General features: G+C 41.3%; 3 protein-coding genes across 12 annotated transcripts; 2 read left to right on the forward strand and 1 right to left on the reverse strand.

Moving 5' to 3' along the window:
- The first annotated feature begins 3,178 nt into the window (after positions 1-3,178).
- pax6b (paired box 6b) lies at positions 3,179-26,539 on the forward strand. Of its 10 annotated transcripts, XM_061744520.1 has the most exons (15): positions 3,179-3,325; positions 9,338-9,520; positions 12,294-12,367; positions 12,622-12,675; positions 13,475-13,498; positions 15,983-16,113; positions 16,393-16,428; positions 16,514-16,729; positions 17,685-17,850; positions 21,359-21,517; positions 21,744-21,826; positions 21,951-22,101; positions 22,989-23,101; positions 23,358-23,499; positions 25,390-26,539. In XM_061744520.1, the coding sequence occupies exons 4-15, from the start codon at positions 12,663-12,665 to the stop codon at positions 25,473-25,475; spliced, it is 1,320 nt and encodes a 439-aa protein (XP_061600504.1). In that variant the 5' UTR covers positions 3,179-3,325; positions 9,338-9,520; positions 12,294-12,367; positions 12,622-12,662; the 3' UTR covers positions 25,476-26,539. The 10 variants fall into 10 exon arrangements, with proteins under 10 accessions (XP_061600504.1, XP_061600510.1, XP_061600459.1 ...); XM_061744526.1 differs by lacking the exon at positions 13,475-13,498; XM_061744475.1 differs by lacking the exon at positions 12,294-12,367.
- Positions 26,540-33,604: 7,065 nt separating this feature from the next.
- elp4 (elongator acetyltransferase complex subunit 4) lies at positions 33,605-92,926 on the reverse strand. Its single transcript, XM_061744533.1, has 10 exons — positions 92,749-92,926; positions 90,890-90,925; positions 84,649-84,770; positions 82,342-82,476; positions 80,742-80,878; positions 78,000-78,084; positions 74,452-74,640; positions 68,327-68,435; positions 66,185-66,291; positions 33,605-34,461 (listed from the first exon to the last, which is right to left on the reverse strand). The coding sequence occupies exons 1-10, from the start codon at positions 92,924-92,926 to the stop codon at positions 34,333-34,335; spliced, it is 1,227 nt and encodes a 408-aa protein (XP_061600517.1). The 3' UTR covers positions 33,605-34,332.
- Positions 92,927-93,029: 103 nt separating this feature from the next.
- On the forward strand, positions 93,030-110,990 carry immp1l (inner mitochondrial membrane peptidase subunit 1). The gene is made up of 6 exons (XM_061710860.1): positions 93,030-93,103; positions 100,655-100,765; positions 100,858-100,946; positions 101,104-101,230; positions 109,611-109,721; positions 110,266-110,990. The coding sequence occupies exons 1-6, from the start codon at positions 93,077-93,079 to the stop codon at positions 110,347-110,349; spliced, it is 549 nt and encodes a 182-aa protein (XP_061566844.1). The 5' UTR covers positions 93,030-93,076; the 3' UTR covers positions 110,350-110,990.
- Positions 110,991-136,921: the final 25,931 nt, after the last annotated feature.

Raw genomic sequence — 136,921 nt, forward strand, 5'->3', positions numbered from 1 at the left:
TCAGCCACTCCTGGCAAGTGAGTGATAAATGCGCCTACTCAGCCCTGCGCAAAACAGCAGCATTATTGTTGCCAGCACGAAGCATCAGAATCAATCACAGGCAAGCCTGTGGCAGGTGTCAGTCTTGTGATTTTTTTTTTAAATCCAGCCCACTGTCAATCTTTAATCTAATTTAAAGGGTCATAGATTTGGGGCATAATATCCCCTAGTTTTGACTTTCTCTCCCCAGCCTGATTGGGCGGACTGACCATGTGCAGCTCACATTTAGCCTCCACACAGGCCTCACTGGAAGATTAGAGGGTTTGCAAATTGAGCTGTTATGAATATTTGTGAGCAAATGGAGGACCTTGTTATTTTTATTTTTTCCCCCTATTTTTTAAAGGCAAAAGAACACTTAATGGCATGAGATTTTTCCGCTCCCTGCACTTTCAGATGAGATTGTAGATCGAAGTTAGACTTGTCACGTTGAGCCAAAGTGAATTCCTAACATCCAGGACGTGCCTGTCTGCTCCGGACAAATTGCATCCAATCACCCCGGGGGAATTCGGTTAATGTCTCGATCCAGGGCCAGGGAACATGGAGAGAAAACAAATCAAACTCTGCACACGGAGGGTGTAGGGCTTATTAAAACATTTCACACAGGAGAAACAAAGAGGGAGACGCGTGGAGCGCGCGTCTCGGCGCGCGTGTGTGCGTGGAGTTGCAGAAGGAGGGTAATTGGGCTACATAATCTTCAGACTGTGCTGAAAATATCAGATGACCAACGTAAACCTCTTTGCACAGTGCATGCATGCTGTTTGGGAAAGCAGAAACTGCAGGAAGAAGCCTGACAACTTTCTGCAGCCACAGAGAGCAGCACTTACTCGGGCCTTCATGTTGGCCCAGCAACTTATTCCTGACGCGAGTTAACGCTATACAGTATGAAGAGCCCGTGGCCTTATGCACACACCAGACTTCTGTCATAGGTCTTGCATTTTAAAGTTAAATTCAACTTACCTGCGCTTTCCCATCACAATTAATCCCAGCTGTGACTGGAAACGCGCCCTTTGAAGGCAGCTTCAACTCTGCGTGCACCCTGTGCTTTCTGGTGATGCGTTCGGTCCCCTGGACATTTTCTCTGACTGCTACAGCGACAGTAAACAGTACAGCTCATGAGGCGCAGATCGTGGAAGCACAATGTTCTGCATGAATAGAGAGGGGAGGTCGATCATTATACGATTTCTATTAAATCGGATCAATCAGAAACAAGCCAAGGGATGGACATTCTTTGCCAAAGACGAAGAAAAGGGCACCTGTACTTTTCATACATTTCTACTGAGGCATCGAACAGGCCTGCCCTGCGAACGCGCCCATATCCGCCTGTAACTGCGAATTATGTCAGATATTTAATGTTGACTGAAATGTCTCTGGCTGGTAAATATGCATTATGAATAAAGGATGGGATTCCATGCAAATGCGTGGAGATATCATGAATATTTGAGCTGCAAAGTAGTCTCCGTATACTTCCATAAAAATTCAGACACAACTGTCTTTATGTGTGTGTGTGTGTGTGTGTGTGTGTGTGTGTGTGTGTGTGTGTGTGTGTGTGTGTGTGTGTGTGTGTGTGTGTGTGTGTGTGTGTGTGTGTGTGTGTGTGTGTGTGTGTGAGAGAGAGAGAGAGAGAGAGAGAGAGAGAGAGAGAGAGAGAGAGAGAGAGAGAGAGAGAGAGAGAAAGAGAGAGGGGGGGGTGCAGCAGCGTGGTGACGGCAGAGGGAAAACCGGCTGGACAGATTTGCGTTCACGCCTGATCTGCTTCTGGAGAGCGGGGCCGTGTGGGAAGGGAAAGGCAGCACCTGGCTCGACCGCTGTATCCCATCTCGTTTTATTGACAGCCTGATAAGCAGGGACCAAGCCGTGCGGTTTCCAGCGCGGATGTCGAGCACCCTGCTGCGTTGCACAGTATCGCGGCCTCTTAATGGCTGTTCCTCCAAATAATGGGCCAAACACAGCCAGTCCCGACCGGCCCGTACCTGCGCTGCCGCGGTCTCTTCCTGAGAGACGCGCGGCGGCGCGGTTGCACATTTACTCACCGTCTTGTTCAAATTGACACAAACATCACAGAGGTTGTGAAATAGCATTTGAGGCTTTTAGCCTGCCTTGGTAAAAGGAAAGCAAGAGCCCCATTATGAGTCACAGATGACAACTTTATAGGGCTGTATAAATGAAACCTGTAAACCTGCAGGCTAAAACAGTGGAATTATACCGAGATTTAAAGTCACTTTTACGACTAAAATTTGGTGTCCTGGTGAAATATGATAACCGAGCTGTGGAAACATGACGGGTCACAATTATGTCATTTGGAGCTTCTTGGAAGCACTTCCAAAGTTGCTTGCACCTTTTCTCACTACCTGTTGCCACTGAGCATGCTCATTGCTCAGATGTGAAAATGTGAAAATGTAACAGTCTTTACTCCAACTATAACACCTTATTGACACCACATCTCGTAACTGTTACAGGCAGTGGATGCTGCAGCTTTCAAAGTCAATTATGGCTAAGTTTCCATAATTCAAAACTTTATGAAGAACATAATTTTTTTTAAAGATAAAAACAAGTAGAGATAGAAATAATTCGCCAGATTTTAACATATGACTAAACAAGTTCAGGATAAGATGAGTGAATCCCCCTCATTGGCCTTTTGCTATTTAAATCTCTGGAGAGACCTGGAGCATATTCATCAACTCATCTTTGCTAAGCATCTTTCTTGCTGAAGATCTCCTGAGCAGCTTGGACAGGTTCAGTGGGAGCTGCTCTAATGTAGAGACAAGTGAAAATTCAAGAGAGAACAACTATTCGATTCCCGTCCCATGAAATTTGGGGACAAAACAGAAGTGGGATCAAACTGAACTAAAGTGGAACACGGTGAAACAATGAACCGTTTTAATGAAATAAAATGAAGTTATAACGTGGACAAGCAGAGTTGGTTGGTTGTTATTGTCTGTACCCACAGCAGTGGGACAATAACCAGGCCGGTGCGTCCCACATGTACCTTTGCGCACTTCCCAGTTCCGCGCTGTCCTGTCCAAGGTGTGACGTCGGCCCGTCGCTCCAGCCAATCACTGCCAACTTCAGGCTGATGCTGAAGGGAAAGTTGCTGCTAAGAGCCGCAGATTTTTTTTTCTCACTCACATTGACATTTCAACTCAACGACGGATCCAAAAGTAGAGAGATTTGAATCGGGACCTACAAGTTTGTGTTGAGGTGACACGGAGGAGAGATCCGGGGGGAAGGAGGACGAGACTTTATGCGCACAGGATACCGATTACAGACCGCTGCCGCCTTTCGTCCGGTGAGTTTGAGCGGATTATACTTTTTTTTTAAAATATGTTTCAGTACTCTTGTGCAAAACACCTGGGTGGGCTTGTACTTATTTGTTTTTTTCCTAATCTTCCAAAACATGAAACCGGCGGTTATCCAGCACGAGGCATATGCGGTTTAAAGGTGACGTTTATATGCATGCACATTGCTCCATGCCGTCCAGGAGTTATGCATCCACGCAAAGTAAAGCACTGAGCGGATCTCGTTATTGTTGTCATCTCTCAGAGCGTATAATAAGCGTAATTTACTGAAGACTTAAGCTGCAGTTGTTGGTGCCACCTTTACGCAGAGAAAATGAACGACTTGGACCAGAAGAGTACATTTGTAATCAGCTCAAGTCGATCCATCAGGCAGGTGAGAACGCTGCTGCCGGGGAGTTTTGCTTTTTGTGTGTTTGTTTAAGACCATGTATGCGTCTCTTCATCGCACTTAAGCTTCTGTTTGAACGTGGAGATTATTTTGTCGTAATAATTGAATAAAGAAAGTGCAAGGCTAATCTGAAAACAGAACAAGTTTTTCAACTTTTAACACTTTTTTCAAACCTCGGTAAAAGAAAAAGGTAAACAATAATAGTGACAATAATAAAAGTCTAAGGAAATCCTTGAAATGTTAAATGACTTGTCCCAATGCCTATGATGTACTTAAAAATACAACAACAAAAGAAAAAAACTTTGATATTCTGCCTTCCTTCCTGTGGTGACATGCGCCTGCATTATTATCTATTTATGATATAATCTCGACTCTGGTCCAAATAGTCGCTGCGGTCTCTGGACGTCTGTGCTCCCGGTTCCTGCATGTTTGGCTCCACTGTTTCTTCCTGTCATGCTTGTCGAGCAGCGCTGTGACACCATTAGCCCCGGTGTTTATCCCAGCATTCAGCCTTTTGCCAGGAGAGGGCTTTATCGGACTGTTCACTCTCAGTGTCCTGCACCGAAACATCCAGTTTTCTCCGCATCTTCACAAACTACAAAGACTATGAACTCTGAATGATGAACACTTTATTATTAATGCACCCTGCATTGAAACAGTGAAGGATGTAGATTTAAAAAAAAATACAGATGTCAGTCACATGCAGATGTTAATTGTGGTTGGTAAAAGCGCGTGTAAGCATTGTGGTTGTAAGAATTGGGTATTTAGAATGGAAAGATATGGAAATTTGGTCTAAATATTTCCCATTTGGAAAGCGTGGTTTTGACCCAGGCCGTGATGAAGTGACGTCTCCTTATGTTTACTCGACCTGCTGAAAAATGAGCCGCCATTAGAAGAGCTGCCGTCGCGGGTTGCCCTCCACGTGCACCGCCGCACAGCAGAAAACACCAGATTGGAGAAATCTGCGCACTGAAGTCCAACAAGCCAGTACTTCTAAAATACTGCTCATGAAAACAGACCTCTGCTTTTTAGAAATGCAAATAATTCATACCAAAGGTAAAGAAAGGAAGAAAAAGAAAAAAAGAAAACGTGGAAAATCCACACAAGCTGTTTGATGCATGACATTTCACCTTAATATGGCACTGTTTCCACATTTATGGACACGTGCTTTTATATACATTTTAAATCTATAAATAATACATTGTTTATCATTAATCAAATGTTTTCTGTAATGACCAGTACATATACATAATAATTGTACATCTTTAATATTCTTAAATGCATAATAATAATACTAATAATACTAATAATAATAATAATATTATTAATAATGATAATAATAATTGTAAAAATTTAAGTTATTATCATTATTATTATTATTTTATATATTATTATTATTTATTTATTTTTATTGTTGCTTTTCTTCTTCTTCTTTTTATTATTATTATTAGTATTACCAATACTGTTTTTTTCTGTGAATAATAATTTTGCACGATTTATTATATATTGTAAGAAGACAGTTGACATGAACCAATATTAATTCACATTCATCATCAATGTATTATTATCTAATTATTATTTTTTATGTTTTAGGTATTACAGTAGTCATACTCAGAATGTTATGTATATAAATATTTAACAACAAATATATCAAATATCGTAAAACCTCATGTATGTAAGCAGGTGTGGCTGTAAATGATGGTTTTCTGAGCGGCAGGTCGACATGGGTCAACAACAGTTACACTTAATAGTTTAACCTCTAGACGCCAGTGTCCCGAGACAAAACAAATGACGGTCGTTTCCTCCCACTGGTATGGGTGACTTTTGAAATAATACGTTTAATAATGAAGAAAAAAATACAGATAAAAAAATATAAAATATATGAACACATTTTACTATTACTGGGGAAGTTATAATATCCTAATATTCCCTGATCCCCCAAGACGTCCTGATCAATAAGAGGTGAGTGAACCCCCAGTGGGAGATAGCCAAAGGGAAACAATTATCAAAACTAATATAGAAAAAGAGAAATGTATCCTGGTCCTCAAAAAAACGCATGCATAAGCAGATGGATTTCTTAAAAAAAAAAAAAAAAAAAAAAGATTTATCAGTTGGTCGATGGTCAACTGTTACACCTCTAATCAATGCAAAAAGCCAAATTCGAAAGGTGACTATATGTCCCCACTGCGCCCTCTCCCCTGGCTGAAAACAATGATTTTCCCTGCAGATCTCTCACGATTTTTAGTCCTTATTTCGCTTATTCTTTCTTTCTTTTTTGTATTTAAAAGTTTCTAGAGGGGTACAAATACCACATTGCCTCGGGGGGGAAATAGCGACCAGATTAGGCTTTCCTTTCAAGGCCTGTGACATTAGTTGTTGCTAATCCGAATTGGGCTAATTGCTTTCCCAACATCCCCCCCTCCCCTCCTCTCCACTCCCCCCCAAACGCATACAGACACTTTTATTTGGAACAAATTCATAGAGCAATCACACCCAGCCTAGACACACAACTAAGAAATAAACATAATGCAGATACATATATGACTAACTTTATGCCATGAGAGTCCTTATATGCTGCTGGCCGACTTGATTTATCAGTGAAGGTTGTGAGGTAACAAAAAAAAGAAAAGAAAAGAAAGAAAGAAAACAACACAAAAATCTCTTGAGAGTGCAAGGAGACAACGAATTAGCTCTCGGAGCGGATTTACAGCTTAACCAAAGGAATCAATAACCTACTGGAGGTATTGTCTCCAAAGAAAACTACTTGACACTCTCATCGGGGAATCTGTCTTTCAGCAGGGGCAGGTTGGTGCTGTGCGTGCTTGACAGCTGCAGCCTGCAAAGAGCGAGTGGTAATAATAACCTCTGTACAACAAAGGTATAGGATATAGGATAGGCCTATCTCATAAAACGTTAAGAATATGATTTTGGAAAGTTTATTTGGACTCAATTTTGTGGTTATTTTGTTAGATCTTATTATGAGCTCAAATCAGAACCTTTAATTGAAACATCTTTTGTTTAGAAAAAAACAATGGTTGCCACAGCTCTGGTGAGGCACATGCTCTCGGCACGGCGGTCCACAATACTTTAGAAGACACTGCGAAACTTTTTGGCCTCGCAGTCAACAACCTCTTTGCCATTAATTGCTCTGTGTCGTTTTTTTTTTCTGGCTCTAATTGCGATCCATTCCGAGTAACTTCTCTCAAATTAACCAGAAGATATAGTTTCACCTCAACTTAAATGTGGTATATTCTTCATAACAATAATTGCAGATTGAAACACGAGGTCCCTTTACAGCACAAACTGCTCTGCAGGTTGGGGGACTGGGAGAGAGGGGTTGTGGGGGTGGAGGGTGGGGGTGTTGTGGTCTAATGCATGTCTAATAGGAGGGGTCCCTGACGTGAAAATGTTAGGGAATCCCCCCCCCCCCCCCCCCATACACCCACCCACCCCTTCGCTGATATAAGCTGCGGCCATTCACGGCAGGCCTATAGGCAGAGCCACCAGTCTGAGTAAGTAGAAACAAAGCAGGCAGGAGAAACAGATGAATGTGCTCGTTTAGTTTACGGGTTGTTTGATGAAGGAGCATTGGCCAAAGTGTTGTTCCTCACCACGGGACCCTCGGTGACAGTTTGAGCCGGTCCTCTCAGCTCATTATCTCGCCGGCCCACTGTGGGCCCCATTCAAGCCGGGCAGTCCCTCACTTCCCTCCTCTCTCTCTCTCTCTCTCTCTCTCTCTCTCTCTCTCTCTCTCTCTCTCTCTCTCTCTCTGGCATCGTCGTTTGTCTACTCATTGAACCCGCAGTCAGGAATGCGGTGGCCAGGGAGCCCTCTTTCACCTCCGAAGTGTTTTATTGATGAGCTCTGACTTCTCCTACTTTTTCCACATGTCAAAGAAAGTCAAGTGTAGGCCTCCATGACTTCATTTCGTGGCCTCCCATCTCCAGAAAAAGGGAAAGAAAGTATTTTCTCTCCCCTCCCCCCCCCGTGCTTATGCCAGCCCATACTTGTCTCATTCTCTTCGCCCTTCTATGCACCCCCTTTTCTGCTTCAGTTTGGCTTCCACGTCCACACAACTCTCTTCCCTCGCTCCAAACCCCCCACTTTTCTTTCTTTTTTTTTAAGCGACGGGACTCCTTGTTGCTGAGACTGGTATACTGCCCAAAACCGAGGCGCAGAGGGGTTTGCTTTTGGGTGCGTCGAGCTGTGCGTTAATAGTTGAGTAATTGAACCTGCGCAGTTTAGGGAGCGTGCGGCCATGGCCACGCAGTCATTTTGCTTTGCTTTATTTGTGCACGCTGTTCCGCTGTCAGGTCGCAGGAGTGACGTCGTGCTGCTCCGTAAACATGTCCGTAAAATGCAGCCGAGCTTGCCTAAAGGCTGCGCTCTTTACGCACTGCGCTCCGGTTGACAGGAAATCCAGGGGACTGGGGATGCTAAAGAGAATAAACAAAAGCACGTGGTGGACTTTTTTTTCTCCCCCCATTGAGGGAAAAGCCGTGGTTTTTAAAATGCAAAGGACGTTGTATGGGTTTATACCCATTTAAAGCGCAAAACTAAACAGCATATTCGTGCGTCTCTGCGTGCATGGTGCACCATAGTGCCCCTAGACCGCCTCTGTTTTTATTTCACATGTGTGCATATATGCTGCTGCAGCGTCAATCCAAACTTCTCAAATCACGACCAGTTCTTTGCTCCCAAAACTTTGAAGAAGTACGAGTACGCGCGTCTCTTATACACTAATCGCATCTGTGAACATCGGCTGCTTTATAAAAGGCACGCTGCAGCGCTTTGTGATCTTAATTTGGTGTTACGAGCTCCAACATTCGCGTGTGCGCTGCTCTCTACTGCTATACACCCCCCTTTTTTTCTTTTCTTTTCTTTTCTCTTTTTTTCAGTAGCTAGCCTCAGGTTGGGGCTGAACATGCCTGAGATTCCCTGCGCGGACCCAATTCAGCCTGGAAGAATAGAGCTCTCCGTCCAATGGGCATTTCCGAGGAAGTTGCTTTTGCAGTGGGGCAATATTCAGAGAGTGAAGGCTGGGTATTTGCATGCGTGGGCTGATCAGTGGGTTGGGAACAAGAGACACCCCCCCTCTCTCTCTCTCTCTCTCTCTCTCTGTCTCTCTCCCTCTCTCACTCTTGCTGTGACTCGGCCCCGTTTCCCGCTTTGGCTGTAGAGCAGGGGGAAGTGTTTATATGGGGGATGATGACAGAGGTCGGGTCGCGCTAATGGGCCAGTGAAGAGCAGCAGTGGGAGGAGAGGAGAGGAGAGGAGTGAAGAGGAGAGAAGAGGAGAGGAGAGGAGAGGTGCACACGGCAAACCAGGAACACATACATTAATACACTTGTTCCATCAACAATCAGCATAGGTGTGTTCATTCTCTTTACCCCCCCTCCCTCCCTCCCTCCCTCCCCTCTTTCCCTCCAGCCTCCCTCGCCCCCCCCCCTCTCCCCCCCCCCCCTCTCTCTCTCTCTCTCTCTCTCTCTCTCTCTCTCTCTCTCTCTGTCATCCCGACTCTCTCATTCGCTCTCTCACACGCCAGCGCACATCCTCGCCAAACTCCGTGCGTCCTGACATCTGAGTTCACTGTCAATCTCTGTCTCCTTCGCAGGGATATCCCCTCCGTCTCCGCCGAAGACCACTGGAAACTAATTTTTCCTCGTAGAAACTTCCCAAGAGAGACCGATCCTGGTCGGCTTTTTTTCTCCCCTCCTTTTTTTTTGGTGTGGAGAACTAGGCGCTACAGCCTATAGTTAACAAGGACTTTGACAACGACCCAGGATGCCCCAAAAAGGTGAGATCCTCTCTAGAAGTTTGCTCGTACTCTTAAATGAATGCATTATTATTATTATTATTATTATTATTATTATTATTATTATTATTATTATTATTATTATTATTATTATTATTATTATTATTATTATTATTATTATTATTCTTGGGCCAGCTGGGATGTTTTGTGCTGCAGGCTGAGGATCAGTGTTGAGGTTGTGGTGTTTGTCCGTGTGGACTCAGCCTGTCTTCTGACTGGACTCCCTCACAAGTGCGAACAGCCTTTAGCGCCTCCACCGGTTTTTATCCGCTCCGTTTTTGTTGCCGTGTTTAGGCCCCTGCACGGATAGTTCGCCGCTTATTTATGACAGCTAAGAGTAAAAAGTCACGTTGCGCCAGGACAGTGATCATCGTGGGGAATGGGGCGCAATGACCCGTTGAGGAAAGGTGTCAGATTGATTCATGCAGGCGAGTCACCCAAGCGCCTTCTAAGAAGGAGAAGAAGTGGAAGAGAAGAAGAAAAAAAAAGAAACTCCAACAAGCACTTGCAGACCTACGGAATTACAAGCGAAGGAGGCCCCCTTTTTTAAAAGGCATTTGATTGTATGCCCATAAAAACGGAACTATTCTCATTTTTAAAACTGTTACTTATTGCACTTAACAGAAGCAGGAACTTATTTTATAGCTGTGTGGTGTTTTTTTCATACTGAACTATAAAGTTAGAACAGCAATTAGCCGGTTTCAAAAATGTACTCAAATTTATGAAAAAAAAAAACAACTAAATATGGACACATACATATGCTAATATTTTCTTCAAACACATACAGAAAATAAGACGTCAGTTGTGTTCATTTAAATAGACAAACTGCATTTTAATTTTATCTTCCTGGTAAATTAAGTTTAAACAGAGAAAACATCTTTTAAAAAAATAACTAATAAAAACACTAGAATATAATAATTACGCATGTATTATTATTTAATAGTTTTAGCTGAGGTTTAATATGTTGACGAATTCATCAAATTTTCTCTACAATAATAATAATAATAATAATAATAATAATAACAATAATAATAATAATATTAATAATAATATTTTTCTAAGTATTTGTCTCCAAGTTGCAGCGTTACCTTTACATCAGAGGCCTACATGTGCATGTGAATGTTGTGAGTGCTGCATCCAGCGGGCACAGTAGGCTTGCTGAATTAAGACATTGTTGTTCCGGATTACTACAGGAAAAGAAATGCAGATTAGATCGTAGTTAACCTCAGAAACAGCAACGTTTGAGCTTTCGACCCTAAATAAATGATTAACCACTTGATCTTGAGCTAAAAAAGCTACTGACTGCAGCGTATTTTCATGCTGACTGACCACTAAGTAATTATTTTACTTACACTTGTTTCCTATCTACGTCATGGCTGTGAGTTGAAACTGAATACACACATACACACGTATATATATATATATATATATATATATATATATATATATATATATATATATATATATATATATATATATATACACACATATGCTTAAATCGTTTTTTTTTCTGTGATATTTTGAGGTTTACAGACTGACCAGGAGCATGTGTGGCAGTGTGAAGGAATCTGAATTTGATTAATGAGCGAGCAGCACGTTTGTCAAGAGCTGAAAAGGAGCTACATTGTAAATGTAATGGAGGCCCTGCGTGTTAAGATATCTCCCCAACTAGTTTCGGTGTGAGCGCAGTCTGCAGCCGTCGACATTGCAGACCATTTTGCTCTCGGTGCAACACAACTTTGCACGGAGGGAGAAAATGAAAACTTCAGACTTCTCCCTCCCTGGCCCCCTTTTTTTTATCTGTCCCCCTTTCAATAGCTTCTTTACTGCATTTGTCTTTTCCAATTGAGCCCCCCACTGCGCTGTTGTGTCTTCAAACCCGCTTTACAACTCGCACCAGCAGCACCAAATAACAACCAAATATTTATAACAAGGAAACACTTTATTAAAAAAAAAATCCCCGCTTAGCCGTCTTTTAGATACATATATATATTTAAAAGAGGGACAAACAAAACCTACATTCACGCATCAGCGGTAGCGGGGTCACGGTCGTGTGTACGTGTGTGTGGGAAGCGCCAGTGTGTGCGTGTGTGTGTGAGTTTGTGTGTGAATGGTCCCGGAGGGGGTGGATACATGCCTCCGGCTCTTTGTATTAATCTGAACTTGTTGGTGTGTTTAGTGGGGAAGCTGCGTGTTTCTAGTAGCGGAGGCCGAGTTTCTCCCCGGTTTTTGGGGTATACGGAGGCAGAAAAGGGGGTGCATTGTTGGGGTCCAGCAGGCTTTGTGCAGCAGCTTTGTACCCCCTCCTGGTCTGGACTTTTTGCAGAGCAGCGAGGCGAGGTAGACAGCGTGTGTCACTGTACAGATTCCCCCCCGAGAGACTCAACAAGAGGAGGGATATCAAGTTTAAAGAAGAAGAAAAAAAAAGCCTGTAGAGGCCTCTTGCTGGGACGATGAAGGCTGATTTCTTTGTTTGAAAGTTAGAAAATAAATAAAGCCTTATAAAAGAACAGTTAATTTCCACAGGCTGTCAGTTTGAATTGATTGAGACAGGTGCTTTCAGAAACAGACCTGACATCAGTGTTGTCCCGCGTCAATTTTAATTTATTTACTTGGCAGCAAGATTTGGGTTAATTGCAAATGTAGGCCAAAAGGAAAAAAAAAGAAAAGAAAAGAAAAAGAACAAATGCAGATATTAGGCTTAAACACCAGTATAGCTGTGGCTGTGCTAATGTGTTGTTTTGCTTTGTCCTAGGGAGACATTAAGTAGTGAAAACGGCAGATGATTGACTAAATTGTAATAGAGTGGACAGTCAACTCTGTTTCCAGGCAAGTTTAAATAAGATCCATACATACACTGAGGATGTCAACATTCACTGTGCATCTTTAATGTTAATGAAGCAGATCCGAACAAAAATCAAATCGAACGAAATGAGAAACTTTATGTATTTTTTTGTAAGGAATTGCTGAAAATCATTTTTGACATTTAAACCAGGCAATAATAATAAAAAAAAAAGAAAGATCTGTACACTAGAGTTATTATTTGATGCTAACCAGTTTTGTTATTTCCTTGTGACGCTTAGAATACCACAACCAAGCCACGTGGGAGTCTGGCGTAGCCTCAATGATGCAGAACAGTAAGTTGTTTTTATATACATCTATGCATATATCTATTATTCTGTTTTGAAACTTCTGATTACAGCCGCAGGTTTTAACGTGGTTGCACTGAAGCAACAGCCACTGACATTTTGCACTGAATTTGTTTAAGATGCATTTTTAAAATAAAGTATACATGGGAGGGGAGGGGGTGCGGGGGGGCATAACCTTCAAGGTGCAGGGGGGAATATGCTTAGTTAGTTGACGACTGTTTCATCGCAGTTAATTTATCTTATTTTATATATATTTTTTGCAATCATATAGGCAAGTTATTATAGAACAAGTTAATCACACGCCGTCCTTCTCCAGAGAGAAGAAGAGGAGGGAGAAGGGGAGAATAGAGGGGGTTGGGGTTGAGAGGGAGATTTTTGTTTCTGCTTGAGTTGGTATTAAATAATTGCACAGCCGTCTGCATTAGCGTTAGAGCTGGCTGCCAGGCTGCATACAAGATTAGCTGCGCAGAGAAGAGCCCTGCATGAAACAGGAGGAATAGCAATAATGTCTTATGTAGATTAGTCCATACTCTTCCCGGACAGACAGCATGAACTAGAAAGAAAATGCTCATATTATAACCGCAGGCCTCACTCGTAGGCGCAGGCTGAGCTCAGAGCGGGAGATAAATATTAAAACAGCCATGTTGTCGTGGGTGCCAATCAAAACAAGCTAGATGAAGTTACTTAAAGTCTTAATCCTGGTGTGTGTGTGTGTGTCTGCTTATGTGTGTCTGCTGGGAAAAAAAAGGATAAACATGAAACATTTTCTCTCTTGCTGCTGGACAAGAGGTGTATGACATCTGTGATGAAGGTGTGTGGAATAATTTCATTACACTCTTCTCCATATACCTTGATGACGTGTATGTGCTGTAATGTGTTCGCATTAGTTCAAACATGTTTGAGTCCAGTGTTGGTCCACATGCCAGTGGGCTCGTTTTTGATGTGTACAGGTGTGATTCAAGTGTCAAACACAAAAGCATTCAGACTCGCTATATTGGGATTGCTGTCTTATTTTCCAGGCGCCAAGGCCCCCCCTCCCTCCTTTCTTTTTCTTGCTTGCCAGTTGTCCATTATAGATTTGATGGGGGTCTTATCAAAGCTGCTACAATGGCCCGGTGCTCCTGCTTTGCTGGGATTGATGTTAATGGGATGCTCCCCTGGCTTGGCGTGTGATGTCTGGTGCGAATTGCCGAGGAGATATCATTGGGCCCGGCCCTTTGGGTTGTCTAAAGGTCGCGACGGCCTCGCTGGCTTTTGTGCTAATAACTCCTGGGTGTATATGGTGGGGAGCGTCCAAATTGACACCATATGTTTTCCTATTAGTCGACTTGCAATAGAATACAAGGCGCATAATCAGCGCCAGCGGGCGAGATCGACTCTGGGCACTTGAGGGAATTGCGCCATGATTAAGACTTAACCCTAAGGAGTGTTTGATTTTTATGTTGCCGCAGTTAACTGGTGGGTTTCTTTTTTTTTTTTTTTTTTTTTTTTTTAAATCGATCCAGAGGATTTCTATGACGGTTATAAATCAAGTGGTGATGGACTTAGTGGCGGAGAACCCGCATTGAAGGCCTGCTGCATGTGTGTAGGCCAATTTCAGCGTAAGAAGTCTATTAATTCCACTTAATCCTGGAATTACCAAAGAGCAAGAGGGATGATAATGGATTTACTATCAATCAGATCCGCGCGAGAAGATTATTACACATTCCGGGAAAAAAAGCGATACGTAACCCAGTTAAACAGGTTTCGATGCAGTCAAGTATAAACAGACCCCATTTCTGTTATTTAAGATAGATAAAGTCTGCATTTAAGGCAGGACGGGCTATACTGTAGCACATTTCAGAGTGAAGACACCCACCGATTGCACACAACAGGACTGCAGTGGCTCTGAGCATTTGTTGTCAAATACAAACAAGGGGGGGAAACTGCATGTCACTTTTAATATGTTAAGAATCCAGGCGCGCCCTCGTTTGTGTGACCGCGCGTAGCCGCTGGCCACCTTAAAACGAAGTCTCCCTCCGAGGGTAAACGAGTAGCGTCCAATTTTGTCTGAGTGATATCCAAATGCAGACAGAAAGGGTCGTTTTATCATGCTACTATTTGTCGTGACGATGCGATTTTCAAAAGCAGAGCGGTGTCATAAAGTGACATGCCTGCCACAAGTGCTCCAACTGATCTTTTCAATTAGCCTCCCATGCATGATCCGAGGCGACTTCCGCCTATTTCCAGAAATTAAGCTCAAACTTGACGTGCAGCTAGCTTTATTTTAAAGACAAATGTCAGGCAGGCTCATCATATTTTCCCCCTCTTCTATATTTGGAGCTTATTTATTGCTAAGGAGCCTCTGCTCCCGGAGTCAATGCACCGGGCGGCAGCGCAGGGGAAGGGAGCGGAGAAACAGAGAGCAGCTCAGGCACTCCGGGGAGTCAGCCCTTCCATTTGGCTTCAGGTTTGCGCTCTTATTCTGTGCTTTACAGATATGCCATGGAGCTGTTTAGGAAGAATTTCCAAAAAGCTTTTTTTTTTTTTTTTTTTTCTTTTCTTTTTTTTTTTAAATAGACAATTGCCAATTATGAAGATCGCTACTTTGGAGTTTATTTCCTCCTGCTTATTATCGCCATAGTCGCGCGTCATTTATTGCGTTCTCTGGGAAGATTTTAGCGCAAGAGTTTCCCACTTTGCCACTTTTTAAAATAAATCCGATGGTTTTGAATGGACTCTAATTTCATACAATATTTCGGCTTGCTCTTTTATGAGGTTTTCTATGTTGCTGGTTGGCATTTAAAAGATAGATCATGAGTGAGGGGCTGGTCTTGGTGAGGGGGATGGATAACGGGGCCAGTGCTTTAACGCCGGACTTTGCCGGTTTCATAAAAGGTTGGTGGAATTTTATCGGAGCAGGAGACCGAGTCAGTTGTTGACTTATCATTTTATAGAGCATATACCGAGATGTTTTGTCCTGGTTTGTGAGACGCTGCTGTTGTTTTGGTCCATGTTCTGCATGTGTTACCTGCTACATGTTTGTATCCAGATCAGGATGCTGATCCTTAACATTTTTTTTATGCCACCATTGCACCGCGATTCATGAGAATTATTTGAATAACGCTCAGCGGCAAAAGTAAAGACCGAATTAAACTTATATATCCTGCCTTCATGCTGCATCTCAAACTCGGTTTTTATCCTGAAAGCGTTAAGCATTGTGCTCACCATTACATGCAGATCATTTGCTGTCTTGTGTATTTCACTTGGTGCCGTGCTGCGCCGTGATGACTCCGATGCTTTTGTCTCCATGTAGGTCACAGTGGCGTGAACCAGCTTGGTGGTGTGTTTGTTAATGGTAGACCGCTGCCGGATTCCACCAGGCAGAAAATAGTTGAACTTGCTCACAGCGGTGCTCGACCCTGCGACATCTCCAGGATACTACAGGTGACCGTCACACTCCGTTTTGAGCAGGAAACAGGTGTACACAAAATTGTCTTTTCAGTGGATACAATCTGCAGTTTTAAAATTAACTCAAGGAGGAAATTTGGAATGGCATAAGGCTTTGATGTGCATATGAAATCCACATTTTGTGTCGCACTAATGTCTGTTTTTCTGATGGTTTTAAGCCAGTGACTGGACAAGACAAGGCCGAGAAAAAACTATTATATAGGGGGGGAAAAAATGCCCAATGTACAATTCAAGGCATATTTTCTGTGTTCATAGACCCATGATGAAGTCCAAGTGCTGGACAGTGAAAAGGTGATAATTATTTGAGCCATCTTAGAAATTCCGCTAATAGTCATAAATAATGTATGTGAATTGTGTCTTTTGTTTCCATATGCAGGTCTCCAACGGTTGCGTGAGCAAGATCCTGGGAAGATATTATGAAACTGGCTCCATAAGACCGAGAGCGATAGGCGGCAGCAAGCCCAGGGTCGCCACTCCAGAGGTGGTCGCCAAAATCGCGCAGTACAAGCGGGAGTGTCCGTCTATCTTCGCGTGGGAGATCCGCGACCGGCTGCTCTCGGAGGGGATCTGCACCAACGACAACATACCCAGCGTAAGTGAACTGACAGTTGAAAGTTGTATGTGCATGATTCCATTTGCCACGTGAAATTACATTTTTTTCCCCCTAATGCAATGAAGGTAAAGGAGATGGTCATACAATCATTCAGTCTAAAGGCTGATTTATGGTTCCGCGTTACACCAACGCAGAGCCTACGGCGTACGCTGCGCGTCGCCGCGTACCCATACGGCGTAGGGTGCGCGTTGATTTAACGCGGATCATAATTTAGGCTTAATTAGATACGTTGCGTTTAAAGTGTGCATGTGTGTGTGTGGTTGTGGGCGGTGTGGGTGGTGGGAGATCACCCAAACATACACTCCATACGTTGCTGGCTATTTGTGCGCTTTAACATCCTCCCAAAACTTATTGAGACCACAAGGTGCACGTGGCTAAACTCCCGTGACTCCGGCGCGCACCCTCACCTTGTACCGGTGTTCTGCCAATTTCTGCTGCTTTGCCAAAAAATACTACCCAATGGTTTTCTACCTTTGCATAGGCTACAATTTTACTGTTTTTTACTCCCTAAGCCCACTTCATTTCTCCCCCAAGTGGTCCTTGTCACTTGCCAGGCCGTCATTGTAAATAAGAATGTGTTCTTAATGACCTGCCATGGTTAAATAAATGCGAATGACTGAATCAATATCAAATAAAGCGATAGAATTGTTTTTTTCTTCTCTTTATCGTATAATGTTCACAAAGTGTAATGCAATTCATGTCATGGGTAGTGTATTTTTGAAGGATCAAATACTCAACATCCCATATTATCAATTTAGCGTGGCAATCAAACTTTGAAAATCGACTATGCGCATGCGCAGAACCACAAAGTAGCATTTCTCGGCAGGTAGCAGAAATTGACAGAACGATTCTCTGCACTTCTCCTCCACGAGACCCGAATCCCCTATACGACCCTCACTTTTTTCTGTCGTTGTGTGTGTGACTTGTCACTCAGGTGTCATCAATAAACAGAGTCCTCCGCAACCTGGCTAGTGAAAAGCAACAGATGGGCGCAGATGGCATGTATGACAAGCTGAGAATGCTGAACGGTCAGACAGGAACCTGGGGGACCCGGCCCGGCTGGTACCCCGGAACATCGGTGCCGGGCCAGCCCAGCCAAGGTGAGCCTCACCATCACACATGGAAGAGGAACACACCTTGACGATGCACGCGGCTGCATGTTGCATTAAAAAAAGGGGACACAAGGGTGGATCAAGAGCATATTGTATCAGCCACAAATTATATTGATTTGCTTTTTAAAAGTCGTCATAAATACCCAGAGGTGGACAGAGTACTCGACCCCAGTACTTGAGTAAGAGTACATATATTACTGGTCAAAATTTACTCCGTTACAAGTAAAAGTAGCTCAGTCAAAATATTACTCGAGTAAGAGTAGAAAAGTACTTGCTTTTAAAGTTACTTAAGTATCCAAAAGTAAATGCTTTTAAATTAACTTTAAGTAAAAGTAAGAGTAAGAGTAAATGTCTTATTTTCCACATCAGTAAATTACTATATTTTTTCTAAATTAATTTAAGGATCTTTTAACTCTTGTTTCTGAGAATTAACTCTTTGAAACCAGCTTTAGGGAAGAAGAAAAAAGAGCAGACCTGAAAGTAACGAGTACTTTTCAGCCTTCCTAGAAATTTACTCGAGTAAAAGTAAAAATATTTGTCTTGGAAATGTATTCAAGTAAGAGTAATAAGTACCAAAGAAATCTAATACTCAAGTAAAGTACAAATACTCTGGATATGTACTTAAGTACAGTACTGAAGTAAATTTACTCCGTTACTGTCCACCACTGTAAATACCTATGTAAGAACATGAATGGCTGTCCTCTACATGCAGGTATTGGAAGGGGGGCGTATTTTCAATCCCTCTAACAAGACCCTCAATTAAGACCTGCCGATTAGAGGAAGCCACATAGGTCATGCATCAGGTCTCAATGCCTCCACTGTCGCAGACGTGGATGTGCGTGACAGCGGCTCGTCCTTTGAGCGGAGGTGTTGGTTTTCCTCCCCTCCTGACGGAGGCAGAGCCGGCCAGAGCTCTGCGGACGGAGCCGCGCACAAAGGAATGTTTCCCTTCACACGCAATGATTGGTTATGGGAACGCTCCGCGCTACGTGTAATTGCTCATTAGAAGGCCTTTGTGTCTCATTATGGCAACATGCAGGAGTGTGGAGATGGTAGGGATGCTGTGGAAACGCTGCGACTTCAGAGGCGCTCCCAGTAGCCTCATGTCGGCCTGCTGCAGGCCAAAAACACCGGCTGGGGTTTCATTTAAGACGCATCTCTTATTTCTTAAAAAGCCCACTCAGCCATTAAACGGGAAAGCATTGTGCGCGCCTTGTAGAGAGGAGTGTTGGAATTCAGTCGAGGCAAATTAAAATTAGCATTTGTTTGATGAGCGCTCGGACACGTGGGGTTGTCATCAACAAGCGGAAACTAATAATATAAACGAATATAAACGAATGAAATTAATCCTGTACAATTTTTCTATCATTAATATTATTATTTTATTATTCTTATATTAATTAATTAATTATTTTTGTTATTTATTCTTTTTTTCGTTCCATTAAAAAACCTATCATAACAAGCATTTACGAGAACTAAAAATAACAAAGAAAATAAGAAATACAAATAGAAAAATATGGATTAAATAATGGGTGGTTGGAGTGGTTATTGTGTTTTTAGGTAAGAGGCGAAAGTAGTTGTCTCTGGGGATCGAAAATATGTTTTCCATCAGCCAGCCGGGTAAGCACATATAAAAGCTACACGGAGAGTGACAGGGCCCCAAAAGAAGACAACTCTATCCAAAGAGGAACGAATAAAAACTCCGCACCGATTTCGTCTTTCATCTCTTTCTCATTCTTACGGCTCCAAATCCCGTCTATAGGATTTAGTTTCTCACTTTCTCTTTCAGTTTTAAGCGGTTTCTCAAGAGTGTTTTGATCCAGTCACAGCAGCTGAAAGGTGCCGCAATTGGGTCGGTATCTCCCCCCCTCTTTTTTCCTCCTCTCTCTCCTGCTTTTACGCCTCACTGGCTGAGGCATCGTGATACTAAAGAATGAGTTTATTTCCCAGCGCTTTTATAAAGAAAACAAATCCCATCCCAGCGTCAGTGGGTCTGGCAGACGGATAATAGCTGCACATTCGCTCCTTTTTATGGATTATCCGAAGCGAAGAAACAAATAGCGTGGATACAAACTATTGGTCTATAGGTGAATACTTTGTGATTATGCGGCAAAGGGAAATAGTTAAAGAAACAGGTCGAATCAGGTTTCCCCATGGACGCTCTCTCTCTCCCTCTCTCTCTCCCCCCCCCCCCTCTCTCTCTCTCTCTCTCTCTCTCTCTCTCTCTCTCCCTCTCTCTCACTATCCACTTATTGTTAAACTTTGATTCCACACCTCTTCCTCAAACATCCATAAAAAAATTGTAAAAACTCTATTCAGGAAAATTTGAATGCCATTTCCCGACTTCCAGCCATTGCACCAGGTAGAGATGAGTGAGATATTACACAAACCTCCCTCCATCGAGTCACCCGCTGCTTAATTTCACATTAACTTCTCGGTGTGATAATGACGTTTAACAACAAGACAGACATTAGTCGATAAGCCTCGCCCAGCGACTGAAGGGGCCTTTAGGCCCACCGCGGACAAGCAGGAGCAGTGAATAGATTGGCCTTATTTTGGGTTGTTCAGGGGGTTGCATGCTCTCTCCTCACTCATTTGTTTCCAATTGAAGATAGAAATCCTGACTGGCGTGTAGCTGGCCGGGGGACGTGATTAATGATGGTAGTGGATAAGGGTTAACACACTGGACTCAAAGCTCTGTTGACTGGGATCCTCGTGCGCACAATGCCAAAGTACTATAGCCTGCGCGCCTCCACAGAGAGAGGATCCTTTTGTCATCTCCAACGCCCCCCCAAACCCTCCCATATATTACACCCACCGAGGGCTCGCTGGTCGGCAGTGGCTGTCCATAGTTTAATGGTTTCCCTTACTCCTGAAGGCATTGTATCACTCTGAAAAGCGTCTTCTTCTATTCAAAAGTTGGTGGTCACCTCAATGGCTCTACCAACGCCCATATGGGGACGACCAATGACACACTGCTCTGTCCTTAAAAAAAAAAATAAAAAAAAGAAAGAAAGGTGGGGGAGCTACAGAGCTTGGGGGTTTTAATACATTTCATAGGCTCTGAAAAGAGGCTCGCCACATCTTGTCACATTTCTCTTAACCTTTTGAGGACAAGCACCATTGTTGGGTCGCGTTAAGCACGCGGAACCTTTACCTCACGAGTGTGTTTTTCCCACAATATTTTCCAAACACTTTCACTGTTGAGCCCCCCTTTTTTTTCTTCTTCTTCTTCCCTTTCTTGACGTTGCTCCTTTTCACACAGGCACTCGTGTGTAGTCTGGCAACATTAGGGGAGAAATTACAATAATTCCTCTGATTTTGAATTAAATTAACCATGATGGGGGGTCTTAATTAATGATGTAGCACCGCGCTCTGCACAATTAGCTGTAGGCTGATGCAACACGAGGCCCGATAATTAATTATTCAATTAGCTTAAGTGAATGTATATTTCCATTAAACGCTTTTTCCTCCTTTTTTTTCTTCCCCTCTTCAGATGGCTGCCAACAACAGGACGGTGCAGGGGAAAACACGAACTCCATCAGCTCGAACGGCGAGGATTCAGAGGAGACGCAGATGAGACTGCAGCTCAAGAGGAAACTACAGAGAAACCGCACGTCCTTCACACAGGAGCAGATCGAGGCTCTGGAAAAAGGTCTGAGAATCAAACCCTCATTTCTTGAAACATACATTCTGCACGGGGATATATATTTGCTTAAAAATAAAATAAGTGAATTCCAAACCTGAGGCCTATGAAGGCATGTGTCGCCTCATTTAAGGCGCGTTTTGGATACATGTCTTGAATTAAGCATCTAATAAACTGACTGTGTCATTCAATATTTACTGACACATTTACTTTGTTGTTTTTTTTTTTATTAAAGAATTCGAAAGAACTCACTATCCGGACGTTTTTGCACGAGAAAGACTAGCAGCCAAAATCGACCTGCCAGAAGCAAGAATACAAGTAAGTGTCCTCCTCTTGTCTTCTTGAATTATTTTGCCAAAAAGTCCGCAAACGTTGCCTTGAAATTATTGCCTGTAAGGAAAAAAACAAAACAATGTATGATGTAATGAATTTTTCCTTGCAGGTGTGGTTCTCAAACAGAAGAGCAAAGTGGAGGCGAGAGGAGAAGCTGCGGAACCAGCGCAGACAGGCCAACAACTCCTCCAGTCACATCCCCATCAGCAGCAGCTTCAGCACCAGCGTGTACCAGGCCATCCCGCAGCCCACCACGCCGGGTACGTGAACGCATCACACACTCAGCCCTTTATATGATGGGCTTAAAGTCAACTTTAGTGCTGCTTAAACCGTTAAAGCCAAAGTACAGCTCAAAAACTCAAAATCTTACCAGGAATATTTGTCTTATTTCTAGTTAAAATGTCTAATTTTTAGTCAAAAAAATCTCATTACACTTAAAACAAGAGTCATTACCAGAAAAATAACTTATTTGACAATTTTCACCTGTTTCAAGTACATTTTCACTTGAAATAAGTAGAAAAATCTGCCAGTGGGACAAGATTTATCTTGTCATTACAAGCAAAAAATGTTTGTTCCACTGGGAGATTTTTCTACTTATTAAAGTGAATATCTACTTGAAACAGGTGAACATTGTTGTTTTTTCCATGAGTCAAGTCAAATATTCTTGTTAAGATTTTGAGTTTTTGTCATGGAAATTCTTTAAGAAGACTTTTAACTGTTCAAAGTGGGTCCAAATCAGACAGAATCCACGTGAAGTACAACCAAACAGTATTATGTGACAGCCTGCGGATTAATATAAGGGGCGTTCGGTAGCGGTGCGCTCTAGTTCACATGAAGAAGCGCCGGTGCTTTTCCTTTTAATGGATGACTGAACAAAACTTCTCAGCTGACTATGTAAGTAATTACAGAATCAGGCACGAGGGGCACAGCGGCGGAGCCGGAGCTCCTGCTCACAAGTCAATCACCTGAGACGCTCTCTGTACAGTATCTGTCCGGACTTATCAGTCTGTCAAATAAGGCGTCACCTTACGCACGCACTGCTGATCGCTAATGAGACGAGGCTCCCTCATCGGAGAACTGTCTGCCAGAGAAATGTGTCGTTTCATCCTCGTCTTCTATTTTTTTTTCCCTCTCACCCACTTTGCAGTGTCTTTCACCTCGGGGTCAATGCTGGGCAGACCTGACTCTGCACTAACAAACACCTACAGTGCGCTGCCTCCCATGCCCAGCTTCACCATGGCGAACAATCTACCTATGCAAGTAAGTCAAGTGCCAAATTCAATGTCAGAACAGTTTTATGACTTTATTGTAAAAGTGGAATCCAGCAGACTGCCATTAATTTAAAACTGTCACTAGGCCAAAACGAAATTCCTTAGTTATATTTTTAATTAAACAACCGTCTTGCTGACAGAAAAGGAGTGAAAAAAAAATAACAAAAACAAATTACAGTAAGACATCTGAAAAGTTACAAACTATGGTTGGCAAAGCTAATATAACATTTTCTCCTCATCTATAGCCCAGCCAGACCTCCTCTTATTCCTGCATGTTGCCTACCAGTCCGCCTGTGAACGGGCGGAGCTACGAAACATACACGCCCCCTCATATGCAGGCACATATGAACAGCCAATCAATGACCACTTCTGGTACCACCTCAACAGGTAGGCAGAAAGTTCATTGTTTTCCAACGTCCACACAATGAAACAGTGTACTCTCTAAAATATCTGCCACCTCTGCTGTAATAAGGGGGTAGTACTACATAGTCATACAACACGATTCCATGACAGAACAGATGAAAGCTGCATTGGTCCACAGCACAAGATGTTGCAGTTTCAGATTAAAGGTTTCAAAATTGTACGACTGACTCTACTGATGAGTTTCCTTCTGTAAATATGGAGACGGCCTATGTGTTGCCATGGGACTTTGTTCAGTAGCCTATATTGTGACATAATAATCACATGCAATTTTCAAAATTGCATACGCAGTATGCAGTATGTAGTAGTATGATAGTATGTATAGCTTAGTGGATCCTACTTTCATGGATAGTACATAGTATGGCACCATAAGGGTGATGTAATTCGCTGCATACTAAGGCATGTATGATCAGTTTTCAATTTTGGAAAGCAGAAGTAAACAATCCCATGTCTGCTATTTTGTTGTTGAGACTGTTGATGGCTGTGGTTGTGTATTGCATCGTGGGATACAGTATGCAAGGTTGACTGGTTAGTTGCATACTGTAAATTCTTCCTGTAGTAGTACACAATCTTGTACACTGTGCTGATAGTACATGATGCATACTACATTGCGGCTATTTCAGGATGTACTAGTCAGCCTTTTATTGCAGGAATTAGTCGGTTTTCTCTGCATATGACTTTCATTTCCTGGGGATGGTACTAATGGACACAGATGAAACTGCCAGAGAAAAAAAGCATGGGATGTAGGCAAAGCGACAACCAGAGTATCATCAACGAAATACATCCAAAATGCTTGTAGTGGAGTATAAAGTCTGGTAAATGGGTGTTGTTGGTTTAGCAGTAAAACATGTTGATCCAACGTGCCAGGAGCAATTCTGCACCCATCTTTGTTGATACTGTAGGGGTATGTAGTATGAGTCATTGTAAAAGCCCAGCATCGTTGTGATTGGTTCGGTATGTTCTCTACCAAAGGAAATGGCTGTGAAAGGGGGAAGGGTATCAGACCCATTTCACAAAGTGAGCGGTACAGTTATGCAGTTTAGAGCATAATCTCAAGACGGCTGATAATGTAGGCTACTCAATACATGATGTGCATGTTTTTACTCGTGTGGTCAGAAGTTGGGAGTTGTGTAACCATAATATCAAACGGATCTTGCCCTGCGTTTCCATATCAAGCTTTTTACCCACAGACTGTAAGACTGCTACTTTTTAGGCATGTGGACCAATGCAGTTATAACATCCTCTTGTGAGTCTAGGCTGAGCCATCTTTGATTTATGATCTGTCATACCGACTTTTCCCTTTTCATCCCGTCCATTTGAGACATAACGCTATAAATGACCGAGGGTCAATATTTCTACATGTCATATTATTTTCTCTCTGCGGGAGCACGAACGCAGTTCATTTCATTGCCACTCTAGGCCATCATGTCACTCCTACGACTCCAGCACATAGTTTAGTTCCACCCCATTAGGGTGCTGTTTCTGAGAGCCATATATACTGGTTATAGTCATGAAGAGTTAATCATGCATAACCACATTTCCTCTGTGCTAAATTGCTAATTAATTTGATTCATTTGCTGTTGTACGTTTGGTTTAAATGCCATTGCCACTGCCTCAATTTATCGAGCTTGCAAGCATTTTACTGAGCAACCATGTGCAGGGCATTGTGACTCATTGCAGCCCCATGCTTGTCCACCTGTTTTGCAAGCTTTTAAAGCACAATGCTCTGTCCTATTTGTCACCCTGACAGTGTACAGATCGTCCACTCATCTAATTCATTCTTCTGGGGATTTTTGACATATTTTTGGTTGATTTGTTTCATTGTTTACTAATTTCGTTCTCCTTTTGTGTCTGCAGGACTCATCTCTCCTGGAGTGTCTGTCCCTGTCCAAGTCCCAGGGAGCGAGCCTGACATGTCTCAGTACTGGTCAAGACTACAGTAGAGAGAAGAGCTACTTCACCCTGTAAGCACCCACTCCACCATCACCCTCCGGCAGTGCTCCTCACACATACATGGCACAGGAGAGTAGAGAAGGCGGGAGAGGGTTGAGAAGAGGCATCAGCCAGGAGAGGAGGAATGCAAGAAAGAAAGAGAGACTCTGGGAGAGCCTTGGGACGTCTGGGCTTTGTTTTTTCCACTGGGACAGTGTGCTGTTATGTAGCTCTAGGCACATTCAAATGAGGACTTGGAGAAGAGAACAACGATGGAGAAACAGGAAAAAAATGGACCTCTGTAAAGTGCCCGGTGTTAAATTTTTATGGAACAAAAACTTATCAGTTTTTTTTTTTTTTTTTTTTTTTTTTTTCTATTTCCAACTTCAGTCATTGTTTCCTTCTTTTCTCTGGTGTGTTTGTAAATGGCCATTTGTATGTTATTATGAAAAAACAAAACAAAACAAAAAAAAAACAAAACAAAAAAAAACAAAATCAAGTACTGATAGATGGACTGCTAGAAAACCATGTTGGTCTTGCGTTTGCTTTGCGAGAGGAGAACCTGAGAGATTCTGCCATGAATATCTTTTAATCTGCTTATATCGAGACTTTCTGCCAGCCTTTGCATGGTCTATGGACACAACTGCATATCATTAAAGACGAAAAGCTGGAGGGAAGCCTCTGACTGTGTCAAAAAAGAAAACTATTTATTTGTTTTATTTCGTATGAATGGATATTTAGCAGAGGAAACGGAAAACTCGATCCAGCCACTGACGCTGGCTTCTTTGACATAGGCCACACTTTTGCCGGCTCGTTAGACACGGACCACTATCAGGAGCTGCGAGAGCGAAAAGATACCACACAACTTTGACGTCTTGCATCGGTGGTTGGATTGACTCTCGATTACCACGAAGAACATTACATGTGGAAAACAGGTGCAAAACGATACCTGGAATCTGTAAATGGTAGACTGCGTCTTCAATATAATCAAGTTTGTTTCTGTCAAAATGTAAAGTACTTGTCTTCCCTAGAAATCTTCCAGAAAGATTTCTCCAATAAAAGTTGATTTCATTTATATCCCCGAGAATATTCTATAAATGTTCCATGCATCATGAAATACGTTTCTTTAGGGTCAGGTACAATTTGTCTCTTAGGTATAGTTGTAATATAGTGTCCTATGGTCAAAACATGTGCAACTAGAAATATTTAACTCTTATAATTATGATTAAACATTGCTTGACAGAGTTTAAAACTTAAGTGTTTGGCAGTTGTTTACAAGTACATATCAAATTTAATCATTGTTGATTGTAAAACAGACCAAAGCCTTTGTATTTCATCTAGTACACAATGTTTTTTTTTTTTTTTTAAAGATACTAGTCTTGTGTTGCAAAATTTTGTAAACACGTTCTGTTCAATTACACTGGCTTTGAGTTCGGAAGACTGCAGTTGAACCCCGCAGTCCTTATTTATAATTGAAGACCATGGGAGGGTTTTTCTAGCATCATCTGTCATGCTCTTTTGAGTTTTTGCATTTTTTTTTCTTCAGTGTGTACGTAGAACATGGACACACACTGGGTTTACGTCTGAGCATTGCTTCTGAGATAAAACGTCTACACGCTGTCTCTTAAATATTTCAATTTAATTTTATTTAAAAAAAATGGAGCTTTCTAAATGTATTTTGTGAAAACTATAAAACATTTTGTACAGTAAAATTGTGTCTTAAAGGAAGCCTTTTTCGCCTGGTTGATGCTGTGTCAGATTTTAATTTGAGCAAGTAGAGGCTGATTTTTTTGACGGAAATGCGTCACTGCTGCAAATTTAAAGCATTACTAGTGTTGATCGATGCAACTAAAATGAGCTTGTGATGACAAACCTTAAAATTCCCACCGAACAAAGGTGTCCTCGATAACAAATCTCTCCTGCTGTACGGGGCTAAACCAAGTCAACAAAGACCACACAACACCAGCACACAATGAGAAAGGTCAAGCAATTCACCATCACTGGTTGTTGTTTTAGTCGAACTACGACGGTATGAGGAGGAAGAAAAAAATACAGCAGCAATGAGGAGGAGGAGGATGGGGGAGGAGAGAGGAAAGAGAGAAAAAAGTCATGGAATAAAGCAGTCAGTGCCTAAAGCGAGGCAGAGGAGCGATTGTGTGGCAGAGTGAGTTATTTTGCTTCACTTGCTGCCTCAGCAGGGGGGTTATGTGTGTGTGTGTGTGTGTCTGCGCACGTGCGTGTGGATTTAAAAGGGTGTGTAGGAGAGTGAAAGACCATCTCTAAAAGGAAAAGATATCCAGGAGAGTGAGGTCAGGTAACATTCACGCAGCATGCAACAGCGCCAAACGTCGAGCAAAGTTGATTAATTTAATTCACATTTCACTCAATGTATAATATTCCAATCAGAAGTTGTAGGATTAATGATTATTCAGTTTCTTTTTTTAAGGGGATACTTTTTTTCTTTTCATTTAATCTGGTTTCTCACCCATATGCAGGAATACTATTTTGAGTCGACAAGGAAGGGAAGGGCAGATGAGAATAGACCCACTGCGCTGAGACAGAGCAGGAGCATTAATAATTACTCACAGAGCGAATAAAAGAGATTCCAAATGCAGGAAAGACTGCAATTAGTGTAAGTCTAAATAATACACAGCACAGAGGATGAAATGGTCTTAATGCATTTCTCACTTGCAACACAGCCACTAAGTTTCTCTAAAGTTCCTGAGTACTTTTGAAAAGTCTGCTCTTAAATGACACACAATAATTGTGGCTCAGGGAAATGTCAATCAGACTCTTTTTACACTTGCACTCTTTGCATAAACAAATGATCACCAGTGAGAAAACATTTCCCTCACTGTTATGAAAAAAGTCAAGCTCTTTGTACTTAAAAAATTGCATTTAAACTAAAAAACACAGATTTGAACATAGATTTATAATCAAAACTGCAGTTTACAGAGATATCTGGTGTGGTTTAAAAGACAACAGTGCTGCTGTGTGACAGCAGTCCAGTAACAGAATACATTAGAAAAAGCCATAAAAAAAAAAAAAAAAGAATTTGTTAAGGAGTCAACAATATGCGAGCGGCAGCGGCAGCTGCCAAAGAAATACACTTTTACTTTTTACTTTAGCTGCAGGCCAGTTCAAAAGGTCAAGTTAAAATTCCCCAACTAAAATGTTCATCTTATATTTTAATGTTAAGATTTCATCTGGAACAAAACACGTTTTTGGTCCATTAGGAAACACAAAATATCTTGCCATAAACAAATGACTGGGTTGTCAGTGATAATAAAAAATCTGATCGAAACAGACAAAATGACTATTAACTCTGGGCTGTTTAATACTTAAGTAGCTATTTTGTTTTGGAAGAAGCGATAGGATGAGAGCATCTCAACAAACACAGTTAGGGCCAAAAGAACTTGGAAAATGACAGGAATTGTATGATTTTTCCTTCACACATGACCAAAATGGACCTGAAATAAGACAATCAAGATGTGATCAAAGTCTACACTTTCAGCTCTAATTTGAAAATGTCTACAGAAATGTGGCAAATATGTTTGTGAAACATCTCAAATGAAAAATCTGACATCAAAGCCATTTTCAACACAGCACATTTGATTTTATTAATGCCTCAAAAGCATTCGGATAAAGCAACATAACCATAAATATAACAATCATTTCCAGTACTTGCATGTCTGGAGTCATGGACATCACTAGATTCTGACTTCCTTCCCAGGAGATGATCTGACAGGCCTTCACTTCAGACACCTTACGTTGCTACGTCTTTGAGGGTCTTTTTGCTTTCAGTTTTGTCTTCAGTGTCCGAAAATCCTTCCCATTGCGTTGAGAAGAGGCAACTGACTTGAGTGAATGATATTCAATTTCTTTGCCTTCAAAAAGTCTTGAGTTGTCTTCGCAGTGTGTTTAGGTTCATTATCAATCTGCACTGTGGCGCATCATATCAGTATGGTAACACCTGGTTGAGTTTTATTCACCTCAGAATTTATCTGGCTACTCCTGTCAGCAGTCACACCATTCATAAACACCAGTCAGCCTGTTCTGTTGACAGCCATACAGCCCATACCATCACACGGCCTCCACCATGTCTGACACATGATGTAGGATACTTTTGGATCACGACTTTTCCTTTTCCCCACTTTTCTCTTTCCATCAACCCGATAAAAGTTTATTTTTGTTTCCGTTGTTCAAAGAATCTCATCCCAGAAGATGAGGTTTTTTTTTTTTAAATTCCAGCTGTTTTCTGGCAAAGTCTAATCTGGCTTTCCTGTTCTTGAATGTTGCCAGTGGTTTGTATGCTTTTGCAAACCCTCTATTTATATTCATGAAGGCGTCTCTGGATTGTTGACTTTTATATTGATACACATACCTTCTCCAGAGTATTCTTGACTTCTGTTGATGTTGTGAAGTGTTTTTTCTTCAACAAAGAAAGGATTCCAGGATCATCCACTTCAGTGTTCTTCCAGGTCCTTTGATGTTTTAGAGCTCAGCACTGACTTCTTTATTTTTAAGAATGGACCAAAATGTTGATTTGGCCACACCTAAGGTTTTTGCCATCTTCCATAGATTTTTTTTTTTTCCATTTTTGGCACTGCTAAAGGATCTCCTTGCATTGTGACCCCCTTGGACTTTATCTTGTAAGCTCCAGTCAAAGTTGGGAGTCAGTCGGACATCATCTCCACGCCTTTTATCGGCTTTATATGCCCCAAAGTAAAAAAGGATGGACCAATTTCCTTACCCTCTGTCAATTGTCAAAATACATTGGAACCCTTGAAAATTAAGGTACTTTGCTTAAAGTGGTTGCAACTCCTTTTTTATTTAAATATTTTGGGGAAACCACCTACATTAAAAGCTGAAAATATACGCTTTGGCCAAATCTTAATAAACTTAGTAAAGTAAGAAAATGTGTGTTTGGAAGATCATTTCTTTATTGTAACGATGCTTCATGGCAATAAACCTAATACCGTTGTTTATTTCCCTTTTAAATGGCGCCACATTTGTAAGGAACATGTATTTGTGGGACGAGCAGCAGAGCTGAATAAGTGGGTTGGTCCCACGAAACAAAAACTGCCACATCTTCTCTGCCAATGCCAAACAGCTTATTTTGCTGTTGCTATTGACTCTTGTTTTAGGTTTCCGCTACCCCCAGTTGCTGCCACTCAGGTGCCAATAGGCACTTAGGTACTGTAGGCTGTCTTCTACAGGTTTGCAGGATGACATGGCAGACGGCTCTCTGCCCGGACAATCTGGAACAGACTGCATGCAGCCAATCTCCGGTCTCAAGGGGGCTGCCGGGAGGCCTGCCATGACTGCCCTTCACCGCCAGGCCCGTTTGCGCTGGTGTCGACAACACGTGCACTGGAACCTGAACATGTGGAGGAATGTTATGTTCAGTGATGAGTTAAGATTCTGCCTACAGCAGTTGGATTGTAGGGTCAGATATGGAAACGATGAGTTGAGTAAGATCTTTTGGTGGAGGCAGTGTGATGGTGTAGGGTGGCATCTGCCTCACTGGAAAATCAAGGCTCGTCATCATTGGAGGCAATCTCAATGCAGAGAGTTATCGAGATGTGGTTCTGCAATCAGTGGCAATCCCTTATTTCCACAGTCTTTGGAAAAAGTTTATTCTCCAAGATGATGAATGGGGTTTATCAGAGACTACCTCCAGAATTTGGGAGTGGGGAGGATGGAACAGTTCAACCCCATTGAACACTTGTGGGATCAGCTTGGGCGTACTGTTCATGCCAGAGTGACCGACACAACCATGTTGGCTGACTTGCGACAAATGCTGGTGTAAGAATGGGATGCCATCCCACAGTGGTGCGACTAGGCTGGTAACCAGCATGAGGAGGAGGTGCCAGGCTGTTGTGGCTGTGTTTGGTTCTTCCACACGCTACTGACAGTCATGTTTGTGAAATGGATCAATTGTTAAGTTGCCAGTAAACACCAAACAAGAGTCAATGGCAAAACTGGCAGAGAAGATTTGGCAAATGTTTCATGGGAGCAACCCACATACTCAGCTCTGCTGCTCATCCCACAAATGCATGTTCCTTGCCGACGTGGCACCATTTAAAAGGTAAATAAACAGATTAATTTCAAATCCAATGTGATGGCATTTAAAGCTAAAATCATAAAGACGCCATCATTGTCCAAATGATTCTGGATCTGATTTATGATTTATGATGACTTTTATGTTTTGGCTCGGCTTAATTCTTTTAGACATTTTGAACATCAGAAGCGTTGTTGTTTTATGACAGACTTGAAAAAATAATTAAATTCAACAAAATGTAATCATTTGGAGATTAATACAGAATACTGAACTGAACTAAAAACCTGCCATTCAGAGCGTAAAGCTTTGCCTTTAGTGTAAACCGTCTAAATCATATAAACCACTTATCCATTGTTTGGGTTTAAAGGGATGACCAAAAAAAAAAGAGATACCTGGTCTCGGAAGGATACACAGATTATATATTTCACCAGATTAGAAAAGGTTAAATTGTCCGTGGTACCTTGGATACAACTTGTCTGTGATGCCGGGGCAGGAACGGCAGACTTTCAATCATGAACCTGAGGCTGTCGTCCAGAAGGAGGAGAATGGAAAAAAAAAAAAAAAAAAGGATTATATCTACAAAAACAACTGCGGTGAACATCTGCCAGCACAGTCAGCATGAGTCCATGTGTGCCTTATGGCTTTACTGTGATAAGGTAGCTTTTATCTAATTTCTTTAATTTGTTGTCATTTCTACTCCGTTGACTACACACCTCATAATGATGACAACTGATGCTAGCCAACAGTTTTGGAAGATACAATATTATTGGTACAAACATGCCCAGAGTTTGCATGTTCTCCCCGTGCTTGCGTGGGTTCCCTCCGGGTACTCCGGCTTCCTCCCACAGTCTTAAAACATGCATGTTTGTGAATGTGAGTATGGCGTCTGGCCTGTAATGAGCTAGGATAGGCTCCAGCAGACCCCGGTGACCCTGAATAGGATAAACCGGGTATAGAAAAATGGATGGATGTATGTACAGATTTGTTGCGCTCTTTGTAAATGTATATGTGGCTATTATGGATAGATGCACAGCTAATTATGAAACACAGCAGTGCCCACCCAACACCCGAGGGAAGGACAAATGTGCAATAAAATAATCTATAAAAATGTTATTGATTATTTTATTGTGACTATGAAGGCCGACATTGATTTACTGAAACACAATAAGAACTACAACTTCACATAAAATTAAAAAAAACACTAAATTCTTTATGGCATTATAAACTTTAAATGAGGATTTTAAAAGTGTATGAAAATAAATATATATCTAAAATATTTCTTAGGTGAAAGGTAAAAAAAAATTAAAGCAGAAACTCTCCAGGTTAAAGAAAAAAAAACACTGTAAAATAGGAGACGCTTGTATAGAAACAGAAAACAACATGGCAGAAGGAATTTACTCTTCTTTTTTCTACATTAAAAGTGCACCCTGAATATGTCAGCACTTCAACTACAATTACACGCAGAGCTGCTTTGATCTTGACAACACAAGCTTTAGTTTACCTGTATAGGTGGCCTGTGCATGTCATCTCAGTCTCATGAACCTGATACGAGAGCGCTACAGTCATGCCTAAAACTGTCAGGCATCACAACTCCCTCCCTGAACACGTGTTGCAGATGTTTACCAATACTGCCAGTTTCCACAGGCAAAAATATTCAAAGTGGCATCAGTGGTGGACTGGGCAAAACAAAAATGAAACATTTAATTTTTCATGCTGTTCCTTTTTCTGTTTCTCCATGTCATCGTTTGACCTAATTTGTTCTTTTGGGCTTGTCATGGCAAAGCAGCTCATCCAGCAAACATCCCTGATGAGGTGTGAAGCTTGTACCCTAATCTAACTCTCCTACCCTCTGCTCACATTCCTGCTCCTCTCTGCTTACTGGAGGTACGCGTCATTCACAGTCTCAGGCTCAGTCTCAGGGTCACATGGAGGCAAGCCCATTCGGACATTCAGGAAGCAGTGAGGTGGACCGGAGACCAGCCCCTCTCTGACTCTCTAGCGGTCTCCAGGAGTCCGTTTGCTCCTCGGAGTTGATTCTGTGGTGCAGTAAAGTAAAATCTTAGTCCAGAGCAGGTGTCAGGTTCTGTATACTTATATTCTTTTATTTAATTACATAAGAGCACATTCCACTGTCCTTGAAAACAAACTGTATATTCAGAATGATGTAAATGTTGGAGCAGCACAGCAGAGGCTTCTTGTTTTGTAAAGCAAGCCTAGAGCTTCGTTAAATTATTTAACATTTGCCAAGATGGAGGTTCTGTAAAGACTAGAAAATATTTCAGGATGACACTTCACTTGCAGACAAAATCCCCCGGGACAGAGGGGAAAATGTATATATACACACACACACACACACACACATATATCCTTTTTTTTTTTTTTTTCACCAAACTTTGAAGAAATGTAACTGTTTTTAACGTTTAGGATCCCGCCAGTCATGCAACATCATATACAACCCCAGGGTCAGGTAATAGGGAATATAAATGACTTTGCTTGTGTACAAATTCAATAAACTTCCTACAAAAACCTCAGCTGTCAAAAACAAAATGCATGATATATATACATATATATATATAATTTTTTTTAAGGGCTTGAAATACTGGAGTATGTGTTCCTTATGAGCAGAGGTGTAATGGATGTTTAGATCTTCACCCCTGGCTGGGTCATTTGGCAGGTGGTAATGGCTGGCTGGGTTATCGCAGTTGACATTATGTGGGCGAGGGAACAACCTGTTCATTGCGGCAAAGAGGACAACGGCTGTGGCATTCCAGGTGTTTGTTGCCCTTGGCGACTGTTTGAGAGCTCTAGAAGTCCAGGTGTTTGGTGCCGGAAGTGCTGGAGCCGCAGGCTGAAGGCATCACGGCTCCGCCGGCCAGCTCCCCCCTGCTCACACGGCTCACCGTCTCGGACAAATCCGGAGGCAAATGCAGCCGCTACAGAAATTGGAGGTTTGGGAGAAGGGGAGGGCAGAGATGGAGGGAGAAGTTGACTGTTAAAGCATTGTTTTTGCTGCAAAGCAGAAAGCACTACAGTGGATCGGCGAACAGTAGACGGTACACTTCATTGATGTTTATTCAGAGAGAGCCATGTTGGGCTGAAATTGCATTAGATGCTTCAGCACTCCGCTTAACACTGGCAGCGTGGAGTAAACCTGCTAGCCTGCTGCTAAATGCTTCACAGAGCTTTTGGTCTGTTATACCTCAAAGAGAATCTACTGTATGTACATGTGCGGGAGACTTTGGTGTCCAGTGAAAGGGAAAGAGAACGTGTGTGTTCAGGCAAAAATGAAGTTGAGTTCAAGCACCGGAGGAATTGTTTGCGCTGGGGTTGACAGCTTCACTGTGAAAACAGATAATTATGTTCAGCTGACAGCAGAGTCCCAATTGGTTGGCGTTTTGCAGCAAAGTTTATTTGTCAAAACGCCTCTCAATGACTCAAAGATCAATGAAACGCTAAGTGGTTAATGAGGGCCACTCATGTAGACTCCACCTATTCTTTTTCACACCAACATGCTGACTATTACAAAGCTTTGGAGAGGTTAAACTGCCCCACACTCACCAGAATCCCCATGAGAGGCCACCAAGAACCCTCCATGAACAAAGTCCTGAAGGGCTCTCAAGAGCGTGAGAGGAGGTGAAGTATCACCTGAGTCAAGTGTACCCCCGACAGTGGTGTTGAGTAGCATGTTGCTTGAGTGTCTATCGAGGAAGTTAAATCAGAATACTGCCATTCTGGGGACAAGAGAGGTTAAACCCTGTAATTTGCCCCTGAAAGAATCTAGCGTGACATCTGAAACCCACCGGTCAAAGCCTAAGCTCCCACCTCATCTCAGCCCTCCAAAGCTCCCCTGCCCACTACATCCCCATCCCCTCCAGACATCCAGCTTTAGGGGAGCCCTCCACTCCCACAGATACTTATCTTTTTCTTAACGACTAGGTGTTTGGGTAAGGTCTTTAAGAGTGTTATTACAAAGAGATAATTCAAGACTACGAAATGCTCTTCACCCCTCTAGGGTGGAATACTTCCACCCATTATTCAACGCTCTTTCTTGTCTACAAGTACCAAAACACATAGGTCTGTTTTTGATATATATATATATATTTTCCTTTAGATTTTTGTGGCACTAGTGGCCTTTATTGAGAAAGTAGGTAAACAGGAAATGCGTAGAGAGAGAGGGGAGGACATGCAGTAAAGCGCGACAGGCCGGGGCTCGAACCTGCGCTGCCAGCCGGAGGACTACAGCTTCTGTCAATGGTGCCCGCTCAGCCCACTGAGCTATTCCTGTTTGATACAAAGCCTCGAGTTCCGGCTGATGCTTCAGAGACGTGCCATGCTCAAGTTGCCTGCATCCCGTTGAACTCACTGCTTTTGTGAACATTTCAGAAGTCATTGAGTGAAATAAAAACAAAAACAAAAGAAAACAATGTATCTCCATACTCCTGAAAGTTATCTGAGGGAGGTAAGAGACTTGGGAACGACCTTTAATGAAACACACGATGGGGACGGTATGGTTTTATAAAGACAAGTAGAATGAGTTAAACGATATGCAAAATGAGTCATGCAATCAACATAAATTAACGCTAATGATAGCACGAGGGGAAATATTTAGAGACAATACGTTTCGTCAACTCTTCCTCCTACCCCCTCTGTTTCATGTGCACGCAGACACTCATGCAAACTCATACGCTGGCCTTGAGAAGGTCTCCAGAAGCCCTGCTCGGCTTCCATTCCTGCCAAACCTCACCTGCGTAACCTTTCGTGTCTTCAGCTCACTCGAGTGTGATTGAAAAAGAAAAACAATGCATTGATCAAGCCTGGACTCAGTCCTGCTTAGTGCACTGCAGCGGAAACACAGTAGTGAGAAGGGTAGGAGGAAGAAAAAAAAATCAATCACATATACATCATCCTCGCTGGGTGAGTAAAAAAAAAAAAAAAAAAAAAAAGGAAAAGAAAGAAGACATCACACCGTTGTCTGGCTGTCATGCACCCACGGGCCTGGCTACGCTGTGTCTGTTTGGCTCTGAGCTCTCCAATTCTACTGAGCATGTGCAGAGCGAAGGTCAAAGTAATCCAGAAGTGCAGCTCAGCTTCTCTAACCTTTGAGTTCAGGGGCAGATGAGAACAATCAATGGTAACATCAAAGTTGGGAGGGAGGAGCAGACAAAACCAATCGATCGGTTTGACACGCAGAGGGAAAAGAGGGCCTCAAAACGGCCATCAACCATCGCGCACGTCAGTGACCGCCAGCGTTAGAGCTGATAACTATACTAGTTATCTTGGCAACGAGGACTTTACTACGGACTTCCACCCCAAATAACATACTTTTTACATCTCTGCTGAATGGAAGAGTGTAATCAAAGAGAAATACAAATCAATTCGAACCTATTTTTAGCAGAGTTGTCTTGAACATTCCCATCAATACCAAATGAATTGAATTCAGCAAAGGACTCAGAACGATGCGGTCAGGGAGGATGTGAATCGGCTTCCCTGCGACCTACACACTCCATGATGTAAACAAGGACATCCGGAAAACCTTCAGAGGCATAGTGGGAAGTATGTGTGTGTGAAGTCTTTCTCTGCTGCCTGGCAACCCTTCACGAGGGTGGAGAAGGAAAAAAAAAAAAAAAAAGTAAGACATAAGACAGAGGCGGAGGGGTGATTGTGGGTGTCAAATTGGGAGTGGACAGCGGGAAAATACACCATTGGCTGTGGTGCACTTGTGGAGAGGGGGGAGAACGTGAAAATGGATATGCACCACAATGTTAGTGCAATTATGTGTGTTTTCATGTGTGTGTGTGTTAGAGCTGTGATGTCAGTGTTCCCTCCCTGGTGGTGGGCAGGGGTAAAGGTCTGTGGTTCAGCGTCGCTCCACAGCCAGAGGGGCTGGGGCCATGCTGGCAACAGGGTGAGGGGTGACAAAGCTCCAAACGAGCGCTAAGCACTTCAAATGAGCCCTCGGGGCCGGCCCACAGACTAGCTTTGCCTAAGAGGGTTACCAATATCAGCCAACAATGGCCGATTCCCTTCGGCTTACTAAACTGCATCCTGCTGATTGGCTGCTTACAAACTCTACCTACACCTTCGTCTGTAGATATGACAGCTGTCATTTATGGGTCAGAAAAGATGCGATCACTATTTTGAATGTTTTGTTGCGTTTTAGTCGCCAGTATTAAAACACCATTTACTTGTGTAATGTTCCCAACAGGAGCTTACGAGGGACCCACTCGCTCAAAGCGTCACCATCAAAGGCATTCCAACGGTGGTAAGGGCTTACTAATGACTCGAGTATTAAGTGCTAATTCAATTAGTCATTTCTTCAATAGAGTTTTAGCCACACTTTCCAATGACCTGTGTCACTGTACAGCTTAGAACTATGGGAAACACCTTGTTGGAACACATGACGACTGGTCTGGCTGTTCCAATCAGATTAAGTGATGAAGGACCATGTTCATGGAAGTGACACGATGTTTACCATCAACACCTACTTAACACTGTAATTGCTGCAATATGGTTGCAATTCTATAAGCTCCACTAAGTAGGTGAAGTGAGAGAAAGTGGACGTTTTATTGCTAAGCTGAAGTCACTACAGAAATACAGATGAGTGGATGAATAATAAAGTACCATTGTTGGACTGAAAATATTTTTTTCAAATACAAAAGTAAGTGGATTTTTTTTGGGCCAATTGTGGTTCCCTGAGCAGCACAGCGGCAGTGCAGCCACTGTAAACGAATGTGTCTGACCCTGACACCAGGTCAATGTCCTCCATTTCAAGCACAATTTCTACAACCAGCCAAGGGTCGAAATGGCAGCGTAATGTTTCACGCCTGAAACTAATAGATATTTCCCAGATTTCCCTGTCTGTTCAGTCACTAAACCAAGCTAAATCACCTTCCCACTACTGTAATCCCTAGCACTTCTAAAGTTACACTGCATCGTGTGGGAAATCGCTTTTCTGAACGCAAAGGAACAAGAATTAGTTTCAGCATGCCGAAAAACCCCACACAATGAAGTGATGTGCTTTTCTCTTTGAGACACAAACTATCATCACATTTACTCTGGCAATTTCAGAGAATACTTCCGCTACCTTGCCAGAAAAATGCATGAACACTGAGCATAAATCCCATCACTTTGGTTTGGTAATTCTAGCCCACCTTCACCTAACAAAAGCTGAGAAGAAGCTCTACCTTTCCTCTTATTTGTGGTAACAAAGAGTGAAACAAGATCCCGGCCTTGCCCTAAGAACAACATCGTGACTAGAGAAGTCGTTTTACTTCAGACTTTATTCCTCAAGAGTAAAAAACCTTAGTTAATAGCAAATTAATATTCATTCTCATCGGTTTCTGACTTCCGATGAAATAAATCGAAGCACATCCACCATTTTCAGTGAAATTTGAATCCTCCACCGGTAGAAGTTGGTGATTGAGGGACTTAAACTCATTTAACCAGTTAGCATCAGTGGAATTCAAGCATAAAATCATACATGACACTTGAGGAAGGGGGTTTGTTCTCTACCTGCAACCTCCCTGTTGACAGACATGTTGCTTCAAAATAAAACCAACATGAAAGTTTAGCAGGCAAGAGTAGCATGAAAACAGCATACAAAGGTATAGAAGAAGAAAGAAACATGTAAACTGCATGGGAGCTCTTCTCAAATTTCTCTTTGGTAATTGGGTGATGGCCACCTGCTCACTCTGTTACCTGCCGCCTGATCCAGGATAATCTGAGAGGCAGGCATACAGACAGTCAGGCGGACTGACAGATAGATACAGACACAGGCTCCTCATCTCTTCCGCTTCATGGCCTAATGAATCTGACAGACTAGGCAGCAGGCAGGCAGAAGGATGAGTAAGCATTTTGAGTGTAATTATACTCCCAAACACGGAAAGAAAGGGAAGGGACTAATAAGTGACTGAATTTCATTATATGTGAGCATGTCCAAACAGGAAATTGATTAGCTGACAATAATTTCAGTTTTTTAATACCTAATGGAATGTGTATTCCCGTTCTCTGGAAAAGCTTGCTTAGTCTTCATGCTCCACAGGCTGATCAAAAAGCAGAATTTGATAGCATCTGTCATGCTGCTATCCATGACATGCATGGGAATCAGCGAGCTCGCCAGGGCTTCTGAACAACAAACGGACAAACAAGGGCCAAAGTGTAAGCGCACTGTAACACAGCGACTTGACTCTTTATCTCCGCCATCATCATCTTCAACCAAACCCTCCTGGGTTCCTCTGCTTGGGCCTGTCATGAGCTTTGACAGGGGAAGCAGCGTGGGGCCATTTTGTCTCTTTTCAGTTCGGTTTTGCTTCTCTTTGGAGGGCAGTGTTGGGATGGACTGTGGGCGTTGTAGGGTGAGGGCACGTTGACCCTTACGGTAAAGGAGGGGGGGTTAGTTGGTGTTATGGACGTGGGCACGGTCAGGGAGTGCTAGTTTGCCCCTGGAGTGACATGGCGCCTGGGGAGAAAGGGAGAGGGGTAGAGGGCGAAGAGTACAAACATATCTAAGTGCTGCCTTCACTACAGATAGGCTCATAGCAAAGAGCACAACTACTCGGGTTATGACAGCATGTCTGGGGGACCTCTTGTGCCCTCCACCCCTCAAACACACATTTTACCCCTCAAACCCTAAATCTGATTCAGACGTCCTCAGGTTAAAACACCACTGACACGTTTGGTAAAAGCAGGTTTTTCAGTGTTGTACAGATGTAATAATCACACTTGCAGCTCAACTGTAGCCAGGAGCTAAGGCTTTATCTTAAAAGGCAAATCTGCCAATTTCTCAATGTCTTTTAGATCTTAAAATCCAGTTTTGACAGTATAAAACATTCAGTGACAAGAACTGCTTGGTCAGTAATGGTTTTAAAAAGTAGCTCAACCCTTGAACTGCTTACTTTCAAAGAGATAAAAAGCTCAATTTGAAAATACACTCATACCATTTTTGTCTCAATTTGAATCAAGAGCGTGTACAAGTCTGCATATCTTAGCATAACGAAAATAAACACAGGACTCCTAGCAGCATAATGATGCTACTAACGCCGCTAAAACTCTATAACAACCATATTAGACACCAATCAGTCACAACATTATAACCACAAGCAAACACAAAGAAAAGTTCTGCTGATTAAACCTGTATCCTTGAATTTGTTATCTACTTTAAAATGTTTGTGGACCAATCACAACATGGCAACATCATTACAGTAGCCCCAGTGAGGTCAGCAGCTGCCCTCCCAACAAGGTTTTCAGCTCAGATAGAAAATACAACAACAACAACAAGTCCGAGCTGTTCATTTGGTTTCCAAACTCCCTAGATACATTTGTGGGAAGCTATTTCGATAAACAGAGCCCAAACAATCTACTGCTGACATCCTGGTACCAGACACCTCAGGACACTCTTGGATGCTCTTTGTCCCGGCCCTGACTGGTCAGAACTCCTTTGGAAGCACAAGAAGCAGCACAAAAAGAATGAGCCGTTAATATTAATCAGGTGGTCTCTGATGGGTGAGCAAAAGGACAAAACGAAACAAAAAAACAAAACACAACCCAGTAAAAGCGCCAAGTTGTGCTTTCATGCAGGGATGTGTGTCCTATTGTTGCCTGATCAGGAGTAGTTTACTCAAAACTGAAACCATTTCTATGAGATTCCCCTTTCCAGCTGTCACTTTCAGTTGCAAAAAAGGAAAAGCATTACCGAGAATATTTATTTTCATGCATCATTCAAGTCTTTTTCTGTTTCACTCAGTCTACAAGTGCACACACCCTTGTAGAAATACAGAAAGACACACACTGCCACTCTCCCATGCATGTGTCACACAGAGGTATTTACAACATGGGTGCACAATGCCAGCTTCTACATCTAGAGTTTCCTGAACCAGCCTCAGCTTCATCAGAAAGTCTCGTTTTTCACCCATCATTTGTCCTTTGATAGAGTTCACACAGTTTACAGGCATAACATTTGGCAACGCGAAAGGTCGTCTGGAGGTTACTGTGTCGGGCCGGGTAAGTGGATGACAGTTTGGGAGGGGTGGGAGTGTGGAATGACTCTCATAGAGGAAGTCTGTTGTGCTACCAAAAGAGTAGCACTCAATGAAGCCGGAATAAGACGAGAGCAGGTCATGTGCCATGCTAAATATTCACAGTGTCCTCCAACCAAACATTAAAACCATGCAGCACAAAACATTACTGGAATATATGTCACAGAAAAAACGTCATTCTTTTGTTGCGAGCCATGTCAGTCTGTACAGAGAAAGATGAGCAATTAAGATCAAAATGACCTGCACAGGATTATGACCTCAAGTTAACCTCCTTGAAATCTTCACAAGATCAGGCAAACAGGAGAAGAAAAAAATAGAGAAATAAAAGTAAAACAACAGGTGTAAAGAATCAAACCTGTTCCTAAAGAGAGGGAGAAAAATGGTAATCCATTACCAGCCCACCACCCACACCCACACCCACACACACACACACACACAAAAGATCTATGACTAACTGATATCAAGGTGTAATAAATAAACTAGTAGTGTGATGCTACTAAGGACACGAAAGAAAAGTGTGTATATCTCCACATCCAGTCTAAAGTGGGGATTGTGCGTGTGATAGTTTTGATAACTTTGCAGATGTGTATTTAAGTAAGAGCGTGTTTACTTGCGTGCATCCGTCTCTGTTAGTCTGCCTTGATGAATAAAGGGGGGTGGGTATAATCCATCACCAGTTGATAGTCCTCACAAAAAAAAAGCCCTTTCTGCTGAGAGGACGGCCCTTGTGCGGACAAAGACCACCATACTGGGGACTTCATAGGACCCAGCTGAAAAGGTGTTGCCCAGAGTAACCCCATTCACATTAACAGGCATGCTGGCCAAAGCCAGTCATTACTGCTGACTTGGACCAGCCGGGCCACACATAGACCAGCCTATAGCCTCTAAGGCCATTCACTCCACATCAGTCCACAGGCAAACGGCCTGAACTCTGCCACTGAGGAGCACCGGGAATTGTTACCATTCTGCTTCACTGTCTGCCTTGGGAATTTCAGTCCATGCAGGCTTTGAGAAAAAGGATAATTGTACTGTTTAAAGGGTTAAAATCTTAGTCTGTAAGTTACTAAACCAGAGATTAATGTAAAAACAGTTTTCTAGTCATATATTTTATATTTGTATCACAAATGTACTGTAACAGGTGGGTGGGTGACCAACACAGCACCTACAATATGATAACTTTTCCTTGGTAATTCATCTACCAGACGACCTCTTTTACTCCCGTGATTAGTAAAGTTTATCACATCTTACATTTACATGGACGAAATAAATGTTTTTGTGACTGAAGAAAATGGCTGGTATCAAATATTCATTGCTAAATTGGTATACTTTCCTTAGAACTAATATATGTTAATGAGCTCTGGGAAAAATTAGGCTGCCACCAGTACTTACAAGATTTATAGTCCCTATACGTTTCACATGCGTGCATCTTTGAATTGCTTACACACATTGGATATCGTCGCTTAATTAGCAGCTGCAGCTCCGTTCATGGATAGCAGAAGCCAGTGATCCAAATCCAACCTATTCTACACTGCTTGGTGAAGGGAAGTGAAAGGCATTGCAAGAAACAATAAAAACAAGCGTATTTTTGCACATTATATTATCAGGGGGGTCCATCATTCCCTTGTTTGTTTGTAAATGTGATTATACTGGTGTATTACAGGTAATTATTCTCATAAAAGTTTGTTTTCAACTGCAGCTAAATGTAGAGGTAGATAACTGAACAGAGGCTTCAAAAGAAAACTATTTTTTTTTACACTGAAAAAGACACTTCTAATTGTTTCACAATCATTGAATCTTTTCGAATTTGTTCGTGTTTAAAAAATCATAGTGAATAGTATCAATAACAGTATTGACAAGAGGTGCAGATGTTAATTATTTTGGACAAGTAAATTCACCCTAATATACTGTACCTATAATTATATAAAGAAAAAAAGATTCCTTTAAAGTAGAAACACAGAAAAATCAATAATTATATCATGACAACTGAAATGAAAGAAAGCAATAGATTAACAGCACAACATCACAGTTGCTGCAAGTCAGAACGGGAGCAGCATGGTCAGTTGTAGCAGCTGCAGCCAGACATGCCGGCCTACATGCTTTCTTTAAAAAAATTATCTTGAATTTGTTCTGTGAGAACAACTTCCAAACATTCTTTGCTTTGCAGCTACAAGAGGTGTGAGAAGAACCCCTGAGTTCCCTTTTTACACAACCCAGGCTTCAGGAATAGATAAAGCAAAGACCACACCTTCTATCACTGTTTTTGGAGGATACAGGTCAGTGGGTAAGACGGGAAAAGACCACGGATGGCTTTGTAAATACAAATACGTCAGTAGTTGAGTCTATGGAAGTACAAAATAAACCATTCAGCCCAAACATACAAGATGTAATGCTGAGTCAACGTTTTGATAAAGTAATACAGGATATTTCAAAGCTGGCTATTTCTGAACCTTTTCATTTCCTACAGAAGCAGCAAGGGTCCATCTATTTTATTTGATGCTACTTTGGCAAATGCTTCTGTCTTTTGGCTTTATTTTTGGATAAATAAGTAATAATAATATGTTATTGTGTATTCAATGTTCAATTTATGTAATTTTAAGACCTGGAAAATACTTTCATTTTTTTTCACTTATGTTCTGATATGTAAAACCTTGAACTGAAATAAGGTATACTTTCTATTCATATGACTATATAAAAATGCAGAGTAGCAATGAAAATAACAATCCCTGGGGAACACCTTCCTGCCTCATACAATTAGATCAGCATAAGTAATTTTCAGAATATGCAAAATAAAATGACATAAATTATTAATACCCATCATCGCTACAGACCAAGAGGTCGAAGATTTTTTTTTTTGCATTTTGGTAAAAACTAAAATGACTTCAAGGAGAGAGAGAGAGAGAGAGAGAGAGAGAGAGAGAGAGAGAGAGAGAGAGAGAGAGAGAGAGAGAGAGAGAGAAAACAAGAGTTGTTTACTTAAAAACAACAATACAAAACTGCTGACAGCCATTGGAAAGCTTTTCTTAGAAAAATATAAATTTGTGTCACCTGTCTACTTTAATAATAATATTCAACCACTTCTTTCATGATTCACATCTCATTGTGGTGAGGATGAGATGAAAACGCTGATGACACTTAGTAGACGTTTATTTGCAAAGAAAGTGAGCTGAGATGCCAAGAACAACTAATGTTGATCACTATGGAGGCATCCTGTGAAATAAAAATAAAATGGGAAAGCCATGAAGGACAGAAACCCCTTTTACAAGCCAAACTTCGTCTATAAAAGTCAAACAATGAAGGTTGTTATTCTGGAAGCCAACACCAAGCAGTATTCAAAGTCACCAAGTAAATGTATCATGCACTGAATTATTTAGCAAACATATACATCATCATCATCAGATTCCCACCCCCCTCCTTCTCTTTCCCTCACATCTACCCTCTATCTGCACTCTCCCCTCACCCCGCTCTCCTTCTCTAGTACCCTCCCCGTGGGCAGGTGGTTGTGTAAATTTAGCCAGAGCTAGGTGAGGTGCTTCCTGGGTAGACTGTTGGCAAAGCCACCTTTAGGGTGTTCAAGATGTCAGAGGGAATGAGACATCACCTCCACTGCCCTGTCAGAAAATTCACCACCTTCCATTTCCTGCATAACCCCTATGTCCTCAAAGCAACGTGGGTGATGGGGGAATTCTTGCTTTTTTTTTTTTCTAATTTAGCCTAAAACACACCAGCCATTACTTAACCCAGAGCACTGGCTGAGTGTTAATTGTGAAACATTACTAAAGCTATAAAAACTGTGAGCCACGGCCTGGGGAGAACACATGCCAAAGATAAAAATCCAAAAGCTAAAGCCCTAAATGCACGCTATACCTAAAATGACACTTAAGTGGATGTCCAAATAATATATATGTATTAAAATGGGTTTAACTTAATGTTGGAACAATATGTAAACTTATGATGTGGATTTGTTATTTTAGCAAGTTTGTATCTGTGAGTTATGAAATACCTCAACAAAGATCATAAAAATCACTTCAGGTGTTTAAATAACTAGTTCCATGACAACTTTCTGTGTAATCAAATAAAAGAGCAACAGAAATAACACTCTTTCTAAACTTTTGCTCTCGTTGAAAGTAAAAACATTCACAGAGCGGGAAATAACTGCCTCTGAAAGTACAATTCTGCAATAAATTGAAGAAAAAAAACAAACAAACTACAGTCTCTAGTCTCCAAAGCCTAGAGCCATGTAAAATATTGCACAAAAAAAATAAATTAAAAACAGATCACAACAAACAAGGGCAGAATAAGTTCAAGTTGTGACAGAATTGCATATTTCCCAAATTCAAAGGCATAATAACTTTAAAATGTTAGAAATAGATAGATAGAGATTTTCAGCTGCTGCTGCTACAGACCAACTAAATGTATTTACAACAAAGAATAAGGTAAGAAAGGGAATACAGCACCACATCTGGATGTTGTTGGAGTCCGAGGCGGCTACTAGTCAAAACAGAGTTTTTGTGTCAGATTTTTGCAGAACGAGTGAGGTTGACTGAGGTGACCAGCAATCAGAATAAAGACACCGAAGACCGTTTCACAACGGAGACCGCTTCATGAGAACACGAGCAGAATGGACCATTGTAAGATTTTTTTGTTCATTTTTTGTGTAATAATTGAACCTTTTTTGTGGCTGTTTTGTGAAACTTGTATGGCTTTTTTTTTCTCTTTTTTTTTTTAAGTGGGAGCTTTTTTGTAGTTAGGATTATTTGTCAAAAACCTTTGATCACAAAACCACAAAAGCTCGAGGTGACTAATGAGTAAGAATATTAGTTTGAACTGTGTAATTAGTGCGCAATTATATTCTATGAAGCACAAGAAAAAATAATGGGTAAGTATTGAGATGGATACAGAGTGAAAAGAATAATAAAATTGGAAAGCAGTCCAAATGTGACCATCAGCTTCTTCATTCTCCCTGATTTCGAGTTGGGCGTTTTGCTGGGAAATGGGCGGCCTGCCAGATTGGGGCCAAGTCAGAGTTGTCAGGGGATTACAGTTCTGCCTTGCTCACTGCAGGGGGTGCGGACTGGGCCTCAATTACCCTGGAGCGGCGTGTTTGATTTGGCCCAGCACTTTTGGGGACAGACCAAAAGCTGAATAATGCACCATTAGCAACTCAAAATCCTGCCCTAAAATGAGTCCACTTATGCATCACATACAGTAATTGTGTGTCTATCAAAGGCTGGCAGGTCCACACCAATTACCCTGATAACAACAAAACAATCTATGCATAATATTATCTGTTGAACACCTGTGGGCACCCACACACATCCAAGCTTTTCCGTTTTAAACTTCAACCGCTCGCTCAAAGTCTGACGCCAGAACGAGGTGGCATCAACTTTAGTGTTCAAAGATTAAAATGCAAAACTTCTCTGAGATAATCAAGAGTTTTTTGTTTGCATTTCTAAATACCTAGAAGGTACTACGTTGAGGGGGGGGGGGGTGTATGAAGCGGAGTGAGGGAGATCCCCGTACTCTGGCTACAGTGAGAGCTGTGCAATTGAATTTCACAGGGTATGAGGCAGCAAATGGCATGTAAAGGCTGAAGCATCAGACGGTTCCTGCCACACAAACCAGACAGATAAGGGAGGTGTAAGTGACATCATTAGGTAACTCTGCAGGACATCAGGGGCAGCTTGAAACTGGCGGGGGGCTATGTGAACCAAAGGTCCTCCTTGAGCTCCATTGAACAGCCACTCAGCCCGATATACTTGCACTTACAAACACACAGGGAAAATCACTTATACAAACACAAGCTGCCAGACAAACAAGGACTCGAGACGGAGACAAACGAACAACCAAGCTCTGTTTTCGCTCTCCGCCCACAGATGCATGCACACATGCACCCGTAACTTTGCGCCGCAGACGCCTCATTGAGGTATCAGCCCCGGCGATTGTGTTTGCCCACCTGGGTATGAAAAGAACGATTCTGGCCAGCGTCGAGGAGACGGCAGTGTGGTACCGCTCAAGCCGGAGCCCAACTAGAATGCGTCTGTCTCAGGGCTCTTGGAGAGCAGAGCAGCCAAGTGTGGATGCACCTCATTACCTCACTCATCCACACACCAATTACCCCTAAATAAATACACCCAGCCCACAGGCAGCAACAATGACATCCAGCCTGAAAGGGAAGAAAGGATGCCGTTCAGAAAGCATTTGCACGCACAGAAAAGTGCTGTTGGATAATGATGAAGAAAAGAAGTACAGAGAAAAGAAGTAAAAAGAAGAACATGCAGGGGGTTCCAAGTCTTTTAAAGAGCTCAGAGACTAAATGGAGAAAGAAAAAGAATGAAACAAACTCGGAGCAAGCAGAGTGAAGTGATTCAGAAAATGATAATTTCTTGCTAAATTTCACCCAACACATCCGCAAATGATTGTTGTGGTGGGGGAGGGGCAAAGTTTAATTGTTTTAATGCATGCAGCCATGAGACAGCTCTGCCGGAGACAGAAATGGGGAGCACCGCCGAGCTGACACGTATTTGCAAGTAAGACGGACCACTCGGGGTTACGGAAACAGTGGCGCGTCTGAAGGCCTCGAGATAAACAAGAGAGCCAACTAGAAGCCGTAGAGCTCAGAAAGTTTTGAGGCAAAATCAGGCAGGTGGTGTGCAACGTGACCACGAACGCTTTTACCCTGAAATACGAGAAAACAGTTTTCGGCTGTTAAGGGTGAAACATCTCTGCTGCTGTGAGTGAGAAGACGAGTGAAGGATGCAGAAAAGGTGCGTGGCACAGAAAAAGAGGACAGATGTGTTTTCAGGCAAGGGAGGTACAAATGAAAAGAGGAGGCCAAGAGATTCTTCATGCCCCCCCCACCCCACTCTCCCACCTCCCTCCATGTGGGATCTTTCTGCATGAGTGACTCTGTCATACCTGGGGGACAAAATGGTCTCTCTCTCTCTCCCTCTCTCTCTCTCCCTCTCTCTCACTTCCTCTGTTTATCTCTTTCTCTGCCCTAGTTCTTCTCTTCCTCTTGTATATCTGTGCTGTGATTGTGCCGAGCCAAGCCTGGTTAGTTGTGTGGGATTAAGTTGCAAAAGACCCTAAGAAATAAATGCAAGAGTATGAAACATTATATATGTATTCAAAATACTTAAATCTTTAAAAATATTACATTTTACAGCTCAGTGGAGGAAACGGTTTTACTGAATTGCATCATTCTCGTTCTGATGATGATTCCCCACCTCCTCTAACACCTGAACTATCAGGTGATGGGCAGGTTGCATCAGTGCTCTGCTCCTGATTGGCTGCTCCGCCATCAACAAGATGTCAGAGCACATTCATAACTTAAAAAAATAACTCACATGACCAGAGTCGCCCAGTTCACCTGACCAGAGGCAGATTCCAGGTTAACCGAAACAACGGCTGGGAACGTGTCAGTTTTCCAAGCTGTTGATTTGATGTAATGAGCTGAAGTTGATGGATGGAATGGAAGTGAAAGGAAGCAGGTTTATTAGGATTCTTTCCTGATAGAGGGCTAATTGAGGGAGGGCACGCTGCGCAGGTCTGGTGCCACAGGTGGGTGGAGTAAGCACTGACATGCTGTGGCAGCATAGTCTGGATTCCTGGTGTACAGCTCAGCCCTTAGCTGGAATCAGGCTGCATGAGAATCCCAGGCTGTGTTGCATAAAACACATCAGGCGAGGCCTGAGAAGAAAACCTGCCTTTGGGAAATTTCTTCTTTCTGACTTTATAGGATATTCCCTACAATAACACCAACATTGCCACATACTGTTGTCAAACTGCGTCACACTCATTCATTCATTCACGCAATCTAAGTAACATATTTTTCTAAGTTTTGGTTCAGTATTTTTTTCTTTTATCAAGGTATGTGGCGAAAAACAAAGATAATAAAGTTTGCGTGACCTGTGAGTTTTCACACGCTACCTGTGCCTGAGAAGAATGCGCAAGAAATATGCAAAATCTTCAAGTACACACCCAGAGATGCTTCACAGTCTGTACAAAAAAAGCCCACGGACAAAACATCATCTGGAGCTTTTGTCTGTACTCACCAAAACATTTTCATTGGGCAGCACTATTGAACAAATGGAGCAAAGAAATAAAAATGACTACACAACTGTGTGTGTGTGTGTGTGTGTGTGTGTGTGTGTGTGTGCTTGTGTGGTTAGTGTATGAAACCCTCCAAAAAATAAGGTATGGATTAAACAAATGCAGATTCTGTTTAATGTTAGAAAGACGTCTAACTCAGCAGGGCATAGTCTCCATGAGAATTGGATCTGATCATGTTAAAAGTGTGACCATTAGCAAAAGTGCATTTTTTTGTCTAGGCAACTCATCCCAGGGGTTAAATGCTGCAATTCTCTGGACAGTTTCAGGATTGGGCACCAAGACACTGCATCAAGTTTGGTGTCAATAAGCAAACTCTTTGAAGGAATCAGGAAAAACAGAAAATGAACAACCTAATAACGGTTTTGATTCTTGATCCGAAAATTGTATCAGACAAATTTTGTTTAAGATTGGAAGAAAGTTGTGACAGGTGAAAAAAATCTTGAAATGTACTTTCCAAGATTTTGATTTAAAAAAAAAATTTAACTAATACAAAGAATACTTCAAGAATTGAAGATAACATGATATAGAATACTTTGTACTTGATTTTAGAAAACTAGTAGTTCATTGTTTTTTTGAAAATTGGGTGCAAGGTTGAAAAACTACCTGCAAAAACCGTCTCACACTATCACCCATTAATAATGCTTTTGCTCAAGAAGCACCATTATTGGGTGAAGAAATAAATAAATGAGGGGTCTTTCTCCAATCAATGCGAATATCTGAAAAACCTTTTACCAGAACATTAAGGAGGCCTCCACAGATCTCAGTGAGAGAGGGGGAAAAAAGGGAGATTAAATAGAAAAGAAGAACCACATTGGGTTCCTTTTAAACACATATTTAGCCCTACTAAATGTGTTGTCCAAACAAACAAACACATATCCTAATAGACACATTCCAAATAAATGATTATAATGAATTTAATGTATATATATATATGATTATAATGAATATGTTATCTTGGAGGGTGTACATCTATTGTCGATCGTGCAGCTGCCGAGATCAGAAAGTAAAATGATGGTTTTTGTAATAATTTCGCTTGGGTGACTTTAACCAAAAGCAGGACAGTTACACAAGAACAACATTCCCACTACTCCATGACTCTATTTTCAACTTTTTGCTTCAAATGTGGCCAAAGTATCAGTTTATACCACAAGTCCCCCAGAAAAACAAAAACAAAAACAAACAAATAAAAAAACATGAACCAAAGTTTATGATCATTTCAATGTAACATGAATCATGCTGACTCACTCTCTGTCTCATGTTAATACCTTAATATCTAGAAGGGAAGATGGGAGGACTTCACAAAAAGCTCTGGTATTTTCGTCATGTAAATGAAGTTCCGTTTCCTTCAGTACGAGCATGACAGGTGTGATATTTTGCGGTTATTCTCTTGAGCATACAAATCACTTCAAGTACATGACCTGTTAAGACAGGTATTGGTAAAGCTTGTGGGAAAACAGCGCTAGTATCCTGCCTGAATTCCTATGTGTCAGGCTAAATTTAAATGAAGCTATTTTGGCCTTAGAGGAAGGCCTGAGATCTCAATGGGTTTGGTGAAGAGAGTTTTAAGAAGACCATATAACAATGTTATATCACACAATAAAACCCCTCTCATAATTAATGGTAGTACAGAATATTACACATTCCTGTATATACTGGCCCTGGCATTGGCAAACGCACTTACTTTATCTGCCAAACCCCTAAATTAACACCTTTTTTGGTGAGAAAGCTCCATTTGGAACACATCACACCAACACCACAGCTGGCATTCAAGGGTAAAATTAATTACTTCAGATACATGTGCTTCCTCTCAAAGTGGCAGACTTATTTGCATTGAGGAACATTCAGCAGAAGTAATCGATGCACACACAAAATACGGCCACCCAATGACCCCGGGCCCCGTCTCAAAGTCTCCTCCCTGTCCCCAAAGCCCCGACGGCAAACACAGGTAGCGAGAGCAAATCAGACTGCAACAAAACACAGAAACATGAATGGGAAGCATTACAATGATGGGCTGGAGGCAGGACAATGGGCCTGGCGTTAGACAAAACGGCAAATCCCAGAATGGGCTGCTGGAGTACGATACAGATTACAGGCACCTAGTCCCCGATGGGGAGCAGGGGAGAGGGAGAAAAAAGGACACAATATTGCAATCTGACAGCTGACGTCTTCATATAAATGTATGAATTTACATTCCAATTAGAGGAAATTTACATCTTAATCACAGCGAGCAGTGTGTCGGTCCCCCGGTTAGTGTGTTGCTACGGTAATGAGGTGGGATGCTGCTGTGCTCTCTCATCCAGACAGTGATCTGTCAGCAGACGACACCTCCCTGTTATGAGGAAGCTGTACACTTAAATGCAACACCCACCACAATCCAGTAATATTCATCGAAATCTGTCTTAAATACCAACAAGGTGCGAGCTACCACCCGAGGATAATATGCCAAATATGGAGTTTGAAAAACATCAAACATATCTTAAATACAGTGCGCTGAACCAGGAGTGTCTTTAACTGTCACTCAAGTGACAAGCTTTCAGTACTCACTGGTATTCCATTTCTAATTTCCATACTAATAATGGGTATATTATCTTTAATGGATTGACTTTGTTTTATGGCATTTGAAATGGATGGTGAAGTCATCTGTGGAATTACTCAAACATATCATGTAAACATATCACATGCTGCTATAGTGCGAGAAAAGGCTATGTAAATGGGTAAGATGGAAGGATTGTGAACGTATCGTTAATATCTCTCTGAACATCGTTTATGTCAACGTAAATCATAGCTTCTAACCCACCCTTAAGGTTAGTGTACAGTCACTCGTTACACAGCGTGTGTGAACTTGTGGTAAGGGAAGAACAGTGGGCCGGTCTGAACAGCTGAGGGAAAATTACAAAAGAACTTTTTTTAAGTTTCTAAAGCACGAGGAAATGTTTGTGGTTTATTTCAATTAGCAAACAAGAGCTGGTGGTTTTGAGGTTTTGAAATCAAAACCACACAAGCAAGATTAAGGCCTGGGCAGGGGACTTTTCAAAGCCTGCAATAGAGAAGAAGAAGAAAAAAGATTGCACCAGCGATGTCAATTCTGACAAATCCAGAAAAAAGACATTTTAATTTTAATGCCAGCTTTTAAACTTGGTTCAGATGACTTCAATCCAGTGAAATCATTTACTTGTACGGTAGCACTAATTGCTGAGAAGACCATCAGGAAAAGCTGATTACCTACTACTGAACAGATGAACACACAAATCATTTTAAAACAGTCCTTTGCCGTCTTCACACTTGACTTTAATACAGAGATATGTGGACAAAAAAACCCTGAGGGAAATGAGGCATGGCTTCTTTATCAGCTTCTTCATACGCAAATCAGAGCACTCCTGCCAGAGACACTGCTCTAATGGCTGATATCTATGGAACCAGCCTATTACTGGATACTGCCTGCAATTAAGACAAGTCAGATTACACCAGGCCAGAGCATCCACTCTGATATGTAGGCTATCATTAAGGCCTAATGTGGTAAAACATTTGTACACTGCAGAGAGAAAAGAAAGAAGACTCATGTGGTAGTGAAAAAAAAAAGAAAAAATGTTGTGTCCAGGGTAAGTGCTGAATGCGTCCCCCTACATTCCATGGGGTGATATGTGGGGCGGGACTGGTATTCCACTTTAGGCTGCAGGGTATTTAGAGAGGATGCCAGAGAGCTGAAAACAACCCCCTTGGCACTCATCTTGCATATTCTAACATTGCAAATTGAATCCCGAAGCATTTTTGATTTGACTGTCTCTGAACATTTACATTTTATTGTTTACTTTTTTGGGGCATTAGAGACAGTCTAAAGTGAGCTGAAAGAGAAAGTACACCCACTTTCTGTTCTAAGGTTTTACCTATTAGGATATCATAGTTATCTGATCTTTACCAGGTCTTCATATTGGGTAAATACAACTACAGCATATGACGTATAATGGCAGAAAAAGTATGTGAACCTCTTGTGATTAACTAGTTTTTCTGAATTTGCCATTTAATATCTTCCCGATCGTCATCTAAATGACAATAATAGACAAACACAATGTGCTTAAGTTGACTACACACAATTGTTTCTCACATATTTAATAAACATTTATTTAATTTTAACGAAGCATAAGTACATTCTATTATTGTGATTTAGGTGAAGATCAAATCACATTTTATTTTAAATTAATGCAGAAAAGCTGGTGATTCCAAGGGGTTTACATAATTCTTTACCACTGAATGGGACCATGTCATAAATTATTTAAGAAAAACTGAGACAAGATGCAGAAAAACTGTGAAAAGCCAAGTACTGCAAAACTGTAGCAGCCAGGCACTCCTAATCAAATGCACTTGATCGATTAATCGGTTGCTTATTAATTGATTAGGGGTTGACACTGCTGATTATTTGATCACCAAGTTCGACCACCTCCATAAAATCAAATGTTTTAAATTACATTTAAAACAAATAGTTTTGTTGGTCTGGGGCATACAGTTTAGTAACACAATGCCAATAGAAAAGAAATCAGCCTTTATGTTAGAAAAGCAATTGCTGTTGACCATTAGTCTATAAAGAGATCCCAAACCATTTCCCAACAATATGTGTTTTTCCATTCTACAATGAGTATGATTATTCACAAGTGGAAAACGTTCAAGAGTTTTGCCAATTTTCCCAAGAGTGAATGCTCAAGAAATTTCCCCCTGAAGATCACACCATGCAACGTTCAGAGAATTAGCCAACAGCCATACACAGATTGGCATCTTTTAAATACTTTGATATTTTTTACTGTACCGATTCCAATTGATTGATCCAGAAATACTTTGATTTAGAAAGCTCAAACCACAACCAGTGCTTGTCAGAAGTTTTTAAAGGCTCTGCATCAAAGGAGGTTAGTCACTTCCGTGTCCTGAGAGATTTGCATGTAAAGTCTTGTCAATTGCGATCTTTGTCTTGATGATGTGCAAATGATTATGTATGGACTGACAAGCGGAAGCTACTTGTCATTAGAAACTTCCTTATCACACAAAACATTTCCATCATATCGTTGAATGAACTAACTAAAGGAAACATAATCAACATAACTATTTAACACATTTTTCTCTCGCTTTTGCTTCAAACTGTATTAAAAAATATTTCAACCTTAACACTCAGTGAAAGAAAGTTTTGGTTACAAAAAAGAAAATTATGACCACTCTTGAACTGAATCCATTCTAAATGCAAGCACACTAATATGCAGATACACTAACAGACATTCATAGCGAATGATAAAGCTAGCACACATGACATGTGTAAGTGAGTGCACAACACTGGACTATCAGATCATTTCACCCCCCAACTATGAAGCTTTAATAGATGTGGAACTGCAGGTCCTGGATCTTTTCACACCACTGAGCCATAACTCACACAAAAGAGCAGGAGGCAAAGGATGACATCACTTATGAATGAATGAATGAATGATCGATAAACCACATAAGGCAAATATATTTACACTTGAGGGTTTAAGGATAAATAAAATGCACTGACTTAATTCATACAAACCCTTCTAGACCTAACACTTGTCTGAGGATTAAAAAAAAAAAAAAAACATTCATAAGAATCCTCAGACTAACATATGGAGTAACCTTTCTGGCCTTCTGGGACTTGGGTTGGTTGTAAGGGGGGGGTCTAACGCTCCAAGGACAGTAGCGTGCACGCTAGAGAGAGGTGAGCTGTCACCCCCCATTATGATCACCGCCAGAGCTCAGGGGGAGGGGCAGAGCAAGCAAAGAGGAAAAAAAAAATCTAGTTCCTCACTAACTGCCATCAAGAGCCAGCTTTTGGCCTCAGAACCTCCAGTCTCTAACTGTCTCCTGGGAAACACTTGCATGCAAGCCCTCCTCATCCCTTGCTAGAAGCGGGACATGTGTGTGTCACTGTGAGGATGGTTGGTGTGCCAAGTTTGGCTGCGTTTGCAGAATATATGGATTTTGCACAACAAAAATGAAAAGTGTTCATGTTTTCCAACTTGCTTCAGAGTGAGGGGCTATGCTAATCATCGGTGGGGATAAAAGGAAGCAAGGCAGGGAAATGAGGAATATCTGGAGGCAACTCTTGTTAATACAAGTTTAAAAAGGCAAAGAGCATTTCAATGGCTTCCAATTTTGATGAACATTACTTGACATGGTTTTTTTTATGCTTTACAATTATTTCAAATTTGTTTCTAAAATCACTTGACATGTCACTGAAGCTATATAAACAACACCAGCATTTTTGAGCACAACAAAGTCAAACAAAATGTTCCGGATTATTATGTGATACACAACACAGCCCAACACAATTTGCCAGTGGATAAGAAGCTTGCCTCAGATTTGACCTTTTGCTGCCTTTTGTGTAAGTATGGGTGAGCGCTGCTTAGGCGCATTCTGTTCCCCAGATCCCACTCCTAACACCCCTGTCACTCATCATCAATCATCATTGTTGGGGACAATAGGAAAGTTTGGTTAAGCCACACACTGGAGTATTCTCTCAGCCAGCCCACCCCCTCACCTCTACCTTCTCACATTCATGCATGTGTGTCAGACAGTACACACTCACTCACACACACCTACAAATCCACACAGAAAACTGTTCACCATTTGCTGCATAAACCTAAGCTACAGACTCACGCATGCTCCCAAATTCATGAATGGGGCTACAAACTTTTTTGTTAGCGTGCCATCACCTTGCCCTCTAACTTTCCTTTTGAAGTGAAGGCTTGTCCTTCAAATGGCCTTCGGACTCATCTACTGCATATAATTAAAGTCTATTCAGGGCTCTATATGTGTCCTAACTATCCTCTATCATCCGGCTGGGTCTTTCAATAGCCAGCTGTGAACTCTGAGGGACAGGCATCTCGTAAAATTCATGAGCAACGCAACATTCAGCACCCTTTCGACTTCCCTTAATGGCCAACAAGACTTTAAACAACTCCATGTTGACTGTCGGGTGAATCCTCCGTAAATGCAACCATATTCACTGAGGCAAGGGTTAAGTAGCTCCAAAGATTAGCTGAAACAAGTGTCCTTAGGCTGTGTTTGAAAATGAAGAGAAAAGAAGAAAGAGAGAAGTCCCTGTGTGTTTTTTCTTTGTCACTAAGAGACAGCAGCTAGATATTAAACAAAAAAAAAGGACAAAAAAGAGGAAACTTTCAGGAATAGTGTCCAACTGATCTGAAAAGTATACGTTTTCACAATGCAGACAAATGAATTGCGTAAACGCACAAATGTTGACATCCCCTGGTCGAGTAGAGGGTTTTCTGCCGTCTCCATCTCTAGCCCCTTTCACAGAGCCTGTTCAAGGCTGGACTTTTGTGCCTTTATTCAAGCACACTGCTCTGTGTGAAACATACAGAATTGTAAGGAGGGGGGCATTGTTGTTGAGCCTTTAAGCCGGCAGTGGAGGTAACAGAGCTGAAGTGTGTGAAAGAGAGAATGGGTATGGCACGACACGCTACACTGGAGGATGATGTATTACATGTTAGAGGTCTGATATTGGCATCCCATCTGAAAGCACACACTGGGGCAACATTTAATAAAGTATGATCTAATCTAATCAAATTTCTATGGTTGTATTTGCTTCGGTATGAATGAGTATTTCTGTTTGAAAAGGTCTTGTGACTCTGATATGGCATCTGTACTTACATATGTACACACCGTATCAATGCGTTTATGTATGCAAAATGGAGTGGATTCAGTCAGCTCCATTCTTAATTAATGATTACACAAACGCAACATTTATTTTAACGTCATATTATAAAAACACGTAAAACAGGTGACAATTTCTATCGTTAGTATCTGAATTCACACAAATTTTCTATTTTCTAATGTCTCATTTCAATAACACATCCCCTCTAAACAATAAGTAGAAATGCTAAAAAATACATGCACACACTCCTCCTCCTGACCCCCCAGGACACTGAGCAGTGAGAGTGTGGGAAAGTTATTTTTAGGACCCATGCAGAGAGCCTTCCTGAGTTTGATGCTCCTGCTCCGGATCAACATTCCACCTTTGAACCACACCGACCATGGAGCTGTTTGTGCCTAGGATGGCAATTTTAACTTTCTCTGTGGACCCACAACAGTGAGGACACTTTCAGTGTATAATGACACAGTCACTGCTTTCTGCCAGCTCTCTCTGGAGGCTCAATGATAACGGCAGCAACGGTCGAGAGAATTTTCACTTCACAATATTTGGGTTATGGAGGAGTGATGCCGCTTTCAACAAAGATAATGTAATTATATTCACATCTACTGTATGCATGATTACAAATTCTAAGGCATACATTTTTTTAAAGGTTTTGACTGCCTATTAGACATACTCAAAGGTTTAAAATAAATGTATCATAAATTGTGACCTAGTGTTCATTTGCAACTATCACAGCTTTCAAGACTTGCACAAAAAGGACATGATCCTAAGGCAAAGGAGACATAATTTTCAAAAATCTAGTAAATAACAACACAAAGAATAAGGTAAACACAGAGCGGGGAGCCAGTTTATAAGCACCAGGGGGCTTACAGTTCTCCAGTCACTACCAATATGATAATAAAAGCCCTATCTGAACACATTTGAACACACACTTGAATGCCACAAGACCCCAAGGATGTGGGGTGGCATACAGATTATAGCTTCTTTCCCTTCCTCTAATGGGAACTGAAGACAACTAGGGATACTTTAATCAGGTCTGAGTCCAGTGTGGCTAGTCTAGTCTGATGGGGGCTGAGTGGTGCGTGGACTATGTTAAGGGTTCACTGCCCACTGCTAAAGCAGCTTCACTTCCAGGGTGAGTTCAGGCAGACCACACTCTTACTCAGTCTGGCAGGAGGAGCACGTATGCCTTGTTTTGTTTTGCTTTAATACTGTCTGTTTGAAAAAAAACATGTTGGCATATTGTTGATATACTATGGAAGGCAGCACATTAAGCTGTCCCAAATATTATCTCGCTGAGCTTTAACTCAGCTACTGCAAACACAACTGCTACTGCTTCTCCTCCTGCTTTGGCATTAAATAAAACAAGAAAAATCAAACAATACAAATTCAGACTTTTAGCCGTTTAGTCAGTATCCATAGTAATTTCCATAATTAGAATTTGTTATAATCTGTTCACTCTCTTTAAATAAGATGCATCTCCAACATGTGCCATGGCGGGAGGAGAAGGGGGGTCAAATTTGCTCGTCCACCTATAAATATTAGTGGAATCATTACACCATTATTGGAATGGAACTAGTTGACTTTCTTAATTAACAATTATAAAACAAACAAAAAAACATTTGTAAAAAGTTTATACATTTGTTCAACAAACCTAAAATACTTCAGGCTCTTGTAAGTACCACAACACATGCTAGCATCCCCCACATACCCACGACTCAGCACAGGAAACCTACAAGCTGCGTCTTAAGAAACACATACCCGCTTTTGCAGAGTAGATAAAATTCATGCTAAATAATAGATGCAGATATGATGTATGTTGTGAATATTGTTCAGCTAAGGGGTCTGATTGCGTGCTACTGACTGGACTGAACTAAGCTTTCACTCTCTTTTTCATACACGCACAAACCAGAAGCACACCTCATTCCCAAGTGCGACGCAGGCTGATGTGCACCAAGGGAGGAAGTATAAATTATTCAATCAGAATATTATTCCAAAGGTTCATTCCCATCTGATCGTGATTCCCTAGGCAGAAGTAGGAATCACAGTCAGATGTCTGAAGAGCTAAAATACTTTTCTGAATGCTAATAACATCCGAAAGCCCATTATTTTATATGCAGACGCGATACTGTTTGGTATTCATTGTGGACAGCACAGGAAGAATTGTATTGTACAGGGAAACACGTTTCCTTACTGTACATCTTACTATTTACTACCAATAGCAGATAATAACCATTACTATCTGCTATTGGGAGTAAAAGCTCCATGGTTGAGCTACATTTTTTCTTCATAATAGTTCTCTTTAGTATTGACTACCACCTGATCTTTGGTACCGATCATTATTAGACACGCTGGGAAGCGGATATATGAACAGGCATGTGAAGCAAACAAACATAAACAAGTGCAAAAAATACACCCTTAGAACCCAGTCTCTAACTGATTCTGTATTCTCCAACTCCTTCTTTGCCTCTCTTTTCATTTCTCTTTCAATAAGACGGTTTGGTGCCTCTAAGGAACAGCCCTCATTTTAATTAGACCTGACCTGAGAATCACTTAACTGCTCTACCACACTTATGCCTTCCCCCTCCTCTCCAAGCCTTCACTCTGTTCCTCACATAGGTCCATTAACACCCTTCCCTTGGCACCCACAGGCTTCAACAGGGGGCAGACACAGGCGTTGTCTTAAAGACGTTTTGAGGACATGCCAAGAAACATTAACCCACTCTATACACCTCCTTCGGACTCTTTCAGATTGGCCTCCTCTTCCCCGTAAGTCTTCCCCATCTCAGTCCCATCACCATTTTTTTGTTTTTGCTACCTCCTCTTTGCTTCCCTTCTACCTCATGTAAAAACTGGCAAAGGTGACTGATGTTTGTGCCATGTCAGATGGTGGGGCGTTGGATGACTCATAACCCAGGTTTGATGGGGTGGTTATTGTTTACACTCAATCTGAAAGATGCATATCTAGTAGGGGTGTAACGATACACTAATCTCACGATACGGTACGATACACGATATTGAGGTCACGATAACGATACGATACGATATTATAGCAGTATCTTTTTAACAACCTTGAATGAGGAACATATGACTGGAAAAAAAAATGTATTTGAAAGACACAAAATACAAAACAATACTGTGTGTTTGCCCTATTGTTACAGTTTATAATGCTTTATAACTGTTTAAGTTTTAAAGAGAAAGCCAGGCCAACCATTTTCCACAAACTGAACTAAAAGTAAATGTCAGGTTTGCATTATGCATCTTCAGTTTCATACAAGTACAAATATTTTGCCACAAACTGAATAGTTTCTCTCATGTATGATTTTACTTTTTTTCTTTTCCAGAAATGTAACAACTAAAATTAAGTAAATAAATACATACAATTTGACATAATAAAAAAATATTGATTCATGCTCACCTTATAAGTGTAAGAGGAGATTTATTTTTGTTAAGAAGGTTATTTTGGTAATTCAGGGTTCATTATTTTATAAATATATTCTTTATATTCTGATGTAAATCAAGGACTATAATCAGTTTATCTGTAGTGATTAGTCTGTTTTAGATTGGGCGGAGTGATACGCCACAGTACGGCACTAGCTGCTGTGTTGACGTTCTAAAATCCTACACTGTTGAGCGGACAGTAAAGTACTCTCGATCTCTGAAGAAGTTTTCCCCGACCCGAAAAAGGTTTAATTTAATAAGGTAAGGCTTAACTCTACACCAGACTTAAAGGTTCAGAGCTCAAAACCCTAAAAGTCCATGATCGGGACCGCAAAACGGAACTAGTTTCTGCTGAGCGGAGGAAGATTTTGGTCCGCGGGTCGAGCCGCGGTTGTCACGCGTGCTCGGATGCGCGTTTCTAGTCAATACAATAGATTAATATTAATAACCCAATATCGCGATACACTTTGTCACCTCCACGACACGTTTCGTGACGTTTTTGTATCGCGAAATTTCGTGGCACAATATATTGTTACACCCCTAATATCTAGTTGATTGTTGGCCTTGTATGTCTGTTTGTCATAACATCTACATATGAGCAACAAACGCTCTGATTTAAAAATACCCAGGTGCCCAAAGGATAGAGACCCACTCATTCTTATGTAGGGAATCATCTTATTTTTCAGTGTAAACAGCAGAAATATGTCATTCAGGCTAAAGTGACCTCATAAGACGTACAACAACAGCACCTTGACAAAGGATGACTTGGCTGCATTCTGGCACACTCAAAATTGTTTGTACATGACCTTGTATTTTTATTTTATATTTTTTATGTGTGCTTTGCACTGCTGCCTGCACTACATCGACAAAGTGGTTGTATTCCCATGAATGAGGATGTGAAACTGTGAAATGAGGTCACTCAGACATCTTGGGTTTTCAATATGGCTGTGGTGATCACATGTCATGCTCCTGTCTTTCATATTTCTTTCACCAATTTATTTTCATCCCAACATTTTTATGCTGCTGTGCTATAAAAAAAAAAAAAGATATATATAACCTAGAACTTAAATTGTACTGTAGTTACATGTTCTGTAAGTATTACCAACCTCCAAAGAGGTTCCCTAATAGAAGACTAATTTAACACAAATCCCTTTCTTACACTGTATTTGACCCCTGACCTGCCTCTGGCACCCCGGTACCCCACAGGCACATCACATGTCAGTTTAAAGGGTCATGTGAAGGTAAAGAGAATGTAATTGCGTACCATCCACATTCTTCAGAGCTTCATCCACAGAGCATCTTGTATTGTGAAACTAGTGACTGTGCTGGGTCAATATGAGTGACAAGGGTAATTCTCACGCACCTTGCGTGCTAAGAAAGTCTCTATCACATAGGGTGCACCTACATTTCTCAAAACATATTTGAACGTGCTGCTGTGTCTACGTCAAATGCTATATGCATGGGAGCGGGTAATGTTTGTATGTGTGTCAATGAGAATGTGTTAATCTTATCTAAACACCTAACACTCCCCTACCTGCTCAGACAGGGCCATGGGTTAATACTGGCCTTAGGGGCCACGGCTAATAACTGCTCATCAACCGAAGCTTGAACTCTCAGAAAGTCAAGTGTTAATGTGGTACCCTCGACAGAACCAGCACATCACTGGGTGTTGAACTGAGAGCAACTGCACCAAATCAGATTATAAAATGATTGTTATACAAGACATTTTATTTAGTGGCAAAAACATTTGTTGCGTGCTGGAAAAAAAACTTCCGCGTTCCTCAAGTGCGAGGCAATGGAATGATGAGTCAAACAGCAGTTAAGAAACGGGTTACCAGAACAAATTCACGTGCAGCACGGTTGACATGCTGTTGCCTGACCCACCCGGAGAGGAGGTGGTGCTGTCAATCACATGTCATATTGTCACCACCACCAAGAAATTAATCCAGATTGATGATATACACAAAGTTCACAGATGTTCAAATAATGAAAATGAGTTATATCTCATGGTGGTGCATAGCAGCGGGATGCGTGGAAGGAGTCTAAACAGTGGAGGGAATGCTGTCCGATGTAGCTCCGGGCTAAAGAGTCTTGTAGCTTGAGCAAATGACATGATGAGCAGGGATGGTGTGTGCTGTCACAACACGGGGCTTAAAATCCAATCAGCATCCCATATGTCAATCAGTTGCCCACAGAGGCAGTTGACTAACAGGTCAGGAACAGTTTATAATGATCACCATGGTCAAATTACAACAGCCGCCTGGCTTGTGATCGTATAGATTGGTATGCCTCCACCACAAAAGGACTGGGAGCCTACATGCAGTCATACTTTGGTGACATCTCCATCACAGGTGATACACAAATTAACGTCAGCCAACTGTGGTGCAAGAAAACGCAAGAACATAATAACATATTACAATGACTAATCTCGGTTTTGGCTGATTTGATGCATGAGTGATGATATGATACAATGTTCTCTGGGAAATTCCCGGACATGTACCGTTGTGTCACAGCCAGGGATTTTGATTGACATTTTATATTAAGTACCCTCTTGTGTCAACAATTGCAGAAACGTTGGATCTGCAAGAAGTCTTATGTTGCCATCACTCATTCTCTTTCTGAAAGCAGGGCCGTAATATAATTTCCTCTCAATAAGAGAAGCTCCTTAAACAAGGGAGGCAGACAAAGCTTGGTTTTAACAATGTGCTGCTGGGATAATTGGCATTGCATCCAGGCACCACAGAGCTACCGGGACGCTCTAGGCCTCAAGCTCATGCTCTACCCGAGACAGAAGACTAATTAAAAGACCATTGAGGATAACCACCTTGACTTTTACAGACCTTATAAATCTTTACAGAAGTGGCCTATTTGCAGGTCAGAGAAAGGAGGGGAGTGGGCCAACGTAGACAAGAGAAAGGATGAGAGGAAGAGAGTAGGCTGGCAAAAAAAAAAAGAGAAGGCGTTGACCGTTGGATGCAGGGAAGTTCGGGGGGTAGGGTGGGCATTCCTCTCCTCCCCTTCAAATCCTGCCTGAGACAATAGGACTCACTAAGAGCTAAGGACCAGAGGGTGTGATAAGGTAATGATAATGTAATGAGGACCAATCATGAGCCTGAGCTAAGAGGAGGGCCTCTTAATTTGTCTCTAGAGTGGTAGTTCAGTGACAGATTGATTGCTTTGAGTGAGAGTGATGATGTGACACATGCAAAATGGATGCATCACTGACAAGGAGAGAAAAGCCCATTTCCAACATGTACTGCCATCCATTAATCTGGTGGCAAGTGAACATGTTGGTGTCATGTCTGAATGAGCACCCTTGTGCTTCTCCATAACATTTTGCAATGGCAACCAAACTACGCCTGACCTACGAGCATATAGGCATCACTTTAAATATGGGACATGTTTGAACTGGAGCAACCAAATTAATGGACAGACATCAGCGGTAGGATAATATGACATGTGATCAACTGCTTAGAAAAATCCGGCAGAACACGTTCCAAACGTTTCCTTCTGTGTGCTCGGTGTCATTTATGGTAATTACCTGGAGCATTTCAGCTGCTTTTACTCGGTTTTAGGGCCAAATGAACAAGAGAAAACAGTTTGGAGTTTTTCAGCAGCAGCTTCATTGTGAATATCTACACTCAGTGCGGTTACATGCACATCTAAATCAAGCTATTGGCAACAATCTAGCTAAGGATTAAACTGGAGTTTCAGAGAAATCCAAGTAAACATGCGCAAGAAGACAATCGAATTATTGAGCGAGTTGCGGTCGACTCCACGACTCTGGGTGGCGCCACACGCACTTTCGCATTGGCGTTTTTCGGTACAATTGGTAAACACATTGGTAAACACATTGGTAAACACATTGGACAAACACGAAGGAGGACAACAACATGCGAAAAAATGAACGCTTATGATGCAGCAGCTCTGTAAATTTCGTACAGACTAAGCATGATCAATGTTGTGTAAGATGCACACAAAGTCTCCCTCTTCTTCTTCTTCTGTTACCTTGTTGTTGTGACGCTGTGACTGTTATTATTCCCGCTCCTGGGGCTCGTCATTTCCCGTTCTCCCCCCGGGGCAGTCAGTAGCTCGGTTCAGCATGGGTCCCGTATACATGCCAAAATAACTCGGATTAGGACCGCATTATCTGGCCCTAAAAGCTCGATCTCAACAGCTTCAATTCGGCCCGGCAAAGGTGTATACATGGCATTTAAAAATTCTAAATCAGTCGGATTAAGGCAACAATTCGACTTTCTGTCAGTGCATGTAAACCTACGGACTGACAACGGCTCCGTCATGCCGCTGAATGTGGGGTGCTTGCAAGTTTAAAATGAGTTATTATGGCAAAATGACATGTTGTATATGAGAACACCATCTAGAAGGACTTTTGTGGTGCTGAGGTTTCTGAGAAGTGACAACAGGGATGGTGTACACATGCAATGTAATAAATTCCGTTTTTTTCATATTGATGAGGGTGGCGAAATTCAACTACTCCAGTTTAATTGTCATGATTATAACACTGGCTCTTCGATAAGCTTAGATATGGATAAAAGTGAGATTTCCTGTTGATCTTATCCACTGCTGCCATGTTTACCACTGTGCTTGGCTATTAAGGCTGGCTATTAAGAATTGTTATACAACAATGTGGCATGTTGTTGTAGGAGGACTGTGTGAGAACGAGTCACATGCCTCACTTGATGTGCTGTCAAATCTCACGCAAAAAGAAAATATCACGCATGCATCATATATTTCTTTGTCACTTTCACAGGCACGTCTGAATTAAACTATGAGGAACAGCAGGGCCTTGACTGAACGGAAAACTGCCAAATACAATAGGCAACGCCTACTCTACAGAGTTTGTTTCCCTGACAGTTATTGCAGATTAAAATAGCTGCCTGTGGAATCCTATTGTGGTGACAAAACATCTGGCTAAATTCATACATGAAAGCATGAATGTTGTAACTGTTGGCCAATTAGTAAGCACTCAATAAATAAATATTATTATAATGCATAATAGTTGAATGATTACACAAAATCTCTTCATGTATTCATGAACATGGACAGATTTTTCTCACTTTGCACTGTAGCAACTATGGCAAGATTGGTGTCTAAATCAATAGCTTCACCTCTCATAGCTTACAGGTAAGAGTTCCTGTTATCACAGGCACTTTGCTTCAAACTAACATGAGAAACAAATTATGAATATATTTTACCTGGCATTTAATTCTGTCTGCTTTCAATGTATTGGTTAGATGACACGTTATGAATATACATCTGGATTGAGAAAGATCATTGGATAATAAATTAATTAATTCAAATTAAATTGAAAAATAATAAAAAGGGCTCAGGGTACAAATCCCTAAACCCTGTTTTTGCTGAGTAACGCTGAAAGCACACCTCTATGCTGAACTGTTTCCTCTTGAGCTTAAAGGCGAGGTCCTTGTGGTCGGGGAGTTGACTCGCCAGACAGTTCAGGTGGGGAACCTGCCGTACATGTAGCAGGCCTGTAAAGGACATACAGATCAGATTTTAACAGTGAAAAAAGACATCGCAAAGCTTTAAAGATGTTCCTGTCCTATATACAACGTGTGACTATTACTGCAATAATAAAGCATTTTGCTCTGGACAGAGATGAGCTTTCTTATTTACATATAAAATCGATGAAACTATTTCAAATTTCAATATCCAAGTTCTACACGCAAGATTCATTCATACGTAAAATTACTACTAAATGCCACACGCAAAAAAAGAAATCGCCATTTATTTTAATGTGGCAAAGATAAAAAAAAAAAATTAAAATAAAAAATTAAATCTCAAGTTTTATGATGAGGGAAGGAAAGCAATTTTTCTGTCTTAATTCACTAGGATGCTTTGCAGGATATGCCTGATGATTATAAAGTCCAGGACTTTTAAGAAACCAAAAACAAACAAAAAACTTTCACTTTCTCAGAGAGCTACAGTTGCACCAAGCATTATAATAATGGTAAACTCAACTTTCAGACACTTAAAACGCCATGGCAGCGTGAAAAAAAGTATTTACTTAAAAGTTAAACATTCATAGATTTTTCTAAATACTTCTTTAACATCCTTTTTTCTTTTTCTCCCCACAGGTTTGATTAAGGATTAGATACATTTGCCAGTTATTATTGGGGCAGAAGACAAACATATGAAATACAAGTTTTTTTAAAATGTCATGACAATGTATCCTGAGATTTCTTACTTTTTTTAACTTTTTGCTTATTTCTTTCGAGCGCAGTTACATTTTCATAAAATTGGAAATGTATTTTAGAAGTGGGGTGGTACAAATAAGAGTGAGAGAGATGAGGAAAGATTGAGAGAGACTGGAGAAAGGAAGACAGTAAGAGAAAGTGGGGGATGGTGGGTCCTCTCCTCTGTGCACTTGGGTGATTTTCCCTTGCCTGATTTGCAGTGACAGGCTTCCCAGCATGCTTTGAGCAGCCCTGAACTGCTGCTGCAAACATGCACGCACGCGCAACCGCACACACTCTCACACTAGTACCAGATGCGTTTGCACTCATGAACACACATCAAAACAATCATACGCATAAATGTATTTCATAACCCTACCAGAATTTCTCTTGCTGGTTAAACAGGACCAATGTATATTTCTGAACAGGAGATTCAGACAACATGAACTCCAAAATCCAAATGTTTTTTGTAGCACAAAAGGATTTTAAGGAAATTAGGGATGACGTGTAAATAAAAACAAGCAGTTGGATGAAACAAGAATCTGCCACTGAATGCTTTCCATCTTATTCCTTCATGTATCACAGTCAGGGTGTAACCCAAGGAAGAGAGGTATGGGGGGAAATGAGAGGAAAAGCAAGAGTTGGAGAGGTTGAAAGGCACAGCTAAAAATACTCCACTTGCTTATACTGACCTTTATGTGTGGAAAGTGATAGAAAAGAGAAAAGTGAGCAGCAGAAAGAGTGAATGATAAAACTGTTCAGAAAAAGTGACGGAAAAGGACCTGGAGAGCAGAGACAAACTAAGTTGCCCTCCCCTACTCTGCCTTAGTTCTGTTCTCTCCAACCATCCCTTACCGGTGTCCTCGCTCCCTCCTGAAAGCTTTGCCCTCCATTTATTAGCAGAGCATGCTGGTCATGGAGACATTGAGCGAGGGATGGAGAGATAGAGGCAGAGAGGAAGAGAGAGTGATGGTGAGAATATCGATTCCCCAGTGTTGGTCTGCTCTGCTCCAGAGCCTCAGGGGTAAGGGACTGGGGATGGAGAGTGGGCGAGGCGAGAGGGAGAGAGGCTCTGCTGGAGGGGAGGGAGGAAGGGATGGAGGGAATGAGGGTGCGAGGGAGAGGGGGTACAGTGTGGCAGCTGAATCCCCCCCGGCCTGTCTACTGAGGAGCACGTCTGATTGAGCAGCAGCACACTAACGTGCACTGACAGCCTGGCCTGCAAGGGGGCTGCCCTGCCTCCATCCACAGACCAGCCCCAGCTTTAATGCACTGCCTGTGTGTATTTGATGGAAAAGAGACAGAAAGATAAGCGAGTGGGTATTCTTACCATGGTAGTCTTTGTAGAGAGGGTTGGTCTCTCTCTCTGAGCCTTTGAACGATTCCAGGGCTATGACATTGTCACACAGCCTGGTTATGCCGCCCATTAGTGCTCGGTTCTGTAGGATTGAGTGGGATCAACATTGAGGGAGGGAGAGAGCAAGAGAGAGAACACAAGCAGGTAATTAAAAACCTCCTGAAGTGCCACGAGTGTTGCAATTAAATTAGGTCATCTTTTCAAGTGGCCAGGTCACTTCTTTCCATGACTTATATGAATGTGATTAAGATATAGAGGGGAAGTTGGACAGGTGATGGTGGGGCAGATACAGTTAAGCATCAGGGGGGAAAAAAAGTAACAAAAGAAAATTCAATAAGTAAGACACAAGTAAGACATAACTTCGTAAAACAGTATATTTTGCAGAAATGCTAACAGTTGGTGCAAGATCAAAAACCTGCTCACAGGAGAACAGGATAAAAAAGAAGATAGATAGGCTTGATGGGAAGAGCTCCCCCTACTGGTTACACCAGTGACTTGTCAATAGCAGGGGGGGTTGGGACAGTAGATAATAAAGAAACATACAAAAGGTATGAGGTAAAAAGGATGGAAAGGAAAGTATGGGAAGAAGAGAGAGGGACACTGGGACAGAGGGAGAAGGGGAGTCCTGCATTATTAATCCCTTTGCCTCCTGAATCATTCACGTCCTTCTCTCTGTGTCGGCTGCCACAGCCTAATGCAGTTTTCATGCCTTCATGTCTTTTCCCCACTCTTTCTTCTTCCTTTTCATTTTTGTCCTAGTTTTAAAGTATGCATATCCTACAGGCAGTACCGCTAGCACTTAGGGGTATCTTAGGTCATCCATGCACCGCAATTAAAAGTAGTGTAAGAGTTTGAATACAACAAATTATTCAAAACATTAATGGCACAGTGTGACCAATAGAGTCTACGCAAGAGATATGGAAACTAAAACATCATCTGTGCTGGTCTGTGAAAGCCGTAACGACTCTTCTGCGCATACTCTAATACAGAGATTAAACCCCTTGGCAAAGAGTCAAACGTTTTAGTCAGAAAAATCCACACTGTCCAGTGTGAGCTGCCCAGTACCTCGGTAGCAGGGCAGAATGAGGTCAGTAAAACATGCACATGCTCCACAGCTCCAAGAGTTTAAGGAAGTGCTCAAAAAGAGGCTAAATTCAACGCTATAACTTTTTAAAACATTGACAGAGTACTGTTGTATTAGCTCTGGTGGTTTTGCAAACAGTTCTCGTGTTCATAAATGAGCTGGTTTAATGTGATTTAAATTGTGCATCTATGTGGTGTGATATATTGCTGAAATTGCAAATGAGCAATCTACTCAATATGACCCAAAATGTTAGTACATAAGGGAATGATGTAGAGATAAGTCACAAGTTCTCATAAAAAATGATATGGAATGTGACATATCATCTGTGATTTTTTAAATGCATTTCTATTCTTTATTTTTGTTTTGTTTTATTTTGAAGTCAAACACAAAATGGATATAGAAGGATGTGGCTCTTGAATACTAATAATCAACAGCCACAATGTAACATCTATTTCAAAAATGTGTTTTGTTTTATAAAACTGAGATAAACCCCAAGTCTAAAGCTCACAGATGGAATTACAATACCCCTGATTCTATATGTTGTAGATATTGTGAATTATGTGGGTTGCACACGTATTTGTACACAATACATTTTCTGTACCTTGTTTTCAAACAAACGTACTGATATCATTTTCTGATGGGAAAACTTTAATTTTGAACAAAAACTAAAAATTAGCAACGTAGTTCATACAGGATGAAGAGCGACACCAAACCCCTGTGATTGGTTAGTTTAAAACTGAGCCAAAATGTACAAGTCAACATGCACGTTTTTTTCTGAGCAGTCCGTTTGAGCCCTGATATACACTAATTCAGCCCCTGATCTATCTATGTTTAAGTGAATTAATTTAACATATTTAAGAAGGAATACACCTGCATATAAAATACGTAAATTAAAAAAAAGAAAAACCTAATTTTCTGTTTTTTATGATTCAGACCTATTTCGTAAATTAGAGAAATCAATTTTGAACACTTTTTTTTAATTTTTAGAAAAAACTGAGTTATCACACTTCAGTCAGAAGTCTGATTATGTTTTATGTAGTTGAAGCACCACGGTTGCTGTTGCTGCTCAAGTTAATAGGACACTGTTTAGAAACTAATGATTTCCAAGGCTGTTGGTGTACAGGAGATCACTGAATTAGCTTTCATTATTGGTTATAAACATGGGGCCCAAACAAATTAAGTATGAAATCAAATCATTCCTACGTTCAGTCAGAGTTTGGGCATATTTTTGAATCCACATTGTTCTGAGGAAGAATGAACCAACTTGTTTAACATAAAAAAAACCCACAAAGTTAGACAATAACAAAAATATCTTGGCTCACACAATCCATCATCACCCAGAGTTGAAAGGTGAACAAACTGTTTGCCAACACGAACAGCATCATGTTACACAACGAATTCTAAACAGGCAGAAAAACCATCATCCATCCATCTCAACATCTATGATATGCAGCAAAACTGGAGAGGATTTTTTTTTTATTCTGACAATTGAGTAAAAGTTCAGAAAGCACTGCTGTATAAATATTCAACAATAAAAGTTAACGAACACTTTGTTTAAAGTAGTGACTTTAACTGCTAAAGAAGAGCTGAAAATCTAAATAAAAGCTGCTGCTGCCTTCTTCTTATTTTTAATGATTTTATAAACCTGTTTTTTCCATATACTAGACTTCACGTGTATGTATGTATATATATATATATATGTAAGGGATAATGCCCGACGAGGTGTACATTATCAGAAATATATGGACGACGCGGCGGCGTGAACCGTCCGACACGAAGCGGAGGACAGTTTGCCTCCGCGAAGTCCATATATTTCTGATAATGTACACCTCGTCGGGCATTATCCCGCTTATACCACGGTCACTTACCAAAAAACATAAATATTAAGTTATTCATGCTTTAATGTGTTTTCAGTTGAAATCATTCGTTTTATAACAAGCCACAGCTGAGCGGCTGAGCGGACTATTTAATCTCTCGTCTGCAGCCGTTGTAACCTGGTAAGTTACAAAGTTTTTTAACAAGCCATAACTCAGTTTCCTTGGTAACAGGAGATATTCTAGTCCGCTTTTTAAACTATTCCTCAGAATATCATCATAATCCTCTTTTTTCAGAATCCCCTGAACCCAATCAGCCATACTTAGCCATACTTGAAGCAAACCCATAGCAGTATTCTTCCACCACCCTCTTTCACCGTGGGAACGGTGTTTCTTAGGCTAAAGATATCTTCCGGTCTTTGCCAAACAAGGGGAACATTCACGTACATAATCAGACCAAGGAAAAGACATCCAAACTCATCCCCACGCGGGACGTCCACAGGCAAACTTCAGCCTGGCCTTGATGTGTTGTTGGTTCTTCCTGGACGATGACCTTGAAGGCCACTGCGATGAAAAGTCCTTACAACAGTCTTCTGTGAAACATCAGGTCCAGAGGAAGCAAGTTGAGCAACAATCAACTTCACAGACATCCAAGCATTCTTGCTGACGTCTTCCACTATCTACAAAGTGTATAAAATCTAAGTTTATTCTGATTGATTGATTCCAATTGACCTTTAAGATGAGATATTAACTAATCCAATCTCCTGCTTTCATACAACCTACTGATGCTTTGAATTGGAATACATTTGTTACATGCGTAGCGTACAATACACTGTGCTGTTTAAGCATTGTGTCCCCCAGAGTGTTGAGAATCTTAATGGGCTCGAAGTTTGCCATTTAATAAACAATAACCCGAAGGAAGCAGTGAAGAAAACAGGGTAGCAGCTTTCAGGAAATTCAGCGATAAAGTCCTTAAATGTGTCCCAATCCACAAATGAGCTTGAATATAGCAGGTTAATTCTGGAGGGACCTGAAAATGACATGTGCATCAACACACTCCCAGACTAACTCAGTTTAGCTTTTATGTTTCTGCTAAGATGAAGGGAAGAAACATCCAGAGAATAACATGTGCCAAACTTGGAGGATCATTACCAAGATTTTCTGCAACAAAAAGTTTTATGAATTCTGCGGCGTGGAGGCAAGTCTCTGTATTAGGTTAGGTGCAGGCGTGATTTTGAAAAACTGATGTGCGAGACGTGGTTTTGATTCTGTGCTAAGGGGGTGTGCTGAAGGTAGGAGATCTCCTCTTAATGTCCTTTTGAGTTTGGGTTTTCTATGCTAGATCCGAACGGGTGCAGCACTATACCCTTTTATACCTCCAACATCCCAGGATCCTTGCTAATCAAATCTCACATAATTGAAAAAAACGACTTGATAGCTTTGTTTATGTAACCTGGGTATTATAAACTATCAATTTCAAATAATGTACAAGATTTTTTTGTTTGTTTTTTTGTGGAGTAGGTTGTGTAGAAAGATAAAAAAAAAAAATAAGTCTGAAATATAAAATGTATAAAGTTCAAAAGTGTCTGTAAACTTTCCATTTCCAATGTATGTGGATGAATTTGAGTGGAAACAGTATTTTTTTCTTGTGTATGGGCTGGGTGTGGTGGCGGGACATACTGTAGTACGATGGAGGAAAACCAGGCTAGGAGAAGCCTAATTAATGTTTCAAGTGAACTGTGGCACTGGGCTGCTGCGAGGAGGCTTTCAGGGAGTTGCTCAGCTTCCAAGCTGCTCAATAATGGATTGAGTATTGTAGACTAGTAGCAGTGGGCTAGCTGGGTGAGACATTATGGTATTGGCCAGCTAGCCCACTGCCACTAGTCTAGACAGTCTTCCAAAGGACACACTCCCTTACCTGAGCTAATTATTAATGCAACTGCACATACCAATTAACTTTGCTAAATTGTTACAGACTAAAACATGAAATATTAGGCACTGTTGTTTTCAACTTGAAATTTAAAAGAGCACATTTCACATGCTGATCAAGAAATAATCACAAAGTTGAGCTAATCATGAGGTCATAGCATAACAGCCGATAATTACCTCCACTGTTGGCTTAGTCACCAAACACCTGATTCAGTCCAAAATATCCCCCTCTCCTCGTTCCCCGTCTCATTCACTTCTCTCCCCAGGGTGGAGCAGGGGGATGGGACAGATTAAGTGTTTGGAAGCCTGGCCTGAGTGGGATAGGGGGACCGCTCCCACCACAGCTGACATCTGCTAGTTAGCCACTCTACCTTTTTTGACTAGGCCAAAGCCGCTGCGCAGTGAGCATATAGGCCTGGAGCCAGAGCGTGTTGTGTCAACACAGCTGTTCTCTAAGTTTAGCATTGACCTATATCTTTGAATAAAGAGATCACAAATATCATAGTGGCGATGCTCTTCTGAATGAGTACCCTTAAGAGTGGTTAAAGTGTGGCCAGGTTAGTTCAGTAGAAAAGTCTCAGATGGCTTTTTGTGGTGAGTGTGCCTCTATAGTTGACTGTCTGGGGGAGGGCTGTGGTTTGCCATATGCCTCAGCAGATGACTCCACCTTCACACTGAGAGGCCAGACTGGACACAGACGCATGCACACGGACTCGTAGCCCACCCCACAACCCCCACGCCTCCCGCAAACACAACTACAGACACACAGCAAGGAGGGGTACTGTATTTGTAAGACAGTAAAATGCCATGTACAGGCACACAGTGCGTGTACAGCTTCAAGTAATTAAAGCTTAAACAAAAAAACTAATTCAGATGCCTTTGAATGAATGTGTGCATTTGACCGGGCAAATTCGGGAGGGATGCAAGGTGGAAGCGGCCACTGAAAGGCCTGAGTCATACCAGGTTGGCGCTGAATCACAATGTAAAAAGTAGGCCCCACTACAAAAGAAATTATCCTTGGAAAAAAAATACATTAAAAAATTCTGTCTTTACTGGAAATGAGCATAAATCATTAAGTTTGAGTCAAGTTTGGTGTACACTCAAAGATACTGAAGGTAGATCGTTTGCGGCATCATTGCAAGGTTGCTGTCCACAATTGTTTCACACTAATGAAAAAGTACCATATGTATTTGTGTATATATATTTCTGTGTGTGTGTGTGTGTGTGTGTGTGTATATGTACTCTGAAACGAGTATCCGGCCTCGTCTTACCTGGATGAGATGAGAAGGCACAGTAACTACTGCTACCGACAGTGATGACCTCAGCAAGGCCCGAAGTCCGTAGAGAAAGGTAGTCAGGGCGTGGCTATGTCTAGGGTTGTCATGACAACTAAGGTCGTCACCCCACAGAGCTGAACCGAGAGAGTGAAGCCCAACACGCAGGATGTTGCGCGACTTTGACTATGGAGAAGAAAAAACGAGGGGGTCAGAATTATGTAAAATATTTCAAAGTTCATGTGAATGTTAAACATTTTAATGAAAGACGCACACAGTACACACTAATGCAACGTTTACTCTCACACAGTGCAGGACTAGGAATACATGACAACAGCTTTAAACTTATTTCAGGGAGGTGCAGACATGCGCCGAGGAGAGAGCAACTGGACAGTCTGCTCACCAGCACAGACGATCGGACCACAGTGCCCAAACGTGACTGGACACAACTGCCCAATCACAGAAGCCATCTGACACACGCACAATGGACCTGTCAGACAGGCTTCCAATATGGCCGCCACCCAGAAACTCCAGCACATTCTTGGCACAATAGTGATGTTCTGCAGCCAAGGGGGCCTGGGTAAGGGCGGGGTGTCTTGCCTTGAGCCCCCCCCTCCCAACCCCACCACAAGGCATCAACTGAAACCTACTCTCCTGAGGACACAGAAAAAGTGGCCAAACAGTAGTGGGATATATGTCAATGAACTTTAGAGAATGGGCCAGTCTGTCCAAACTGTGAGGGGGTTTTAGCCTTTAGTAGAATTTGCTTTCATTTGAGGTCACTTTCGGATGACTCCTGATCACTAAGGTGAGAACTGAGAGTAAACAACAAAGCTTTGGCGTAAAATCGCCTCACTGTTTACTTTTTCCATAGCCTTTTCTCTTTTTTTTTTCCACTTTTTAAAAAAAATCTCGACCACCGCACTCCCCATAGCTTCCTCTCCCAACAGTATGACCTAAGCTTCGTTTGAATCTGTATCGTAATCACAGGGATCTAAGCAAAATAAATACCATTGTTTCAAAGAGGTTTTCAGAGCTGGCTCATAATTTCCAAAAAGGACTTTCATCCTATGCTCCACTTCCATCTCTCTTTACGTGATTTACTATTAGCACTCTTTGTCTATGCTAAAAAAAAAAAAAAAAAAAAAAGCTATGGATTTATGTATGTGGCATAGACACAATTAGATATGTATTTCTTTTGTTTAGGAGGCCTTTCTTTCTGCTGCAGGTTTTGAGAACCTCTGAATTAGAAATCTATTTCTGTGTCTGAACCTCAGCGGGAGGGACTGTGGTAACTCAGCTGTTACCATGGTAACATTAAGATGGGAGGCCAAACTTAACTCCTATAGTTTAGCCTATAGAAAAGTCAGGGAACAGTGCCAGAAGGGTCCAGCCAAGGACCAGAGGCCAGCCGTATAGACTACAACAAGTCTGGGAGCACAACCTAATCAGCCAGCGTCTGTTCAGAGTCACAGTCTTTCTGCCAACTCTGCCCAACTAATCCGAAAAAAGACTCAAGAAAACATACTAGGGGTGATGAATCTTCGCTCTGATTCATCAATTATAAAATACTGTTTTTATTTGATGAGCATGTTGTTAACTGTTCACAAAAGTCAACGAAAACAAAATAAAAAAACAAAAAAAACCAACAATGCACACGCCCTATTATCCATACAATATGTTTGTGTGCCAGTCCCCATGTCACTCTGCGCTGGTCTGCATTCCTGGACTGTGCCAGCACCGTGTCAGATGGTCACACGGCTTTAATGATGTCAGCAGTTAATCTGGTGTTTGAATGACAGCGCTCTGGGAGGGAAGGTGGGGGAGGAAACCCCACGTGTGAGTGAAAGGAGGAGAGGTGGCTCCAGGTGACGAGCAGAGGGGTCACAGAATGCAGGTGAAAAGGCACACAGACATGCATGCATGCACGGAATCACAGAAAAAGGCCATTTCCATGCTCTCGGGAAAATATTACAAGGATGTTGTGCGTTTAAAGTGAGTTCAGGAAAAACAGAGAACTTTGTATGTAATGTGTTGACAGAAGAACATTTGGCCCCTTGGAAAACTTAAAATAGGCATGCCGAGGTAGACAGACGGGGTCATGAATGTTTCTGGCATTCTGCGGGCCTGGTGATTATTAACAAGATGTATGTCAAAGGTAAGACACACACAGCTGGGTCACACAGGTGAGGCCAGCCCGAGTCGCTGAGAGTGAGGTAAACAGACTAAAGTAGCCGCTGAAATGTGAAAGCAAAGCTTGTGATCACAGATGAAGAGTGAGCACTTTCTACACCTGTTCTAATGATTATCATTTACAAGTAGGAATGGGCGATATTTTACCGTTCACGATATACCGTCAAAAACATTCCTCACGATAAGAATTTGTCATGTCGCGGTAAAAACGATTAATTCCCGTTGATGACGTTTTTGTGTAAAGCTGATTTTTGGAAGGAAGGAAGGAAGGAAGGAAGGAAGGAAGGAAGGAAGGAAGGAAGGAAGGAAGGAAGGAAGGAAGGAAGGAAGGAAGGAAGGAAGGAAGGAAGGAAGGAAGGAAGGAAGGAAGTAAGGAAGGGAGAAAACAAGGAAAGAAGGAAGGAAGGGAGAAAAGAGGAAGGGAAGAAGGAAGGAGAGAGCAGGAGGAAAGAAGGAAGGAAGGAAGGAAGGAGGGAAGGAAGGAAAGGGGAGAAGGAAGGGAGAAAACAAGGAAAGGAGGAAGGAAGGGAGAAAAGAGGAAGGGAAGAAGGAAGGAAAGAGCAGGAGAAAAGGAGGAAGGAAGGGAAAAAAGAAGGAAGGAAGGAAGGAAGGAAAGAAAGAAAGAAAGAAAGAAAGAAAGAAAGAAAGAAAGAAAGAAAGAAAGAAAGAAAGAAAGAAAGAAAGAAAGAAAGAAAGAAAGAAAGAAAGAAAGAAAGAAAGAAAGAAAGAAAGAAAGAAAGAAAGAAAGAAAGAAAGAAAGAAAGATAAATTCCCGTTGATGAGGTTTTTGTGTAACAAACATGGCGGATCTGAGAGCGAGATAGATTTATAGTTAAAAAGGTGGAGTTGAATTGGTATTTTTTTTATCGTCATTTTTATCGTTATTGGGATAAATGCCAGAAATAATCGTGATACATTTTTTAGTCCATACCGCCCATCCCTATTTACAAGGATTGAAATCATTAATAGAATGAACTTGTCACATTTAATAAGATGAAAGGAAGACATTGTGTACCTGTAGGGCTCAGAGGAAAAACAGAATAATACTAAACAAACATTTCACACCTTTGAGACCATGATGACTTTAATTTCAGCCAATTTGATTTAGAGCGGATCTATTTAAGATGGAAGGCCTGATTGGGCCTTAACTGGACAATTTGTGCTCAATTAATTGTTTTGCCTCAAATGTCTATCTATATGATTAAGTTAGAAGAATGTACTGCTTGAAAGGCCTCCAATTAACTGGAGATATTCCAAGTTTCTATGAGGTTATTGTTGCATAACTTCAGGAGCTGAAATGCTCTGAATTCAGTCTGAGGGAAATATAACCAAAACAGTTATCCAGTCCTTACCATGGGGGCAGCCAAGTCAAAGCCCTCCCTATGTATGACCTCTTGAAGTGACTTCAACAGTGCGGCGTATGGCTCGAGCTTTGAGCTGCAGAGAGCACAGGAAAGAATGGAAACGGTGAAGCAGGAAGTCAGGAAGAGAACAAAAAAAGGGTTACTCAAGTTGTGTAAACCATCGCTGAGACCATTATGATAAAACTGGGCCAAGGCTTATCACTGCAGTGGCCTAATCCTCTATGATTGCAGCATGTTCCTCCTGACTGTGCTTTTCTGGAGCCACCGAAGCAGACAGATGATCCATATCAAGAGATCCAATTAATTTATTTGCTTGATTAAATTACAACATGACTGGTTCTCTGTCAGCTCCCTGAGGATCTGATTGTGCCGAGACAGACAGACAGATGAGATGCTCATGTGCACAAACATACACACAACAAAGATGAGAAAGGGGATTAATGGGCTGATATCTAAAATTAACCGAGAACAGCATTTTGGTGTTTAATCAAGGGTAAGATGTGCACCACTGACAAGGGGCATACAGTACCAACAGAGCAACATTTAGCAACAGTCAGGGGATGGATTACTGCTGATCCCCCCCATGAGCTTATGGGATGGCCAATAGAAATGTTAACCCCATCTTTATTTTTTTTCTTAACACAGGACCCTTCACTTAAGAATGTCCCTCAATTGTAATGACCACTCTGCAGTGAGTCACAGTGGGCTGCTGCGTCAGTTGTCAATTCAACCTGCAGGCTACAAAAGCAGATACACTTGGGTTGGTCACACGCCAATAGTCCTGCATAAAGAGCAAAAATGCACACTTGTGCTGATTACACTTGGTCATGTATATCCATGCCCTCTATTCCAGTTAGTCATTACAACAATTGTGCCTCCTGACCCTGCTGTGGCTAATGATAGAGGTGGATTTGTGAAAGAGGGACACGTACGCTCCATGGGCTCTCTTCTCATGCCACGGCTCGGAGCTAGGGGGCTGGAGTGGAGTGACATGCAGAAGCAGGACGCTGCCTCCGGTTGGCAGTCATTGTGTGGGACGGCATTGTATTGTGGCTTCCCCTACTGAGCACCAGTCCTTCAGGTACCAAAGAGGTCTAGGTGCTTAGCTACAGGGGCTAGTGCGTCAGCTAATTAAGATCACGCACAAATGAAGCTTCTTTATCTCAATGTTCCTCTTTCAGGGAAGAAATAAGGGGAGAAGGGGGATGCTTGGTTTTAAACAACAGGATCTGTATCACCTAGAGAGCAATTTGTGCCAATTATGCCTTCAAGTGAAACGGAGCAATTTAACAGCTAGGGTATCAACATGGGGCTGTGGACACGTGCAAGGGGGAGTAGTCTGCTTAAGAGTTTGTGCGGTATGTGTGCACGTGCAAAGTGACTGAGTGTGTGCGTGTTTGTGCGAGTACTTGGGCGGGCCTTGGGGCACAATGCTGTGGTGCAGGTGTAGTTTCCAGCTGTCAAAATGTCTGCAAGATCTATAACCCCTTCACACACCACAATAGCTGCACTCCTGATCACTGCAGCGCAGGACAACAAGATTTCCCCCTCTGCATTTTTACCCAATGCGCAAATTTTAACTTCCGAACTGATATCTCATAGCCAACGCCAGGCACTTCAGGCTCCACGATTGTGGAAATGGAAACTTTAAACGGAATATAGCCTTTAATGTGTTTGTACGGGCGCTCTGTTAAACAGCCTCTGTTTGCTGATATAAAGAACGAGGGATTCTCTAAAGCCTCCTCCACATCCTCTGTGCTCCAGATTGCTGTATTTACCCAGTGTGTACGAGTGTGCCTTCGTGTGCCTTTGTGTGTTCAGCAGCACTCTTTCAGTAAAGAGCCTGCATGACCTCTGAACCCTAAGTACACTCAAGGCAGGAGAAATCAAACAGACGCTGAGCAAACAAGACCCTTATTTGAATAGACATACGCAACCTTTCCAAGAGGCTGAATGACTTGGCCGATGGCAAGCAACTTGAAATGGAGGATGCACCAGACAGATTTTGAACCGATTTCTCCCAGTTGTGTAAAACAACTCCGTATCTAAAATCTATGTTTTTAAAGGATTTTTTTATGAAGCTGAATATTTCCTTTGAATTCAACTGAAAAGAGACAATGCGACAAACTTTCAAAAGTGTAAATCACTGAAGTGACAACTTAACATCTATGCCTCAATATGATAAATAACTTCATATTTTAAAGTAACCTTGTTTAAAAATATGATTATTCAATTAATACAGTTCTATTCTGCTGCATTTCATTTTGGTTGTATGTGATATTTTTACAAATCTGTTTGGGATTCGAGATTGTCTGAAAACGAGACTTAACATTTTAGCTGTGATGGACATACAGTATTTTACTCTATTGTGGCATATTTTATTTAAAAAAAAGGTCTTAAGAACAGTGAAAGACTAACTGGTTATAGCACTTGTTGTAAACTCTACATAATTATATAAATGACTATTTTTTTTAGAAAAGTGGGAGGAGCTCAGTCCACTCAGGTTGCATATACTGTAGCACGTGCTCTTGAAGACACGCTGGTCCGTGTGAATTATCGTTGTACACGTATTCTGTGAACAATGCCATGTTTACTTTTCTGTGTTCTGAGGATGAAGTCTTATTTGTATATCTGTGTTTTGGGGATGATGTCGTGCTTGTACGTCTGTGTTGTGCAGATGGTGTCTCATTGGTTTCCGTGCATTCTGTGGATGATGTCGTGTCGTTTTACCTGTTTGTAGTTGACGACGGGGAGGCATGCTGTGGAAGGTAGAAGCGGTGGCACTTGGCTGTCTGGCGAATTTCTGGCTCCATTGTCTTAGACACGTCATAGTAGTGTCCAAACCGGGAGGATGATGCCAGGGCGCTCTGAGAGGGTCAATAAGTCATTTTTGTTGTTTGTTTTTTTTTGTGCAAAGAAAAAACATTTAATATTGCTGTTAATAGAAACATAAAAAAAAAATTAAAAAAATGGATCTGATACAGCTGATTTCTTTCAAATTCTTCAAACAAATGGTGTGAATTTAACACAACAATGAAAGTAAAGCAGTTCAGAACAAATTACATACGTTATTCTAATATGTTAAATGTATATACTTTGTAACACTATAGTAATGCAATTGCATTGTTTATGGGTCATTCCTTACTATTCCTACAGGAGAGAAGTTAAATAACCACTACAAGCATGCTCTTACTCATTTCTTCACATAAATGTCCACTCCTTGCTGTGAAAGCGAACATGTCAGGGTAGCAGTGGAAGACGGATGTTTTCCTGCAGCTGAAAGAGAGAGTTTTAGCTCTTCTCTCCTGGTGAAACCAGGGATTCCTTTGTTAGAGGGGCCCTTAATCTACTCCTAATCTGGATTAGGGCCCCCGGTGTGTCCCTCTCCTGGCAGAACGAGGGGGTCAGCAGGGCAGGGGGGTCAGAGGCTCATCTTCTCTTTGTGAGATAGGCAACCCGCTTAGCGTTCCATCCCCGCCCTGACGGCCTCACCTTTGATCTGATGTCTTCATCGGGAGAGCGACATAGTGGGCTATGTCAGGAGAGGTGAGTGTAAGGGGAAAGTAAGCGTTGACTCTCAGGGAGAATTTGGGATGCAAATCCTCTGGTGGGGCTTACTGGAGGTTTGTAAAGACGATTTTACAGAGGAAGGGGGAGAGGTGAGGAAAGGACACAGATATAAAGAAGTTTCCAGGGACAGAGAAAGAGGGAGAGGATCCCCTGGGACACACTGTTTGCTGTTAATCCACATAGCGATATGGATTATAGACCAACGGGAGTAGACTGCAGAGAAGTAGAAGGGGAGGGTCACCTCTCCTCAAAGCGGAAGAAAGAGTGTAGAGCTGCCGACCCTGGCAGGGGGAAAGGCAGGGATTTGGGGGAAGATAGAGGCACAGGTCTGGGTCATAGGGTTGAGCGAGCAGACATGTCAATGCACAGCCTGCAAAGTACTCTTGTTTCCCAGGCTAAGCAGGGGTGCAGGCGTGCGTGTATGTGAGTTGGGGACCAGTGAAAAGCCTACCTATTGCCAGCTAAGTGTGAGTAATCTGGTCCAGCTCTGAAAAGAGAGGCTGAGGCCTCATTCATAGCACAAAAGAGTTTAGGGGCTGATGGATTAAGTGATCGAGACAATTGTCAAACCAGTAAGACCAAAGACACACTACTGTCCATTTCCATACACCACGATTAAGAGATCGACATGTTGACCTTGTATGAAAATCAGATCATCACAAAGTTATACCTATTTCACTGTATTAAAAAAAAGAAAAAGAAAAAAGGCTGCAATAAAAACCAACAGGGAAAGTGATGCCTCGTAACTTTATCAGGTTACCTGTACTTTAGGAAGATTCTGATAGCGCCAGGCAATCTTCATGGCATCCAAACTGTCCTGAGGTTCACAAGGCAATTTGGGATGCTCTGGGGGTTTGTGAAGAGCAACATCATCCAAGATGGGGGCGGGGAGTTCCTGAATAAAATAATACACTTCAATATTTTCGGTAATATATCTTGACTGCATTTGATACAAGGTAAAAGTATTTATTAAAGAGCTTATGCAATTAAAAACACAATTTATTAAAAGGTGTGTTAAGAGAAAAAAATAGTAACCCCATAATATTGATGGTGTTTTAAAAGAAACAAACAAAACAGAAAAAACAATTTCCTAAATAATCCTGTAATTAAAGGGGACCTATTATGGCATTTAATGTCTATTTTAAACAGGCCTGGAATGTTTTAAAAACAAGCTTTTGATTGTTTTTTCTATATAAATTAGAAATTCAGCCTCTGGGCCATGTCTTTATCTTTACCGTTTCTAACCTCATTCTCTATGAGGGATTCTGAGTGGGCGGGGAGGCTATGATAATGAGGGTCTGTGCTGATTGGCCGCCTGAATGACGCGATACACCGCTACGAAAAAATGGCGGAAGCTCCGGCCGGCGGAGTTAAGCCAGATTTATGGTTCTGTGTTAAATCGACGCAGACCCTACGCCGTAGGCGTTGGTGTAACACGGAACAATTAATCAGCCTTTACACCGTGTAATGCATGCGATGCGAGCGAGCGTCAGCGACAAAATCAATTCCATTGCTTTATTTTCTATTGGACTGTCCTATCTGGCCGCAGCAACGCAGCACGACGCGGCACGACGCGGCGCGCCGTTTTGAGCTGAACATTTGTCGGACGCCCTGCTTCTATTTTCTTCCTGTCGCTCGCGTTGAAAGCGCTGTAGGAAACGGTCACGGATGAGGAACGGCTGATCCAGTTAGTTGAAATGAGAAGTTATCTCTATGATACCTCCTCATTTCACTACAAAAACCTCAATAAAGTGGCAGCTGGCTGGAGGGAGATGGACAGAGAGCGTCCGATGTCACGCAGTGCTACGCGATAGTGGGACGCTCGCATGCAGTTACACGGTTTTATGGTTGTGGGCGTGGTTTGCATTTTGGTTACGTAACGAAAATGCGTCGAATCTGAACGGCTCGTAGATCCACATCACACTGGACGGCTCATCCGGGTGGCTGTACAGACACTGCAGAATTTGGTTGCTTTCCTCCTTCTCTGAGTTGGCAGGCTGAGGGGAGACCACTTTATATATGTTAAAGCAAGAAAAAACGTGTTTTTCATAATAGGTCCCCTTTAAGTAAACTGAGCTGGGTTTTAAATGACTAATAAAAGTGTTTTCAAATGACACAAACTTAAGACTGCAGGCATACTGTAGTAGCAAAACAAAGAGGATCAATTACCCTTTTAAGAGTTTTCACTGTACAAAATAATTTCCTCCATAGTCATGGTAAAATTAGACTTACGTGAGTAACAGTAAACTATTCATCAAACTCAGACTAAAGCATATGCTATACAACACCAGTTGTTTCAGTCCAAAATATTCTTGTTGTGAGCAAAATCAGAAACGTTTTGAAAAAACAAACAAAATCAAGACAAAACAACATTTAAAAGTAGAAATTATTCTTTAAATGAGCAAATGATCAGAGGGCATTTCTAACTATAATGGGATTTCTATCATTGTGCTGTACACTGACTTCTTCATGAGTGGTAATGTAATGCATAAATTGCAACTTAAGCATGTAAAGATCACCATACTGCAAATGTAACTGTGAAAACACTAAATGATGTGTTATATCCCTACTGGGACTCCCTCTCTCTTAATAAGTCTTTGATATGCAAAGAGAGGGTGAGGCTATGACCCCTCCCACTATCAATCAGTGGGACAGAAGCCCTCCTCCTGTATGCATGGTGGCAGGCAGCTTCTGCAGCTACGGTCCTCTTCACAAATTGATACGCCGGGAAACATTTCAACAATGCCACAATCATGCCACCCTTGACCTCTCCGATAGCCCTGTCGACCCCGACACATGTTGGCGCTGCACAGTGCAGCGGGAGCTGACTAGGTTGTTATAAAAAAAAAACTCTGAAACTAGTTTCTTCCACATTCTTGTGACTAAATGGTGAAAAGGCTATTTTTTTTCCTCCGAGTAGAAGTTGCACTGGACAATGAAAAAGTTGTATTGAGGTCAGCTTGGTGTTTTTGTCAAATCTTGTAGATTAAGAAAAGAAAAAAAAACAACACACAACACAATTGTCCCTCCTAAGTTATTATAGCAAAGATGGCACTTTCGCTCATACCTGTAAGATGTCATCAGGGTTATCCTGAGCTGCTGCCACAAAAAGTTCATGTTGGCACACCACTCCTTCGGCCAGAAAGTACTTCAAGATCATGCGAGAGTAGCTGTCATATCGGTCCTCCTCTGACAGATAAACAGAGACAACAACATTCAGAATTTGTGTCGAAGATTTAATGATATTCTGCCAAACACTGACAGGAAACAGTCTCAAAAAAGATTTAAAGGTAACAGAGTTATTGTCTCCTTCTTCTCCATTAATTCAGACACACAGGTCACGATCACATCACAGCTGCTGACTGTAATTGATGTAAGGACAAATATTCCAGCTCCCTTTTGGAGACAACAAATGAAATGGCACTCAACCTGGCAGAGAAACATAGGTGTTACTCTGTGATGTGACAATCAAGGTGGAGACATGACATCTCCAGACCTCTTGTTAGGGCATTAACGGTATCCCTGTCCACTTTCACCTATCATGTCCCCAACCAGCAGCAGAGGGGAGTGGGAGACACCTGCCGTGAGCATTCACTCGACCACTCCCACCGGACGGAAAGGTACGTCTGTGAAAAGGACAACTGACAAGTGGAGGTAGAGGGAAGATGGGAGGGTAGCTGTCCTCAAAATGTTTCCTTGCATCAGGTTCACTTGAATATCTTTGCTTTCTGATGAAAATGGCATCCTTTCACTACTACTGTATGTTTCTGCTGTCATTCATATCAGGTCTACCTGTCATAAAGTAAGTTATATTCAAAGAGCAGCAGACACACAACCACTCCTAAATCCCCTCCCAAAAAAGAAACAAACAAACAAAGAAAAAAAAAAAAGAAAGCTTGCATTATTAGCATGAAACCCAACTGAGCAGGGCGCATAACTCTGTCCAGCATGCCGCTGCTGCTTCCTGTCACCATCACTGTTTTGTAAAGATTTCATTGGCCTTTCTTCACAATGACAAACAGTGGGCGCAAGGACAAAAGCAGCAGTGACAGTAAGGTAATGAGCACACAGCTGACAGCTTGGGAATGACATACTGACGTGTCATCCTCGAACATCCGGAGAATTCTTTCCCCTCCCACGTTCCCGATCCACGTCCTCACCTACGGACTTCGGATGGCCCAGTAAATTCCATGGCTCTTCAATTTGTTGTCGGTGGGGCTCCCTGTTCTCTTATTGATGGGTTTCTAGGTCAGCAGGCCTTTGTGGCTTTCAGCAGGCCCCACAAAGACTCCCAGATGGGCCCTCTCAAGATGGGGCCTATTGTGGTTGTGTTTCTATGGGAGCCTTACAAATGGAACCTCTAGGAGTCATTAGGCTGTTGAGGCAGGGGGTATGAGGAGGGGGCGGGATGTGGTGAAGTATAGGAGCAACAGGGGGCGGGGGACGGTCATATCTTTGAGGTAAATCAGTCACTCTGGACAGTCATGGGATGATTTTTTTTCTTCTTTTTTCCCCCTGCTTATTCTGACTAAGGTTTGATAAAAGTGGGGGACGCCTCTGCTTCATTTGCCTTCAAACAAAAAAAAAGTGGGAGTGCAAGAGTCCTGAATCATATCTGCAAAAGCTGCAGGGGGAGCAAACGAAACATTTAGGTCAGATGTTTGCTCCTTGTATGTCTTTGCTTATTTGGTTAGGTTTTATTGTCTCTGTTTAGCAGCTCAGATGTGTTTAAGACATACGGGTGGTAAAGAAAATATCACAGAAATCTAGTTAAGAAATAAACATTTGCAAGAGAATTAAGATGCAAGATGTGTGCTCTTTGCCTTTGATAAGCCGTCAGCCAAATTATGAGATGATCTCTGAGACAGTTCACTATTGACATTAAAAGGAGCTGTTTTTTTGTTTTTTCTTTCTTTTACATTGGATAATAAATGCACTTAAACAGCTGAATTGTGCTCCCATTTCTATTTCCTATAACAATGTTGTATTTATAAGTAGCTTCAAAGCTGCTTTAAGTCAAATTATTATTCATTTTGTACCCACCATCCATACTGCTAAGCATTTTCACGACCAATCCTGTATCCTGTGTCTGAAAGTTTACATTTTTTTATTTATTTATTTTTTTTTTTACATCTAAAACCCTTGAGCTAACCAAAAGGAACAAAACCATATATGGTCAACATAACAGGAGCTTAGTAGCTTTGTTCACAGGAGAGGAGAGATCTTCAGACAGCAGCCATACTGGACTGATCTCCCTCTGGATGACAAATCAGGATGGACAGCTCAAGACGCTTCAAAAGGCAGACAACGACCAGCCTGATAATTTTGTGTCTGTGTCTCATGAACAGGCCAGCGCGGCTAAAGGGGCAGTGTGTAGGGGATGACTGCCTGAAACAAACACAAACAAACACGCACTCCAAAACTCCCCCCAATTCAGGCAACAACAACAGACACATATGCAGTGCATTGTGCACATACATCACTCTTTCAGAGGCAAACTCATGAGAGCACACACACATGCATTTCACCTTTACTGTGTCTCTCATTACCAGATGAAACCAACCGTACATTGATTCACAAAATGGAAGGGAAGAACGCATTAGTGTGTAATCACTGACTCCTCCATCGATTGGGGGGATGAATTAAAGGGCAAAGCAATATCATCAGTTGGTATAGGACTTGGCAACACACAAATTATAGCTTCAAGGGGAAACATGACTACCTTAACCTCACTGTCCACCAGTGCATATAGCCTATGGTGAATGATAATAATATTAATAATAACACAGTAGAGGAAATTTAGGTCCATAAAAGCCCAGTAGCTTTTCGCAGCAATCTGAAAACTTGTACGGTACGTATGCAGATGAGCATATCAATTAACGACCACGCTAAAAGTGTGAACACCTGGGATTTTAGCTGGAAACTTGCAGGTCATTAGCCTATTCGCCCGTCAGCTGAACAGTCGCATACCAACCAGTCGGCAGCAGACAGAACTGTGAGTGGTGTCTTGCTCAACAGCTGCTGGTTTTAGTTTTGCGAAAAGAGTAGATGTTTCATTATAATTTCGGTGCCCTTTTTAAAATTCTGCTAACAGGATGAGAAATATTTGACCGTCAGCTTACGGTGGAAATGGATTTTTTAATTTTAATGCATAGACTGATGTAATTATACAAATAAAACAATCTTTTTCATAACAATGAATATAGTTTAGTTATAACATTTTTCTTTCTTATGTATCACTACGTGGGAAGTCTGGAACACAGAGACACCAGTAATCGGTCTCTGACGATTTGTCATGTTATTTTTGTGCCCATCTTCAGTTTTTCGTTGTGTAGCAATTTGTATTAAGGGTGTTTTCAACAAGCATGTATCTTGATCTACTTCAGTGGTTCCCAAACCTTTTTTTTTTATTGTTTAACAAACTACATATATAAAAGAAATAAGCAGTCCACACACGAAAGAAGGTGCGTGCGTGCATGCATGGATAAACCCTCTGTTTCTCTTGATTCTGTTTAAATTTAAGGTTTATAGTATTGCCACTTTTGTAAGTGCTTACTTTGTGTTCATGTTTTTTACAATAATAACAGTCATAAATCTTTTTATTGTAGTGATGTCAGCGCCGAGGTGGACACTTCAGCAGCCACTAGTTGCGCCATTGAAAGGAACGGCGCTGGCTATAATTCTTTATTCGTTGCGGTAATTTCAGGTCAGACTACGAAATCAATTTGCATTAGCAAAATAATGTCTGTGTAGAAAGCCTCCCCGATTTGCATGGACATTGTACATCTAACAGCTGTGTCAATGGACCTCTTCTTTTGTTTTATGTCTGCCAGGGTCCAGCTCAGAGCGTAGTGGTCTCCTGGACCGCTGTGGGGGGCCGAGGAATAAGTGCTCAGAACTCGTGTGTATTTTATCTTAATATGTTCAAACCTTCGGCATATATAAAATTCACATATTTAGGAAAAGTCAGCAAGTGACAGTGAGTGACAGCCCTGTAGATTTTGTTTAGACAAAGTTATCTACATGATGAAACCCCTAACCCTTAGTGAGACCAATTCAGTGGTTCTAGTGTTAAATAACACAACAAAACACATTTACAGAGTAATTATTTCAAGTGTAAATGTTTTTATTTGTTGTGTAACAGTATCCTTTGTTGTCAGTGTAATTATATTCAGTGTAACAGTTTTTTTTTTATTTTCTACTGTGTCACAATATTCAACATTGCTATCAATACATCTTTCAAGAAATGCCTCTCTGTGCAAAATTTGTTTAAAACATGAATAATTGAATAACTCGCAACTAAACAAGCCCTGATAAAAACCTTCATGAATGGAGGAAAAACATTCATTTTTTCCTCCATTCATATCGTGCCCCTCCTGCAATGGCTTTGCAACGCCCCCCCCTCCTTTGGGAACCACTGATCTAGTTGATACAGTATCAACAATATGAACATTGCAAATAGTCAACGGTTGGAGTGGACCAAAACCTTTCATCAAAGCTGTCCTTAGACAAGAATGGATACTCTGGCATAACATGCAAGTCCCTGTTTGATCCACTTCAAATGTTGACTACTGTAGTTAACCTTCAAAAACTCCTGTTTTTATGGCTTATTCTTCAGTTCAGATCCTCAGGACCCACTATGCTGCTCTAACATACTGGATCTCCATCAGATTGTTTTGACGGTCTGCACAAGACTGTCACTAAGCTATTCATTTAAGTCAGGGCTAGTGAAGCATGAAAACATCTAAAACATGCAGAGTAGTGGGTTGGCAGTGTCTCAAAGTGAAGGACAGCGATGTTGATGATGCTGCTGATGCATACGTGCGAGGAACGAGTGAGTCCTTCTAGAGTTACAGTTTATTCATGACAAGTTGATTCACCATAAAAATATTATCATCGAGATAACAGCCATGCCATATTTTGTTAAAATGATGGTGAGTTCAAGCAGTTGGACATGTAAAAACAGAGAGCTGTTACTTGAAATTGACAGAAGTAATAGATAATTTACTGAACATTAGCAAAAGAAAATCAAACGCTGGTTCTGAATTGTTGTTCAAGAGAATAAAAGAAAGAAAAGGAAAAACCAACTAATGAAACCAGCCCTGACAAAAACATTGGAACACCAAGAAAAAATGTAACTCAATTTGACTATGACTTGTCCAGGATGTACCGCTGTCTTTCACCCATAGTGAGCTGGGATAGGCTCTTTCATTAAAGAAGAATAAGTGGGAAGATATAATAAATGGATGGATGGATGAAGGTTTGGGGTCTGTAGTTAGCCAACTATCCTGGACGTGGGTCAAGAGAAGAATGTATGACAAATGGGAGAGATGGATAACAGTGATCAAAGAGGTGAGAACAACTTCTAGAGATTTGAGACAAACACTAAGGTCAAGGTATACCAGTGTCAAATTGCACTGTAGTTGTTTGACCCAAGTTGAACTTGATGGAAGACAATTGAGGAAGACTCCACTGTTGAAATTAAAGCATAGAAAACTCCAAAATGGTTATTGACAAGCCACGAAGCTTCTGGGAGAAGGTCTTTGGAAATATGAGATAAACTGGAGCTTTTTGGTAAGTGTCATCAGCTCTCTGTTAGAAATAAACATTCAAAAGAAAGGAAGACTGTAGCTCTTGGGACACATGGAGGAGGCTCAGTTTTGATCTCAGGCTGCTTTGCTACATCTGGCACAAGGTGTCTTCAATCTGTGCAATGAAATGTCAAAACTATCAAGGCATTCTGGAGTGAAATGTGGTGTCCAGTGTCAGAAAGCTTGGTTTCAGTCCCAGGTGATGGTCCCTCAACAGGATAATGACCTAAAACACAGCTTAAAACACCCAAGATTGACTAAGAACAAAATATTGGACTATTCTGAAATGGCCTTGGAACAGTCCTGATCTAAATCCTGTTAAAAATCTGTGGAATGAGCATAAACATGCAGTCTGGAGAAGAAACCAGAGACAGCTGGAGCTGCTTGCTTATAAGGAGCGCACCAAAATACCTGTCCAGAGGTACACAAGTCTTACTGAAGGTTAAATAAAAAGTTTGATTGCAGTAATTGCCCAAAAGGATTGTGCAACACAACATTAAGTTGAAGATCCCATTTCATTAGTGTTTTTAATGATTCTGATGAATCAAAATTCGAAAGCAACATCTAATTTTTATCCATAATGTTCAGTTAATTATCTTTTATTGTTACTTTTGTCATTTTCAAGTTATTATATTGACCAGTGTGGGATTTTCTTTCTTTAAGGGGAGTGCATAAAGTGTGGAAACCTTTGATTTGAACATTTGAAATGAGACTCACCAATGAGAAGCACTGTTCCAACTGCTAACCCTCCACCTGATGGTGAACAACAAAGGGTAACATTAGTAATATACAAGTCTGATATAACTGTACCTAAAAGTATCCTAATTATTATGAAACATACGCCTTTATCTGGACAGTTTCTGTTTCAAGAGCAATGTGCATTACTGATTAGATGCAGCACAGCAGACATGTTGACCAGTAACTGCACAATAGAAGAAACAGTCTTTCACGTAAAAGCATGTTTTTGCATTACAGCAAAAAAAAGGGGGGTGGGAGGTGGGGGCAGACAGCTAACAGAAACATCAAGTAACATTAAAGAAATATTGACTTTGTTTTGTTACAGCAAGGGTCTAAAGGATAATAAATCCATGTAGTTTAAAATAATTTATATTGTGTGCTCATGTTTCTAACGTATTTCATCAGAAGTGTATAACATCTTTCTCTTTTATTTCAGTAGGTCTGTTAGAAAATGCTGCATTTCTGCTATTAGTTTAAAGAGCAAGATTGCCTAATACGACAAAATATTGAAAATAATCCTGGGCATGGGATATGAATAACTGAATACATAGTGTAGGTCGCGAAATAAAAAAACGAAAGGTCTGACTGGGAAAATTAACTTTGAGACAATACAGTTCAAACCCCACTAAGCTGTGCTGGAAGACACCTCTGAAAAATATACATAAGTAATGTCATGAAGCGGGTAGGCTTGTCGTGCACCTGAACGTATTCACAGTGACAAAGTTTATGTCTAGGGTTGCCAACTCCCTGAAAAATAAATAAGGGACATCTCATCAGCAGGGCCAGTGTCGTGCCAAAAAGTGATTGCCTGCCAGAATCTGATTTCTGGCCACGGGAGCGCGCACAGCAGCCCGTTGAGCGATAGCGCTAAAACGTCAGATTTTCAGATTATGAAGCTCAAGAATGAGATCAAGTCATATTTAGGCAGAAAACACTTTTCATTAACTGTATTTGGCCTTCAATCAATTTTTGGCAGGTGAAAATGCCTATTTTGTGTTGTAATGGTCCTTTAAAAGAGTTAAAAGCAATCCTGTGAGCTCTAGTGTTTATATTACGAAGCTCAAGAATGAGATCAAATCACATTTAGGTAGAAACAACTTTTCATTAACTGTATTTGGCCTTCAATCAATTTTTGGCAGGTAAAAACACCCATTTTCAGGGGAGAAATCAGATTCTGGCAGGCAATCACTTTTTGGCACGACACCTGCCAACCCGATTGCCTTCACCTTTCCTGGCGTGGTGAATTTTTTTAGCCCCTTTTTTTGTGAGTGAAACGATTTTTTAACTATTTTACTCGAACCTGAATTGAATTAGATGCATATTTTTGAATGCCATGAACACATGGAAAACAAATTATTATCCAGCAATTCACTTTAATACAAAATGAACTGAATAAAATAAGTATCTTTCTTAAACAAAAATCTGTCCTCCTTGACTTAAAATTGTATAACTTAATATAAAACAATGAAAAGAAAGCAGAACATCCATTCTGTAATAGTGCACATTTTTAGTGCAATAACAAAAGTGCAAACAGAAAGTCTGTAGAAAACTTGTAAACATATTTGTGCCTCAAAGGCCATGACTGTAGACTACAGTTGTAGTAAAACAGGAAAAAATAACTTATGAACTCAACAGCTCAATGCCATTTTCCATTGGCATTTTATGACTATTTTCTGACTCACAATAATACGGGACAAAGTGCTTCCCTTCTCAGCTCAATACGGGACTCGTACTTTAGTTTATAAATACGGGATTTGGAACCCTAATGACTCCTGAAAAGCAGATGTTTAGCCTGTGTAGCTCTGCAGCTTCTCCTCACATCCCAACGTGACACTGACCGAGCAGATAGTCCAGAGACGTCACGCCAGTCGAGACTAAGAGTTGTCCATTTTGAACTGAAGGTCTGGTACCAGGTATAGATATTAATTTGCTCCTTGTTTTCTTCTGAAAGCTCGTAGTATTGAACGGCAAACGTTCAGCCGGGATGTTACCCACACTGTTCACCGGGGCTGCCATATTCCTTGTAACGTGATGACGCGTGTTAATGTTTTGGCGCATCTTGTCCAATCACAGCCGGGCTTGGTCACAGATCAGCCAATGAGAACAGCGGTTGTTGCGACGCCGCCTACGTAGAGCTTTCAAGGGGAAATTTGTTATGGGAAGTGCATGGTCGGTGATTTGAATCACACGTTGGTGAGTAGAAAGACTCCACAGATATATATTTTTCCTCTGACATTTAAATACAGTCATTTAATCAGCGTTTATGTATTCTTGCCCATACTGAAAAGTTATTTGGTGTATAGCCCCGTGTTTATATGAAAGTCACAGTGTCTCTTACTGTATTAAAATACAGAATATTGTTGGTTAGAATTGGTGTTCTCTATAAAGCAGAAAGGGATTTAGCAAGAGTTCGACTGATTTTCAGTGGCACATAGTTATAGTACAAGCTGTTCAAAACACTATTGACTTCTTTCCATCATTGTGTCAGCATTAATCTGTAGCTATCGTGTTATTGCAACTAAGGTGCTTAAGACTATAGCCACAAAAGAAGAAACATGTACATGTCAAACTAACAAAGACGAAAATATTAGCGATTGCTGTGAATGGACATGTATGTAAGTGCATATAAATAATACTCCTGTCCTCAACAAAATGTAGACAAAACCTGAATGTGCAACACTAGTATGTATGTATGTATGTATGTGTTTCTATAGACCCTTTTTCAGCCTACGTCACATAATGTTGCGCGCGCATCTTGGCAACAGAAGTGGCGTTGTTCTCCAGCAGTTCTGACTTAAAGCAAGCATTTAACAAACCATGTCTGGTTGTTGCGTATACGGTTGTACGAATCGCTATTCCACCGGCGGACTAAAGTTTTATAGGATTCCGACAGGATCGCGACCATTTCAGAGCAACCGGTGCTCGTGCGGCGGCTCGTTCCTTCAGGGACAGTGGGACATCGAAGTCCCTGGCCCGCAGGAACTTGAGGAGGAAGCGGTCGGAGAAGCCGGCGGGGTCCCGGGACCCGGGGGGGTTCCCGGGGGGGACCCCGGGGACCCCTCCGGCCCCGGGGACCCCGCACACCTGCTCCGCCCGCCGCCGCAGGCTCTCCAGGGCTGGCCGGAGCCGCTCCAGATCCTCCGGATCCTCCGGGGGCCACTCCGGATCCTCCAGAACCTCCGGGAGCTGCTCCAGAACCTCCGGGAGCTGCTCCAGAACCTCCGGGGCTGCTCCGGGTCCTCCGGGGCTGCTCCGGGTCCTCCGGGGCTCCTCCGGGTCCTCCGGGGCCGCTCCAGAACCTCCGGGGCCGCTCCGGAGCCGCTCCGGATCCTCCGGGAGCCGCTTCGGGAGCTCGGGGATCCGCTGGCTGCTCATGACCCTCTCAGTCCGGGTTGGAGGCTCCGCAGCTCCGCGGTGAGGGGGGAGGGACCGCCCCGGGACGACAACTCATTTGGCCGCTGGCTAACGTCTTCAACCCACTCATTAATAGAACACGGATCTGGAAGTCGGACACCATTTGTCAAAGTCAACTTGTTAAGGTAAAATTCGCGATCTTTAGTTGATAATCCCCTTGCAGAGCTTGACACACTGTTCATCTCCGCCAGCTTCCGTTGCCAAAATGCGTGCGCATGCGTTCTACGTCATCATTGTTTACAAACACAAAAAGGGTCTATTGAACAGTGTTTTGTGAATGAGCATGATTCTCATGAAATGACGTCCCTTGAGACTCCTTTTTCTGGGCGTAACTCTCCCATAATCTCGTCCTGCAAAACTTCACTACAAAACAAATAAGGAGAAAATCTCGTCTTTGAATAAGGTGGAGGGAAATATCTTTAGTTTTTGCCAAATTATTGTGACTCCTGTTGCGAAAATGGTCAACTAAGACAAAAGCAGCAGGTGATCATTGAAATGATCATATGATCTGGTTATATGAGTGACCACGTCAGACTTATGCCAGAGACCTGCAAATGCAAAAAAAGTGTTTCTGTTACACTTTCATACTGAACTGGACTGTGGACACGTCTCAAAAACCACCTCATGAAAGTTTAACAAGTGTTTATTTATTTTAATTCAAGGTGTGTGTATTAGAGGTTTTTCTTTGCTATATTTAGTTTTTGTGCAATTCTGGTGGTAATGGAAACTCAATAATTGTGTAATCATGAGATGGGCAGCTAGAGGACGGTGAAGAAATATACACTGAATGTGGCAAAAAAGTGTTCTGGGTTACAAATCCTGTTGATTTGCATAATCTACCTAAAATTGTGAGACAAAAAAAAAAAAACATCTTTAGCAAATTAAAGAGAACTCTAGAGCAATCGAAAAAGACGTTATATGATTGAGTCCAGATCTGTTTTAGAGTGATGTGTGCATCAGGGTACAAAGGAGGGCAGTGGAATTACACCCATCATGTCTAATATCCACTTTGCAAGCCTCTGGGGGGAGTATTGGGATATGGGTTTGTTTCAGTCACTCAGGTGGATGTTCAGCTGCATCATGTTTCAAAATAACTTATACTGAATTGAAGATTTGACCCCTCCCCCTGATAACCCCTGGGAGGTGACATTGCAAGGATCAGTCAGAGTCAATATGTGAAACACCTCAGAGTTTGGACCTTATCCCCACTGAGAGTCTTTGCGATGTACCAGAGAAGATGTTAACAGCAGCCCAGTTCCATCGTGAAATCATTCATCCAAAATTTGCCAAAATAATAATAATAAGAAGAACTTCTGTCATATATTTCCCAAACTCCTTGTTTCTCCAAGCCTTGACATTCACTGGTAGGAGACAGCCCTGTTTTAACTTGTACGTTATAATAATTGTTGACTGACGAGTGATCAGTGATATCTTTAAGACAGCTGTAAAAAGCTTTGTGTGGCAGCGAGAGGCCAGCGGCAGCACAAGATCACAGGATGTTGTGACGCTCCTGAGGAAGCAATCGCGCAGCTGCTCACTTTACAGATGCCCTTAGCAGAGACAGTCCTGCTGTTTTGACAGCCCTGTTGAGATTTATATGTGCTGACAGACGGCCGGAGAAATATATCATCACTGACAACACTGGACAACGCGGAAAGCCTATATGAGATAAATAAAATGAGCAGACTGACCTGCATCTGGAAAGGAGTCTACTTCAGCAGTGCAATGAGTAGAGTCCTCTCGCCACATCCTGTGTGCATTTAATAATCAACCAATTGATGATTCTGCCTTTGACTTGTTTAACACTTGCACTCTGACACATTATTTAGTGTGTGGCAGCCTGCAGTAATACCACAAAAATAACAGACATATTTACCTTTTCAAATTGTCATGTAGCAAGAAGGTGTTTATTTAAAAAAAAAAAATCGCACTGTTTTTGTTATTGTATCAGTCTCTATATCTGATTGAGGTATATAATGGCAGTAGTCATAACATGTCAGACCTTTCCTGGTCAGAATGTTTTGGTTTCTTTTAGTCTAAATCCACCATCAGTGCAGAACTGTTAGAAACAGTCCTTTTTTTCTTTCTGGAGGATGCAAGATTATCATCAACATGCAGCATATTTGTTTTGTTAACACTGAAAAGAAAGCAATCATAAGGCCACAAGTACAATATGCATGGGGGCACGTTTTGTATGCAGCTAATTTTGCCAAAGCATTCGACTTTTTCCATTTGTTCAACATCCTTTTTTTGAATATTTCTTTGCAGATGTTCCATCAATACACATTGTGTCATGTTTAGCTCAACCTATAGGATAAAGACACAGAAACTACAAAAATACACAACACAGGAAATCACAATCTAAAAAAAAGAGGTTTGAGCAAAGCTGTCTGTCATTATGTACTGTTAAAAGAGTATACGTTTGTGTTGTAGCCGGAGTAATGGATAACCCAAACGCCTTTGTAAATGTGATATACCACCAGATCATATCTGCCAACTCCCTCTGCACCGAGACACACAATCACTCGAGGTCAATACAATAGGGCTTAGTGACTCATTTTTTTTATTTTTTCCCCCTCCAATGAATTAGCTTCAGACTCCATCAACCTACACTTTCTTTCATTTTCACAACAGTTATATTTTTATCACTTGATTATTATTTGCTCTCGCTGACCTATTGATTGTAAATTTAATCCCAGAGCTCCTCAAATAGTAACCTCGCTCAGCTGTTTCACGCCTGTGTTGTCGCAGTCGTCAATGAAAAGAGTGATATGGAGATCAGTCTTTTTAATTAAGCTTATGATACGAAGCGGTTGTAGACATGGTACTCTGTCACTGGGACCTTTTACATCTGTCAGTCTCCATCCAGCCAGGTGTCTGTGTTTAAATCAGCAGGATTAACAATGATTGCACTGATAGCTGAAACAGACCCCCCTGGTAGCCAGGGCTCCTCCTTTTTATAGCTCACATTAAGATCAAATCAGGCTGTGCTCAACAGGACTAATGCTCCACCCTCCCCTGCCTTCTGCTGCCCAGAGGAAGACATCAGAGGTGGGATCAGTCCCCACTCTGGTCTGGCCGCTCCTCCAGGCTCCCTTCCATCTGGGATCCTCAGGGAGAAGAAGAATATTTGACAAGGGGCTCATAAGCCTCTTAGCCCCCCTGTTGCCCGTTTCTCTCTCAGCCCATGTTTTCCTAATTTAGTTGTGTAAGAAGTCCACTGCAAAGCCCTCGTGTGCTGTCTGGATTGAAATTCTCTTTGTGGTTCTAATAGACTGGTCATGTATATCAATTAACACTACTCAGCCATGGCAGGGTCAAATCTCTTGAGACTGATGGAGATAATTCCTTTCTGACTTTTTCCTTATGGCTTCAGTAATGTCCATTTATATAAGTGTCACTTTTGATTAGCTGTCATCGGTTTTATTTTCGCTTACTCTGTCCATAGTTTTCTTTGCTGTAACAGATTCATTGGACTATCAGTAATATATAAATAGTCCAACTTCTTTTGATTTAAAGCTTTTGATTATCATTAAAGTATTTTCATTTTGTAGTGTTTTTTTTATTATAAATAATGAAAAATATTTTTTGTGAATTAGTGACACTTTGAATAAGTCACAACCTTTTTTGAAATGAATGCTAATGGATCAACAGCGTTGACGGTAGATATATGTTTGCCTGTATAACTGAATAACAACTTTCCAAAGGATTTTCTTCTTTTTTTTTTAACTCTCGTCTATGTCTCTTACCATTCTGCGAAAGGCAAGAGGCATCTTAATTTAGGAATAGTGTACATGATAAAAAAAGAAAAACACTTTATCACCTTCACTTTCGCAATATCTAAAATCATTCACTGAAGATGCTTTGGACAGTTAAGCATACCAGCTGGTATCTGCACTACTGGAGCTCATATTTGGTTTTGGAGAGAGAAAAAAAAGCTGGTATTTATTTTTTTCCCTCATTCATCTATTTAGGATTGCTCTTTCATGAATGAACAGGGAGGGGTTCCCTCGGTAAGAGGATCACAGTGTTAAACACACAATGACATGTTTCCATCTGCAACTATTCATATGGGATCCCCCTTTTTCCCCATTGTAGCACTATGCTGTGACAACAGGAGGCCAGCGGCCACAGATGGTTCAGCAATGAAGGATACACTGACTTTTTTTGTTTTCCCATGGACATGTTTACTCATGTTAATCCTGGATTAACAGGGAGAGACTTTTGTGGTTCTCTACAGCTGCAGTACAACATTCAATTATTGCTGGTTGCACCCACCAAACACACATGCAGTGGGTTTTATTGGCTAGAGATGGTGTGGGTTGCATGATTCTTTGCTCTGGGGAATTAGAGGTAATAGAGATCCAATCAGAGGTCTCTGCGGATGTCCACCTCATTCTGAATCCCAAAGGAGTTACTTCAGCTCACATATACTTTCTGCGAAACACATAGGTGCTGCTATTGTCCGTGCACTTGCACACCCACAGACACACACACTATCAATGACAGAGGGTGCCTCAGAAAACCAGGCAGCTGCATATGGACTCTCTTGATATCAGTCACTGGCCGTGTAATTTTGTTATGCAAAGTCCCTTAATCCCTACCTATGATGAATGCATGCTGGAATGGAGAGGTGGAGGACTGGGGGCGGGCGATGAAACAGATATATGAGGGCAGCTGTACGGGAGGCTGTCCACTGTGCTTTGTGAATGAGTGCTAACAAAGATTTCTGATCCCCAGTATAGAAAAAGGATTGGGATATGTACGATCATGTCTGAAAGAACATTACAGTACCCCAAAGACAGCAAGCTGTCAACAAAACAAAGAGAGATGAACTTGTTGCCGTTGCACGGACCTGTGATCAACCTTTTAGACCATGTTCTTCCCAACAGAAGAATTAGGGGGCCAGAGGTGTCATCGTACCAGCCGGGGGAGAGGGTGGAATAGGACACAAAATAGCACACTACAATTTAAGCCATGCCCTGACCGTATGTCTCCCTTAACCTGTTCGAGTTCCTTCGTGCACAGTATTCGTGGAAAGCAGAGGGTTGCCAGGGGTGACTGATTAACAGAGGGAGGAAGTAGAGAAGGAGCACATAGGGAGGTGAGAAGATAAAGTTGGTCTTTTCTGGATCAGAAAGGATGGCGAATTGGGCCAAATGACAAACCATGCTAAAGATGAAAGAATAGATAGAGGGTTTAATAGGTGAAGTCTAGTTCAAATGAATGGGACAGCATAGTGTGTGTGTGTGTGTGAGAGTGGAGTGGGGGGGGCGGTGTAACGGGATTAGGGGTAACACCTTTGGCAGGGCTCGGAGAGCCACCTGACACCCAGCCTGTTGGGAACCCGGGGAGAAAGGGGATGGAGGTGGCGGGGCAAGGGAGAAATTGGGGGTCTAATCCTTGTCCATCTTTGGGAAGTCATTCCCAGAGCTCTGAGGATTTGGAGCTTTGGTTTCCGCTCTGCTTGCTTTGGTTAATAATACCCTGGGAGGAAGAGGAGACATGGAGAGAGAAAGAAGGGAAGAGACAGAAGGAATAGGGCAGATGAAGAAAAAGATTACTTTACCCTGTGGTGGACTGGCAGGACAGCCGCCTGAGCTAAAAGTAAATGTTTGAAGTGCACGCTAACATCTAAGCCACGCGGTATCTATTGTTGTACCGCTTCTGTTTGTGTATATCAGGTGTGTGTATGTGTGTGTGTGGATGTGCAAGTACTTTCCTGTGTATCGACCCTGCGTGACAGTATGTAAATACTGGCTCGCTATCCTCTCTCCATCCCACAGGTTGAGTAAAAGTCAATAACGTGAGTGTGGCTGAGATGTTTGCTCAGAAGACACACATGGATCGTCCTCGTGTGTGTTCAAGTGATAATGTTTGCAGGGCAGTTGCAAGGGTGCCTGGGTGTTTTTGTGTTTCCATGGTGCTGACAAAATTTGATAACAGCTCTAATGATTGTGGTGGCCGTGGCGGCAGCACAGTGTCAGGGACCGGCCGCCGACGGTACAGAACTGCTTGGCTGGATGTGTCACAGCTTCTTTGTTTATCCATCACCTGAGCTTAAGGTGTTGATAGGTCCATCTTAAACAGGATCAAAGTTCAGGGCAGTTTTTCTAGTGTGAACCGGTCACTCAGCCCCTGAGAATGAAACACCAATGAATGTGCCATTTTAGCAGTAGGCCAACTGTGACAACCTTGTCTACACCTTCAGAAATTAAACCTCGGAGAGCTCTTGTGATTTCCAGTGAAGACAGTAAGCCTTCCAGGAATGGATCAGATGTAGACGGTGTCTAACAATGCACCAAAACTCATGGCTGTTCTGTTCTATAGGTGGAGATGCTCCGACGTGTGCTGGGGAAGACCTTGGGCTTCGTGGGTTACACAATCCAGTATGGCTGCATTGCACACTGTGCCTTTGAATACATCGGAGAGTTTGTGGTGGTTTGTACTGTTAAGAATACAACAATATTTCCCTCTATTTCATGTGGGTTTTAACAGTTTTGTTCAACATAAATCATTTAAATTGTCTTCAGTGTTCTGGTCCATCCATGGAGCCCACGATTGTTAGCCATGATGTTGTCTTCTCTGAGCGTATGAGTCTTCATCTGTGTAAAATACAAAAGTGAGTAGAAAAGATGTATATTACATCGATCCACAAACCCAAAACACAAAGATTCTGTCTGCAATTGTGATTCAATCCTAAATGCATCATATATTTTATGAGTCAGTGCTCCCTGTGTTGATACTATTTAAATGTTTATGTATGTTTTTCTTTGCAGGGGTGACATAGTAATTGCAAAAAGTCCATTTGACCCAAATATGAACATTTGTAAAAGAGTAATTGCATTGGAAGGTGACAAGATCTGCACAAGTGGCCCATTAGATCTGTTCAAGACCCACACATACGTGAGTATGTTTATGTCATACAAGCCTGTACTCATCCGCTTCTCTTAAAGATCTTGTTATTTTCTGCTTTACCAAGCGAGGATTCAGGTGGAAGTTTTGCCTCACACAACTGGAGCTCAGTGAGTTTGCTTTGCCGGGGAGAAAAGAAATGTCAAAAACATATAGTGGGATAGAGAGTGAATGAACAGGTGTTTTCTACAAAACACTTGATAGCTTCTTTCATTCCAAAATGACAAGCAGACTATGCATAATGCAAAACCGTGTCTTTTTTTGTCTTTCTTTCTGTGTGTATCACAGCCTATAGACTGTCACACTTGTTTACATTTTGGAGCACACAAATCCATTTTGTGTCACTGGTCAAAATATCAGCTTTTGACAACACCTATATTTCCTCAGAGCAGTGATAAAACCAGAGAGTGAACAGGGGTTCTGCTGCTGAAACCACTGTCATTGCTTTTCTATTACTACCCTCCCCAACACCCTCAGCTCAGGCCTGCAATCTCTCTGAAGCCTGTTAGAGTTAGTGCCAGCCGAATGGACAGACTGATGGGTGGGAGGAGGGGTGTCTGTGTGTGTATGTGTGTGTATGTGTGTGTGTGTGCACATATCCACAAACCAAGGGCTGTGTTTATGTTGCATGTGTTTGAACTTATTTTGTATTCGGCAGGCTATAGGCAATAAGTTGAACGAGATCAGCAAAACATAGCACAGGGCCAAGCCTGCAAGTGTCATTTATCAAATGAAAAAGTAGAAAGATAGGTATGCTCCTCACTTCCTATCTTCACTTCCAAATGCAGAAGGCTGAAATGTGTAAAAGGCAGGATTATTATAGTGATGTGATTTTCCGTCCCAAACTGTCGCAGAGACAAATGTCTCAGTTCGAGTCAAAATCTGTTTTCCGCAAGTTGCCTTCTGTTCATTTTGCATGTCTTCTCACCTCCTTTGACTTGCACCTGGAGGCTGCTTAAATTATAATATCTCAAAGACCTTTATCACTTTTCAGATTACCGTACAAGCTTTTAAGGGTGCACTGGTTTATACGACTAGTTTGATTGCTTTGATTCCTGGCCTCTGACACATTTGGAAGAGGTGTGCTTGGACATGGTATAGTTGCGCATTTATCAGGGCATGTATGCAACTTCTGAATGATGTATAGATGGAACGGTTCCTTGTGATAATCATTTGAAGAAAGGAAGTAGCGAAATTCCGATTTTTCTGGCCAGAAAAGAAAGCACAAACGCAGTGCTGCCGTCAAAACTTCTGGTGCTTCATTGTGATGATTCTCTGATGCTGTCCACTGTGAGTAAAACTGGTTCAACAAATCAACAACATCATGACGTATGTACCAGCAGCGATCGTTCTGAAACAATAAGGGGTCTGATGTGTTCAGGATTTAAGTCCAGCTGCAGATACAGTTATACACACATATAGCATTGTTTCAGATACTTTGCAATGTTTTCAGGTCACATTTACTTAAAGTATCTGATAGCAGGAGTGCAGGAGTGGAACCATGAGCTGTGTCATCATAGGTGTGTTTCTATTCGTGGGGATTCAGGGTAAACCTCCCAGACAGGAACCTCTAACAAGGACGTGCCCCTCCCGTTCCACTGGCGTGTGTCCATTACACTGTAGGGCCACACAAGAACTATTGACAGAATAAATAACACAGCTGACCACATGATGGGGGTAATGCACATTGTTTTGCTGTTCACAAACGGCCAGCAGCACAAAAGGAGACTAAAAAGAGGAAAGAGAAGAAGAAACACTTAAACATCAATGCTATTTGCGTTTTTGTTTGCTTTTAAAGAAAACATTTTGCCTGACCTCTACATTGGCACAATACATCAACAAAGCCTGAACCGACTCGTCTGTCCATCTATCGTTTGAACAAACAGCTGGTTCTCAAAGCACAGTAGCAGGAACATTACTGATGAGGAAGTGATGGTGGCTAGCCATTGGAGTTGAATGTCAATTAATCACATTAGAAATAAATGTATTGCTTTATATAAACTCAGAGTTGTCAGGGGTGTGAATTTAAATGATTTGACTTGCTATTTCAGCCAGCCTCTAGCAATCAGTTGAGGAACTGCAAGGAATGTCGGTTCCACATGAGCCTTAACCCATAAGTTCGATGGTCGGGCCAAGGATCTGGCCCAAAAAAAACTTCCCAGAACCCCTAGTAATGGAAACACTCCTAATGAAAACGATGTATTTGTTTAATATCTTAAAATAATGTCTGTTAGATGCTTTTGTTAAACTGCCACAGCATTATATTACCACACTTGTCCTTTACGCCCTGTCTTTACAGCTGTGTTCCTAACAGCTGGATGTGGCGTGAATTGAGCAACTCGACATTACCAACTTCATCCAAGGGGCATGCCTTATTTAAGATCAGTGTACCCCCTTGTATGACCATGCAAATGTATTTTGGACACCATTTAGACTCGACAACCCTCACATTTATGTATGATAGAGCAAAAAGTAACGGGCCTAAAAGCACACATTTGTACGAACCAATCCCATGGAAAATGACTTTTTTAGCCATTTTATTTTTGAATACTTACATTTCCCTTGTCCGTAGTGCAGCCACAAAGACTTGGTACAAATCCATTTTTAGCTGCAATACTGTTGTAAACCATGCATTAAACTGGTGCAAGTTGTTAAAATGCTGCACCACAGTTAGAAGCGCTGAAATAAAATAAGAGGCAGCTTGCTATGAAAACTCATAATTTTAACCTCAGATGCTTTTCAACAAAGTAATGGGAGACGTCACCATAGCTGTTTTCATCTTTATGAATGGTAAATGTCAGGGCATTTTTTGCAATTCTGTCTTAGTCTTATAAGATTGTTACTTTTTCAAAATGTGTGTATATATAACTTATTTGGACCCAAGGTAACACGGGTGTCACACTGCCTTTGCAAATTTCCCCTCTGTGGGACTATTAATTAACGGTTTATCTTATCTTATCTTAAATGTCCTGGAAGGTTCCTTACATATTTAATCCTCTTTGTCTGTGTTATGCACCCCATATTCTTTATTCAGCTAGAAATGGGTCTGGATTCTTATGGGTTAAAATGGTACATATATGTATGGCACATCATTGAAATGGTGTGATACCAGATACCGCATTTTAATCATCATGTATGTGCTTCTCCCAGAGGCAAAATCATTTTCTTTGTTTAACAGCGTCTGGGGAACTGAGAATATATCCAATGTTCACATATATGTTTGAGCTCCCTCAGGGATTTTTATTATCACCCCTCGAGGATATATTGTATTTCCTTATATGTGATAATTATGGTGGTGTGAAGGATTCTGGGTGGACCTGTAAAGATGAATTTTCAATGGCAATGTTAAATCCTGTCATCACCTCTTTTCTTATTCACACAGATTAGCACGTTCCCTGAACCCTCAGAGGGCCAACAAGAAACTAATTGCTCTCGCCTTTAAGGAATCATTTCTTTGTTTGAGCCATTGTGTCAAAACAGTGACACTTGATCTTTAATATTAAATCCAAATCGAGAAAGAGATATGTTAGAGATGACATTCCCCCATACATATTGTTCTTTGCAGTAGAGATATGCAGTTATAAGGTGAAATATGAACACGATATTCATAAGCAGTATCCAGCTGAACACAATTCCCCAACCCAATCATGTTAAGATAATGAGTAAAGTAATGGCATGGCTGTTGAACAACACTTCTTTGTGATGAGAGTTCTGGCTTCAGCTCTTCTCAACATGTCTCTGACAGTTACACAATGCTTGTTGTCAAACCAACCTGTACCCAACAGGACCTGTGCAGTCCTTGCCATCCATCACATCAGAGTCCCCAGCAGAGCTGACTCCATATTCAAACATTCTCTCTGGAAAGATAAATATCCTTGGTGAATATTTAGAAATAGACCTTTTCAGGAGGTACCCCTGCCTTTCACCTGATGACAGCTGAATAGACTCCAGCAGACCCCTGTGACCCGGAATGAGATTAAAGTATAGATGGATGAATAAAGTACCAACTTTAGTGTCTGCTCCAGTCCCATGTCTACAAAGAAGGCAAAAGTAAGCTCGAACACATTTTAAAGAGCATACAGTTCATTATAGTAAAAAAGTTAGCATGAATAATTATCTATAAACAAGACTACACCCTAAGCCCGAGATAATTGTGTGCACTGTTATACTGAAGGGACATGTTTGAAAAACTAGGCAAAACAAGGCAAGGTAAGTTTATTTGAATGGCCTTGTACATGAAAGGTGCTACACAAAGTGCTTTACATAGAACATACAGCAAGATGCAAAATAAACATTTGAACTTTTGAACATTTGAAAATTTAACATACAATTAAACAACTAATAAGATTCAGTAAAAATAAAACTAGAATCAGAATAAATGCACACAATTAAATTGCCAGTGCAGTTTGGGGAATTAACAAATGCTTTGATAATCAGCAGAATCTAGCAAAGTTTTAACCTTGATAGAAAACAACTGAGTGACTACATTTACATGAAGTCAATAACCCGTTTCTAACCGGAATATTAGCAATAACCCGGTTGCGCACGGCCCTGTAAACACCAATAACCCCTTTGAATAACCGGAATTTGCTCATATTCCATATTTAAAAACCCAAATATGACCCCTGGGTTACTCCTGTTCTAACCCGAATATTTGGTCATGTATAGCCTAACGGGATTTCCCCATCAAAAGGAACATGAATTTGTTTTCTGCGCATGTTCTTTTCGCAAGGAATCTTGCTCTTTTGAGTCCAGGAAGTTCTTATAAACACGGCGAAACGCAAGACCAGGAGGAGACTAATCACTTCATGAATGTAATGAAAGATATGAACAATTTGGCATTTGTAGACGGTAGAAAGTACCGGGATAGCGAGATTTACAAAAAGTTGAGCGAAAAGTTGCGCAAAGCAGGATTTGTATGAACGCCAGACCAGATCAAGCACCGCTGGAAGACGCTGAAAAAGGAGAACTACAGGGCCGAGAAACAAAACGACTTCTACTGGACTGTTGATTATGACAGCCGTGCTGCTGCTGTTGTTGTTGTTTTGGATTTGGATACAGGAAAAAGAAGCGGAAATTACGGTAATTGCGTCATGATGTTCTCTGTGCATCGCTGTTTTGATCGAGATATCCCAAATGATTATGTACCATGTACACAGGGATAACCCTGTTTGCTCACGCATGTAAACAGATTATTCCGAATGTTCCACTAACCGGAATATTGACCATAACCCGAATTTTGACTGCATGTAAACGTAGTCAGTATTAGCTGACCAGCAGTTTGTTCCACATATTAGAAGCATAAAAACTGAACACTGCCTCTATAGGCTGACCTCACAACTGCCTTAATGGGACTATTGAAATTGAGAGTCCATAGGTGTGTTTCCACTCGCAGGAGTTCCGGGTAGATTTTTCGGGGCCAGGCCCCGGGGCCACTGAGTGCTTCAGTGATATAAGGCTTTCTGGGAGTTTGTTCCAGACATGTGGAGCATAGAAGCTGAATGCAGCTTCTCTATGTCTGGTTCTGACTCCGAGAACTCATAAAAAAACAGGATCCTGATGACCTGAGGTGTCTGGAAGGTTCATACTGGGTCAGGAGGTGACTGATGTATTTTGGTCCTAGACCATTCAGAGCTTTATAGACCAGCATCAGAACTTTAAAATATGTCCTCTGATTGACAAGCAGCCAGTTTAAAGACCTCAGAGGTGGACTGATGTGGTCAACGTTTTTGGACTTAATGAGGACTCGTGCAGCAGAGTTCTGAATGAGCTAGAGGTAGACCGGTAAAGATGCCGTTACAATAATCAAGCCTACTAATGATGAATGCATGGACTAGTTTTTCCAGGTCATGCTGAGACATCAGATCTTTTAACCTTGAAATATTCTTAAGGTGGTAGTAGGCTTTGTTATTGCCTTAATGTGTTTTTTTTCCAGATTTAGGTCTGAATCCATCATTACACCCAGATTTCTGGCCTGCTTGGTAGTTTTTAGGTGTATAGATTGAAGCTCTGTGGTGACCTGTAATTATTTCTCTTTGGCTCCAAAGACAATTACTTCAGTTTTGTTTTTGTTTAACTGGAGAAAGTTGTGGCATATCCAGTCATGCATTTACCAAGAGCCTGTAGGGAGGCCTTGGTCTCCTGGTGACATTGTTGTGTGTGTATATATATATATATATATATATACATATATATATATATATATATATGTATATGTATGTGTGCGTCATCTGCATACCTATGGTAGTTTATTTTGTTGTTCTTGATATTATCTGCCAGTGGGAGCATGTAGATGTTAAACAGAAGAGGTCCCTGGGAACTGATAAAAACCTTGGGTTCCCCAAGGTTCCATCCTGTCTTCTCAGATGTAAAGTTACCTATTGACACAAAATACTTCCTGTTCTCTAAGTATGTTTTGTCTGGTCTAGCTCCCTCTTCCATGGGGGTCTGCGAAGCCCGTCACAGCTGTAAAGGTAAAAGATAGGGATACAACACATGTAGCAGATACTTGCTGTATTTCCTGCTGAAGTTCTCGCGGCTACATATTGATTACCAACTTTGGAAACCAATTTAGTCATTTTCTAAACACCAAGAGTTTCTTAACAGTTCCTAGCTAATTTAACACAAGGAAGCAGTTAGTTAATGCTAATTTCAGCATTAACTAACTGCTTCCTTGTGTTTTTTTTTTCTGGAATCTTTGAGGGACTTAACTTTGACAAAATAAATACATTTTGTATATTCATTTTAAACAAATAGTAATAAAAAGGATAATAATAAATTCTCTCTCAACACCTTCAAAGTCTACAGGGGAAAAGTGAGGTTGGTTTCATAAAAAACAGAAAAGAAGCAGGCAAACAGAAAATGAACCTGGTTTTTGCATATTTATTATCTGGTTGCATTATTTGGTTTTAGTGCTGCTTCAATGTAATTTTAAGTCAGATGCTTTCTTTTTGATGCTTTTCTTTTCTTTGACTTGCAAGGTAACAGGTACTAACTTTTACCGTCATGCTGGCTACATTTTTACAGGTCAAATTTCAAACATTTTCCTTTTATCACTATGAAGTGATGCCTGGTTGATCTTTTAATCAGGAAAGCTTTTCTATGTCATTTGCTTCATTAAACTAAAATACGTCATTCAAATGTTGACTGAGTGATTGATTGGATGTTGTTTGCAAATCATCATATGCCTGTTTTTTTGTTGTTTTTTTTTTAATTAGTTGTTTGTGTGGAAAATTTCCATCAAATTATGCAGATTATTTTTTTCCCCCTCTCTCTCAACCCATCAAAATAAATAAATATAAAATAAAAAGAGGAGAAACAGGGGATCCTGGTTTGGCAGATGACAAACGGTGGTGTTTCTCTTTCCTGTGCTTGGGAGCCAGCATATGTTACCATGTTAATGAGGTGTAATGGTGAGAATCCAGCATGCTGACATATGGTTCTCAGATGACTCCTTTAATGATATTCATTTGTATCTTTGTTATTCAGTGAGTTGTTTACCTCATGTTAGGTCAACATGTCACCGGCTTGTGATTATGTCACATCATCCGTCTCAATTATCAAATATGAAATGAAATACAGCGTCCCGCAGAAGGACTCAAGACTAACCAGAGAGCAGGGTGACGGGAATAAGGAATGCAAAGATGTGACATCACCTCACTGTGGCTAATATTTTGTTTCTTTTTCTCCCAGAAGACTTTTGCCGTTAAAAAGTTAGACAACACAAAAATAGACTCGTGGATTGTGATGCCCATTATGACAATATAATGTGTTGTTGATCCTGTCTGCACATATAGGGGGGACAGCACACTTAATTAGGGCCTTGACAAGCCTACTCTCCTAAAGTGATGAGATTAATCATAATTGGTGTCACTGTGAATTAGAGCCCGCTTGGATGACCGCCCCACTGGCAGGTCGGACCGCGGTGGAGACCCTTGGACACTGCTGCTAGCCGCAGCTTAGCTCTTTCCCTCTCCCTCCCTCTCTCCCGCTCTGCCCAGCTATCTCAGGCCCCTCTCTGGCTTTGCCCTCCCTGGGTAAGGGGGTGCAGATCTCAGCCAACAGACTAATGACCCTGTTTGAAGTTCTCTTAAATCCCCATCCCTCGACCCTACCCGTTACCCATGACCCCTCTTCTAAGATGGTGCGAGGTTAAAGAGGGACAGGCAGGTCGACGTTAAGATAAGCTGAGGAGGGAGGGATGGTTGAGGCGACTCGTTGGGGGTAGCAGGGGTGGGGTAAAGGTAGACTCTCAAGAAACTCCCTTAACAAGTTGAATGCAGTCTGAGGGACTTGCTTTTTATTTGATTATTTTGTTTTGTTGCATAACAGCCTACATCTTAATCATTTCTGTGAATGGTTATGTTGTTAGGTTCCAAAAGGCCATGTATGGCTGGAAGGCGACAACCTCAGGAATTCCACTGACTCAAGACGCTATGGCCCAGTTCCCTATGCACTCATCCGGGGGCGTGTGTGCCTGAAGGTAATGGGCGAGGTCTTCTTTTGCAAAATCAGGGACTAGTTTAGTTTGATTCTCTCATATGAATTGAAACTTTAAATGTTCAGCATTGAGCACTTATATGCTTTGTTCCTGATTTAAATGTTCCTTTCATTCCATTAAATGGTCATTTTTAGCACAGTTCACTTCTGGTAGTCAGTTGGAAGTATAAGGAAGTGTGTGTGTGACTGACCAAAGCTTGGACAACATATTGTCTAGCTTCCCATTCTGCTATGTTGTCACGTCATTGGATGTCATAGCAACCATGACCCTGGAAACAGGTCAGGCAACCTTCTGTCCATCTGATTGGATAACCACACTCTACTGGAGGCCCTGCCACGACAGCTGATGAAATAACAGGACTTTCAATGAGGTCAAATGCATCATTCAAAGCCATTTTAGAGAGTGTGTCCAAGATGTGGAATAAAGTGTTGCACAAAGTGGATTGAATACCTTATTTTGTTTTCATGTGTCTTGTTTTTTTTCTTTGTTAACTCCTGGATAATCTATTTTTCTTTATCCCGCACAGCTCTGGCCACCACACAGCTTTGGCACCCTGAGTGAGAGCCCAACCGAACGGATCTCTAAAACCCATGACTCGGACTCAGACTGACCCAGTTTATTTTCGGTGTATGTTACTGTACTTGGTTTCAGTCACTTTTGAATAAAAATGCTATTTATGAAGTGTACTTTTAAGCCGTGTCTGTTTAATTTAGGTCAGTATAATTTTATGTTTTTTGGCAAAAATGCCTTGCATTCATGCACACTTACTTAGTTGAACTGTTTTATAATCGGCAGACCTTCTCGAGCCTACAGTGTGTTCATTGTAGCTGTGCAGCATTGTAGGAAGAGCTTTGCGTGAGCAATGAGTAAAACTTTCTCTTTGGAACGGCTAATGGCGGTGCTGGCAGAGCCATCGATGAGACGCTGGAGTTAATTTATTCATTCAGTTTAAGAAAAGAAATTGATAACACTAATATTAACAGTAAGTTTCAAATGAATGACTCCTAATCATGCATAGCCACACATGTATTGGAAGAGATATCAGTTTTTGTGTTTTAGTGTTTGAACTGTCTCTGAAATGCACCTTAACCACAAACACTACTTGCAAGATGCTTGTGCACATCCTTAAAGAGATATCAAAGTCTACAAAGTACACCCTCAGCAATCCACTTAAAAAGATGTTATTAATGTCATTTTTACCCTTTCTCAGTATTATGGTAAAACAAAAGCTCTGTGATTGTTTAATAATTCATTAAGCCGAAAAAGGAAATTGAAAAATTGTTAACATTTCCCATTTAATCATACAATATTAATATGCACTTAGTAAAGCCTCACTCACCACTGAAAATACAGTGTGTGCATTATTGCGTGTGTGTGTGTGCATGTATGTGTGTGATACATCACACTTAATATGCATTTGTGCCGGCATTGTATGCAGTTTTTTTTATGTAAGAGGTGGGGGGGCTTTTTTTTGTTGGTGTAAAGGTTAAGTGTTTTGTTTTAGAAAATAAATAAATAAAAAAAAAAAAAACCTGAGGGCAAAAGTCCTCTTGCAAGCAGCAGGTACATTGTTATCCATCATTTGGGAAAACTAAGCTGGTTGTCGGATATTTCATCAGACAGCTGACTGCTGCTCAAAAAAGGCAGTGCACTGCTATACATTTGTAATTCTTGCTCATCCTTGCTCAGACCTTCCCGGGCACAGGAACATAACAGAGCATTCACATACTGAGCTCAGCTGGTCATCCTTGGAGGCAGAGAGGGACTCTTCTCCTTTGAGCTCCCCGAGGGAAGTGAGTTCTGGGCAGCCATGGGTCCCTGTCCAGCTGCTTCCTCTGTCTGGAGGGGACCAGAGGGTCACAGACAAGGCTCTCTGTGACACTGAATTATCTCCCTGAGTGTGAATCTGCCTGCTGGGAGGGACACTCAAGATTGTGTGTGCGCGTGCATTTATGAAAAATATTTATGCAGGGATTTGCTTGAAGCACATCTTTGTTCTCAAGGTTTTACATTCATCTGTTGCATGTCAACACGGTGCTGCTTTTCAGCTGAAATGCTGACACAAATAATCTTAGAGCATCCCTTTAAAGATGCTGCCCCATAGAGGGAGCTATGGCTGTTTATTCACTTAACCAAAGCCCCGGTGGATGAAAATCTGTTTATGATTCAGGCAATGATAAAGATTGTGGCTTCACACCACCTCAAGTCTGCTAGAACAAGTATATCTGTTATTTATTTCCCAAGGCTATAGACCCCCAGGCCTCCTTGAGGTGAATTTGGCACCATTACAGTATTTAGATCACATGATTTAATTTCAGTTCCCTTTTATTGCAGATACATGAGATGCAGTAAGTGTGTTGCCCTCATGTATGAGTTGGACCAGAGTTCCAAAGAGATGACTGGGCAGAGGTGTATATCACTGCCATGCTGAGTGGGCACAAAGCTGAGAATGAAGCAGGAAGGAGACGGAGATCTGAAGAAACGGACAACAGACAGCTGTGCTGAGCTTTGCACCACCACAGAGTCAGGCGGTGGGCTGTCAGGATGGCTGAAATGTGGCTGCTGCCTCTGTAACAGCAGAGAGGGACAGAGGAACAGTACTGCCCTTAAGTCACCATAGTGTGTCACCTTAAATTGGAGATATGTTCAATGAATGATGTGTGATAGGAAAAGGGGGAAAAAAAATCAGTAGCACAATAATAACACCAGTGAATTAAAATCAAGGCAGCACAACCACTATTCAGGTTTGGATGTTGGGGAGTTGGCCGTGTGTTTGCCTTTTTGCTTACAAATTCATAATCTTCATCTATAACTGATCCGACCGTAAAATCGCTATCAAAACTTCGTACACCTCCTCTAAAAGACTCAAAATCCCAATGTGAAACTTTTTTTTACGCGTCTATAACCACGGAAATTGTAAAATCAAAAAATGTAAAATATATTAATGTAGACGTCGTTAATTTTATATATATATATATATATATATATATATATATATATATATATATATATATATACGGTATATATATATATATATATATACGGTACATATATATATATACGGTATATATATATATATATATATACGGTATATATATATATATATATATATATATACGGTACATATATATATATACGGTATATATATATATATATATATATATATATATATATACGGTATATATATATATATATACGGTATATATATGTATATATATATATATAATAAATATATATATATATATATATATATATATATATATATATATATATATATATATATATATATATATATAAAACTAACGACGTCTATCGGAAATAATTATAATATTTATAGAAAAAAGAATTTCTTTTAAGTGCAGTTTTCACTTTAAAAGTAACTACTTAATTTATAATGCTGCTTAAGGCCGCAGGGTGGATCTACAGTGGTCCCAGTAACACTATAGTACTGCAGCAGAATGCGACTTGTGGGATTATCAACATTCATTTGCTTTGCTATGTTTCTTGGTGGAGATGTGTGACAAAGATTTTATTTGATGGAAATGTCTATAACCTTGGATCAGGCACTGGCTGGCACTTCAGAAATCCTAGAAAAAGGTGGTTGGGCAGGTCCAAAAGTGAAATGTGGTGGAAAATCAACATTTGGCCAAAGGATGCAACCAAAGTAACTGAACTGAGGTGGAGGGAAAAGAGTCTGGGCAGGTGATTTTAATGAATAAACCTGGCTCTCTCAACCCTGTCTGTGTTTTTGAAACAACAGAAGCCTTTTGCATTAATTGCATGAATTATGTGCCTTAGATTGATTTGCATAAAGGTGGATTTGATTTCTGGTCCAAACCGCTCTGTATAACACAGTTTTAAAAAATTGTCAAAGGGTTTATCATTTCAACTGAGGAGTGACGGTTGGTCAATATGGGTGGAACTTCTGTCTGTTTTAGTTTTTTTTGTTTGCATAACATAGAAGCAAAATGGGAAAATGTACCTCTCCACATCCCAGAAATTTATCTCAGTAAAATTGTGAATATTAATTTAAACTACTTTGAATCTCTGAGTCATTTATTTGTGCGTACTGTTCCTATATTATCCTCAAGACCTATAAGAAGACTTTGAAAGAAAGTCAACAGCGTTACATTACTGCTTCACATAAGCTGCTTTCTTTTGTTTCATCAGTTGTGGTTGGAGGACTGGCTTTCTCACATTTGTCACTTTCTTCACTTGTCATCCTAGTTTGCCTTTAGCAATATATATGACTGACAGAGCTTAATAGAATTTATGAAATACATGGTGTCAAAATCCTTTGTGACTTTAGACACCACGTTCCTCCCTTTGTCATAATCTGTTGAAGCAATGGATTCCTCAAATGTTCCTTTTACTTTCAATGTCACAATTAGCCTGATAATTTGCCTCCAAAAAACAGCAGCTTGTCTTGAGCCAAAGTCACTGAGATCTTTTTCAGGACTCAGTTTCTTATTACATTAAATAAAATGTCCCTTAACACAGGCCTTTTGAACAGTTCCTTGTTATTAGTAACTCATCAAAACATTGTCACACTAGCTAAAGTCTCTATTTCCAAAAACATTTACAGAGATGTAATAAAAGAGTTAAGTAAGGGGAAGATGAGAAATAACTCTCAGCAGAAGATGGGACAAATGGGATGTGAAGTGGTGAATAGTTGATATGGGGCAGAGACAGGAAGACAGGCAACATGTGCTCATTTCAGGTTAATTGAATCCTTTAAAAGTGCAAAGAAACGTGAACGAGGTGAGCAGAAGTTATAGGTAAAGAGAGCAAAAGAAGCTGCTGTCTCTGGTAATAGCCTGGTTTGTTTGTTTTCATATCCACGTTACATGAACATGACCCAAAAGTAAATTCAGGTCAGACACTGCAGCATTATTCTGACATCCAAATATCTCTCCAAGAGGTTCCTGCAAACAAAAATAACTCTACTGTAAAGACGCACCACCAGCAGGAGGTCACTAATGAAAACTGGTCCAGCTTTTGTCATACAAAACTTTTGTTTGTCAGGGTTACTTTTTTTTTTTTTTTTTTTAAATCTAAGCTGAAGTACTATCACTTTTCATCATGAATTTTTTTCATGCCTGAGTTACCTCCCTTCTTCTTCTTCTTCTCCTCTTTGCATATTACTGTTCTGTTGTTGTTGTGCTCTGATTTCTTTCATTACTTTTTCTTCACACTCCCTCCTCTCCCATCCACGTGTATTGCTGTAAGCCGATAAGGGAATTGCTCCTTTCACTGGCAAATCCTTTCATTCTCCCCTTTTTAATCAAGCTCGTTCGTACTTGTTAATTAAGACATCACAGTCGTGTTTGATCACTCTAACGCTTCTGAGAGGGATGGGGACAGACAGTGAAAGAAAGCATGAAAAAGAGTGTGTATTCTCTTTCAGTCCCCTATTCTGCTTGTGAGGATGACTGAACAGCTTCAATTGGGGGCGGACACACCTCCTCCAACTCGGTTCTGCCAGCCCTTGAGGCTTGTGGTGTGTACATCTCCCAAGCCAACAGGCGTCAACCTCCAGAGATCCATACTAGACAGATGGTATTGGAGGCCGGGTAGAGAGGCTATCGAGCTTCCTACTGCCAGTTTGTTGTGATGATCACACACACCAGGCTGTCAATACTTGCAGTCCACTGATCAAAGAATTGAAATTAAAAGAAAAGACTACTTACAAATGTAACTTTGGCTGCATTTCATTAAAAAAAAAAAAAAAAAAAGTGCAACAATGAACTTTTAAACACCATAAGTGACATGCTGATGCATTAATAGGAGAGAAAAGCTGGAGCGTCAGGCTGCATTTGGCCTCAGCGCTTCTCCCCTAAAGACACTCGGGAGTATGAGCGCTTCTTCCCTCTAATGGAGTGGCTGGGTTGGGTTTATGAGTCTGTATAGGCTGCGCGGCCTCATCTGTAGATACACTACACTCAGAGAGGGTCCAGAAGTAAAGCTATGGGACTGCAACCCTCAGGCAAGGGGGAGAACAAGGGGGAGGGTGGGTAACTGTAGCCTTAGTCATACAGCCCTGACCTATATCCCCTTTCACTTTGTGCAAAGAGGGAGAGCATAATTGGAAGATACACATTTGCTGTTAAGGGACCTTCTTGGTGCTTCCTTCTGAAGGAGCAGGAAGCAGAGTTGTGGAGTTTAACTTATCTCTTCAGTTTGTTTTTGAAATTACATCGACTTGAACTAAAATGACAGGCCCACACCTCAAGATCTAATCATGTGAATGTGGGGAAAAAAAAACTAAAATGAACGGCTGAATCGGAATTGCTGCGAGAAATTAAAGTTGGAGCGTACTCATGTATCATACCAAAACAAATGGTATCTTGTGGCATGTTGTGCCTCTACTTCCCTATATCTCAGAGGAAAAGCTTCAATTTTCTCCTTCGCTGCATTTATTTGAATGCTTATGTTGCTAGTTTTTTTTTTTTACATTAATATTTTAAAACAAGATGATACAAAAATGCCACACTGTTTTAAAGATTAAATCAGTTGTGGTTTCTGACACATAACAACAGGGGGGGTTTAGCTGGGGTTGCGTTTCAACTGTCTCAGACTTGTGAACACCTCAGCCTGGTGTTTATCTTTCCCTCTACATCTTTTCTCATGATTTCATTTCAGTAGAAACATGCTTTAGTCTCTTTTCTCTCATTTAAACTGTGGCAGAAAGATTTTCGTCTGATGTCCCTCAACATAAAGCTGAATGTGATGTACTCCAATCCAGCTTCACTAATGTCAATACAGTATATTGATGCAATAATAGATCAAACAGAGGAATAGAGACAGCACCAGTAAAAAGGTTGAACTTATATTAACTTTTGACTGAAAGTCTGAAGTAATACTAATACTTTAAAGCCAGGTAGCACAATAGTAAAGGATCTGAAAACTTCTTCCACTTCTGTCTGATGGTCAGTCAATTAGTCTGTGAGTCAGTGTGCGCCTGTGAGTCAGACAGATTAAGGTCTGTGTGTGTGTGAGTGCGTGCGTCTGTGTTTGCGGCGCCCCTGGCATGTCCTGGACCCCGTAGCAGGATGCACAGCCCTTTCTGCCTGGTTTACTGATGGGAGCTGTTCGGCTTCCAGACAATTTAGCAAAGGAAACTCCTACAACAAACATAAACAGACAGAGACCGAGCCAGGCAATAATAGGGAGCGCATACACACAGAGTCACTGAAACACGAAGAAGAACGACACTTGTATGGAAAACAATATCGCCATCTGATTCAGACTGTTGATTCTTCAAACCATGAAGACTCTGGCTATCTATCTGGGTTCAATTTGATATTTCACCTTCAGTCTCCGTGCCTCTCCATTATCTTTCTACCGGTTGAAGTTTCTCCTCTCTGGGTTAGAATGCAGTGTGTCTATTTTTCCTCTGACAAGCAGCCCTTTTGCTCCTCATGTAGAGGCTTGAAATGGCAAGGAAAGTGAGAGGAAACAATGAATAAAAGAGAGTTTGTTATAGACAACAACTTAGATCCTTAGAGAGCTGGCGTTGGGAAGCAGGGCATTGCGTGCGTGTGTTTGTGTTTCCTCTATGGTCACTGTAGTTCAAAAGCTGAATCGTGTCCAAGCCATGGTAATGATGCAGCCAGCCACCGCAGACTACAATAACCAACAGTCTATCGCTGGCCAATTACTGTCCGCAGCAATTATATTTCCAATTCAGAGGTAACAAGAGAAAGTGGCCCAACTCAACTAATCATTTCAAGCAATTACTTTTAAAACTAATTAGAATGTCAGGTTTGGCTGTCTGCGCCTGAGCTTTGGGGGGAGTTTTTGTTTGTGTTTTTGTTGCTGTTTTCACTGTGTCAAATTGGTGGACTTGAAAGGAAACAGCAAGAGGAGGAGGCAATATCAGCAACACTGCAAGTCAAACATCATCCACAGTCACTGAGTGAGAAGCGCGGTCATTAAGGGAATTTTCTGAGTTCGTGGAATCCATTGTGCAAGTAAAACACAATGCTGTGTTCATTCTGATGAAGCCAGGCAGTTTGTTTGACTGGTAAAATGAGTTCTTGGTCATGTTGTGCTTTGCGAGAGTGAACCAACCCCATGTTTCTGGAGCCTCTGAACTGAAAAGAGGGGGATGTGAAGGAGATACAAAGAAGTAATTGGAGCTGCTTTGTTATGATGATATTTTTGAATGTCATTTTGTGTGGGAAGATTTTTCCTGCAAATGTATCGTTTAGTAGTTACATAATGTTGAAAATATTGCTTGATTATGATAGAAAAAAACTGTAAAGACACACAGTATTTACAGATAAGATAAAATGTGGAACTAACAGCAAACTAAAGCCATTTTGATCAAATATTCTTTTTAAATCCATAAATCCTGAACCAGCTGGTGAGATTTAGTGAGATTTTTATTTTTCGACTCCCTCTTTCTATATACCCATTATTCCATTGGCTCAGGTTAAGTACAATATGCTGTTACAGAGCTGGTAACAGGTCTTTAATAAACTGAGCGTGTAACAGCAATGTTACAACTGAGTGTGTACACTGCAAAGCACGGTGTCTGGGTGAGTGTGCTGCTAGTATGTGTTCAATGTTCCCATTCGGAAAATCTGCATGATGGTCTGTGTTTTATATTTTATGAGTACTGGGTTTTCTTTTTTCTTTTCTGCCATACCATTCTTCGGCACGCAGTTACCAGAGATACCTACCGCCAACACACAGGACGCAGGGAATGTTGAACGTAAAAGCCTGAGCAGATAGTTCGCCTCAGTTACACTAATTCTTTCAGCAATGCACGGACAGTTACAGCATCTTATGTAAGTCAAGTTATAAGTAATTTATTGTTTACGGTCCCAGCATTTATTTCTATTAAACTTTTTAAATCTGGTAACTGATATTGTGCATTCCTCATTTAGAGTAAATACATTGCAAGTCCCTGTTTTCATTCCAATTTATTTCAATCCAATTTAATTCAGTTCAGTTTATTGGAGTTCATTTCAATTCCCTTCAGTGCGATTCCTCCATCCGTCCGTCCGTCCGTCCGTCCGTCCATCCATCCATCCATCCATCCATCCATCCATCCATCCATCCATCCATGCATCCATGCAACTTATGGTATACAATTGATGTGTGAGCAGTCACTTAGGAATTGTTTAATCACTTTTGTCAATGTCATGCACTAAGATTCTGTTTCCATCATAACAAATGTACTGCAGGGCCAACAATTAATAATAAAAAAAGGAAAAGATGTATTTTTTATTTTTCATTGTAAGCTTTGGGTCATGGGTGTCCAAATATATAGCTCACAGCTCACAAATGAACAAAAACACACTAAAATGCCTCTAGTAGTTGTCATAACAGACCACCTTGGATGGAGTGACGTCTCATTAATAGACGGCTCGCAGCAACAGCATGCTGTTACCTCTCCTACTTTAACAGGACCATGGTGACACTTGGGATTTAATCAACAAGCTCGCTGGATGTGAAATATGACAGCGAGTTTCTGTGATTTATTAATTCAATGAAATGTTTTAGACCAGTGGTTTTCATCCCATGTCTCCATGTCCTCGGGACTATGCTCCAATACACCTGATTCATGTGAAGGGATCACCATTAGCTTGTTATAAAGACCTGCACATGTCTGTTAGTGACCCATCGATCTGAGTCAGGTGATTTGCAGCAGCTAATTGTCCAAAACAGGCCGGTGGGTCTGGAGGAGCTGGACTGAAGAACCGAATTATAGCAAAGAGTTCCAGACAAAAAGACTGAATCTTTTAAAGTCCTCTTTACGAAATATGTTTTGGACGGATATGACAATTGAGTTCAGTTTTAAAACTTGCCACATTAAGAAATCTGTTTAACCATAATATGCTCAATAAGAGGATTAAGGAGGCTTCTTCATGAGGGAACATGAATGTCAACAATCCAATGTCTGTATTTCAGATCACATGCTTAAAACATGACACATTTTCAGGTTAGTGCCGCCAAAAAAAAACAAAAACACACCACCACAAAGTGGGAGGTTCTTAAAGGCTCATAGGAACTCAGGCTGCAGGAAACGGCAGTTCCCGTGTTTGCAGGAGTACAGCACTCGGAACGATAAACAAAATTATGATACAACTGAAGGTATTAACAGTGCTGATACTGCAGCTTGCATGTGATGCATGACATCACTGAAGGTCTTTGTAATGAAAAAAAACTGCAACAACAAAAAAATAGAAAGGGCTCATGCTTTGGAGTGCATAATGCTTTATTCCTTAGGGAATGGACATAAATTTGCATCTGTATGATCAAGTTTTCAGAGACTTGTGTCTTTTACAAGTAGGGGGTCATGCATCGTCTGGTTTCCCCTGTCATGTCTGGTTTCTGCTGTCTATGTCAGTCATGAAGTGGGCACAATCACCAGCTTATTGTTTCAAGCATAAGTCATGGAGTGCTTTTTTAAATTGGTTAAATTCACTGCATTTCATGAAGATTATATTTGATATTCTTGCATGGCTTTATAATGATCAATATTGTGAATTACTGGGTGGATATAAAAGGATTAAAAAATATTGATTTTTTTTGTTTTGTTTTGTTATGTACTGCATTAGAAAGAGGGATGAAAAACATCCTCGGGGTACAAGCGTTCCTCGAGTCAGGACAACATGTTGTCCACCTTCACTCTTTAAACAAACTTTGACATTGAAAGTAAAACTTCTTTTTATGCCTCAGTGTTGGACCAAACAGCTGAATATTCATGTACTGGACTATTTTGTGTAAATATTGAGAGAATTTTCAGCTTAGCCAGTGATTTAACACTCAGTATTATTTGAGCTGCTCTTTGATCAAAGGATGAGATCAGAACGGTTTTTATGAAACCTGTCTTTAAGAAACTAAATGTTTATTCTCTTAAACTAGTACTTTCCATCATGGTTAGTTTATGTCTGGATGGATTTTTCTTGAACTAATGGAGAATTCATCCTGGTCAATAATTATAGCAGTAGTGAACTTGATTTCACTATAAAGCAACACAACCAGTCCTGCCTTTGTCCAAAAATAAAAATAACTGTAATCAAATATTTGCTATCACTTCTTTCGAAGAGACTTGGTCAAAGCACAGATTCTTTTCCGCAGGAGGATCTACAGGCTTGTTGATTTGGTCCAGAGTTATTTTTCAGAGAACATACTGTGACCGAGGGAAAGCGAGATGGATTTCATAGAGAGACACATAGAGAGGAGGGGCAGCAGCAACCAAAAGTGGAAGAAGAGGAGAGGCACTTTGATTGACAGTTGTCTGGCCTGGTGCCTGCTGAGGTTGTTCCCCCCGCAGACTGCTATTATCAGCAGAGGGACTTCCCCGTCGCCTTGGCAGCGACTGTGTCACCCCTCTCCCCTGGAGGATGCTATCCCATTTGGGAGGAGATGAATAGGGGTCCCCTCACCCTGTATGAGGTCTCTGTGGACAGAATCCTTACAGATGGGGCACAGTGGAGTAAACAGACTTTCTGTCAACACCAGCATCTCTGACATTTCCGTAAGAACTCTGCTGGTCTCTCAATACTTGGGTTTCAAACTGGTCCATTTTTTCGGAGCTTGCTCTTGTCTGACCTCTAGATAGTTTTACAAATTTCCAATAATCAATGGTTAGAAGGCAAAATTAAAGCAGTCGTCTGTCACAATGCAGTTTTAGTTATAAATATTGGTCTCAATATTGAAATTTAGGTTTGCCTATGGTGTTCATTTGCACTCAGTGATGAGTCATAGGGAGAGAAAAATCTAACATTTTAAAAAGGGCTACGCATTAGTCACTCGTTTCTGTTAATTAAAAACTATGAAATTTTGACATGTAACTGATGAAAAGGCTTGTCGTGACATTCGTCCCCTCTTGAGCATTTAAAGCTGCCTCTCTGAAAGTACTTTAGGTGCACAGTTAATTTCTTAAGGAATGCAGACAGCTCACAGACAGCTGCACCGTTCCGTGATTGGCATGTTTGACATGCTATGTGTAATACAACTAAATCCTCCACTTAGGCAGGTGTGTGAGATAAAGAGAGACGGAGAGAAAACACCAGGAGATACATACAGAGAGGAAGCATGTGCAGGTGTCATGGACAGGTTTATTAAATTTTGTTCTTTTGAGAATATCCCTGCAGCTGTGGGTGTGGAGTGCCTCTTGACCTGCTTGTAAATTGGCATGTGTTGTTCTTTCTTTACTCTTAGATCAGCCCTGAGCAGGCCACCAGGAGAGAAGTCTTGAGACAAACAGCATGACGGTGCAGAGGCTTGCAGTTTGAAATCTGTGTCCAGTATGATAATACATATGATTTTCTTCCTTTAAAGAACCTTCTGGGTAAATGGTAATGCCTTGCCACTACACCTGAACTCACTCACCTACTCCATCGTCCCAGCCGTCGGCCTATAGCAGCCTCGAGCTGATCATATTTGGATCATGAAGAAAAAGTCTAACCCCACCCAGATACATGCATATTTCCTCACTCTCAATTTAACCCAAGCGTGTGAGGGGGGAGGCCCATGGTTAGGCTCCTCGCGGGTGTTAATGGCCAGTGGAGCAGATATGGTAATGAATGATCAATCTAGTTGCTTACCGTCACTGCAACACATTAGCAATTTATACAAATTCAAACAACCCACCCAAGCAGAAGATCTGGCTGCATATTTAATGTTTATCTTTTACAGACCTTGTTTTAGCAAACTTGTTCATGTCTTTGCAAAGGTGAAAAAGTCCCTGTGAAGCTAACTCCTGCCTGACAGGCATGGTTTTTTTTTTCCCTGCATCCTTGCACGCACACTTCAGTGGACGCGAGTATAATGAGATGATTATTTGATGGCTATTATGATCTGTTGAAACTATTTTGCAATCAACGCTTTAGCACGGGTAAGGTGCATCACATCAATTACGCAAGAAACGCCCTGAAAAAAAAAAAAAAAAAAATTGTCAGGAGTCGAAAGGCAGCCGATGCACATATTGTCAGCATCCCAAGGAGAGTCCACAGAGAGGGCAGTCGCTGAGAGTGTCTGCATTTAAGCACCTCAATCATGCACCTGTCACTCTGCTTCCTCATGTAGACATCACTGTTTACCAAAATGAGCTCTGACAGAAGACATCAGTGCTGGTTTGTGTGCAAACAGCTTGTGTGGACAGCCTCATGAAGCCTGCATACTGCATACTGATGCAGCTTTTCTCGTTCATATGAGATACCATTTTAGACAGCTCAAAGCAAGAGCATGGTTACACTTGTTAGGGGGTAATTTTGTGTCAGTTAAATGACGCTATGTGTGTACAACATAGAGCATGCAGGCTAATACGTGTGACACTGCCCCTATCATTCCTTAGTTGGAAGCTCGTTGTCATTATAATCTGAGGTCGTGGAAATGCAGTCAAAAAACACGTTAAGCGCCTGAGTCAGATAAAATAACCTTGAATGCATTTGCAGTCGACACCACAATTCTAAAAGCTCAACAATTTCAGCATCACGCATTCCAAGTCATCCGAACAAAGTTTGAATGCAGGTTTCAGGCAAGGCTGGTTCCAATTCAACTGTGATAAATGGGCAGATAAGACAATCAGTGCACACTGTGACATAGGGCAATGTTAGCTGTCAGACCAACACTCTGCTGGAAAGTTGCACGGTCCCGTAGTCAAGGAAGAGGGGAAAGCACGGACGCAGGGAGGCGTCCTGTAGCCTGTGTGTATAAATATCCCTAACTACGGTTTCAAACACGAGTTCCAGGAAGAGCTTAAATGTTATCTCTACGTTGATGTCAAAGCTGTAAATGGTACTGAGGCCTGTAAACATACAGAATGACCTTTTTTTTTAGAGAATAAAAACAACAATTTGCTCAGGAATTGTGTCAACTGATGCAGAAAATCGCAGCAGGTTGGAAAACAAATCTTCAGGTGGGAAACCTGTGCAAAGTGGTGAGTTGGCCAAATACCTTAATACAGTTTGTTGGTTGCTGATACATGGAACTTCTTGGTTGACTAAAGACTAAAGAGTGTTTGAATGGAGCATGTTGTTTAAAGTGTTACCTTTATATTGTGCTAGGAAATCTGTAAATATACTCAGATGATTCACTCCCTCCAATTGATCACATCACAAGACCCAGCAGGGGAGTGCCCTCAATACTTTAACATTTTCAGGATACAATAACGAGATTTGTTGTGTTGATCTCACTCGTACAAAACATAGGGAAATGTCTCATATATATATATATATATATATATATATATATATATATATATATATATATATATATATATATATATATATATATATATATATATATATATATATATATATATACATATATATATATATAGTGAAAAGACAACCAGTGAGCATAATTTAAGCAATTTAATCAGTATGTTTTTCAGCAATGCAAAAAACTAATAGTCACTTGTAACTAAATAACTAGTAATGCAGTCTATAGGTCAGCCTCGATTGGGGGAAAAAAAGAGAAAACTACTCTGACTAATCAAGCACTGACACAGGATCAAATGCTCCCAGTCAGAACAGGCATTTTGCAATTTCTGAAACTTGAGTTGTTTTGCATTTCACTGAATATTATGTTTAGTGCGGACAACAAGCAATAGATGAGAGTAGTCAGCGAATTTCACTATTAGAGGTGGATTTTTATGTGAAGCTGTGAAAGCAAGAGCAAAGAGAAGCTACTTTAAGAGGAAAGGTTGATATGGCGATACTGCCACCTAGAGGCCATGGGAGGAATGAGGGAAGAGTCTTGTCGCTGGCGAGTTGCTGTTGATGGTGAAGGCCACCACTATACTCATGGGGAGATTCTTCTTTACATTATTAAATCTACATCACCGGTATAAATGGGAGGATTCACACATGCATGTGGGCATTTGTGTGCACCACCATGTGTTCGCTTGTCTGCTGTAGCAATCAAAAGGGTAGAAAAATCCTATTTTGGCTGCATTATGGTTACATCAGGTGGGTCATCTACTGAATCCCATCTGTCCGACAGAAGTAACCCAGCATAGGCTGACCTGCTCTCATGTGATGCCAGAGAGACAGAGATGCAAGATATGAGATGCAATATATATATATATATATATATATATATATATATATATATATATATATATATATATATATATATATATATATATATATATATATATATATATCACAAATGTATGTATATATGTATGCATGGAAATACACACATTTCTTTCTTTCTTTCTTTTTTTAAGTGGGCTCACCTGTGAACCAGAGATGCCCTGTTCAGGTGGGACCAGCGTTGACCTGTTGCCACGGGGTCCCAAATGCAGGCGTAGAGGGGGAGTGGCCATCTGGTGTGTGTGTTTGTGACTGTACATGTGTGCTTTTGTTTGCTGTATGTGTCAAGAGGTATTAATAAGCCAACGGGTCTCTCAAACAGCTGTCAAAACAACGTGAAAATATAAAAGGTCATTTCATGGAATTTGCTATTTGCACCAGCTGATACTTTTCTATTTTATGTTTTCTATATATACATCTTATTTTTGCAGTACTCAAAGCTTATGGACTGATTTGAAAAAAAATTAACACAAAATCCCATCATTCTCTTATTTGAACATTTAAAACTGAAACTGGATTAATTTTTCATGTGAGCTGAGAATGGAAAACTGTGTCAGTGAATGCAATTAAGGAGGGATGAATGGAGAAGAATAACAACAAATGCTAAGGAGTTTGCTTCATTTACCGTATATTTTTTTAGGTTTCTCTGCATGATAGCAAGCACCAGAACAAATGCAGTAGGCTACAGCTATTCAAGTGAATGTAACCTATAGTTTTTAATTCTTTGCTTTTTTTATTTCCACTGCATGTTTTTTTTATCGTCTGTATTGACTTGCTATGACATGATAAAGAAAATAGAATCTTGTAACAATGACAGTGATGTGATATTTTTTACTATCAAAGGTCATTGTTTCGACGATTGTAACAGTAATAGTCAAAACAAAATCTCATGGACTAATCGCAACAATAACATGCATCAACTCAGACAGGCAATGACCTTTGCTGTTTGTGCAGAAGAGCTGGTTGTCTCACAGTCCGCCCTCTCGCACACGTATATTGATACACACTTACCTCTTGAGAGTATCTGAAAAGTCTAATTGGGATTCAAATTGATTCGAGGCCCGGGGGCCTTGTTTCACTGTGTGGCCTGTCTGTTTCTTGTTTCTGTCTCTCTAAGGTCATTTAGAAAGTGCTTGTTTAAGGATGAGTGATTAACGGAGATGTCCAGGGGCTTCCGACTCATCTGAAGCTCCCTGGAAAGACATGACAGACCTATAACGGTGACATCACTGAACTGTGAAGGCTCCGGGACTTTGACATCCAGTGCAGTGGGAAGTTTTCAGATTAATTAAGGCTTCTCCGTTTAGTCTGCATGCAAAATTACACCTAAAAGCTTGATCTTACAATTGTATTTCTGCAGCTTTACAGTGTCTGACTCAGACCCTTTAATACCGAAAGACACCATGTTACCACATTCACTTAACTGCACTGAGCATGCACATGCATGCGCGTGCAGGGTAACACGTGCACGCAACAGACATGCATTCAGTGCAACAAAGTCCTCTCTTGAACCTGACATCCAGTTTAACAAACACCAGTTTAAAGTCCTGTTGACAAGGAGCAGGAAGCGAGAAGAGAAAGAGGATATGACATGAGGAGAAATCGGCTCCTTCTGTTCCTTGTCACTCCAGATTATTGAAGACTTACCCAACATGCACCTGGGGGAATCAGTGTCTGTCCAGCCGAGTCTCTCTGTCTTATGTAGCTCTGCCTCTCTGAGACACACACATACTGTATGTATACACATTCTCTTTCTGTTACTTTCCTTTCCTCTTAATCAAAAGTGCGCTTACTGTACGCTCTTGCTTCTATATCTTCTTTATCCTTGGTGGGTTTTTTTCTATTTCATTTTCAGATTTATGGAGTGGGGTTTATATGTCAGCCTGTGTGTGTTTCTACATATGTGTACATGTGTGAGCAGATGTTTGCTTGAGGCGGTCTCGCATGTCCATCCCTGATAGCTCAACGGGAATGTGGGACAAACTCAAGATCACAATAGAACTTTACATTGAGACACATTCAGCATTAGCACTGAACAAATAATAAGGCTGCGATCGCTTCATCTCCACAAATCCACATTTTTTGGGCTGACTATTCATTACGTGACGATATATTATAATTAGCATCATTTCTATGTGTTCAAGTAGAGGGAAAATACATCAGTTAATAGCGTGAATTCCTTGATAATGTCTGCAGAATAGGCCTCTGCTTCCCTTCTGATATTAATAGGTCCTGGAACCCCAGCAGTAGTTATGACCGTTATTTATACATTTTACCTCACAAAGCCAGCATACCTCAGTGAACACCAAATATATTTCGTCAAACTCTTTAATGGTAATTTAATGAACCGTGACCTTTGGATGACAATTAATGCCAGATGTATTTCCACAATGTTCATTTATTACTGGCTAATTTTACCTTGCCTGCATTTTCTCCCATGCAGATATTCATGCAAGCCTTGTTTAAATGAGCTCTTCATCATTAGGTAGCCCGACCAGGACAAAGAGCTTGCAGACCTCTTTCCCGGAACCGCATTTCAAAAATCCAGCTATCAATTCTTAATTGATATGTTTATGAAAAGCAAGAGCTGATGTATTAGCTGCCCTTTCATTATGACTTATTTTGAGTGGGACAGACGCAGATAAGCGCATTCATTACTGGGCAGCAATTTAAAAACTGCTAGACGAGTGTCTCAAAGTGCATAAACTTGATTAAATGTATCTCTATTGATTATTTCATTGACAAGATTGAGGCAGACTTAACCGGGCTCTTGACGTGCGTCCAATTCATAAGCCTTATCATAAGTCTGGAGCTTTCATATATTAATCAAGTGAGACAATCATCACAAGATCTCAGAAATATGTAGTTTCCTCTTGTTCCTTTTTCTCCCCACAGCCCTTCTCACTCTGTTTCCAGTCTATCATACATCCCCCCCTTACTGGGATCAGTGGGGCCATCACGCGCGTACCTTTGATGTCTCCCAGAGTTAAGCCGTTTTTGAAGTCAGATTAGTGAGTTGTAAACACCCTTTTAGACCTTCAACTCTCTCCCCTGAATGAGGGAGAGAGAAAGTAAAAGAGTTGTGGGATTAACCCATACAGCACAGCTCAAAGGTTGGCCCATGGAAAAACCACACTGCTCCACGCTGCCATGTGCAAATAGATAAACTTAGGTGGAACTGCTCATTTATCATCTGCCTCTCTCTCCCATCCCACCTCCGTCCTTTCATTACATTTTGTTTCATTTTGGGATGCTGGACAGGCTGGACCGAAGCACATAGTAGATATGTGTGGGAGCATTAAGCCTGGAGTGCACACGCAGACACACACATATATGCCCACGTGTGCGGAGAGAGGGCAGTGTTTTTCAGACGAGAAGCCCGTCTGTCTCTTTCACATTCCATTAGTTCCTGGAGCTACATCAGAGGGCAGAGAGAGCACACAGACATTCCTGCAAGACGCAGATGTCAGGATCAAAAGTCTGACTGACTCCTGTACGCAGCAGGGGAGAAAGACAGACAGGAAGAAAAGAGAGGCGGAGAGCAAAGGAAGAGAGAGAAGAAATGCTACGTACTGCGAGAAAGTGTGACTGCACCTTTATTCTGCATCCCGTGTGTTCAAACCCAATGAGAAAACATTATTCACTCCAACAACAATTCCTCCAACTTCCTGCAAACTGCAGCCTGCACCCACCGCCGAATGTCTCCATCTGCACCTGTAATGCTTTGTGTATTTACTGTTCTCAGGGCTATGCTTGCTATTGTTACTTACTGCTCTCTCGCTGCCAGGCTGATGGGAAACCATGCACCATGCTGCCTACATCTTGTGCCTTGTTTCAGTTATTAAAAGGCACGGGACCAGATGGTGCATATGTGTGTGTGTGTGTATGTGTGTGTGTGTCTCCAGGTCTATACTTTGGCTCCAGGCTCTTCCAGAACTGGCTCAAGCCCAACTGGGTCATCCATGCAAAGACTCTCTCTCTCTCTCTGTCTCTCCTCCTCCTCCTCCTCCTCCTCCTGCTCCTCCGCCTCCTCCTCCTCCTCCTCCTCACCAAGAGCGCATCTGTGTAGGCCTTTGCATGGGGAATGTGTGTGTTTGTTTGTTTGCTTGTGCTTCGACTGAAGATACAGTATGTATTATAGAAAAGAAGGGTGGGGGTTGGGGTCGCTGAGCGAAGTATGGCTTCTCCTCAAACGAAACATGAATTCTGTTCTGCACATGTCCTCCTCTTTCCTCTTGGGTCTTTCTCTCTCCTCTCTGATTATTTCCATATCATTTGTATTTTATCTTTTTATATATATTTATAAATATGTATCTCTTCTTTCTTCTCATCTCAAGCCAGCAGAGTGGCCAGGTGAACATTCAATCAAGGGATGAAGGGATGCTAATTTTTGCTATTATCGCAAGATAATTATTGGGGGGAAAAAACACACACTGAAGAGCTGCACAGGGTGGAAACATGAGGGAGTCAAGGTGGTGAACGGCAGACATATGTGCTGGGACAGGGAAGTAAGTGGCAGTGGATGGCAGAGTAAACACTTGAACCATTGGTTGAGAAAAAGACACGAAGACAGAAGGAGTGAAGAGCCAGAGACCTGAGAGACAGCTGACTGTCAGGAAACATCCGGTTCCAGTTATCCAAGAACAACTAGAACTTGTTTGAGCTCATTTCGTAGCTGTGATTTTATAGACGTGTCCTTAAGTATACAATCACTTTTCCTTGACGTCTGCTCAGAGATCCCACTCCAACATTTCCATGTCATTGTTACATTAAGCAGACTTGAGATGAGACGTCTACAGATTCAGCTCAGAGCTTTCTTACAGATTCTGCTTCTATCATACTGTGTCTACTTCACTTTTGAGAAAGAGATCGGACTTTTGGAAGCAGGCGATTTGTCTCCGTTTGCTTCAAGCAGTTGTTTCACTCTGTTTAACCCCAGAAACAGAAAAAAAGTGAACTTTGATGTGTGACTCTGTGCAGTTCTCCAACAAGCATAAAAATCAGCACGACACAACGTTTACATGGGGTTATTCACATCCCTGTTTAATCTGTATCTACAGTAGGCTATAATATTCATGAATTTATTTTATTTGTATGATTGTATTTTGTTATTTTGTTTATATTTCATTCAAATGACAGATTTGTAAATACAGACATAATCCATACAAACATACCATATTTCTACTGTCCAAGTCTTCCTGAAACAGGCTAGTTGAGGTAAAGTTACAATGTTATCACCACATCCAGAACTGCAGTTGGTGTAAATATTAAAGCTACTTAGAAACGAGGGAATGAGCCAGGTGGACCAGCGACCTGCCTGCGATGTATGCCTGCCTTTGGCCCAGAGAGAACTGGGATAGGCTCCAGCTGATCCCCGTGACCCTGCAAAAAAATAAGCAGGCACAGATAATGGATGGCTATATGGATGGATGGATGAATGGAAGATATGAGCCAAACTTAAATAAAGACACACATCTACTACAGGCGGCCACCGTTTTTATTGAGAGATCACAGCACTCAACACAAGCAGGAGCCTATGACAGTACTGCTGATCTGGTGTCTTTCAGATGAAAGCTGTAATATCCTCAAGAAAACAAAATACTTTACCTCACTACAAAAAAACACATTTTAGTTTTTAACCAAGTGATGCAAATTGTAGTTGAGCTTTAAGGTGTAACTTCTATTTTACTAAACGAAGTGACTTCTTGTGTTGATGACTTGATCTCTGGGCCCTTTGTTTGGCGTAACTAGGCATTGTTACCGGCATTACAGCTATGCTGTTTGCCAAATTCATTCCAAACCAGGGTCAGGAGGCTCTGCTGGAGCCTATCCCAGTTCTCTGTGGGTGAAAGGCAGGGGTACACCCTGGACAGGTTGCCAAATCCACCCAAAAGAAAAATAAAACAAACAAACAAACAAAAAAACTACCCACATACAGTATAGACGGCACATTTAACAGAAAAACCTCCTTCTTACCCAAACCCCCTCCAGTAAAGCTCAGGCTATGTTCACACCGCGGACAAAAACAACCAAAATGCAATTTTTTTCTTTTGCCCATATCTGATTTTTCAAGTTTTTAATTTTTTGGCTCTCTGAACAGCTCAAATGTCAGAGAGTCCAATTTTTCACATCAGACCTTTGCCACTAACATATGTGGTACTTAATCGGATCCGTATCTGAAGTTTTCCAACGGGACTTCAGTCTGAACTGTCAGGTTACATTTCATCTGTCTTTGACTTCACCTGTCTCATGATGCATACGGGTCACTTCAGAACAGAAGCCTGTTCACACTGAAGTCTAATATTAAAATACTAATGTAATGTAATGTTCCTGGCTCCAAGGCAGGTTACACTAAACACAGACTTTTACTCATGGGGTCAATTTGTTCTGAATACTGTGTGATTTTATTTTATGTATATGTTATGGTGGTTGACCAAAATAGGTTTTCTATGGCTGATGCTGATTATTCAAACATGCCCAGTAGCTGACCAGCCCACTAATTGGTCCACCTTTAATATTATCACTATATTTTCTGTTTGCATCTTAATAAAGAGACTGAAAAAAGAATGTGGATGGTAATTCAAGCCTTGATGAATCAACAAGAAAACGAGGGCTTTGCCATGGTACTGTAAATATACTGTATATCGACTCCTGCCTGCCTTCCCACCTGTCTCACTCCTAATCTCACAAGTCACCACCTGTCTCTCAGCCTGCACAGACAGAGGGCACTGATTACATTTGGTCTCAGAGGGCTGCCCAGATCAATACAAAGTCACTGTTCAATCCCGTGCAATCACAGCTGCTTGCTAATGAGAAGGGGAAAAGCACACACAGAGATGCGATAAGGCCAGACAAGGAAACTGATTGAAGCTCTACTCTTTTTGTCCCCTATAATCTTGTTATATATGTGTCTATTTTGATATTGGGACCTCAATCAGAGAACTGGAAATCAGAGATATCGGTGGATTAAATGATCAGTCTTGGGTCAGTTTTGGTCACTTCCAGTGTAACAAGAGTGTGTCGTTCTCTCTCTCTCTCTCTCGCTTTTTTTCCACTCCCTTCCCCGACTATCCCATTGTATAGGGGATTCTCTCTTTTTTGGCTCCCTCTTTCTCTCTCTAGCACATCACAGTTTAATGATGGTAATTTTCTGTCCAGGTCTGAGAGTGAGCTGATGTGGTGAGGCTCTTGGCCCCCTGCTGTTCCTGATGAGCCATGATGGGAAATTACCCAGAGCTCTCTGTTGTCAGATAGTAACTCGCTGTTTGGTTGTAATAAGCAGGCAAACCCCTGCATGTGAGTTCGCACACACACTTACACAGACACCTCTGATTGTGTGCATTAATTGCACTATGTGAGATCACCACAGTGACCACAGCTGTGTGGGCTACGCCTTGCTTTCCGGGTCACTTGGGTCATCAGCTCCCCATAACAGCAACAGCACTGTCGCTGTCAGACACGACAGCACGTAATGAGTTCTCCTCGCAGAGCTCGCTGCTCAGATGCCAATGAAACATTTTCCTCCATCCATGCATCACTTCCTTTCTTTCATTTTCCCTGTCTGTCCGGACGTTGCTCCTCCAGATTTCCAGGTAGTCGAGGCAGCTACTGCGTATGCATGTGTGTGTGTGTGTGTATGTGCTGTTCCCTGCAGTTTATCGACTGACATGAGGGAGGTACGGGGCTCACGGGGACACCACCGCTGGGAGAGGAACAGTGCTGGAGTGTGTGCATGTCCCTGTGAGTGTGTTAGCTGGTGATGGGGGTGGAGGGCCGGGCCTGTCACTGTGGTGTGCCACCTTTGCAGCAGTGCTGTCACTAACAAATGGAGCTTTAGTGGAACCCTGGAACGGGAGTCCTGCTGAGGTGCTGTTTGACTCAGCTTGAGGCCGGTGGGGGACTGCAGGTTCTGTTTGATCAACATCAGCAGATGTTGTGAGGATGTCCACCGTCAGCTTAACTACAGATGACCATCTACAGTCAATACAGACAGTGGGTATCATAATGGGCAGTGTATTTAAGCAATATTTGAGAGAATATTGAATCAAAGAACATCATGTGAGCCTATATCAAAATATTCTCTGCTGCAATCAATATTTTAAATGTTAAGGTTAAACACAGTACTGTTAATCTTATTATTCAGATTTTGTGTGTTTCCAAAGACTAGCTGCCACGTCTACTGCTCCACTTTGAAGTCCATACTTATATGTGTTGCAAGTTACACCAAATCAAAGTAAGTAATTTATTAGATTAGTAAGTGCATTATCGGGTCAACTTAAGGTTCAAACATATATATTTTATAAATATATATATACACCGAACCCTCAGATTCAACCTATGCAGAACTGCCGTGACGCAACAGAAACTCTGCAAAACTGCTCAGTCACACCTTTCACTAGACAGGTTTTAGGTTTCTTAAGTTTTAAAACTTAGGTTTTGACAGGTTTTTAAGTTAAACGTTAAATACATAAACCTTTTAGCAGATGTTAAATAAATAATTACATTCTTGTGGTTTTAAAACTCTAACTGGGCGACGTAGTTCACGCGAACCTGCAGCAAGCAAAAAGCATTCCGACGCAAAGGACTTTCATTTTGCTTTAACATTTACTTTTGGATAAATCAAATGTTATATGACATTCGTGTGTCGTCATGTGTATGAAACAAGTGATAAAGACATTTTAAACTACTGACGTCTTACAGTAAACCGATCAACTTAAGTGATAAAAGGAAAGTCCAGATGACCTCAGGCTGTGTAATGTTCATGTATATTATGTGGAAGAACAGCTGAATTAGTTTAAATACTAAGAAAATGTCCACTATTTCATTCTGTAGATTGAGTGAATTAGTATTATATAATTTAGGACTAAATTACGCCTGATTCTAATGCACACTGGATCTTAAAATCACATCTTGAATGTATCTGCTTCATATTGAGGGCATTGTAATTACTACACTTCTCCCTGCAGCGTGAGCTGCCGTGCCCAGCACCTCAGTGCATCGCTGTAGAGATACCCTTGTAAGAGAGGATTTAGCTAATGGATAAAAGTCAGCATTACCCCTATCACAGTGCCGCTGGCTGAATGCGGGCGAAATGGCAAGGCCCAGCTAAACTGGTGTGACGGAAAACGGTCTCAGATGGGGCAAAATCAGACCGGCTCACACACACACACACCCAGGGGCCAGGAGCTGACAGTAAATAAAACCAGAGTCCCTCCTTAATTAGCTCTATGCCTGAGGGTGAAAACACAGAGAAAGTGTGTCAGTCTCTGCCTGGGTTGGACACTAAGCTGCCATGCAGTCACTCTGACCATGGTAGCCAAGATACAGGGCATATCATCACGCTGATTTGTGTGCAGATGTAATTATAAGACTTTTATTAATATGAGCATGAGATTATTGTTTTTCACTAAGTGGTCCTTACATTTTGATTATATAATATTTTTGATTAATGTTCTAATTGATTTTTTAATGTTAGTTCATCTCCAAAATTACATAGTTAAGTAAAGTCATACTTACACACAGACAGCAACGACAAATAATGAGACAGGCACTCTAATTAAAAGTAGAAATAAAGTACATTCAAAATTAGGCCATGGATGTCACGAGACGTTTGAATTTAATCAGGTGAAAATCATAAAAGCTGATTATATTAAACAATTGCAAAATAATGTCAGTACTTACCTTTGTGCCTCTGTGATGTCTCAGGCTCCTGCTCAAACCTTCATTAGGATTTAAAAACTAGCATTCTCCACTCAGCAGCTGTCCATACGTTTTTTAATAGGAGCTGTAAGCATAAAAGGAAATCATTTTAATAATAGCTATTTTGGGCAGGGTATATATACATATATATATATATATATATATATATATATATATATATATATATATATATATGTATATATATATATATATATATATAAATAATCTTTGAATTTTGGTTTTTATTTATAGTTATTGTTACCACAGAATTCAGAAAATGCATCATCTGGAAAATGTATTTACATATTTTAGTTGGTTTATTTTAGTGTAGCTCATGTAAAATCTTGCCTTTTGCAGAACTGGTTTGGATGAAAGCTAATCAGATTGGATAGCAGTACACTACTGACCCCTGCTGGTCACATCTCTCCAAAATGAAACAAAAGTCATTTGTTCACTAGTTCAACTACTGTCTTTGTTTTACATGTTGTACCACATTTACACTTTTTTATGAATCTCATTAAATGGCATTGTATTGGTGCACTTATATACTACAGGAGAAACGCTCTCAAGAAAATAATATACATTTTGGCTCGGAAATGGGATGGTTTGATTACATTTATTTTAATTTATTTTATTTTCATTTCATATGGAAATATGACCAATTTTTTGTTATAATTTAGTAATAATGCAGTGATTCCCATATAAACCGTTTGGTGGATAACTCGGGGCAGAGCTGTGAAGTGATATGTGTGACAAACATCAGTAAACAAGCTACAGATTCATACATCTGCGAGGCCTCTTCGAGTTACCTTTAGCTATAAATATACTCTCTAACGTGGCAGAAATATCAAAACAAATTGCACACCTTCTCAGCATAAATGGATATACTGAGCACTTTTCCTACCAAACAAGCTCAGGGGTCACACTTGACTTAACCGTGCAGGGATCTTTAAGAGAAACGGATTTACACTTCGTTGCTCATTTGATGTCACTAAGCCATGGGTCAGAGGGGGGGGGGGGGGGGGGGGGTGCTGGTAAGTAAGACCTCAGGGGAGAGCAGCTTCAGGAGGTTAAGCAAATCTTGTAGTGGACAAAGCCTCAATCAGATGGGACACAGAGGGGGCTTGTTATGACTCAATTCATTGTTGAGCAGTGGGAAGACAGGCATGAGGTGAAATGGTATACCTGCTTGACATGTATGGAAAGAGATGTTGTCTTTATATAGTGTGCTTGAGTTTATCTTCGCCTCTGCCCACTGCTGAGCGTTGTGTAGTAGATTCTGGTTGAGGAAGGCCAGTAACTGTATAAGATCAGACAAGCACAGGATGCGTGGCAGAAGCCTTGCACGGCAGTGGCCCCGGAGCCATGGCTGGCTATGAGTGGACTATCAGTCACCACACTGAGGAAAGACCCAATTAAGAACATTAATTATGCTTCTTTGGCACTAACTCTATCACTCTCTTTTTAGCCTGCAGAGCATTTAAGTCTGAGGCTGTAGCCTTCTCATGCTATAATCCAATCTAGTGGAGGAAGTTTGTCATGTTTGGCAGAACCGGACTCTCTGGGATGAGCTGGGAAATCCAAATGGACAGATTAACACAGCTGAGCTCATCCACAGGGTTAGGATGTGTAGTCGCACAGAAAATGCAGAATGATCTTGTAGAGTAACTCTACAAGGCTCTCCTAATGCACTGTGAACAACCTGTGAGGGAGGCAGATGCAACATGTCTCTCATCAGTATGCCTCACAGCCCTCTTCCCACACAGATAATGCTGAACTGATACACATTTAGCGTCAATTAGAATGTATTAATCCTCAAAAAAGCTCGGGATAATGAGTGCAGTATCTTTGTATGTACACACATTAATTATAGCTAGGAAGACATGCTTTTACTGTTAACATTCTCATTTTGCCAGAGGCAAGTTGCCCCGGTTTGAGGATGCTGAGATGAAATACTTCAGGACTTATTTTCTTTCTTTATTCCTTGCAAAGATGAGACAGTATGGGACTGTCATTGTTGTATCTTTTTTTTTGTTTAGAAATTCTCCATAGGACTAATCAGAACTGCAGATTTGGGCAGTCCAAGACCCGTGACATTTTCAATCATGCCCATGTGATGTGTGCAGAATGTGGTTTTGAGCTGTCTTGCTGAAAAATATATGAGCATCTCGAGAAAAGATGTCATCTTCAAGGGAACATGTGTTACTGAAATTTCATAATTACTTTATTGCATTCATTCTGGTATTATAGAAGTGCAAAACAGTTTTGCTATAATCCCTGGTACAACAGCCATAAAATCAATGTAAGACTTGCTGCTGATAAGAGTCTGGCCAACACTTTTGTTTAAATTTGTTAACATTGTTTTTCTTACATTCCTTAAAAAAATGTTACTAATTTGTCTGACTATTTATGTTTCTGCGA

This window comes from Cololabis saira, chromosome 2 (genome assembly GCF_033807715.1).
Source record: "Cololabis saira isolate AMF1-May2022 chromosome 2, fColSai1.1, whole genome shotgun sequence".
Classification (NCBI taxonomy): Eukaryota; Metazoa; Chordata; class Actinopteri; order Beloniformes; family Belonidae; genus Cololabis; species Cololabis saira.

What these genes read in the sequence shown, in the direction of transcription:
- pax6b (XM_061744475.1), top strand. An exon ending in AAGTGCTGGACAGTGAAAAG is followed by an intron (nt 16,429 to 16,513) that starts GTGATAATTATT and finishes TTCCATATGCAG; the next exon opens with GTCTCCAACGGTTGCGTGAG. An exon ending in CCAACGACAACATACCCAGC is followed by an intron (nt 16,730 to 17,684) that starts GTAAGTGAACTG and finishes CTTGTCACTCAG; the next exon opens with GTGTCATCAATAAACAGAGT.
- immp1l (XM_061710860.1), top strand. Translation starts at nt 93,077, where the DNA reads ATGGTCGGTGATTTGAATCACACGTTG. An exon ending in GTGATTTGAATCACACGTTG is followed by an intron (nt 93,104 to 100,654) that starts GTGAGTAGAAAG and finishes TCTGTTCTATAG; the next exon opens with GTGGAGATGCTCCGACGTGT. An exon ending in ACATCGGAGAGTTTGTGGTG is followed by an intron (nt 100,766 to 100,857) that starts GTTTGTACTGTT and finishes AATTGTCTTCAG; the next exon opens with TGTTCTGGTCCATCCATGGA.
- elp4 (XM_061744533.1), bottom strand. Translation starts at nt 92,926, where the DNA reads ATGGCAGCCCCGGTGAACAGTGTGGGTAACATCCCGGCTGAACGTTTG. An exon ending in TGGAACAGTGCTTCTCATTG is followed by an intron (nt 84,771 to 90,889) that starts GTGAGTCTCATT and finishes TTTATCTGTCAG; the next exon opens with AGGAGGACCGATATGACAGC. An exon ending in TTGACTTGGCTGCCCCCATG is followed by an intron (nt 74,641 to 77,999) that starts GTAAGGACTGGA and finishes TCTTCTCCATAG; the next exon opens with TCAAAGTCGCGCAACATCCT.